Here is a 144,179-nt window from a genome sequence, read left to right as displayed (position 1 = left end):
AGGAGGGAACTCCGCATGCCATGCGGAGGTTCCCTCCTGCTCTGGGGTCGCGGACGGACGCAAGTCCGTCAGCGATCCTAATGAGGCCCTAAGTATGCACTGCTGACTGAGTGAAATATCTGTCTATTGTTTTCACACGACTCTAGAGATATACTCTTATTCTGAGGGAGCAAAGTTGTCATGTTTAGGCGGTAGTCGGAAACTGAATCCCTTCTTGTCTGAGCGAGGGAAGGTTATCCATCCTTTTTCATTCATGAAAGTTTCCAGTGACCTCTGAGCTAGCTGGCGCAAACCTAAATTAAGTTTAACATAGTCAGTAGAGACCTAGATGACCTCAGTCCTACGTCTAAGCTGCTGTTTATGTTATTCCAATGCGCAGAGCCTATTGGGAAAATAGGAACTAAACTACAATATTACCAACAAGTAGCGATATTTAGCGAAGATTTTTTTATCACTGCCTATCGCTGGATGTGTTAGCAGAGAAAACTATTAGCATCATTTTTCTCTATTGTGCTAAAATATCCAGCGATAGCGGCGAAATGTGTGAATATCGCTGAGAATACAGCGATATTTACGCATTAGCGACGAAATGCTCTTAGCCATGTTATCCACCTCCCATTGGATAACATGGCTAAGTACAGGTCTGGGCAGGTGTTAGTATTTGGAGATATTCACGCTTAGCGCGAATATTTCCAACTCTACGCCTGCCTTGCTAATAGGTGATAGCGACGTTAGCGACTGCTTTCAGTCGCTAACTGGTTGGGTGCGCCCACTTTGCATATCATTAGCGATAAACATCGCTGACATGCAAAGCGGGCCCCAAACCGCTCGCTATCGCCTAAAAGCTGTCGCTAACATCAGTTAGAGACAGCTTGCTAATAGGGCGATAGAATTATCGCCGCTTAGCAGCCGAAAACGCCGCTAATTCGGCGATAATTGCCTATCGCCCCCCTTGGTAATATGTCCCTTGGTTTTCTGAAAAAAGTCTGTCAGTCCCTGAAAGATGGGAAAATTGTGATTTCAGCCCCACAAACCCTTTGCTGATACCATTTCCAGGGAAAAAAAACAGACACTTTCATTTGCAGCACTTTTTTCCCAATTTTCAAAAAACAAACAAAATGTAGCTGTATTTTGGCTAATTTCGGGGTCCCCTCGAGGGGAATCTACAAACCCTGGGTATCTTTGGAATCCCCTTGATGTTGGAAGAAAAGGACGCAAATTTGGCATGGATACCTTATGTGGTCAAAAAGTTAAGTGCAAACTACCCCAAATAGCCAAAAAAAGGCTTAGCAGAGGGGGGAGGCCTAGCAGCGAAGGCGTTAAAGAAGTTGAAGAGGGGTGTATGGAAGGCCCATTCACAAATTGGCCTATGAGAGCAATGTTAATTTCACCAATTGGAGTGGTACCCAAGAAAGAACCTAGAAAATTTAGATTGATACAGCACCTCTCATGGCAGGAAGGTTGTTCAATTAATGATTTATTATCAGAGGACTTGATGTCTGTTTCATATTTGTCAGTGGATGTAGCTTGAGAATTGGTGGAGAGGGTAGGAACAGGGGCTCTGATGGCAAAATGTGACAAAATGTCTGCCCTCCGTTTACTGCTGGTACACCCTGATGATTTTCAGTTGCTAGATATACAGTTTGACTGACACATTTTTGTTGATAAAGTGTTACCAAAGGGCTGTTCCATATCCTGTGCCTTGTTTGAGCATTTCAGCTCTTTCTTGCAATGGGTCTTCTCACGGCAGACAGGTAAAGAGAAAGTCACACACTACCTTGACAACTTCTTCCTAGTGGGCCAACCTGGTTCAGCAGACTTTCAACAACAGTTGAAAAGTTTCCAAAAGCTCATGCAGCGATTGGGGGTGGCTTTGGCACCAGAGAAGACACGAGGACCAAGTGTGGTGTTGTAATTTCTGGGCATTGAATTGGACTTGGGCTATGGAGTCACACCTACTGATGGAAAAGAAGTTGCATATGATGATGCTGATAGACGACATGTTGGCTAGATGAAAAGTGACAGTTAGGCAGGTACAGCTACTGTTTGGACATCTTGGGCCCGATGTAGGTAAATCTACATTTACCACTTCATAAATACGGAATCATACCGAATCGGTATTTATGAAGTGGTAAATTAGAGGGGGGGAGATGTAGGTATTTCAGATTCTGTAAATACCGAATCTGTAAGATTCGGTATTTACCGATTCTGTAAATACCGATTCGGTATCCCCCATTGCTTCCTATGGGCCTTGAAGCCCATAGGAATCAATGGGCATTACCGAATCGGTAATTACCGATTCGGTAATTACCGATTTGTGCAAGGGTGCAGGGGGTGTCACTTTGACACCCTCCAGCACCCCAAAAAAAGGCATTTGAGCCATGTGGCACACAGACATGCCCTAAGGGCATGTCTGTCTGTCACATGGCATAGGTGTGCATGCACACATGTGCATGCACACCTGGATTCGGTATTTTAACACCCAATTGGATTGGGTGTTAAAATACCGAATCTGAAGGGCATGTGGGACTGAAAGTAGTCCCACCTACATCCCAAATTTAAAAAATCGGTAAAATTACCGATTCGGTATTTTTGCGATTCGGTAATTTTACCGAATCGGTAAAATACCGAATCGGACAAAAAAAGGTCCCCTACATCTCAGTAGGCCAAATACCGGTCGGAAACGGCCGAAATCAGCCGTTTCCGACCGGTATTTGGTACCTACATCGGGCCCTTAAACTTCACATGTAGGGTAGTACAAACAGGAAGGACATTTTGTAGGAGATTGGGCAGGTCATTGGCAAGCCTTACGATGCAACATCATCATATGCGCTTGTCCGGAGTGACAGAAGAAGATTTACGCATGTGGCACATATTTTTTGAAGACTTCAATGGCATTCCAATGGTGACACAGAAAGGATATGAATGGGATGTACACATATACTCAGATGCACCAGGAGCTAGAGGTTTTTGGCTGTATTGGCAGGGCAGATGGTGCGCTTAGGTGTGGCCACAACACATTGGAAGAAGAAGGGGCAGAAGCATTGCCTTTTTGGAGTTATTTCCCCTAGTGGTAGCAGAAACAGTGTGGGAGCAAGATTTGGCACACAAGAAGGGTAAATCTAGGTTGGACAACATGGCAGTGCTTCAAGTGGTGAATACGCAATCTGCTAGGGATGCTCAGGTACTCAAGCTGATGCAAGTTTTTGTACTCAGTTGGTTGAAACATGGTATTTTCTTTCAAGCCAGACATGTGCCAGTGGTGGATAATGACATTGCAAATACTTTGTCTTGTTCACAGTGCAAGAGGTTCCATGGTCTGGCCATGGAGGCGGACAACTGCAAGACACCTGTGCCGGCAGGGATGTGGTCCATAGGAGACAACAGATGCTTAAATTGATGGAAGGGTTGTTGCAGGTCTTCACTCAGAGGGCTTATAAACAGTCTTGGTGGAAATTCATAGTGTGGGGCTCAGAAGAGGACAGGCATGTGGGCAAGGGAAGAGAATGCTGTACAGTTTATTTTGTCAATGATTGATGGAGGCTTGTCGAAGGTCACTATTGCAGGCAAGCTGGCAGGCATCCCTTTCTTGGGGAAGCTGTGGTGGGGGATATGCCCCCTCAGCGAGTGAGTTAGGCAGATGTATTCTAGAAGGCTGGCTCAGAGAAAAGGGGGATAGGTTGTGGGTTAAGAGTCTGGTATCTAAAGCTTTGTTGTTATTCTTGTTAGAGTTCATTATGAGGATCTACAGGAATTCTAAGGAGACAATTTTGTTTTCTACCTTAATGTCTTGGATGTATTTTGGTGCTTTTTGGGTATCAGAACTACTGCTGGGTATGAAGGGCTTGGTTGCAGTGAAGAATAAACAATCAAAGACAGACCAAAAGGGAGCAGGGAAGAGGGTAGTGATGGGAGCCACATGGGACCGGGGCATGTTTGGTGAGATGGGAGATGTACTTTTAGGGGGTTGTATGCTCCAGGATGTGGGCGGCGAGGTTTGCAGGGTTTGACGCACATGGTGTCGGTGGCGCAGCTGCTGTGAGTGATGAGAGAGCTTTGATATTTTATGGGGAGCCCCCGCGTGAATATAGTACTCACTCATTTCAGATCAGGGTATCAACGGATGCAGCAAAACAGGCCGGGAGAAGGACTGGATAATGCACTAGGGTTAATGGATTTCTGATTGTTTCAAAACATACACTAATTTGGGGGAGATGGTTTTGGGTGATGCATAGTTTTCTATGTACTTAGGCATGTGTCTTTTCAGGTGCTGTGGTGGGGCATGCAGTGGGGGGGGGCAACAGCAGCCGAGCTGTCCATCTGGATAGTTGGCCATTCTTTTGCTAAATGGGCTGAGCCCCATGAAATGAAAAAAGGGAAAGGTTTGAACCTTGGCTTGGACACATCTTTATTTTATATTCTTTGGAAGGGGAAGGGTGACATGTGATGGCATGAGTTGATTAGAGGTAACATTCATCCAGATGTTTTGATCATTAACTTGGGGAAAATGACCTTGTGGTTTTCAAGGGGTTGGAACTATTGAAACAGATGAAAAGGGACCTTTTAGAGATCAAGCAGCAGTGGTCAGGGTGTTATATCATCTGGACGGAGTTCATGCCTAGGAGATGGTGGAGGGGGGCTAAAAGACCCGCAGCAATAAACAAAGCTAAGAGAAAAATCAATAGGGATACAAGATTATTTTATGCAAAGGAAGGTATTGGCAGAGGGGAGCATCCCGAGCTGAGGTATGTGGCAGTTTATTTTTTCAGGGATGATGGGCTGCATTTGTCATGCTTCGGGATGGAGCTATACCTCATACAGATAAAGGAGGTCCTCCTGGATAGGTCCTTGAATATTAAAAAGTATTCTTAAAGTGCTAGGTTGATGGATCAGAAAAGCCAGGGGCAGGCAGGGACTTTTCTGAGTGGTGTTTCGTTGGTTAAGTTTATGGTTCAATAAATCAGCCTTTTTCACACATATAGAGTGTTTTGTGGTCTGTGCTGTGCACTCTTTGGCCCGATGGGGTTTTGGGATCAGCCGACTGATAGGCAGGCTTGCACCCCAGGGGATTTTTGGACCATAGCACAGCCCAGAGCTCCATTGGGCTCATTGGGGGCTTTTTGGGCTGGGGATGCGGAGGATAAAACCAGACATTTTGTTTGCTGTGCCACCATTTTAGTGAGGTGACATGGCATCCGGCCTGGGTGCTGGGGATTCAGTGCTTTTATAAAAATGTCCCCGCCCTCCCTTTTCCGGGGGAGCTCAAGTTATTGGAGTCGGTATTTGGAAAGTCAGCGATATTCATGCATTACCGAGCTAATGCTCTTAGCCATGTTATCCACCTCCCATTAGATAACATGGCTAAGAACTGCTCAGGGCAGGTGTTAGCTTTTGGAGATATTTGAGCTTAGCGCAAATATCTCCAAAAGTTGGTAATAGGAGATAGCGATGTTAGCGACTGTTTTCAGTCGCTAACATCTTGGCACGCCCACTTTGCATATCATTAGTGATAAATATCATTGACATGCAAAGTGGGGGCCAGGATGGTCGCTATCTCCTTCTAGCTGTCGCTAACTGGTGTTAGCGACAGCTAGGTAATAGGGAGATAATTTTATCTCCGCATTCTTGGCTTTTAAAGCCAAAAAAGCGGAGATAAACCCCCTTGATAATATGCCCCACAATTTCCTACTGTAACGGACATAGCAAAGCTTTAAATCATTCTGTGATTTAGACATCTTTTGGGCGAGAATGTTTCCTCAAATGATCTTAAAAAGCACGAATAAATAACGCGTGGGTTGTGCTTCAGGAAACAATTTTCTAGAACACAGGACAGGATGTAATTCGACTTGGAAATGAACAGAGGAATTTAGAAAAACTGGAGAGCAGTCATGGGCTGTTATTGGCAACGATGTAACAAATAGAAACCATGGGAATGTCTTTGCATTGTGCGCTGGAAGCAGTGACAGAGAAACGTGTCTAGTGTCAATCCCCATCCTTTGTCAACACCAGCCATCATTCTTGCTGCAGTAGTGTTTTTATGTCTGTGTATATAATATTGTGCATTGTTCCATGCCTATCTCTTCTGTACATTAGTTGCAATATGAGTTTACATCTTACGCTCACCCTCTCTCTGGAGCAGATTTATGATGCCCTTGCTCCGCAATTGCGTCACTATATTTGACGCAACTGCGGCGCAAACAAGGCGCCCTATTTACAACGTGATGCATCTAGGAGATGCGTCACGTTGTACAGCCATAAGGAGGCGTTCCTGCACAGGGGGGGGGGGGGGGGGGCGTTCCTGCGAAGGAACGCCTCCTGAAAGTGGCTGAGTGAAATCTATGAGATTTCACTCAGTCACTTTCTGGCCAATGCTGCGTCAAAACCCTGCCCCTGCTTGAAGCAGGCATAGGTCTTGATGCAGCATTGTGTAGATGGGGCACCCCCGAGCCTTGCTGGAGCTGCGTCGCGCTTGCGACGCAACTCCAGCAATGCGCCACATTTCCGGCACAGATGCGTCACGCATCTGTGCCGTTTTTGCACCATGGTGCGCCGCATTATAATTGCGGCGCACCATGGGTGGCGTAGCTGTGGCGCACTGTGGCGCACGTTAACTGGCGCATTCCTCGGGATGCGCCAGTTAACATAAATCTGCCCCTCTGTATTTAATGATCACGTGGGTGAGCATTTACTACTCTCGTCATAGGTTTCTCCCCTCCCTCTAGGAACTGTAATATCTCCCTGGTTAGACAGAGTCAAATGGAGAGAGTAGGCTTCTCAATGTGCAGCCGTAATTTATTCCTCCCCAATCATTCCTCTCTACCGGGATAATTTTGCAATATTCTGCAGTGAGGCCATTGCCACATAAAAACACAAACCTTACAGAAGACTGTGTGGCCTGAGCAAGTACTCTACTAATAGTAGTACTACCCAAATAAGGTATTCAAGGCATTTGTTGGCATTTAGGGATGAGCGTGGCAAGAGTGAGCATGCATGCTATCCTTTTTCATACTTTTTTCCAGCACTACTGGCAAACTGGCAAACTGAGGGGCTGGTACAAAAAGGAAAACATGGAATTCTGTGTTGTCATCAGGGAGCAGGTTAATAAGGTAATCAGTAGGTTTATAACATGTATTCATTTTTGTTACTTTACATCTACTTTATGTTTGCTTTGCGCAGTAAAAGACCCAAAATGGCAACATATCTTGCAGCAAGCAAACACACTTTAACAATGGAAATAAAAAATGATCATCACTCAGTGATGCTGGGAGTAAAGGTCCTCGACCATTTGTGCATTAGTTTCAACTCCAGCATTCATTTCTGTTGTCTTAGAGGTTCTTCAGTCCTTTTCCGATTGAGGCTCAATTTGAGGGTCCCTAATCCAAAGATCGAGGTTTGGTACTTCGTAATGGCTTACATAAGAACAACTCTGGCTGAACATTCCATTGTTATCGCAATCATAGCAATCGTATTGTATTATATGTTCTTCTTCCCGCTATTGGTAGGTACTTCAAAAATTCATAGCAACCACAATGGCATACTTTCCTTGCTATCCAGCCTAGTAAGTCAGTCTCAACAGATTCCTAGAATCACATTATTTCAGCTGTCCTTGTTTACAAGTTTGTACGTAATACAGCACTGATGGTAGGACTGCGTGCACTATATTTTTATTTAAGTAGCAGTAAAAGATTGTTCAGCACCATCAGCTAGTGAATGATTCACTGTAAGAGAATATTTCTGAGTCAATAGTGGCTTTTAGACAATTTACAACAGCAGTGATTGTTGACAGATGCTGGCGGGTTTCCATGCTGCACCACAACCTCCCTTTTATGAGTGTTTAATTAAGAGATGTATTTTTTAGATTCTCAGACAATTCTTCACAACATTCACATTCAGCTTCGGAATGGTTTTGCTATAATTTTGGTATCATTAGTATATGACTATGGTCATGCACACCTGTGGTAATACTTTTTACAGCCATGCAGACAACTAGGACAGGCTAATTCTGCAAGATTCTGACCACAAGTAATTACCACACTTTACAGAGTGCCAGTTAGGCTACAGCTGGCGAATATGGAATACCATCCACCACCAACCCCCATAAGACCATAACCTCTATTGCACGTCGATATTGAAAGTAGAGTATCGTCCACAGGGATTAAAATGAGTAAAGAGTTACGTATCTCTCACACGGAATGTATAAGAAATACCACCAATTGAATCATGCCAAGAAGTCCTCAGGGGCAGATTTACAAGCCCCTTGTACCACATTTACGCCGCCGTTGCTTTACTTCTGTGACACAGCGGCGGCGTAAACTAAGCGCCATGTTGCTCCGTATTCGCAATGTGACGCATCTAGGGAGATGCGTCACATTTTGAAGCCCTGCGCCACATGAAACCTGCGTCAGGTTTCATGTGGGCCTTCTGCTGCAGGGTGGGCGTTCCCTCTCAGGTACGCCTCGTAAAAGTGATGCAGCGAAATCTACAAGATTTCACTGAGTCACTTTTACGGCCATGCTGCGTCAAAACCCTGCGCCTGCTTGAAGAAGGCGTAAAGAGTGACCCAGCATGTTAGGCATAGGGCGCCCCTGAGCCTTGCTGGAGCCTCTGTGCTTTTTTTAACTTTTGTGTCACCCTGAATACTGTGTACATTTTTAAAACACACTTACGCTTTGTTAAATAGCCTGTGGTTGAAAGCAGCCGATTTATTGCTGCTGTAAGACCGCCAGTGATTGTTGTTTGGCGCCAGCGCCAGCGCGCTGAAACCGGAGGCCACGCCCCCTTTCGAGGCCACGCCCCCTCCCACAAACTATACTTAAGACGCCGATCTAAGGCGCCAGGTAACTGTTTGTTGTGCTCCTGAGGCGGAAGCCGGGAGCGAGACTCTGTGCTTATTTTAACTTTTGTGTCACCCTGAATACTGTGTAAATTTTTAAAACACACTTACGCTTTGTTAAACAGCCTGTGGTTAAAAGCAGCCGATTTATTGCTGCTGTAAGACCGCCAGTGATTGTTGTTTGGCGCCAGCGCGCTGAAACCGGAGGCCACGCCCCCTTTTGAGGCCACCCCCGCTCCTCACCGGAAGTAGCATCAATTATGTGCATGCCCAGGACGCGCAGCGGACGAGCGCAGCGGGCGCGACGACTGCGCGCCAAAGGCGCGCCTAAGGCAAGCTCGTCTGCGCCCGTCCGCGCACGACCGGGCTCAGGGCCAGAACCTATGCCTGACGGGCACACCAAGAGGGTGAGTTACTCGAGACGTGACTTACTAAGTCTCAGACCTACAAAAAACATACACTGTAACTATGTTTATGACTCAGGTAGAAATTTCACAACTTGTGCCATCTGCCCCCCGGTCAAACTACAACTGACTCAAGGGCCATTTACACACTCTGGCCTGAAACTAGCAGGACTGAACTGTAGGTCGCTCCCCATGCACGCCCTGCTCATTAACCATTTGCTTGTTGACCATGAGCTAGACATCCTGTTTTTAACAGAAACGTGGCTTACACCGCACTCTGACTCGGATGTGGTCATGGCTCTGCCCCAGGGCTTCCTTATCCAATCCCAGGTACGCCCCTGTGGCAGAGGAGGCGGACTGGCAATTCTGCATAGAGACCATTTCCCGTGCAGAATCAGCGATGCCCACATCAAGGACTCAGAGAGCTGCCATTTCACCATCCGTCTATCTCCGATAACCTCGTTGACAGGTATTCTGGTGTATCGCCCCCTGGCCATTTTGGCCCCTTTGCCAGCGCCCTACTAGATTCTATATCAGCTCTGGCCCACTCCACTCCCAACTTCACTGTGCTAGGGGACCTCAATATCCACTTTGACGATCCCCTAGACACAGGGGCTGCTGACCTGGCACTAGATCTAGCTGCCTACGGCCTCCAACTAGCAAATACCGGAGCGACCCATATCAAGGGTCATTTGCTAGACCCAGTCTTTACAAATGTCCGCACCCTCCAGGCCAGACCCGCATGCCCCCTCCCCTGGACTGACCATTTTTTGGTTCCCCTCTTCCTACCAGGAGAATTCAGGAAGCTTCCTAAACCCACCACGTATACCCGGGATAGGGCATGGTCCAGACTCTCTATTAAGGACTGGGCCAATGCTCTAGAATCAACGACCCCCGAACCTACCGGGAACCCAGTTATAGCTGACAGTAACTTCAGGAAGTGGATTTCCGACTCACTCGACTCTATCATTCCTATAAAAACTCGCGAAGATAAGAGCGGAAAGTTAGGCTCAGCCCCCTGGTTCAACTCGGAACTTATAGCTCTACGCAAGGAATGTAAAAAAGCTGAGCGATTGTGGAGGAAGGACTGGCTTCACTCCAATAAAGACGCATACCGGAGGACTGTGAGAGCATATAAAGCTGCTCTGAAAACCTCTAAAGCCTCCTACTATGACGACAGGATAAAAAATGCCACTAATTCCGCGAGAGAATCCTATCTCATCGTCAAAGAACTCCTAAAGATTCCTGAACCCCCATCATTGTCCAGGGCCACTCCAGACAGGAGTAAAGAACTAGCTAAATTCTTTGACTCTAAAATCGCCAACATCCTGGACTCACTCCCACAGCCATGTCAGCCAACGTGCGGGGACACGGTAGCACCTGACACCGGTTCTGTAAGCACCCCTGGCCCACTGCTTAATGCCTTTAGAGCGGTTACATCGGATGAAGACGAAAAGACCCTGGCCAAAATGAAAAGTGGCTCCCCCCTAGATCCCGCACTCATGAGGTTTCTCAAAGCAGCCGCTCCGGTGATTGTTCCCCCAGTTATGGAGCTGATCAATGCCTCTCTGTCTCAAGGCATCGTCCCTCCTAGCTGGAAGGGAGCGGTAGTCAAAGCCCTGCTAAAAAAAAAACAACTGGACCCTTCCGACCTAGCCAATTATAGACCTATTTCGCTCCTTCCGGGCATCAGCAAAATTGCCGAAAAACTGGTCAACGCTCAGTTGTCCCAGTTTTTGGAATCGAATAATCTGCTGCGTCGGTCCCAAACGGGGTTTCGCCCTGGCCAGGGCACGGACACCGCCCTCCTCGCCGTCATCGAGGAGGCAAGGTGCATTTTGGATTCAGGGGGATCAGTGGCAGTGATCCTCCTGGACCTTAGTGCAGCCTTTGACACGGTGAATCACCGTGTCCTGCTCCATCGACTGGCTAGGGTGGGACTCGGGGGCACAGCGCTGGCCTGGTTAGAGTCTTTCCTCTCGGGCCGCTCATTTCAGGTCTGGGATGGCTGCTCCCGTTCTGACTCCCTTCCTCTGATAAATGGGGTTCCCCAGGGCTCTTCACTGAGCCCCACCCTTTTTAATGCCTACATGGCCCCCTTGGAAAATGTAGTTGCCCCCTTTGACATCAAGATTGTGAGTTACGCGGACGACATGCAACTGGTCGTCTCGCTCTCACATCTAGACCAGCGCCCAGATAGTCTGCTGCACTGCCTCCAGAAGATCCACCACTGGATGTGCGAATCTTCGCTCAAGCTTAATGGGTCCAAAACAGAGGTTATGCTGATGGGCAAGAAATGGACAACAATTCCACCATCTGTTTGGCCCGACTCCATGGGTGAGGTGCCCACCCCCAGAGAAGAAATTAAGAGTCTGGGGGTCTGGCTTGAACCTGACCTATCCATGAAAACCCAGGCTACTAAAACAGCCGGTACCTGCTTTGGTCTCATGCGGTCAGTCCGCAAGATCCTTCCCCTACTCCCCCCTCTCTCCAGGAAATTACTGATTCAAGGACTTGTTCTTGCACGACTGGATTACAGCAATGCTGTCTATTTAGGAGACCCCAAGTCCATCTTGGGTAAGCTGCAACGAACACAAAATGCAGCTGCTCGGATGCTGTTTGGCCTCCCCTCCAGATCTTCCGCAAGACCTGCCCTCAAAGCACTCCACTGGTTGCCAGTACGAGAGAGGATCGAGTTCAAGGCTATGTGCATCGCCCACAAGCTCCTAAATGGACAAGGCCCCTCTATCCTAGGAGAAATGGTTACACCGTACAAAGCCTCGAGATCCCTGCGATCGGACAGTGAGCGACTGGCGAATGTCCCCAAGTTTAGGAGGGCACGCACCGGAGGTCGTCGCTTCTCAGTAAAGGCAGCCTCCCGCTGGAACCTGCTCCCCCGCAGTTTGCGATTGGAACCCTGCTACCTTCGCTTTCGCAAGCAACTCAAAACGCTGCTTTTCCCTAAATAAATAGTTTTGCTCCCCTCTCTCCCCTCTTAGCCACCCTTACTGGTTTTATAGTGCGGGGATGCCTTCGGGTCACCAGGCGCTCTACAAATCCTTAAATAAATAAATAAATAAATTAGCGCTTGCGACGCGACTCCATCAATGCGCCGCCTTTACGCCAGGGGATGCGACACGCATCTGCCCATCCGTGCGCCACGTCGCACTGCATTGTAAATGCGGCGTATCAGTGGTAGCGCACGGGTGGTTTTGCGTGTCGCAAGTGTTCTGGCGCATCCCTGCTGATTTGCAGAGATGCGCCAGACCTTGTAAATCTGCCCCACAGATTCTTCCTGGAAATCCTAATAACTAAGCTTGAAATAAACCTAGACATGTTTCTCAATCAGAATTTAGCTTTATAAATGACCAGCAACATATTTTGGGGAATGTTATCTTCCAGTGGTGTGATAGTAACAAATATGAGGCATAATGATTTTCTTAGGGTGAATATGACTCCTCGATTGTACCCTTTACAGGGAGTTCATCTTACAAGTAGATTCAGATGATTGTTGACTTAACTATTCAAGATTCTCTGATAGAGGTTATCATGTCAACTGCATATGCAAACACAAAATGATTCCTGAAGGAGTAATTCCATATCTAGAGGCAGTTTTATTAATATTCCATGCAGTGCACCATGGCTTTATAAATCTGGCTTAGAGTTGGGCTGCCCTTGTAGCCCTTGCATGAGAAATGGTGGTGATGATGAATCTGGGATTGTGCCAAAATCCATGGGTGGATGCGTGGGAACACCCACGCTTCACCTATGGAATGCCTCCCTGGGGAACAGAAATGCGATTTACTCTAGGTTGCATTAACCTTGATTTCTCAAGCCAAGCAGGGCTATGCAAGATAGCCTTAGGTGGCTTGATAAATCTGACTAAGTAGTAGCGTAGCCCTTGCTCACCCTTGTGTGGAGAAAGGGGGATGAAACTCGTTGATACATTTGTCTCCTAATCACTTAATTAGAGGATTAGAAAACACTGTATTCAATCACAAATACATTTCATGTATACTCAGTTTTTTTAATCTCGGTTATGAGTCCCCCACATGTTAGGTTATGTTATATTAAGTTATGTTATCTCCCAGAATACCATTAACGCATATTTATTTAGCAGAAATACATCTTTTTTAGGCCCAGATGCCACAGAACATCCCTGCTGTCTCAACTAGTCACAGAATTTGCAACAAGTTCAAATCATAACCATGAACAGCATGGCTGACCACTCCAAAAAATTTGAAGGGTCTTGGGGCCCGATGTAGGTAAACGCGATTTTCCGATTTCAAAATACAGAGGCGGGCCGAATCGGTATTCTGAAATCGGAAAACGAGATGTAGGGACAAAAAACCGAATGAATACCGATTCGGTCGGCATCGGTAATGAGATTCGGTACATTCCGATTATGCTCGGTCCGAATCGGAAAGTACCGAATCGGCCAACAACGATTCGGAAATCACCGAATCGGCTACCACCGATTCGGATATTCCCGAATCGGCGAATACCGAATCGGTAAAAGCTGATTCGGTAAAATCCGATTCGGCAATCATAGATTCGTAGCCATGAACACAGACCCATGGCGAAAAAGCCCATAGGAATGCATTGAATGAACCGAATCGGCTTTTACCGATTCGGATAATACCGAATCGGATTTTACCGATTCGGATATTACCGAATCGGTAAAAGCCGATTCGGCAATAGGCGATTCAGCCAATGAGGTGGCTCCCCCTCCCCCACCCAAACAGGGAGTGGCAACCCTGGCAGGTGCAGCTAATTAAGAAGTTTCTGGAAAGCCTGCCTGAGCCCAACACACACAGTTAGCAGCAGTGGGAGAAGGAGGTTGCAAACTGAACAGGAGAAAATGGCAGATCAGTCAGGAAGCCAGAAGTCCTCCCAGAAGAGGAAGCCCAAGTTCACCACCACCGAACTTCAGGTGCTGGTTGAGGAGGTGGTGAGGGTGCACCGCCAGCTGTTTGGCAAGCTGTCCCTCAACGTGCCAGACAGCACCAAGAGGAGAATCTGGGCCGACATCGCCCAGAAGGTGAATGCTGCGGGTGTCACCCCCAGGTCCATAGAGGAACTGAAAAAAAGGTTTTACGACATCCGCAGCCTCACGAAGAGGAAGCTGGCTGACATACAAAGGCAGGCTGGACACACTGGAGGAGGCAACAACCCGGCGCCACCCCTCACCGAGCTGGAGGAAATTGTCTCCAGCACCATTGAGAGGGAGAGTATCGTAGGAATCGGGACCCTGGACAGCTCTGCGAGAGCCACAGCAACAGGTAAGAAGCATGCGCATCATGACACACCCTACCAGACACCTCCCCATTAGACACAATGCATAGGCAAACACCAGCACTGTACTGTCACCAACATACAAGAGACAAGCATCATGGTACATGTAGTCAGCAGAAGTTAGCCAAATATGTCAGTGCAGAATCACAAGACAGGAAACAGTGTGACACGGTGTAAGGAGATGCAAGGACATGTGGAATGCCATAATTGTACTGACTGTAATACATCGGCACTCAGTTTACAAATGCTTCTTTGTACCTAGGGGCCCCATCAGGCGGAACAACTGTGACAGCAGAGGGAGCAGCAACGTCCAACACTGCAGTCGCAGGGCCGAGCACCAGCCAGGCTGGCCAGGAGGAGGATGAGGAAGGAGACACCCCAGGGCTAGAAATGGAGGGAGTCCTGGTCATTGACTTCCAAGCAGTGCACTCCCCAGTACTGCCCAGCACACCCCCCTTGCAATTCTCACCAGACAACTCCCCTACAAGGCACACCATACCGCCTACACCAGCTCCTGCCACAACCGTGGCCTTGCCACCTGTCCAACCTGTCCTGGGAGCAGGGGCTCAGGGACCGGCCAGCTTCACACCCCCACCAGTGGCACCCCAGCCCACTCAGCAGGCCGGAAGCAGCAGTGCCCGACGCCGTGCCATCACCACCACTGCTGCACCAGCACGGGAGGGCAGTGTGTTCCTGGGCCTGGAGGGACAAATGGTTAAAATCCAGCGCCAACAGGCAAGATCCACCATGGCCTGCCAACGCCAGCTCCTGCAGCACAACATGCAGATGGGGGAGTTGGTGAAGGGATTCCAGGCTGTTGTGGAAACCAACAAGGAGGTGGCAGCAGGGTTAGGCAGGCTGACCACTGCCATCACCCACTCATCTGCCAGACAGGAGGAGCATGAGGTGGCGCGCAGGCGGGATGCCCGGGTGCTCAACCGGGCCATGGCCCGGCTTGCAGCGGCGACGGCACAACTGTGCCATCGCAGCTCCAACCAAGAATCTGTGCTCAGTCAGCATACGGCTGAGCTCACTAGGGGGATGGCCAGGATCACCACGGCCATGGAGGCCATGATAATATCAAACACCGCCTCCAATCCTGCCCTGGACCTGGGTGATGCTGGAGACAGCAGCAGCCGCAGCAGCCCGGCCAGCGCTGCATCTGAGCCACGGAGGAGCACCAGGCGATCCGCTGATGCTGCTGGCCATTCGGAGGGGGCTGAGGGACACCCCAGTGGGTCTGGCAAGCGGGCAAAAAAATAGCCTGGCAAGGGGGGATGAGGCAACCAGAAGCCGGGACTTTATTTGATTTTACAAACTCCATTTTTTGATGCACATCAGTGCTGTAACTGTGGTGCATCACTATTAAAATTTGTTTTTTGCAAGCAACATTTAGCTGTCTTTGCATCTGTACTCAGTCAGAAATAGTTCTCAGTGATCTCCTCACGTCTGTATCTGCCATCACTTGGCGTACACACCCCAGCTGGCTGTGTCAGTGGCACAGCTTCGTCGTCGTCATAGTCCTCGTAGTCAGACAACTCCACCTCAGTGCCCTTCTTGACCGCAAGGTTGTGTAACATTGCACATACAGCTATGATCTTGCAGCAGGTGATGGGGGTATACTGCCTTGCACCTCCACTCTTGTGCAGGCATCTGAATCTACTTTTCCAGATGCCAAAGGTCCGTTCAACAACATTCCTGGTGCGTATGTGGGCCCGGTTATACCTCCTTTGGCTGGGTGTGGAGGGGTTGAGGTAGGGGGTGAGTATGAATGAGCGGAGGGCATATGCACTGTCGCCTGGAAGAGAAAGGGGTCACATTAGACACATGCATACATGTATTACACCTACCTACTATGTGTTATGGGGGTCTGATGATGTGTCTCACCTAGGAGGTATCCTTCTCCAAATTCGCCAGCCATCAGCCGTGCATATATGCCGCTCTGTTGGAATATATAGGAGTCATGGGTACTTCCTGGAAATTTTGCTACCAGGTCTGTGATGGTGCACTTGGCATTGCAGATCACCTGCACGTTGATGGTGTGTGTAGATTTCCGATTGCGGTATATGTATTCGGTGTCCGCTGGTGGGCAAATCCGAATATGCGTGCCATCTATGCAACCGATGATTTGGGGAAATTGTGCCATCTGGTAGAAGTCAGCTTTAGTTTGTAGCAGTTCTGCGTGGGTTGCAGGGAATGAGATGTATTGGTCCATCCTGTCTATCATGGCGTCAAGGAATATGTGGAAGAACCTTGACAGGCTGCTCTGGCTCACCCCTCCTGCTGCTGCTACTCCACTTTGATAGCTGCCAGACGCTACCAGGTGTAGGCTGCATAGCACCTGGACGTGCGCAGGGATGGCGTGTGCCCTTGGGGTGTGGTGGTCCAAGTATGGCTTAAGGTCCCTGATGAGCTCAAGTATGGTGTCAGAGTCCAGCCTGTATCTCTGTAGGATCTCAGCCTCAGTGAGCATGAACAGGGTTATCCTCTGTCTGTAGACCTGTTCATTTCTTAGCCATTCCCTCTGTCCTTCCTGCTGTAGCCGTGGCCGCCTCGCAATGACATAGAAAGCTGCCATCCTGCAAGTTGCAATGCATTTTGGGACTGTTTATATGGGTTGGAGTTGGTTACCACCTGATTGCAATCCATGGTAAATACCGAGTGAATTCTACCGATTTTGAGCCGATTTCGGTGTTTCTGTGCCTCCCTACATCTCCCCAACTGTCGGAATCGGGGAATTTCCCGATCGGAGATTCATACGAATCGGCATGTTTTCCGATTCGGCTCATGTCCGATTCGGTATTTGTACCGATTCGGTACATGGACCGATTCGGTGATTTTCCGATTCGGTGTCACTAACGAATCGGTAATTGGACCGAATCGGTGATTTTCCGATTCGGTGTCACTAACGAATCGGTAATTGGACCGAATCGGTGATTTTCCGATTCGGTGTCACTAACGATTCGGTAATTGGACCGAATCGGTGATTTTCCGATTCGGTGTCACTAACGATTCGGTAATTGGACCGAATCGGTGATTTTCCGAATCGGTGTCACTAACGAATCGGTACATGGACCGATTCGGTATTTGCATCCGAATCGGTGTTTTTCCGATTCGTTTCATATCCGATTTTCGGTATGTACGTATCGGATTCTTTCCCATTCGGTACTCATTCCGATTCGGTTGTCTATCCGATTATTTCTGTTTTTGGTTCCCTACATCTGGATGGCTGTTTACCGATCGGTAAGGGCCAAAAATCGGTATTTTCGGCCGTTACCGATCGGTAACGCCCTACCTACATCGGGCCCATGGAATCCTTTCAAATAGTATGGATTTAAGGCCTCTTAACCGACATTTGTAGTGGTCAGTAGGCCATTGTTTCAATCTCTAGATGTCTAATGAGTACTTGAGACCATCTTCAGTACAAAGGGGCATAATATCAAGTGGGTTTATCTCCGCTTTTTTGGCTTTAAAAGCCAAGAAAGCGGAGATAAAATTATCTTCCTATTACCTAGCTGTCCCTAACACCAGTTAGCAAAGCTATTAGGAGATAGCGACCATCTTGGGCCCCGCTTTGCATGTCAGTGATATTTATCACTAATGACATGCAAAGTGGGCGTGCCAAGATGTTAGCGACTGGAAACAGTCGCTAATATCGCTATCTCCTATTACCAACTTTTGGAGATATTCCCGGTAAGCGCAAATATCTCCAAAAGCTAACACCGGCCCCTGAGCAGTTCTTAGCCATGTTATCAAATGGTAGGTGGATAACATGGCTAAGAGTATTAGCTCGGTAATGCATGAATATCTCTGACTTTTCAGCGATATTCATGCATTTTGGACGATTTTTATTGCTTAGGAGATAAACCTTGATAATAGCAAGGTTCCTAAGCGATAAAAATCGCTGCAGCTCGGCGATAAAAATATTGCCGCTAAGCCAACATAGAGATAATTATCGCTAGTTGTTGGTAATATGCCCCCTAGTGTTGAAATAACTCAGTTAAGAATCCTTCACTAAAACTTGCCAATAGTCAAAATTCCTAGTCAGAATTAATAATCAAATGGAAAGATAATATAGTGTAAGGTACGAGTCACAAAAAGGTACCGCCCACTGCTAGTCAGTCAGGATTGGGAACGTCAGTATTCACAGCCAGTCCAATGAATCAACTGCATGTCAAGCAAGTTCCCCTAGCTAACCAACTATAAGGTAACGAAAGTGTGTCTAGAAATCTCCTGATTTCTAAGCAGAATCATCGACTTGTGGATTATCTCTTTCTTTGTTGTACATGTGTGAGACCAGGGATAAGAAATTGTGTACACTTCTCATGATTTCCCTTTGGAAAGAGTTTCTTGTAAAAAGTTTTTGCTAGAGACTTCTCAAACTAGAAATAGATTGAGCTCAGATTTTTTTTGTACAAAATCAATCTTTGTGGATTTTGTTTCTTGCAAGTTAAACTTCACGAAAATTTGCGAAGGCGGAAACGTTTGCAATTTGAAAGAACATTTCACAACGTTCATGGAGGAGAACCTCTACACACCAGTATAAGTTCACAACTTGCATGCAAGTTTATCGTTTTTGATACAACTTCTTGAAATGCAATTAACTTGCGAATGTCGACATACTCTTGAAAGAACATTTTCATTTTACCACCTGAACATTTGCCCTGTGCTACAACTAAGTTCCATTTTTATCTAATTGCCTAATAAATGTTTTGATGTTCACTCCTTGCATTTTATTTTTCGCACAGATTTTCTGACATCTAGATAATAGAAGCATATGCAATTATAGCATTTCATACTCGCCTACTTTGAATCTTTTGACTTTTGTAATATTCTCTACTTTACTTCATGAAATTGGTATTACTGGCAATTTATTTTAATGTTTCTATGGCAGGTAAAGTATTACTGTTGTGTTGGGGGCCTTAGGTCCTCATTAGCGTAATGAATAGACACGGACACTACGATGTATAGTGGGTTAATGAGCCACGAGCACGTGCGCTCGGCTCCTTTTATTAACTGTGTCAAGTGACTCGTGACACAGTGGTGGGTGGGTGTACAGTGTGAGATCACATCCTGCAAACAACTAGAATGTGTCCAGCAGGACACAACATTCCTCCCAAAATTTGATAAAAATTACGGAAAGGCAAAGTCCAAACCTGTGGGAGGAAATACATAAATATACAATAATTACAAATGTAAAATGAGTCTCTTCAGCTGCTTGCTTGATGACGACGGTGGAAATTGGCGCTGAAGTATGAGTTCTCCTGGGCTCGACGTCCTGGTTCTCGGTGGGCGTGCTCTTCTGGACTTGCGTCCTGAAAGTGTGTTCTTCAGTTTACTGAGATCTTGCTTGTGAGGTGACTCCGAACAGGATGACCAGATGGTAGACTTGATGGATGAATGTCTTCTACTAGTCCGTCTGGTTTCGTCACTGTAGGCAGCTTGGCTGTACATTACAAAGGATGGAGTGTTTGAAGGACATCCTTCTCACTAGGACGCCCCTCTCTCGGGTGTTCTCCTGCCACAAGATGTCCCGGAGGCCCTTTTCATCAGGTTTCCACTGGGCCGGGTGTTCTCCACAGCGTTGCTCCAACTCCACAGTCTGCGTGTGAATGGAGGAGACGATGAGAGTACTACCTCACAGAGTCCGTAGCTCGACCTGAAGGGTAGTTGTTGACTCCTGCCTTTACGCACAAGTTCCTCTTCTTCCTGGGAATTGCAGGTTAGACGGCAACGGATCCATCTCTCTTCTCGGGACCCTCTGCCACCGGTGTCCCTGAGGCCTTTGCCCCTTGGATTTCAATGGACTGGTGTGGATTGGTCAGTTCTCCTTCTTCAGGACGTCTGAGCGCTCTCCCTATCCAGGCTTCCGCACAATCCCAAAGGTGGGTGTTTCCAATGGTCCAGCCTGTACTCTCCTGCAGTTGACTGGTCATCAGGGTCTTGTAGGTAGATGCCTGTTGTGTTACTGGTGCTATCAGTGTCCTCCTGGATGTGTGGGTCACTGTACATGATGTTGTGGTGTGTGTCACCTCTTCTTCTGGTGGGCATACTTGTCACACCTCTCCTCACCTTTTCCAAGTGTTGTTCTTGATGGCGTTGTGCCACATGACTCCTTTCTTCGTTTTCACTTATTCGTGGTGTCGTGCCATATCCTTTTCCATTTTCCTTTTCGCGACACGGTGCGGTCACCTTTCTGTCTTTGTCTTCCTGACCAGGCTTTTTCAACCAGAGTGCACTCCGCCTGTTTCCACCTGGTCTTGTCCGGGCTTTCAGACACTATTTTCTTCTCTTCTGTGACTGGACCGGTCGTTGCGATCTTTTCTCTTGCCTCCGTTTTACTTCTTTTCTTCAGGTCGGTGTCATCAGACCTCTTCGTGGTCCCATCCCTGGACTCTTCTTGATCTTCACATCAGACCTTCTGGCAGTACATCTTCATCCTGTCTTCCTGCCAGAATACCTTTGCTGTGCCTCTCTGGCGGGTCAGCATTCCGGCGACCTGTTGGCACGTCGGCTTTCTTTTTTCCTTCTCGGGCGACCATCTGACTGGTCGGCTTTTCTTTGGGTACGCATCTGGCTGGTCGGATCATCCTTTTCTTCTTAGGCGATCTTCCTTGCTACCAGAAGGGGTGGACAGCTTCCTCTTTATGAGTCTTCTTGCTGTCTGCGATCTTTGGGATCGCCATATGCTTATGTTGCAGTGCTTTTGCGTTGGCACACTTTTGTCTGCGCTCTTCGTATGCTCTGCTGGTTCCGGAGGGTTACGTCACCACTCCTTGAACCTTCTCCCATGGGCACACTCTCGTGCTCGCTGCCGGTGAGGCTCTTAAGCTTCTTGGGGCGCTAACCATGCCTGGTTGCTTCGCTTTGTCTTTGTGCGTGGCGGTTGCAAGTTCATGCTTCACTTCAAACCGTCTGTGGTACATCTTCAGTGTAGTGTTGTTCCTTGCACTTCTTTATCTTCTCTGGCGTCGTCGCACTACTCCACATGCGTGCTGCACTTCTGCTTCTTCGAGCTGGGCATATCTTCTAGTGCTTTCGGTGTGGCTTCTTCCTTCTTAGGAGCTGTCATGTACTGTCTGCGTCCGGGGTACACTTGCGTGCTTCCGTCAGTTACCCTGGCATCGTGCTGCTTGCGGTAGACGTTTTGACTCTCCCTCGCTGTCCAGCGTAATGCTGTTGTCTCCCCTGTGGTTGCAGTGAGCACCTGTGGCCACCAGGTGTCACCACACTTCTCTTCAGCAGTGGTAGTGGGTCTCAGTCTTCGTTCGCATCGCTGCAGGCTTGCTTTCCTCTGTAGTATTTCCCTTGGCTTGTCTTGTGGTTGTTTATTTCTTTTGGTGCAGTACCACAAAGTGTTTATTTTATTTTTTTTCTTACACGTCACGCTGGATGTGGCAGCTGCAGACTCCTTGCTGTGGTGGTTGTCGTCTGTCCTAAGCTGCAGAGCACTTGCTTCCTGCGCGTGGCGGTCCCTGCTGTGCTTTTGCTGTGATTCCTTGGCTTGTCACAGGCTTGTTTGTATCCCCTCCTGCAGTACCTGGTACAGTCCACTAGATGGCAGGGGAGCTCTTCTATTTTGGCAGCTTCCTAACATTTTCAGGCTGTTTGCTTCCACTCCTCATGAACGAGGCACTTCTCCCGATGCCTGCTGCTCCGGACGCACCCAGGCCACTCCTCAGGGCACACGGATGTAGGCACCACCGGGGGACTCCTCCTGATTGCCGGTGAGACCCTTTTTTTTTTCCTTTTCTTTTCCCGCGCTGGCTGCTTCCAGACCCCTTATTCTTCTGCTGGGGACCCAGGGGGTCTGGGCAGATTTGCGGCGGCCATACTCTGTGTTTTTTTTTTGTTTTCCGCCCTCCCTGCCCGCCAGCCTCACAGTCCTCGCGCGGGCAGGGTGGGGGCTAGGGCATAGCTTCGTTGGCGCTGTTCAGACCAGCCACGGGTGGGCTCCGCACCGGCTTGGCCTACTTGGGGATGCAGTGGCTGGCACCAGTGCTCGCTGGTGCAGGCGGGGCATGGTTCCTCTTTGTCGCGGGTGGGCTCCGCTGTGGCAAATAGGCGCCCGGCAGCTCTCCACACGCTGCGAGCGCTCCTCCTTGAAGTTACTTCACCCCGCCGTTGCAGCCTCACACCACACATGCTGTGTGGCGGGGGTCGCTGCAGGCAGGCCACGGGTGCGCTCCGCTGGTCCTGCTTCACTATAGGTTTATTTTGGCTGCATTACCTCCGGCAAGGCGTGCTGGTCATGGGGGTGGGCTCCACTTAGTGTACAGTCATAAGGGGGGTCTCATCTGGCTAACGCGGCCCCCCAGGCATTCCTCAGTGCCCGGGCTCACCTCCGACCTACGGGCCTCTTCAGCCACGCAGGTGGGCTCCGCGTTGGCTCTTCCCTGTGCGGCACAGTCGCGGGTGACACGGGTGGGCTCCGGTCGGTCTGCTTATTTCCATGGGCAATCCTGCGGCATGGCAGCCCTTGGCAGGGCTAGAGAGATGCGGGGTGTGCTCCCGGTCACCTCCTCATAGATGACTAGGCCCGGGGCAAGGCACACGCCCCTCGGGCATTCCGGCGGCCGGCGCTGCTTCGTCGTAGGGGTTGCCCTTAGGCGGGCTGCATTCTCTTCCCTATTTCTTTTGGCTGTTGCACGCCGGGGCTCAGCCACTCCTCATCGCCATTGTTGTGTTGGGGGCCCAAGGCCCTCATTAGAGTAATGAATAGACACGGACACTCCGATGTATAGTGGGTCAATGAGCCAGGAGCACGTGCGCTCGGCTCCTTTTATTAACTGTGTCACGTGACTCGTGACACAGTGGTGGGTGGGTGTACAGTGTGAGATCACATCCTACAAACAACTAGAATGTGTCCAGCAGGACACAACATATTACCATGTTTTTCTCGAGCCAAATTTAGGACAACCAACAGCAAAAATGACCAAAGATTGTGACACTGCAGCAAAAAAAAATTATTTCAGCCATTCAGGCTAGGTAACGTAAAACAGCAGAAACAAACATATCAATTAAAAAACATTGGCAAATGCAATAATTTTGGTTTTTATATAGTAAAGAGGTGTTCACTAACGCGCGCTGAGGTAACATGAAGACAGAAGTGAGACCCTTCCCACATACGAGAAACATGAACAGACAGAGGATCAAGCGTTCCTGACAAAGAATAAAACACAGGAACAGCTTCCCTCGTGCATACATAACAAATCGAGTAAAAAAACCACCCAGTGAAGCTGAACCTCAGGCAGATATGCTAGGTTTGACTTATACAGGTCAGGCAAAGCACAGAGGGCAGTAGTGAAAGCTTCCATTATGCCGAACAAACATGTACATTATGATCAGCATGATCATATGTTGCCACTTCACGGAAATCATCTGAAGTGTTTTGTCCAGTTAAGAAACCTCACCTCGAGTACTGCGTCCAGTTCTGAAGTTCATCACTGATGCTTTGTGTAATGTCCTGGAGTCTCCAATGGCATATTGTGCTCAGTTGTTAAGGCTACACCCCAAGTACTATGACAAGTTCTGGATGGCCTCACCTGGTGTATTTGTGTTTATTTCTGAAGAACCCTCATTGTTCTATTTAATTCTGTAGTCCTCCTTTGACCTGTTAGGTCTGGTTCTGAAGAGGTTATTACAAGTATTTTGTTAAATACCACAAACCCCATTTGGATTATTACATCAAGGTCTCACTGCATTAACTGGTGTATCTACGGAGACAGTGATCTTGGCCGTACTGGATGCCCTGAGAGACGGTGTGGACAAGGCTGTTCCCCAGGCCCTGGTATTATTAGACCTGTCAGCCGCTTTCGACACGGTGGACCACAACATCCTTCTCCACCGTGTCGAACAGGCTGGCATCCAGGGCCTGGCGCTGGCCTGGGTCAGATCCTTTCTGACAGGCAGGTCCCAGACCCTCAGCCTGGGCTCCTTTAGAGCTCCCAGAGAGCATTCGCTCTGCGGGGTTCCCCAGGGCTCTTCTCTGTCCCCTCTTCTTTTCAATCTCTATCTTCGCCCCCTTCTTTTTTCTCTGAGGCAGTGGGACGTTACCGTGTTTAACTACGCGGACGACCTGCAACTCATCTTTTCTCTTAACTCCCCTTCTGCTATCCCCAACTTTCAAGCAGTTATGTCCCACATTCTCCAGTGGATGGGCCACAATCAGTTAAAACTGAACCCCGGAAAGACGGAGCTTCTTCTCCCCGGCAAGAGTGCCTCCTTCTGGGGGCCTCAATTCTGGCCGGTGGACATGGGCCCCCCTCCCGCCCCTGCAGCTTCGGTGAAGAGTCTGGGGGTCACCATTGACTCCGCCTTATCCCTGGGGCCGCAGGTAGGGACCGTGGTTTCGTCCTGCATCTACCAACTGCGCAGGATCAGGAAAGTGGCATATCTCTTCACACCTGATGCCCTCCTGCACGTCATCATGGCCCTCGTCCTCTCCCGCCTAGACTTTTCCAATTCGATCTACCACGGCCTGTCCAAAACATCGATGGCTAGACTACAAGTGGTCCAAAATCAGGCGGCGAGACTAGCTTTAGGGATTCCGAAGTGGCAATCTGCCAGGCCCCTCCTTGTCAAACTCCACTGGCTCCCTGTCGTCTCCAGGGCAGCCTTCAAGACCGGCTGCCTCGTCTTTAAGTCACTACTTGGCCCCTGCCCTGCTTTTGTCAAATCCCTTATCAGTCCCTACTGCCCATCCCGTACCCTGAGATCTTCTCACCTTCATCTTCTGACTGTTCCTTCCTTCAAGCTCTGTAGATCTGGAGGCCGGAGATTTGCTTACCTGGCCCCCAAGCTTTGGAACTCTTTCCCTCTCCCCCTCAAAATCTCCAACTCCCTAACCCTCTTTCGCAAGACTTTAAAAACCTGGCTCTTCCCCCAATCTGTCTAGTCTCTCTGTCTCCTGTACTCTCTACCAGCGCCAGGAAACCCATGGTGTCAGCGCGCTTTATAAGTTCCCCCTACGATACGATACGATACGATCCCTGTTTCTCTAAGAGTCATTAGCTGGCATTTTGTGCTGAGATCTGGAGTCCACATTTGGAGTGTTAGCATCAGTTTTAGTGACATCCCATTGTTTCCAGTTGTAGAGACCTCTTCTGTAGCGTTTTGACCAGACTGAGAACACTTTACACGGGACTTGCAATATTCGAAAGATTACATTTATGAAATAATAACGATTTTCATATTTTAACTACTTTCTGTGTTAATGACAGCAATTGTGGCTTATTGGTATCGGAAACTAGAACCTGAAATATTTACTTTCTGTTAGATGGATGCAAAACAATAGTGGTGCTAGAAATCAAGGACCTTCCATCCACCATCTTCTCTTTTTGCACAGTTTCTTGCAAGACTTTTCATACCTAATTAAATGAGGCCAGCAAATTATTACACTTGATAAAGAATGTTATCTTCCAAAAGTAAAGTGTACATCAAAACAAAATTAAGCACTATTGCAAGATGACTATACACACCATGATAACAATCCGCCCAGCGTATTCCCGCTGGGCATTACTTTCAATTGTGAGGAGATTAAAAGGGCAATTAAAGAAAGCCCCGCAAGCAAAGCACCGGGCCCCGATGGCGTCCCAATCGACGCCTACCAAACCGAGATAGATCTTTGGGCTCCTATGCTAACCAATGTCCTAAATAATGTTAATTACCATGGTTTTATGCCGTCTTGGCCCGAAGCAATCGTGGTTCCTATTTTTAAAAAAGGGGACAGAAATGACCCCACATGCTACAGGCCGATTTCATTGCTTGATGCACTAATGAAGGTGGCAGGCCGGATAATTTTAAACAGGATTCAAATATGGGCTGAGGACAATGACATTATTTCTAACTTACAATATGGTTTTAGAGCAGGTAAAGGCACAGTAGAAGATGCACTCAATCTGGCACTGGTGATATCTAAATATACGCAGGCAAAGAAGGGTAACCTATTCATCACCTTTGTGGACCTAAGTTCAGCCTTCGACTGTGTGGACCATGAGAAATTATGGTTGATACTCAGCGATATTGGACTAGATCAACAAACTCTCCTATTCATCAAAGAACTTTACAGGGGCGCGAGTGCTAGTGTACGGTATGGTAGGAGGCGTGAATGCTCAGATAAGTTTGATATCCGGAGGGGAGTGAGACAGGGGTGCATCTTAGCACCCCTTCTCTTCACCCTGTATATCAATTCTATAGGCCAACATTTTGGCGAATTCCAACATGATTATCCGACCATAATGGGTAGACCAGTGCCAATATTTCTGTACGCCGACGACGCTGCCATAATGTCACAGACAAGGGTCGGTCTTCAGAGGGCAGTCGTCAAATTTACCAAAACTATATGAGAGGCAGAGGTCTCAAAGTAAATACAACAAAAACCTTTACCATGCCTTGTGGCACCAGGACAAAAAGGGCATACTGCCCAATTTTTCTGGATGGGAAAAGAATTGAAATAAAAGAGAGATTTTCCTATTTGGGAATACATTTTGATAGAAAGTGTACCTGGCATGCCGCTGTGACCGCAAGAAAACTAGCGTTTTCCGGGGCCATAGGCGCTTTGACCAATTTTGCGGTTAAACTGGGCGGGGGACCGGTAAGAGAACTGATTCAAATCTACAGGGCTAAATGCGTATATACAGGCACTTACGGAGCAGGTATCTGGGGGATTGAACATCCACAAAAGATACAACGTTGTGAAAACTACTTCATCCGTTATTTTCCTGGGGATCCAAAATCAACAGCTACCTACATTGCACATACTGAAGTGGGCTTACCATACATCTCCGACATTATTAACATCTCCCCGGTATTACTATGGCATAAGGTATTGGGTCACCCCAGAGACAACTTTGAACCGAGACGTGATCACCGATTGTCTCAAGCTTGACGGAGTAGCTAACATCAAATGGCTGTCCTATGTTAAAGATATGTTGTCTGACATAGGGCACCCAGAATTTTTTTCGAGCCCTAAAAGTTTGGAAACCGTGTCTAAAGGGTCCTTAAAAAAGTTGGTCTTTGACCACTTAGCAGACAAGAGGTGGACCCGCGAAAAAGTTAAATGTACAGTTGCAGCTCACCAGCAAATTACCATCGGCGAAGGACTTCAACAGTATCTTCTATCCAAGCAAAGCTGTTATGCCCGCATGCTATTGACTAGTTTCCACACGGGCACTTTTTTCCACCTGATCACCTTTCCCGAGTGTAACACCTGGTCGGGGGAAAATCTAATCTGCCCATGCGATGATATTTCCCTCCAATCAAATATTCACTGCATATTGTTCTGTAGATTTTATCAGACACCAAGGGAGGTATTCCTGAAACCTATTTTAAAGGCCTGGGGAATCCGGACTTGCAGAGCGGCATTCCTCAAGTTGCAACAGCTGGAAAATGACCTCGTTATTCAGGCAGTATCGTGTTTTTAAAAAATTGTAATTAGGTTTCGAAACACAATGTAACGCACAATGTAATCAACTGCACCGTATACTCTTTGAAACATTAGGCCCCTAAACCCAGCACGAACGTTTATACTTGCTCAGCTAATTTTACGGAATGATATGAATTGTGTGAAGTGATTCTCCATTACTTATCTATTGACTCGTGCAAATTGTATAATTAAATCATGGCATCTTTTTAATCAGAAACTTTTTTAATGTATAGTTTTCTTTTAAATGTAAATGCATTTCCTTGCCTTTTTAGAATGTACACTTTTATGATTTTGTTTCAGAAATCGTACAAAACTTCTGAATTTGAATTTGAATTTGACTATCTTTAGTAGGCTAATAAATAGCTGAACCAGCTTCGGTCTCTGTTTTTAAAATCCAGCTTAATTTTACAGCAGGGTTATATAATTCAATCTGCAAGATATCTTCATACAGTAACAGATATCTTGCAGATTAATTTCAGCAATGGGCATGTAAATCTATTAAGCTGAACTTTAAGGGCCTAATTCAGTGTTGGTCGGATTTGCCTCTGACTGATAGCGCTGCAGATGCGGAACTGACCGACCATAGGTCGGTGGTCCCGACTCTGCAATTTTGATCCGACCACACATGGTGCAGTTGCAAGCTCCCATTTCTCTAGTGAAGCTTGTGCTGATGTCAGAAACCTGCTGCAGCATAGGCTCCCATAGAGAAATGGGAGTTTTTTTTAATCCCTGCACTGCGGGGCAGGCACCTCACAGTGCCTGCACTGCGGTGCAGGGAGTAACAGGGTGGCACCTATGGTGCCACCCAAACCGGAGGCCGCTGAGGCAAAGGGCCCTGCTAGGGGCCCAAAAGGTCACTTTCTTTCAGGCTTTTCATGTCAGAAATCCCAACAGGAAAAGCCTGTGGAAAACTGACATCCTAATCCTGATGTTGGAAAAGCTCTCCTTAAGGAATTTCATGCCAGTTCCGACTGAGCCCGTCGGAAGCCAGCCGGTATGACTGTCCGGTTTCAATTTCAACCGCCTTATTCGTAATAAACTGGTCGGAACTGAAACAGAAGCCGTCACTCTGAAAGCTTTCAATTGGAGGTTGGAGGCTTTCCGACAGACATCAAAATCAGGGCCTAAATCTGGCTCTCTTTTGGATTTATTTCCCTGGTATCCTGATATTGTGTAAAAGCTTTTTGTTGCAACACAATATTGCTGCAGAAATATTCTGAAACACAAATATCTTGTATTAAATATTGTGATAAAAGAAGAATTGATGGGCAGAATGCAGAACAATGTCATACATTCACCCCAGTCCAGAGATCTTGGCCTGAATCCATCGTTTTTTTGCTCACCATGCCATTCCAATTTGGACACAGCCATGTACAAATCAGTCTGGATCCTGTGCCTATTGGCAACAGTCCTGACTGAACTGCCAGGCCAGGTACTCCCTCGACTGGAAACAAGAATACTACGACCGGCTTTGGGGTTTCACCCCTCTTCAGCCAGGATAGCTTGATTTCAGTGGCATGGAGAGCACGGGACCCATATCTGGCCATACCCATCCCACTCAGGGTGACAAATGGAGAAAAAAAAACAATTGATGGACAGAATGCTTGACAATGTCATACATTCACCCCAGTACAGACCTCTGGGTCTAAATCCATCGTTTTTTCCTCACCATGCCCTTTTAGTTTGGAGCCAGCCATATGCAAATCAGTCTTGATCCTGCCCCCATTGGGAACAGTCCAGCCCAAACTGCCAGGCCATGTCCTCCCTGGACTGGAAACAACCATCCAAGGACCGGTTTAAGGTTTTCACCCCTCTTCAGCATTGATGGCTTGATTTCAGTGGTATGGAGAGCACGAGACCGACATCCAGGCATACATGTCACACTCAGAGTGACAAATGCAAAAAGAACAATTGATGGACAGAATGCAGAACAATGTCATAAATTCACCAAAGTACAGAGATCTGGGCCTAAATCCATTGTTTTTTACTTACCATGCCATTCCAGGGGTGAATCTTTGCATTGTTCAGCATTCCGTCCATCAATTTTTTCTTTTGCATATGTCGCCCTAAGTGGGAAGGGTATGCCCAGATGTGGGTCCCCTGCTCACTACACCACTGGTTTCAAGCTAGCCTGTCTGATGAAGGGTGAAGCCCTGAAACTGTTCCATGATGCTTGTTTCCGGTCCAAGGAGGACCTGGCTAGGCAGTTCGGGCTTGACTGTTCCCACAAGGAACAGGGTCAAGGCTGATTTGCATATGGCTGGGTCCAAACTGGGGTGGTGTGGTGAGCAAAAGAATGATGGATTTAACCCAGATCCTTGTTACTGGGGGTGACTGTTTGCATTGTCCAGCATTACCGCCCTTCAATTGTTCCTTTTGCATATGTCCCCCTAAGTGGGAGGGGTATGCACAGACGTGGGTCCCGTGCTCACTACTCCACTGGATTCAAGCTAGCCTGGCTGATGAAGGGTGACGCCCTGAAACAGGTGCCAGGATTCTTGTTTCCGGTCCAGGGAGGCCCTGGCTTAGCAGTTCTGGTTGAACCTTTCCCACCAGGAAAAGGGTCTAGACTGATTTGCATATGGCTGGTCCAAACTGGGATGGTGTGGTGAGCAAAAGAATGATGGATGTAACCAGATCCTTGTGACAGAGGGTGAATGTTTGCATTGTTCAGTTTTCTTCCATCAATTGTTACTTTTGCTTAAATATTGTTATGTCAATATTGTAATGTTGAAAATATCATATATCAGAATATTGCAGGTAGAATTATGGTATTTTGTGTAGTTTGTGTTTTCATATTTTGCATTGGTTTTTAAATTGTATATATTTTTAAGTATAATTATTGATCTGAGTTTTTGTCTTTTGAATTATTTTTACTTTCAGATTGGTATTTTAAAAGTGCTTTAATAATATTTTGAAATACAAAAATCATAAATATGATTCTGTTTTAGGTAGGTTAAATGGTGTGGTATCATAGTAGGGTTCTTGCAATTGAATCTACATATGATAGGTTGTTAGTGAAAAGTCTTACTTCGAATACTAGGAGGTCATGCATTTGTTTTGGTTTGCTAAGCGAATGTTAGTTTGAGTTTGGTTAGGGATTGTTTCATTCTAAGCTCCCAGTTGCTTTGTTCTTTTTTAAGTAATCCTTGAAATTGGTAGAATATAGTATGGCTTCTTCTACATGTTCTGTGGAAACAATTGTGCCACCCTTCCACTGCATTGTTTTTCTTTGCTTTTCGAAGCATGGTACATTCAAGGAAGTTTCACCATAGGATGTGATACGTGGGTTGCCTTCTAATGACTGATTGGTGCAAGTGACCAAACCAAATATCCTCAAAATAATTCATTTGTGGAGATAGTTTGGTTACATGTTGTTAGTAATAGGGGTATGTACGTAGCATGTCATAATGTTAAGTAACATACAGGGACTCATGCTAAGGCTAATAGCTCTTTTATCTTCTGTGCAAGTGCTAGGCTAGTTGTGTAGTCTATGCTTAGGGTGTATTTTTGGAGGTTGATCCATATGCTCTGGTTAAAGTGGTAGTAGTATGTGTCTATTGCAGTGTAGGTAGATTTTAAGTATGATGAAGGTCATTGCTTTTTTAAAATCTATGATGATTTATTGTGGGTAACAGTTCTCAGCATGGTGGTTCTAAATGTGTTGGATGTCATTGTAAGTTGTACTTTGTGAGGTAAAAGTGTATAAACTGTTGGATGTTTGTATGTTGATATAGAGCATGTATTGTACATGTTTAACTGGATTGTGAAGGGCTTGACTTAAAAGTGCCACTTGCACTTGTATGTTGCATTGAGTTAAGGTTAATAAACAGTTACTAGTAGACAATGATTTATAATTTAGATTGCTTCTATTTATTGTTATTTTGGTTGTCATATAGTAAAAAGAGGTGTTTATTTGGATTAGTAAGTGATGGAGTATGTCCATATCTGCTTATTTGTTTAGGTACAACTGGTTTTTCTTTGGTTTTCCTATGTGTATTGACAATTAGTCTGTCTAGTGTTGCTATGCCAGGGAGTTGGAGTTTTGCTTGTTTAAGAACATTTAATATAGTACTTTTTAGACATCATTCCTGGTGGGTCTTGTGATTTCATACTGGCCTTTTTTAGGTCATGTAAAATATTTATGACTTCTATTTCAGTAATATTAAGGGGATGGTTATGCTCCCTAACACTTTCAACTATTTCATTTTTTAGTTGTAGCCCTGCCATAGTTTGCATTTGCATAACATATGCAGCTGTTTCTGTGTGTTTACTCATTGATGGTGTTCTCCTTACTTTGGCTGTATCCTCAATTTTTAATTCGAGTTTATAATGTATTTTGGGTTTTAGAGCATAGAAATATACATTGTTATATTTAAAAATTAATAGGTGAGATTATATTAATTTTAAAGAATTTCCATTGCTTCAGCAGCTTGGGGCACAAAAGCAGACACAGTTGTAAGGAATAGCTTAGCAAAACAAAAAGTAACTTTTTGGGAATGCAGAGAAAGCCTATGTGCTAGCTAGTGAAAAAAATAAATAAATAAGGAATGAATAAGTGAAGTGTAGGATTTGCAGTCACCCACCCTTATACTAATAATGTTCCTACTTTTCTTTCTTTTATCTACTTTGACTGTTAACAGTTTAATCTTGCTGGCATTTCTTTTTGTTTTTTTGGAGGGGAGGGTAAGCAGGCACTAATTCTTAGTGCCAACAATTAGTAGGGTGGGTTCCCCAGGGAAAAGGGAAGGGCACCTCAAGGTGGGAAGCATGTGAGCAAGAAATCAATATAAATAAAGTCCTCCTGCACTAACATTCAGAAGTAATGGATTATGGGTAAATCATACAGTTAAACGATGGTGCATATGTGGAACCATCCGTTTTGTCATGGAATATAAATGGCTTGAGAATTGAGAGAAATCAAAGACTTGTATTAGAATATCTAGAAAAATGCTATGCACAGATTGTGATATTGCAAGAAAACATTTGATTGCCAGTTAATGCAACACATTTTCAGGGGTAAACAATGGACACAACAGATGCTCTGGAGAAACTCATGTAACAAATGGGGTTACAATAGGGATAAGGCAAAACCTGGATATAGAAATAATACAGGCAAGATCCAATGATGATGGGATTTAGTTACGGTTAATATTTATAGTAAGCTGTTTATGCCAGTTATTTCAGGCCAAATGTAGATGACTGCTTTTATCTGGACTGCCTAGTAGTGCACTTGTTGGAATTTTTAGATCGTTTATTCAATGAATCAACTTTAACACTTTGCTTAGTAATAAACTGGACAGTTCTACAACTTGCTCAATAAAGACCTTAAAATGAAATGGCTTGATCTTATCAAGATTTTGAATTTAGGTTGGAGGTGATGAATGGAGGGTGCATATGAGGGTGCTAAGGGGTTATACATTTCACTGAAAAAATATGAATACTGCTCAAGGCTAGGCGTTATACTAGTAGATTAATTATTCTGGGATACATTGTTAATTTTTCCCTCTAACCAATTCACATCTCTGATCATGCAACATTGAATTTGAATTTAAAGATCCTTAACTCACATTCACATTCTGGCTGGACCATGGATCATAAATTATCAGATCAGTGTAGGAACGTGAAAAATTATTTTTGGTAAGGCTGGATTGGCTTAAAATGTAAAATGATCACAATACCCCAGGTGATGGTCCTTGGATTCACACTAATAAATCCTTACCTCAATCCTGGTAGAGTTGCAAAGTGCAGTCAGGCTTTATTAGAGGAACATGTGTTAAGCACTTCATAATACCAACATGTACAATATATGTAATTGACATGACTCGAGAGAAATCTGTCACCAATTTATAAAAATAGAGTGTATTCTTATCTTAATTTAGACACCAAAATGAACAGAACAGCATACTCATAACTGGAGTTATAGATTTTTGAAACAATATTACATCAGTCCAGAAAAATACATAGATAAAATAACATTGTGATCAATGGCACAATCAACTTGTTAAAGTTTGTAGCGTTATATAGCGCTGCTTATCACTCGTGAGGGTATCCAGGTGCTGTCCATGGGCACAGGGAGATTAAGGCCCTGATTACAACTTCGACTGTGTGGCAGCGGGCTGCCACAGCAGTGCCCCCTTGACACACAGCCAATGCCATCTACTGAGTGTCCAGTTTTCTCCTGTACTGGGTGGTGGTGCTTTGGTGGTCCCAGGAAGTGAGCCTTAGAAAGGCACTGCCATGGGAACACCAAAGCATGTTCCTGCATGACATGGACTCTGCAGTCCATACTGTGCAGAAACAGGGGGTGCATAGAAAAAGGGGGCACACCAATGTGCCCTCCTACATGCATCCCCTGGCCCAGAGGCAACAGGGGGCCAGGAGTCACCACCATGAAAGCTGTGTCAGTGAGGAAACTTGTAATATACTTGGTGATGTCGCAGCGGCACTGCCAGCATATTGCGAGCCTCAGACTGCTGCAACACCACCGGGATCAAGGATCCCTGCCGGTATCAGTGGTGCCTATGGTGGGCCAACCTCCTAACTTGTAGTAGCATGGTCAGACCGCCGATGCAGTTGTGCCCTCTCAGCCACCAGGGCTACGGTAGTCCATTGGACTGCAGTAGTCATAACCAGGTGCTTAGTGATTTGCCTAGATTCACAAGACTCAAACTCAGATCCCCAGCACCCGAGTCAGCAGCTCTGGCCACTGTGCCATATCCTCTCCAAGTGACAATTGGTCTCTTACAGGTTGAGTTTAGGGAAACCCTTATAGGGGTTGGGTCATGCAGGCCCCAGGACCAGGCCACAACAATCAGAACAGTTCTGCCAAGTCCATGGAGTCCGGGTGCAGAGTTGGTCTGGCTGTCCTTGGTGCTAAATGGGAGACGCGGGTGGTGCTTTTTTTACCGCTTACATAGTGCTGCAAGAAAAAATGCAAAAACACAACAGGTACACAGCTGCTGATGTAGAAAGATGGTTGCACGGTGTTCTCTGTAGATGCAACGTTGAGTGTGGGGGTCAGTTACCAGATAGATGACCAACAGACCTTGGCAGAGGTAAGCTCATTGAAAAGCTTCTGCAACTTCTCTGGGTCTTGGGAGTAACGTAGTGGCCTAAAATTTTGAAGCAGGCGAGACTACAACTCCTATATTGCACAGGACCACCTGGATATGGGGATCCCTCGCCAGGCCCGATGGCCAGCGATTCTTTGGATTTAGTGTGTTTTTTTACCTGTAGTTTGCCGGAGACTAGCTCCACTAGTCCAGGGGAGACTGAAGGTGCTTCTGGCTTCCACAAGGGTCTCTGTATTATGGAGTGTCATATTTTAGACAAGGATGTGGGTCCTTCACTCAGTTCCAAGTCTGTTGCCTCAAGCACAAAGCATCCCTCTTTTGCTTTGGTTCTGTGGGCAATAGGAAAATTTGAAGGTTAAAAAGAGAAGTATAAGAAGGGAAACATTCCATATTATAGATCTTCAATCATAGGTCCTCACTGCACAATCATCAGCAGACAAAAGCACTGTTGCCATTCTTGATGGGTCCGTCCCTCTATTACTGACCCCTTTTATCTGAAGTAGTAAGGGTGAACGATGGCCCCAGTTATAAGTCTGAGCAGATGGGCCAGGATAGATCAGTGACTATACATTCCAAAAGCCAGTGCTATTGTCACTTTATGGCCACGTGTTTTGGTTCATTTCTATTCCATGATAGTAGTGGATGAAGTTATGAATTTACTCAATGAGATTTGGTGGTCGGTCTGTGATATTTATGAATCATTTATCCAAAGGCCTGACTTCTCTAGATAGTTGCCAACCCGTGAGAAAGTACTGGAGGAGAATATGGGCTACCAGTTAATCAGTTTAACCATGATCCCATGTTAGTAGATTTGGGGAGCATGAGGTTGCTGGATCTGAAATTATTTTTATTGTTAAATCTGAAAAGGGGAGGCAGATCTTTCTTAATCATGAAGAACAGTCAAAACAGCATAATTACAGAATCGAATTGCAGGACCAATTCATGATAAAAAGGTGATTTCAACTCTCTTTTTCTATAGAGCCTGATGGTGTTGGAGTTAATTTGCTGTCATGGAATATTTCTGGTCTGAAAAGGAACTTTGAATCTCTGCTGTCTGTTAATGAGGAGAAAAACATTATGATCATTGTACTGCAAGAGCCCTGGGAATTGAACGAGGTGATGATGACTGATCATAGATGTTTTAACATTAAAGAAGTTAAGGGGCAATTTGATCACCCTGTGGGGAGCTTAGCCGGTTATATCTGTAAAATATACAATTGTTGGGGGGGATTTAATTTGAGGAATTTGCTAATTTTTTGGCAATGTCAATCTTCTGTCAGTCACTGAAAGAGCTGGATGAATGGGGGATAAATAGCTCGCCAGCTCTAGTACTATTCAATCTGTACCTTCCAACCAAAAGAGCAGTAAAAAAAGCTAAAGGAGATGACAGTTTTGATGGAAAAGGTTTATTTCCCTTTCCCTAGTGTGCAAATTTTTTTGATGGGGGATTTTAATGCTAAGATTCCCCCTAATACATTGAAGAATGATTTCCAACTGGAGAACATTTTTTGGGGGGGATTCCATGCCAAGTTTTGTGGCGCCAGCGGGAGGATGAGATAGGAGGACAATTGGTTACTCTGTTTAATAGCCTGAGCATAACTATTAATAATGACAGATGCATAGGCGTTAGACCTGCAATTTTTGGTAGATTTATCCCCAGACATTTTTCTTTTTTGCCTCCTGTTCTTGACCCATTTTTCATTGGTCTTGGGAATCTGGGTACTTTACCACCGCTAATCAGTGCAAAAGTGTATATGCTCTCAATGTAAACTGTGTATGGATTATTGTTTCCATGATTGGCATATCTGGTTTACTGTTGTGTGTCTAGTAAAGTGCACATGTTATGTTAAAATATTATATTATGTTATGTTAAAATTTCTTATAAATTGCACTTTCACCCATTGGTTTCTTGGCGCTAAACTTGAGGTATTGCTGGGGCCCCATGTATTTTAGATGTCTGCAAAGTCTAGTTATAGGCTTGGATAAATAGCCAAGCCTTAAGAACCCTACAGAATCTAGGAAATTCAGTGCAGGTTCTTATATCTAAAGGTAGAGTATTCCAAAAGCTGGGTGCCAGTACAGCAAATCTGCAGTCACCTAGTTTTTTCGGTTTGTAGGAAGGGATAGTTATAAGATTCTTGTGGGCAGAGCGCAGACTACGCGCAGGTAAATATTTCGTGACAAGTGTGGTTAAAAATTTTGGACTAGCATCATGCAGAGTTTTGAAAATAAGGCACCAAACGTTGAATGCACATCTTTGTTGGATGGGAAGCCAGTGTAGCTTCTTCATGGTGGGAGTGATGTGCTCCCACCTAGGTTGTAGGGATATCAACCTGGCTGCCTGGTTCTTTACCATCTGCAATCTTTTGGTAAGATAGAGCGGGATGCCAAAGTATAGAGAATTGGCATAGTCTAGGTGTGACATTACCATAGCCAGGACCACCTGATTAAGGCTTCCTGAGTAAGTAGTCTTCTGATCTTTTCTTTATCTTCCTCAGCTGAAAGGAACAGGTAGATGTTACTGCTCCTATCTGAGAATTCATAGTGAGATCACTATTGATGATTAACCCAACATTTTAGCTGAGTAAGAAAGGTTGGGTGGGGAACTTAGGGGCATATTACCAACAACTAGCGATAATTTTTGTCTCTAACTTGTTTAGAGACAAAAATTATCGCCGCACATCGGCGATTTATATCGCAGATAAACCTTGCTATTAGTAAGGTTTATCGCAAATGCGATAAAAAACGGCCGCAATGCATGAATATCGCTGAAAAGTCAGCGATATTCATGCATTACCGAGCTAATGCTCTTAGCCATGTTATCCACCTCCCATTGGATAACATGGCTAAGAACTGCTCAGGGCAGGTGTTAGCTTTTGGAGATATTCGCGCTTAGCGCGAATATCTCCAAACGTTGGTAATAGGAGATAGCGATGTTAGGGACTGTTTCCAGTAGCTAACATCTTGGCACGCCCACTTTGCATGTCATTAGTGATAAATATCACTGACATGCAAAGCGGGGCCCAAGATGGTCGCTATCTCCTATTAGCTGTCACTAACTGGTGTTAGCGACAGCTTGGTAATAGGGAGATAATTTTATCTCCGCTTTCTTGGCTTTTAAAGCCAAAAAAGCGGAGATAAACCCCCTTGATAATATGCCCCTTAGTTCATTTTGCCAAAACTGAGTGTTCCAGGGTTTCGCCTATCAGAATCACTTCCCTTTTGTCTGGATTTAATTTGAACTGGTTATTATTCGTTCAGTCACAGACGTGTAGCATCGTTGCCTGAAATTCAGATAACGAATCAGAGGAATTGTCAATAGAGAACACTAGTTGCAGGTCATCTGCATGATTGTACGTGCAGACCTTCCTATTTTTTAAAGAGTGAAGTAAGGGAAGAAGGTAAAGATTGAATAAATCGGGGGACAACAGAGAACCCTGGGGTACTCCACATGTTGTTGCCATTTTGGGTGTGGAGAACTGGGAGCGACGCACCGACTGATTATGTTCCTCAAGGAAAGACTCAGCCCAGCTGGATGCCACCCTCTTAAGACGTCCTGTCCTGACACGGTCGATCAGGACACCATGATCGATCGTGTCAAATGCCACGGACAGGTATAGCAGCGCCAAAGCCTGGGGGGAGCCCTTATCAGCTTCCTTTTGCAGCGTGTCCAGTACAGTGAGTCTCGGTCGAAACCCTGCTTGGTTAGGGTCGAGGTAGTCCGACCGTTCAGTGAATGTGTATAGACATTTGGCCACTTGGGATTCCAATATTTTGGCTAGATAAGAAAGTAGGGAAATGGGGAAATAGTTAGTCAATGTCCCAGTGTCTGCCCCTGTATTTTTTAGCAGGAGGACAACTGTTGCCTCTTTAAAAGCGCTTGGTACATAGCCCTGTGTTAGAGAGTCATTAAGAAGAGCCAAGGCGGGTCAGGGAAATATGGTGAAAACTTCTTTTAATATATGAGGTGGAAAACTGTCAGTAGGTGATCCTAATTTTACTTTAGACAGTAAATGTAAAAAAGTTTGACTGTCTATTACTGGGAACCGTTCAATAGCGCACAGATTTTACGGCCATGAGGGTGAACCCTCAGGGGCAAGGCAGCGGGGGATACTTTTATTGTAACTATTTTATCAATGAAGAACGAATTGAGAGACTTGCAGAAGGCTTGGTTAGGTGTGGATTTCACTGTAACTCTATCTGGGTTGGATATTTCGTTCACAATGTCAAATATTTCTTTGGACCTATTTGTGGAGCTAATAATTTTTAAAGAGAAATAGGCAACTTTGGCAGAAGAAATTGATTTTTTATTTTCTTTCTGTTGGATCAGATAGCTCTCTTTTTTGTCTGGGAAGTAGCTGCAAAGTGCTAGTTTTTGGTTTTGTAGATCAGGAGAAAACCATCTTTGTGTCTCATGATGTCTTGCTAATCAGATTGTTTTTATTGGGGCGTGTTCATTGTTGACCGCGATGAGCCATGATGTAAGATTTTTCTCACTTAAATGAATTGGCATCTGGTGGGTAGGAACTGTGTTATCTAAGGTGGCATGAAAGTGGGTTTTATTAATATTTTTCCAGTTCCTTGCTACTAATCTTTTTAAATTTAAGGGTTTTACTGCAGCGATGTCATTTATAGTAAACTGAATTATAAAATGATCAGTCCAATGCACAAACCTGTCATGTTAGCTGTCTATACCTGGTCCAACGTGTGTTCCTTATTGTGGGTGGTCGTGGTTATTTGCTGAGTAAGGTGTAGCCCAATGAGAAGATCCTTCAGATTTATGGCGTGGGGTCCGTCTTGTGTGTCGTTGGCCCAAAAACTAAAATCTCCCTCAGCAGAATTTTTGCATTGTTAGTAGTTAGCTGGGCCAGCTGTTCAGCCAAGAAATGAGGTAACGAGGCCATATTTTCAGGCGGCCTATGAAATAGCACACAAATCAACAGAGTTGAGACCGATTCCAGCTTAAGATCTAAATTGTCTACCAAAGGTAGATCAAGTGAGGTTAACTTTGTACATTTTAAACCTTGGCGAACAATGGCAGCTACTCCCACTCCTATATTTTCTAATGCGCAATTTGCCTGTAGGATATAGTAATTATTAGGGAGGGCTGCTAGGATGTCTGGGGCTGAGTTCTGCGACAGTCAAGTTTCTGTTAACAATAGGATGTCCAGATGATGTGTATCCAGAAGGTTGAATATACCTAACTGATGTTTCACATGGTTGCCCAGGGCCTGTAAATCAAATGCTACTCGTGGACGTGCAGTAATGTTTGTGCCACGCAAACAAGTAGCCTTTCAAAGGTATCTCACACCTGCCACTGCAGTGTCTGCATGCAGTATTTACTGTCATGTCGACCAGGCAAGTGCACCCACTTGCAAGGCCCTAGCCTATCCTTTTCTTACATGTAAGGCACCCCTCCGCTAGGCCTAATGTACATTATGTAAAAGTTAGGACATGTACTGGTGTGTTTTACAAGTCCCAATAGTGAAATACTGTATATTTAATTTTTCACTGTGAAACGGTCCCTGTTTCATAGGCTATCATTGCAAATACATTTTACAATTGGGACAGGATACTGAAATTGAGTTAAAGCTCTCAGAACTCAAAATTTATTAACACACATTTTAGTAAAGGTGGTATTTAAATTGAGTGTTTGAAAATGCCACTGTTAGAAAGTGCTAAATGAAAAGTCTGGTCTGCACACCTGTGTCAATACCCTCTGCTAACTCTAAAGTAGTGTCCCAGTTTTTACACTGTGTTTATGCGTGCACTCACACTAGGGGATGTCGCTCTGTCCCCCTATTGGCATGAAAAATAAAATGTGAGGTTGTGGAAAACCACAATCTGCATGAAGCACATGTGAAAATTCTATTAGTACTTTTGTATTATTGTCTTGATGTTCAATAAATTTCTTATTTAATGCTCATTTTTTGTTGTAGCTCTACATGGAGGACGTCAAGAGAAACATTATGTGTTAATATTCACAACTCTTGTATCCCCTGACGAAGGATTTATTTTGAACCCGAAATGCATTGGGATTTAGTGTAATTTGTTTCATGTAAATAGTGAATATGTTTCAACTTGAAATTTGAAATGTCAATGAATGATGGTAATGGTTTACCACAGCAGGTTTTGAACTCTTAGGAGTATAATTAAGTTCTGTTTTGAGTTTTTGCAAAGAACCTGTTTGAATCACATGACTTGTTTACTTTTTTACTTGTCAAAAAATATAGTTTTTGATTCTCATTGCATGGAGTTTGTTTATTTTTACAGAGGTATGTGTCGCCCTTAGCTGTGCTTCACGCAGATTGTGGTTTTCCACAACCTCACATTTTCTTTTAGAAAGTGGGCATTTTCTTGCTCAACCATCCTGTATGCCTCTGCCTGTTTGTGTATTCACCATCTGATCTTGGAGTGACAGGAGCTGGGGATATGCATTCACACTAGACAGCCACAAGGGGGTGTTGAGATATGTCTTGCCTATCCTGGTTGACTCATAGCCAGGCTGAATAGTCCTTTTTTGCATTTAGAGTGGTGGGAGGAGTTTTCACTAGCAATAGTCTTGTTTGCTCTGGAGAAGCTGTGAGCAGGAACTACTTCTTTGCTGTGTGCTTTGCTTGTTGGACTGCAGTGGCTGCTTCTCTCTTGGGCAGTGAAAGTACTGGACTGGACTTTCTGCAACTTGTTTTCCTTAGTTTCTCTAAGGGATACAGGTAGAGCTTGCCCCCTGTTCAAGACGTCTCAGGAACAGCAAGTACTTCAAGTTCATCTGTTACCAGCACTGGGAACTGTTTGTTTTATGCAGTAACAGCAGGAAAAGCAGGAAAAGCAACCCAACCCCGTCAATAACGCTGTTGCCGCCTCCGTACCTTCTTGGCAGCGCAGAGAGCACCGCCCGCTTCGCACCACAACCCTGGTCTCACTGAAAATGCAGACCAAGCCGCTGCTTGCAACATGACCTGAGGGCATCACCTGCCAGGTATCCCCTATGACAAGGCACCACGCCAACATCAATGTCACTGCCTGCACTGTGGCCTGAGGGCACCGCTCGTATATTACTCAACATACCACCCCTTCCCACACTGCAGCCTTGGCCTACCGATGCTGGCTCCATTGACTCCAGATAGTCTGCCAACGACATTGGCAGACTATCTGGAGTCAACTGTCGGGAGACAACGCCAGCACCATGACCGGCTTTGCCCCACTTCACACTGCAGCCCTGGTGTCACTGACGCCGCTGGAGGCCATCACTGAGCCGCTGCCTGTACCACAACCTCAGGGCACCGTATGTCTCACCGCAGCACTTTGCATCACAGCCCCGACGCCTGCTGGTGCACCTAACTTCAACCTCATGGAGTTTGATTCACAACGAGTGTAACTACAAGGGCCTGATGACTCCTGCATCGGCGCCTGCCAACGCCGCATATTCAGATCTCATTGCAAGGTGCATGATACCTGCCATTCCCAAGGTGCAGGTTGCAGGTGTTCCAGACACTGTAGCTGGCCAGCGCAGCTTCAGTCGGCCTGAACTGTTGGATTTGTTTGTTCACGATGCTGTGGTAGGCCCGGACAGAGTTACTGACTTCAAGAAGCTGTTTTTTCAGTCTATTTTTGGAATATTGTATTTTGATTACTGTATGTTGGATTTTTATTATTTTGGTCTTGTTTTAAACAGATAAATATTGGCTATTTTTTTAAAACTTGTGTGGTGTCCTTTAGTATGGTGTTTTCATTATATTACTGTGTGTTATGTGCAACTGCTGTACGCATTGCCTCTGAGATAAGCCTTACTGCTCATGCCAAGCTACCAAAGGGGTGAGCAGGGGTTGTTTTAGAAGTATAATCCCTAGAAAGAAGGGTCTCCGCAAGGACAAGTTGCATACCTCTGCCGCCAACTAGAGACTCCCATTTCTAACAGTAGGAGATCGGCCAGCCCAGCTCATTTTTGATAATGAGAGGGTGTCCACAACATTTTGCTTATTAATAGAGCTAGTAGTATGTGATTTAGTAGGCAGCAACCATAAGCCACTACTTCTTTTGGCTACCCATTTAACAGACAATTGGCAGAATGGTCTGCCAATCTACTGCTTGAACAAGCGTAGATTAGAATAGGTGGAAAACCTACAACATTACCCTATACTTGGAATGATGGCGCTGTTGAAAACCAGACTACTTTATCACCTCAGCACATAGTGTAGGATTATAAGAACTTAATTGCCTCCATATGTGACATGGTGATTATAGGTTCAAATAGTGGTTGGGGTGGGAAGGACACATCCATCTCCATTAGGGCAAGGGTTTAGGGTACATTAACAAGGACCTAAGGGAGGCCAATAAATCCATTCATTCATTATTTCTTTATTCGATCAGTTTAAAAAGATCATGTATGTATGTGTGTTCTTATATAGCGCTCGACTTACCCTTGGGCATCTCGGCGCTTGCATTGGGAACCCGTCCTGGCTTTTCCCTGTGAGATAACCCGTACTGGGCATCTCCAAGGTGAAAGCCAGGCATCCCGCCGTGGGGGGCCGTAGTGGAGATTAAGCAAGCTATTGCCCAGAGTTGCAGAGTGTGAACCCGTGATTCGAGTAGGCACCGAAGTGAGAATTATCGAGTCCGTGGACACTTGGGCTCAGACCCTGCCGCGTCGGGAATTGAACCCTGGTCCCGGGTCAGACCTCTGCTTCAGGGTATGCCTCCTCTAACCAGTGAGCCACACTTCTCCTAAATCATAAAAGCACAGAAGAAATACATTGTTACAATTTCATATTCTCAAAATACTTCATAGCCCTTGTATGAGAATAAAAGATGAGATAATAATAAAATAATAGTAAACTTTTGTGAGCCACATTCTGAAATACAGTACAGGATAACTTTTCCCAAAGCCCTTTGGTACAAGCAATCCCCCTGCCTCCTTTTTCTCGTGCAGTCCCAGTGAAAAGATGCTAGTGAAAAACATGTTAAAGGGTCGGGTAGTGATTTTAAAAAGAAGAGTGCTACTCAGTGCTACTCAACACTGCCTAATGTTCTTCTGCTTTAAAAGGGGCTTAAGAAAATGATACCTCTCTTTCTTTTAGAGCCTACAAAATAAAAACAAATGCCATTCAGTTTGCCTTGAAAGGGAATCGCATGGACATAAAATAAGCTCTGCATGGTTATACTTTTACTCTGGGTATCCTAACATTAACCCCTTAAGTGCTGATGACGGAACCGCTCCGTCATCAGCTGCGGTGGCGCTGTGCTGATGACGGAGCGGTTCCGTCATGGCCCGCCCGCCGCTCATGCGCGGCGCGAATTCCGCGCCTGCGCTGAGCGTTCTATTGAGCGTGCGGGGCCATGAAGGAACCGCTCCGTCATAAGCACAGCGCAACCGACGCTGGTGACGGAGCGGTTCCGTCACCAGCATGCGCCCGCCGCTCTTCCGCCCTGCCCCCTTGGCACTACGGCGGACTAGCCGCTGCAGTGAAGGGGTTAAAGGAATCACATTCATGCGGAACCTCAACAGTATAAATCTGTGCTGAGGAATGGTGATGACTGCTAGGTAATAGAACCCTCTCTCTAACAATGGCGGGTTCAGGCGGTAGGTGACGACTGCAGCTTTTCCTTTATAGTGCTCCTTCCTCTTGTAATCCACTTGCGAAATACCGATACTAGAGATCTTTTTCTTTGAGACCCTTCTGCGCGTTGAGGGTTCCTTAAACAGGCCATGAAGGCCAAGCTCTTTCAGAACTGATTCCACGTAGCCAAGCCACGTGCCCTATAAATCAGGTGGGGCTAATATGGAGTGATATATTAAACTACATAGGAAAACTTTAGGAAAGAGATAAGACAATTAGTTTGGGAAGAAAAACAGAATGTATGGCAAACAGGACGCATCAATGGTTTCTGGAACATAGTTAATAGTGTATTGAGACTGTCTAAAAAAATTGGAGCAGTGCCGGTTCCTGAAGGAAAATGGGTGAGGTGCATATCTGAGCTGTACAAATTGAAAAAAGGTAACTTTGGAGTATAGAGAGGCATGTATGCTGGGGTCCCAAAAAAGGGGTTGGGGAGATCTATATGGCTGCTTCAGTAAGTAGCATTGAATCTATAATAAATGGCTTGAAAATCTCTAGGGCTCAAGGCCCTGATGGCCTTTCTTCTGGCATAATCAAACTCAGCCCTAGTTTGTGGGGTCAGGTCTGGACTGTTTGGAGTGATAAGCAAGGGGCTTGACATACCAAAAACATGAAAAGGTAGTATCAGGGTTCAGCTGTATCAACAGGGTCAACAGCACCAGCCGTCAAGATAACGTGTTATTACCCTGTTGGACATTCCCAGTAAGATCTATGCAAAACATCTGCTTGGGTTATTGGAAGACTGGATAACCATGCAATTTTTTTTATCTAAGGTCCAAATGGGCTTCCGTAAAGCATATTTAACAATGGATGCTAAATCTCTTGGACCAAAAATATTCTATTAAAAGGAAAAAAAAACGTCGTATGTCATATATCAATTTGTCTTCAGTGATAAACACTATTAATAGGGCATTACTGTGGGAGAAGATGCGGAAATGGAAGTGTCCTCCACATCTATTAAAGGTGATAGTTCAACTATATGAAGGCTCACGGACAATAGTTGAACTAGGGGGCAATGGAGCATTGTCCAGAAAAACTGCCACTCCCAACAAACTGAGACAGTGGTAAATTTTAGTTCCGCTCCTGTTTTCTATATCTATTGCAGATGCCATGGTAAGATGAAACCACGTTCAGTCTTTTCCACCAAAATTAGGACCCAAGGCCATTTCAGTAATATTTTATACCGATGATACTGTGCTGTTGGACCTTATGTCAGTCAGCCTTCAGAGGCATATAGATTTCTTCACCGAACACTTTAAGTCCAATGATTGGAAAATAAATAAGCCTAAAACAAAAGTTATGGTCTTTTCGAGAGGAAAGGTAAAGTCCATTACATTTAAGTGGTGTTCCAGTGGTGGTGGTTAAAGAATACAGATATTCAGGCTCATTTTTGCATATATGCTAAAATTTGAACCTCATCTAGAAGCTCATTCCAAGGCTATTGAAGATGCTTTACATAGGTTGGACTTTGCTCTGGGCCACAGGTCTGTCGAAGTTTTAAGAGAGACCTATAATGCTAAAATTGAAAATCTATTACTGTACAGTTGCCAGCAAAATTTCTTGTGTACGCAGAGTATTGAAATGAACAGCTGGAAAAGTGGCAGAGGACCCATCAATAGTACCATCAGATTAGAACTGGGCCTTACCAACATAATATTCCAATATAAACAGCAGATCCTTAACTATTGGTCTTGTATCCTTAAGTCGGAGGAGGGCTCCTTAAGGCAAATAATAAAATCTTACCTGCAGGAGAAGAACTTTGGCCAATGGGCTGTTAATCTCCTAGATATCTGGGGGCATTTTACCAAGGGCATTATCGCCACATTAGCGGGACTTTTTCCCGCTAATGCGGCGATAATTTTATCGCCCTATTACCAAGCTGTCGCTAACACCAGTTAGCGACAGCTTGTAGGCGATAGCGGGCATTTAGGGGCTCACTTTGCATGTCAGCGATAATTATCGCTAATGACATGCAAAGTGGGCGTGCCAAGATGTTAGCGACTGAAAACAGTCGCTAACATCTCTAACTCCTATTAACAACTTTTGGAAATATTCGCGCTAAGCGCGAATATCTCCAAAAGCTAACGCCTGCTAAAAGCAGTTCTTAACCATGTTATCCAATGGAAGGTGGATAACATGGCTAAGAGCATTGTCACGATAATGCATGAATATCGCTGATTTTTCAGCCATATTCATGCATTTCGCAGGATTTTTACCGCTTTTGAGATAAACCTTGATAATATCAAGATATCTCAGCGGTAAAAATCCTCGGTGCGTGGCGATATTTTTTTCCCGCTAACCAAGCAATAGCGATAATTATCGCTATTGCTTGGTAATATGCCCCCTGGCTATTCCAGCAGGGCGAGAATTGCTAAATATGTCTGTAGTCAAGAAGAAAATAATAATAAAACACTTAGTAAATGAGTGCTCCAGGGAGGCCGACATAGAGGACATGTCAACAGAGATGATCTGCATCTTTTAATGATGTCATACTATGATGGGCATACCCAGCCTTATCTGCAGTCCATAAAAAGTGGTAACATTAGGAAGTGGGCCTGAAGGTCAGGCTGGGGAAGGTCCCAGCTTTTCTAAAGTGGAAGTTGGATATCCAGGTTCAGGTTGGGGTGCAAAGTGGTGCCATCTGCCAAAACGCTCCATTGTCCTTTCCATCCATAATTGCATTTTGCACATGATTTGATAAAAGTAGAAGTTTGCTAGTACCCATTGTTAGAATGTCACAGGTTTGTTGTTTTTGTGATCTAAAGACGGTCATTTTAAAGTGTAATAATATAACATTGTGCTATGCTGTAGGGAAATGTTTGTCTGTAGTTAATGAACGGTTAGCTGAATTGAGTAATCTATTGTACTAGATGTACATTAAAGGGACATTGAGGTCTGACTACCAATGTGTGTTCCATAGTTCCTGTGAAACTGACTGTATAGACTAGTATCCTATCTTGAATCAGGGGCAGGATGGTCACTCACAGTGTTCACCCTCAATCATTATATTTGGCTCATGTCAATGAGAATTGAATTTTTCTTTCTCTTCTGCTATAATTGCATTTTGCACAAATATATTTGTTTTTTACACATTCATTACTGTTGGGTTCTATTTTTCGCAAAATTGATTGTATTTTGGACAAAGATAAATTTATTTTACATAAATATTATTGTTGTAGCTGTATTCTGCACAGAAAGAACTGTATTTTGCACAATGCTAGGTTTCTACATAGGTAATTTGTGTGTGTGGTTTCTTGGAATAATTTGCCCCAATTATCCCGGCATTATTTTCCGTTGTATTTCTCCTATACCATCATATCTACCCCATATCTTGCAAAAAGACTGAGATCCGCTTTTTGCTCTACTATAATTGTATTTGTATCTAATAACAGTACTTTGCAGAAGTAACTAACAAAAACCCGAGTTGCATATAGTTGCATAAAAAAAAGAAGAAAATCAGTCATATTGCATGCAAATCTTAGCCCTGACCTTTCGGAATATTATTATTTTTTGACGAGTGGGTGGTTTTGGATGTAACTGTATGTTGGTGCAAAAAATGAATATAAGATGACTTATTGTTAAAACAGTGATTATAAGGTTTTTTTTGCTGAATATTGGCAAACAGATTAAGGAGAGTTTCTGTGTACCTCATACACAAAGATCAGATAGGGTTTCTAACATAAAAACTGATGCATGTGCTGGCCTATGCATTAGTGGGCACAGCAGACCTATCAGAAAAAAGGGTAAGCTGCTAACTGATGCAGTTAAAGCCTTTGATAAGATCAAATGGGTATAGCTATGGGGAGTGATGGATTGGCTAGGCATAAACAGGGAGTTTCCCAAAGCAACTATAGTCTCATACACGGAACCAATGGGAAAGTTAATAATACATGGGACTCTGACATCAAAATGTAATATCACTAGAGGTATCAGACAAGTCTCAAATTGGTTTCTGATTACTTATCTTGGATTTCCAGTGTTACACAAAATCACTGCGTGGCACTGCACAAACACAAGTTCAATCCTCACTGCTGAACACCAGTGTAAGAAACTGGTTCACTGGATGAGAGTGGTGAAACTCTATCGAAGCAGCAATCACAATTTATGTTTATAACCCTCTGGTAACTTGGCACAAAAGCAGGCTTACTTTAGAGGCAAGGGGTCTGATTCACAAAGATAAACTTACACTTTTTTGTAAGTTTACAATTGTTTGCAATTCACAAAGCGATTCATGAGTAGTATAATACATAGTGCACAGTCTTCGTACATAAAAAGATAGGACACTGACTTATATTTGTATGTGCAGAGACACAGCACTTAGAGAGATACTATCCATAAATTCCTTTGTAAATAGCAAACAATTGTAAACTTACACAAAAGTGTAAGTCTAGCATTCTGAATCATGCCCAATGCACAAAGTATTTATGCAGCACTTCAAACATGATAAAGAGAAAAAACAACACACGACATATCCAAGACCAATTTAGAACAGTAAAGTAACATTTAGTACATTATTTGATGCCAAAACAACTAAAACATCAGCCAGTAGAACTGGAGATATACAGTTTTAAAGTTTTAAGTAAAAACAATGCCCTGTCTCAGGGAGTTGCTTCCGGACCTGTTGAACATCCAACTGTAAGAACCGTTGGGACTACCATGGGAACACCGAGTGCGATCCTGCCGCACCTCACACCCCAATTCCTCATTATCTATCTTTGCAGGCGCTCTCTGCCATCAACACAGAACTTACAGAAGGGCCCTCCTCTCTGCCACCATGTGCCGCACAGCACCCCTATTTGACAACGTCAACTGTTTCTCCTTTTCTGCAGATTGTTTTGCTATTTCCAAATCCAAGCAATTCTTGGCACTGCGTCCCTACTTTCAGCATAATGGCATCAAGTATGGACTCACATAACCCACACAGACGGTGTTGATGGTTGTGGCTCCACAAGAAACTTCATGGATCCTGAAGACCATGAACCGTTTCTGGGCTTGCTGACCAACCCTGCCATGGCCTTGGACAGCGCATTGGTGCTAACTCCAGATAGGCTTGCCTCCCCCCTTGGAAACCTAGGTGCTGCCCAGCCACATCCACACTGGAGGATCACTACAGAGGGAATCTGATAGAGAGGGCCTCTATAAAATCATGGAGGAACTCCACAAAAACAGAGCTACAAACAAATCCAGATTGTCATTGAAGCAGGAGGAGGCAGATGGAAACAATGACTGGAAGACTAAAACGTATCCTTTGTTCTGTGATGGCTCTCTCTCTTTCTGGTCCATGTTGATGTCACTTCCTCTCTCCCTCCTGCTTCTCTTGTTGATTTACCACTTCTGCTGCCCCCAATGTCACACTGTCCCCCACCGGTTGCCCCCACTGCCCTCAGACACCTCTTGAGATGAGAGGCTGTGGCCTCACACCCTCCTCCATCCTCGGCGACTTGCCTCAGGCAGAACCACTTTGAAAACATGCAGGAGGGCTTAACTGTGACCTTCCTGGCATCCCAGACACAAGGTGATCTATGATGTTCCCCATTCACCTGACCTATGCATACTCTGAGCCCTCTCACCCTCACCTCTCCATCTCCCTCTCATTGGAGGCAACCAACAGCACTAAAAGAGGGGGGCCATCTTCTTTGTACCCTCTCTGCCACCAGATTTACTGCAACACTGCCAGGGGTGCCCAGCAGGTGCCATCGGTGCAGACTCAAGTCCATCTCCAAAGTCGAGACAACATCACCCTAGAATCCCCATAGAGTTACTTTTAAATCCAGTTAAATCCCCTCTATACCCCCTTAACCATCTGGTCCATCTGGCACAGCAGAGACTTACAACCATGCACCCCACAGAACACATCTCGCCCACTCCCCCCCAACCTCCACCCAAACCATAATTACCATGCTCTGCGTGACCTCCTTCATACCGGGAAACACCTCACCCTCAAAACCACCTCAACATGTTACCCAACCACGTTACATTGATCTCCAGGATCCAACTACATTAAGGCACAGTCATTAGCAGCAGTAGAATGGTCACAGACTGTGAATCTGCCTCTCCTGCTAACTAATCAAAACTATGCAGGGTGTCCACCCTCATAAGGAAATCCTTACACATACAGTACTTAAGACATGGACAGATGAAGAAGGCCATTGGGTGCTGGCTAGATTAGGGATCCCAGTCAGAACTACAGTAGTTGGCTCGATATATGCTCCCACCACCAGCAAACTCCATTTCCTCGCAAAACTCTCCAGGCTCCTGTCCTCCCTTGAGAGAATGAAGGTGCTGGTGGGTTGTGTTTGGAACTTGGTGCCAGACCCCATCTTGGACAGGACAGGCAGGGGCACTGTAAACAATAGGCATGATAGGGCATTAGTTGGGGAACTAGTGGCTGATCATGCAGACATGTGGCGATTACTGCACTGAGGGACTAAGAATATACATACCTCTCCTGCTCACATGGAAGCCAGTCCTGAGTGATTACTTCATGATTCATGGCCAGCTCCTACCACACATCACCAGTTGTGACATCCTGGATGTGGGCCTCACCGAACATGCCCAGTATTATTCAGTATTGACATCGGACAGGATGCTGCACCCCCCCATCGATGGCGCATGAAAACCTTCACCTAGCAGCAGCCTGAGGGGAAAACCCAATTATGCAACCAAATACAGTCCTACATTTCCAACAACAACAGTTCTGTGACTTTCCATAGAGGCTATGAGTGGCTGGCATGGTGACCCTCTGTGGCTCCATGATGGCAGACACTGCAGCTGCAAACTGTAAAGACTGCGTTGACAGAGACCTCCTAGAAAGAGAGGCAACCCCCTTCAGGGCCACCCAGTCTCTCCTCAAACAACTAGAACTGATCCACATCTGACTGAACTCCTATTTCTCGAAAGCCTACAAGAAAGCGTTAGTCAAACTACAATGGATGTGATAAGACCATATTAGAGGGGGGTAGGCTCCTAGCCACCCAGTTGAACCAAAATGAATCCCAACTAGCCGTACCCGCAACATGGGATCGAATGGGGTCGCTGCTTATACACCCATATGACTTTGTTTCCAATTTTTCTTCCTTTTATGCCTCCCTATACACAGCGGAACAAGGGGGCATTTTCTGCCAGATGAACTCTTTCCTGGCCCACTACACCTAGCAGTGCTTACTGACCAGAGTTGAGAATTACTGTTGAGAGAAAATGAATTGACCACCGCTATATCAGCACTTCCAATGTACAAATCCCCGGGGGAAGAGGGTTCCTCAGTGAACATTACAAGACGGGGAAAGGGCTAATAGTCCCACACCTGACAAGGGCAATCCAGGAGGCTGAAGATACAGATACGCTCAATCAATCAATCAATCAGTCAATCAATCAATCAATCAATCAATCAATCAGGATTTATAAAGCATAGCTGGTCTCCCGATGGGGTATCCAGGCGTTTGCAGGTCCTGGGGGCTTATTCGACCAGGTCTTGAGGGCAGTTCAGGATTCTGGAAGTGAGTTGATGATCTGGAGGTGCATGGGAAGGCTGTTCAAGGTCTTTTCTGTTATGTGGGAGAAGGAGCGGCATCAACTTCTGCTTCAGTAGATGCAAGTGAAAGGAGGCATAGCCTAGCCTTCTCAATGGTTGGTGGAAGTTCAAGTTGGGTTAATGCAGGCGTGTCAGTGGTTGTGTAGAAACTTGTGAGCATGGGTCAGCAGGTTGAATTGGCATCTCTTTTGTTTGGGGAAATAGTGGAGTTTCATGAATGGTGTGTAATGTAGGTTTGTCAGGGAAGGCCAAGGATGAGTCTGGCTGTGGGGTTCTGTATGATCTGAAGTCTCTGTAGAAGTTGTGCAGTGATTCCAACATAGAGGGCATTGCTGTAGTCCAGTCAGGTGGTGATGAGACCTTGTTTAAGGGTGTGTCTCCTGTGTAGAGCTAGCCACCTAAACATCTTATGCAGCATGAGCAGAGTGAGGAAGCAGGCGGAGGAGACGGTGTTGATCTGTGATTTCATGGTGATTTTGTTGTCAATGAAGATTCTGAGGTTTCTGGCATAGTTGGAGGAAGTGGATGGGGGTCGTAGGTCCAATAGGCTCCAGGTGGCTTTCCATGCATTGCTGCTGCTGCCATAGATCAGTATTTTGGGGTATGACTTCAGCATCCAGCAAGATGGCTGCTCACTACGAAGGCTCTGCTTGCCGAGAACATAGTCCTGCATCAATCTGTTACAAAGATTGTAAACTCATCGCAGAAAATGACAGTGGACCTGTATTAGGTCATCTGGGGCAGGCTGGTCCCAATCTGGTGCCCACGGCGCTTACCAGATATCGGGCGGTGGGCCAGGGTGGACAGGGCCTACTACCAGCCTGTGAGGGCATAGGAGGACGCACTGTGGGGCTCCGGGATGCCTCACACTGTTGACTCCCCTAATTGTGCCTGCCCAGATCTAGCTCTGCTGACCCAGTGGCGGTGCCAGTGGGTGCTGGGGTGGCCTAGCTAAAAAAGATAGGACCCTGCTGTTGTAATTTGGCAGCGCTAGATTAAGCATTAGAAGAAGACCATTGTCGTAGTAAATGAACCAACTCCATTTTGTATTCGTAGCGGCCATTTTGTATGCCATACATCGCCATACATCGCCATGTGCTCATCATGTGCTTTGTCCTACCTCCTTGTTAACTGCGCCAGAAGTCTGCCCAGCAACAGGCTATAAGTAGCATCCCCCACTTTCAGCATGCCCAGAAATGCCCAGTACGGTTTGCAGCTGTTACTAATTAGTTCCAGATAGGAATGTGTTTACTGGTTTCTGGAAACTGTTTACTCCGCCCACTCATCGATTGTGCCTTTCAATATGTCCTTATATGTACATAAAACGTGCTCTTGTATTTTGTACCGCCTTCTTTTGAGCCCCCTCATTGTGTATAAAAGGGGCCATGTGCTTTAGTTCGGTGTGCTACTCTATACAATACTGAAGGGTGTTGTGTGGACTGTAGTACCACCTTTAAAGGTTTAATAAACTATGCTTTTGTATTTTCCAGTTTCTGTGCCAACTTCTTCCCATGGTCTGAGGACTCTGTGCAGAGAAGGGCGAACCCCTTGCACTGGTAGGCCTAGCTGAGGCTTGCTTACTTCACTGTGCCCATTGGCAGATCCTGCGCCTTTCCAGCTACAAAACAGATTGAGGCTGCATGGCATGTGTGAGGGACAGCAGGTGAGGAGACGAAGGAGACCTGTGATAGTCACTAGCTCACTGATCCACCACCTGCCCAAACTGCGGCCCTGCCTTCTGTCTCGGACCTGTGAGGTGCTGTGCTATGAGGGCCTACATGGCTGGGCCAACTCTGACTGGGCTGGCTCACTGCTGGATCAAGTGGCTGGGCCTAAGGACATACCTTGCTCCTGCAGGGGCTGCTGCCTGGGAGGATTAGAGGTGAGGCCTACGCGTGGGCAGCTGAGGCCTGGGCCGACATCCCTGTGCTGGGCCCCATGGGAGGCTTGCACATTGTGGGCCCATGGTTCGCTCCTGGAGTTGCAGCCCCCTGCCTCAGTAGGCGGCCCGCGGAGAGACAAAGCGCTAAACCACAAGCTGGGCCCCTGCAACAAGTGGCTGGAAATAAGACACTCTAGAGCAGGGCTTTAGTGGTGAACACATTTGAATAAATGTAAGCATCGGCCTTATGCAACAAGGAGAGTAGCTGGAAAGGAGGGTTGGTGATGCTTGCTGGGGGCAGGGATGACCGCCCTAGATGGACCACTTTAAGACTGCACTGACCTGCTGATGAAGATGCAGGGGGATCAATGAGGCCTCCGGCTGCGGCTGATCCGGGAGGAGCAGCTGGAGATCTACGCTAGCTGCAGGATGCTTGCACTTGACCTTGTGCTTCACTATAGTACTAACCTACCTCACACAGGGACAGCCATGCCCTGGCTGGAGAGGGAATCCCCTCTGTCTGATGCTGCTGGGCCTGCCCGTTCCTTCCTGCGTGGTGAGGCACCTGATTTAATACCAGCAGGCCATTGCTTCGGCCCTGGGCAACACCCCAGGCACACCAGAATAGGAAAGCATGATGCAAAACAAGCAAAGATGGCTTTTGAAAAACACCTCACTTCTCAACTTGATAACAGCTCTGCTTCTGATCCTCCCTCAACAGACCCGCAAGAAATACTGCCGCAAGATGAGGAAATTCAAACCATAGACCCTAAACTAGATTGCCTCACCTCCGGGCTCGACCACGTAAAACAACACATGGACAAACATGAAACTCGGCTAGACCTACTTGAAAATAGAGTCTCTGACGTGGATGACCTGCAAGCAGAATCAAAGGAACAGTTACTACAGATGGGAAAAGTACTTAATGTTATCAGGGCTAAAATGAGGGTTTGGAGGCCCAGTCACAATGCAATAATCTCCGGATTACTGGACTACTTGAAACCATGGCCATATCTAGAATGAAGGACTTTGTTGAAACACTACTACCTGACCTCTTTGGTAAAGATCTATCAGCTGTATTCATCCTGGAGTGCACCCATTGTTTTCTTGAGCCCAAGCCGCCGGTGGATGCCAACCCCTGTCCAATCGTGGCATGCCTGCTGAATTACTGAGACCACGATTCAGTTCTGGAACTGGCTTGAGAACACTGCACAATATAGCACCATGGTAACTGCATCTGCTTCTACCCAGATTTTACCCCTTTGGTCGAGGGAGTCGGTGAGAATTTTCCCCAGTAAAGCGAATACTGCACAAATTCCGGCGTGTCATGCGCTCTCCTATACCAAGCCAAGCTGCGAGTCTCCATCAAAGGAAACATGCACTTCTTCACCGATGCCAAGTCCGCACTCAAATTTGCCAAACACATATGAGGGCCCCACCGATCCCCGGCAGCTGCTGTGCGTTCCCCTGCCGAGGCCAGTCTGAGCGACAATGACTAACTGTGCTACTAAGTGAACACAGTATGGCTGCTGAGGTTGGACTGACTCCTCAATTAAAGACCCATTTTCCTCTTGTTGTTGATTTCAAATCCGCTTACTAAGGTAATTGACTAAAAGGGCGCAAACCTCACTACAGTATTTGCGGTGCACCTGCCATAATACCTCTCACTTTGTAAGATGCCCTCATAAATCACAAAATCTCGGCCTCCCAGGCGAATGAGGCAGGGTTGTACTCCCCTGTAGCTTCTTGGCTATTAGATCTTTCTTGCTCTGTTGGGTTATGATGGGTGGGTGCATGACATAACCTGCTGGTGGGCGTGTTGGGAATTTGTTATTTGTTTGCTGAGATATGTAAAGCTGAGACAAAGCATACAGCACCTGTTATATGTGATTGTCGCAGGGTCAGGGATACAAGGGAGGAGGAGAGGCAAAAGACTGTGAACTGGTGGGAGGCTCCACGTGATTCATCCTCTTATTTTTCTAAACAGCAGGACGACTGGAGGATATCTTACGAGGAAGAAGAGACCCTGGGAGATTTCAGCTACTGTCCCTTTAACTGGAAAACAACAGACACCAGTCCCTCCTCCAAGTGTGACGCAACATCGTCAGCTCCAACAAAAGCAGACGTTCCCTGGAAGGAGGTGTGTCTCTTCACCGACGTACAGAATCCGGAAGAAGAACGCCAAGAGGAGAATACTCCAGCTGTAGAACGAGAAGGAAGAGTGCCGAGTGCCCAAGAAACAGACGAGGCCCCGAAACAGACGGAAGCACCAAGGAACCACAGAGACACGCTTCTTCCCACCACGCTCCAGGAGGAGCATGGCTAAACCAGGTACGAAAAAGGGTCTTGGGCTGGGTAGGGAGGCGAGAGGCACCGGACGTATAGGGCATACAGAGCCCTGAGTGTTGCACTATCTCCCCCCTACCCTTCACTCACACCCCCTCATTTGTATAGCAAAACACACTCACTGGAAGGTGTTCCCACACCTCCCCTTCCCTAGAGTATGTAGCTGAACCCAACACTGATTATCTCTCTCTCCTTCATCCGAGCCCGAGATCAAAGGAGGAAGAAGACGAGAGCCAAAGGTCAGCGAGAGAGACCAAAGACCCCATAAGAGGAGAACAGAAGAGACGCCTGTACCTACATCCTGGCACCTAAAAAGAGACTTAGTAGACCGTCTTGGCATAAAAGAATAAAGCCTTACCTAACTCATCGACGTGTTGTGTCCTTCTCTCCAGACCCGCTAACAGTGATACTAAATGGAATGGGTCACCACACATGGCAGCATAGCATCACTGCCTACAATGCCCAGTGTGATGTCTGACTAGAAAGCACGGCTCTGAGTTCCTCATATCATTGGGCTTCACACCCTGTCTCTTCCCGATACATCACATGGCGACAGTGACGTGCATAACTTGAAAAATCTAAGGACTTAAAGACTGCAGAAAAGAGTGCCAGGACCACTCCTATTTAGACAGACACAAGGCATACATGTGCCTCTTACAGGAGATGCACCTAAAGGATGCCTCGACTTCCAGGCTGCACGAATGCTGGTAAGGTAACATCTTCACATGCTCTTACGCCACCTACTTCAGAGCGCTGACTGTGCAATTTTGCAGAGGACTCCCATCAAAGACATCCTGTCAGATCCAGAGGGACGAAATATCCTCCTAGGGGGCATGCAATACAGGAGACAGCTCATTATTGCAGCCCTTTACAGTCCCAACATTAACTATCCTGAATTTTTCATTCACATTTGGTCAAATTTACAATTTCTTAGCAATTCCATGCGACTCTGGGGTGTTGATTTCGATGCAATCAGGGAAGAATACATGGACAGGGTGGGCACTTCCTGCAGCCATCATCAACAAGCAACAGCCACTCTCCGAGCCCTTACACAAGATAATGATCTTGTGGCCACCTGGAGGCAGTTACACCCCACTGTAAAAGAGGGAACCTGTGTTGCAAAGAAACATGGGACCTGGTTCAAATTGGACTTATGACTGACATCTCAGGATCTATACGCAGTGAAACACCTTCCATGCACACCCTCAGACCATGCACCAGTCATGATTGCATCGCAGTTCCTGTAAATCTTTCCTCACTCCTTCACCTGGTGCCGCCTACCAGCGGCAGTGCTAGATGCTGCATTCATGGCTGAAATTCACAGGAGTATAGTCGAATAGTTTTAATATAACACACATTCAATGAAATTGTCCAAAACACTGTGGGAGGCTTTTAAAGTGGTGATTAGAAGCGTATTCATTGCCAATCAGTCTAAGGTGCTGAAAGCTATACAGTACTCCCTTGGGGGTCATCAGAGGAACCACAAGTCTAGAAAGTCAATATTTTCAATCTCAAGATCCTACTCTTCTAGCCCACATCAGACAAAAACTCATTGAAAATCAAGGAGGAGGCAAACCAGTAGGCAAGATTCCTCCAGCGACATGTCCAAGTCCAGTGATATGGCAATGAGTGACGGTCCTAGCAATACTCTACTAACCTGCTTTGGCTACCTAGGACATCCTCACATATTACTGAACTGCAGGGCACAGATGCCACACTGATGCACTTGCCGACCACCCTACTGAACACCATGACAGCATTCTATGCTCAGCTGTACTCCGCTACAACACAGCCCATGGCGGCGGAGTTGTTAGAATATTTAGATACACTTCAATTGCTTAGGCTGGACCGTGAATACCATGCCTACCTAGATGAATCATTCACCACTGAAGAGATCATTCAGGTCATACAAAGTCTGCCAAGGAATAACGCCCCAGGGCTGGATGGTCTCACCTCATTCTTCTACAAAGAGTATGCTACGATACTCGCCGCTCACATCCTTGCGGTATATCAAGAAGCGCTGGAGTACAGGGGTCAACCGCCTTCAATGCGGTATGCCGCCATTATAACATTGCTTGAATCAGGCAAATCCTGTACTCTATGTGACTTAAGACTACAGCCATTACTCCTACTTATTGTAAGACAAGACCAGTCAGGATTCATACCCGGCCACTCTTCGTCATACAACTTGCGTACCATATTTGCCCTAATCACTTCCTTGCTCCTCACGTCCCAACTGTGACTGCTTTGTTTGATGCCACAATGGCATTTGACTCCCTGGAGTGGAAATTTCTCTTCATACTCTTAGCTCATGCGGGTCTCAACCCCACTTTTATTTTACAGATACGACTACTATATACCTCTCCCCCTGATCGGGTTTCTGTGAACGAGCTGAATTCTGACCATATCCCTCTCTGCTGATGTCCTTTGTTGCCCCTCCTATTTGCCATTGCGATAGAACCCTTGCTGCCTACTACCATCAACCTCATGCTGACAGAGGTATAGGATTCACCACCAGGGCGTTGATAGTCTCCATGTACGTGGACGATGCTACACTCTTCGTTCGTGACCCGGGGGTGAATCTTGCTCCAGTAACACGGGAGCTACTGCGCTTCGGGGACATGTCTAAAATTCATATAAACTGGGCTGAACCCACCTATTCCAGGTCACTGAAGACACACAAATTTGATACAGGATATCCAATAGAATAGGCAGATGGCAGGTGAGCTACTTGGGCATTTGGATCAGTAGGGATACACAAGAGCTAGGGGACACTAATTATGGCAGGGCGATGACTTGGATAGCGGAGAAAATAGACATCTGGTCTAAACTACCTCTAACTCACTGGGCGAATAGCAATCACATAAATGACAATACTGCCCAAGCTGCTGTATCTTTTAGCTAAAATTCCTATGCCGCTCACCTTGCAAATCTTCAGGCCTCTAAAATCTGCAATGATAAGTCTGGTATGGGCGGGCAAACTACCTAGAGTGTCGTGGGAACTCCCCACCCTCCTGCTGGTGCAGGGCATTTTGGGGGCCTTATACCTAACACTATATGCATATAGTACACAAGCCCAATGTCTGAATTTTTGTTTGCACTTGACACCATTCCAACCTCACGTTGCAATTGAGAAGGACCAGGTTGCTCCTCACCCATTAACCAATGCCCTTTAATATGATTATCGGAACCCCAGACGGGAGATTGACTTGGTTGAAACTCTCAAATGGGTGTGGAAGGGGCTGCAGAAAAGAACAAAACTTACCCTGTTATTTGTACTTGCTAGCCAACACTCCCCAAATCCCCCCACAACTAGACAAGGTCGAGCTTGCAAACTACGCATCAACATTTTCTCTGACCTATACCCAGATGGACAATTCATCCCCCATTGCAAGTTGTGGAGTCTTCCCAAATAAAGTTCCTCGACGCACTACTATATTATCAGGTCCATGAAACCTGCTGCCTGCTCCACAACACATTCTTGACCGCGCCCAGCCCCTATCTGCTCTAGAGCATATACTTACAGACTCATCTGCCCGCAAGTTAATAACACGCATTTACACCACTACTCAACTCACCTCCCCAGTGACCACTTCCAGATCTCTAGAGGCCTGGACAACTGAACTGGACTTCCCCATCACAGAGGCGCAGTTGTAATTTTGCTGTGGCCAACTTGAACACCTATCCCCGAATAATCACCTGCTATTAAGACATTTTAAATTCCTATATCGAGTATATAACACCCTGCAATAGATGGGGCTACGCCCTGATGATGCATGCTGGTGCTCCAGGGCCCCTCAGGCCACATTCCTGCACCTAGCCTGAATATGGACACAGATTTCGGGATTCTGGACACATGTGTTTCAACACATCGCAGACATAACAGATTAGGAGTTAAACTGCTCCCGGCTAGTGGCCCTATTGGGATATGAAAAAGACGGCCAACCCGATAATCAGTGACTAATCGTCCTGCTGATCCTACTAGCAATGCGCCTAGTGGCTATACATTGGTGCATGCAGCCTATCCCCGACATTAAGACTTGGTTGCGACATCACATAGTGCCAGGAACAGTTGTCCACCTTCTGGCAACGTATGGCGCTTAGATACCGGCCTAAGGATATCTGGGCCCCATTCACATGCTGACTCTGCCAGCAAAGCCCCGGCTCCTGAGTGCAGACACCTCCATAATGATATCCGCATTGCAAATAGGTTCCCCTTAACTTTCTCATAGAATTGCTGCTCTCTGTTCTTTTGGGCTGTGGTTGACTTACCAAGGGGACACTGAACATTGCATAGTAAAACTCATTCTTTTGTGCGGGGTGAGAGGGGCGGTACCAACTTGTTGTAATGACACATCAGGCAATATGTAAGAAATGGATTATATTGCAGGTGTGTGACGTGACCATGTATGATACAAGCTAAGCCTTGCTAGCTTTACTCAAATAGGTTGTTATCAAATGCTGCACTTTCGTTCTGTCTCTCAGAAAGTATTTGTGTGCCATTTGGCATTGTGGTGTCAATGTGCAAAATTTCAATAAAGAGATTTTTGAGTAGTCCTTGATTTGCGCTTCCCTCAGTGTTGACTGTAGTGTGACACTACAGTCAACACTAAGGGGAGCGTAAATCATGGACTGCATGTACCATGATGAAAAGGAGCAAACATTTCTGGGATATGATGTAGTGTCCGGCCACACCATTTTCCCTGCCCAAACTGATTTTCATGATCTCCTCTACCATTTATCACATGTTCCTAATGTTAACTTTCTTCCAAAATTGTATTCCGGCCCTTTGAATACACTTCATCCGGCATGAGCCAGAGAGTACGGCTGGAAGTGCAGAGTACGCCCCCGGGCGGAGAGTACGGTCCGCATGCAGAGATTTCGGCTAAAGGCAGACGTAAAGATACGACTCGTAAATGCTCTCTGTGAATACCAAAAGTTGTAAAGTTAGACTTTTGTCTCAGATTGTCTTTGTGAATCGGTCACCTTGCCCTATGGGCTGTTTGGGCCCTACCCTAAGAATGACCTATATGTTTTAAAAAGGAGAATTTAGGCCATGCAAAAGGTTTAATTTATCACGTCAAAATGTAGTTTACACTTCACACACAGGCTGCAGAGGCAGGCCTGAGATATTTAAAAGGCAGGTTAAGTGGGTGGTACCATTAGTGCTGCACGCCAATTAGTATCAATGAATATACGGCCCGTGAAACCTGTAGTACTACTTTACTAGGGTCTTACAAGGAAAATAACTATGCCAATTGGGTGTATGCACATTTTACTATGTTTAAAGGAGAGAACCCACGCATTTTATCATGTGTTACCAGTGGTAATGTGAGCAGAGTCCTAAAAGCCCACAAAACAGGTTCAGAAAACAGGGTGAATACAAACATTTTGGGGATGACCCTGCCGAAAGGGCCAAGTCCAACACATATTCTAAACATATGCCAAAAGCGCAAATTCTTGTGTTAGGAAGGACACCATGGTCATGCTCATTTCACTGGCGGAAGACTAAATCCTAGTCTCTGTATTCAGTATGATAAAAACAGGTCTATTTTATTCTCCAATTAGCTGACCCAGCCTGTTATCTAATATCTCCTTGCATCACACACACAAAACATGCATGTTCTTCGTAAAGGTGCATTCACACTTTTAACCTGACCTTCCCAAAACAAATCTATTTGCTCATTATTTTGAAATAGTATAATTATGTAAATGCCTCAGCAAACTAAACTGTAAACGGTGAGGGGAATAAGGAATACTTACAATTTAAAGGTACAGAAAGCAGGTTAAAGGAATTGTTAGGCTATGCAGAACTTGAATGGTAGATGATAATCCACCCCACTTTCCGGGATTAGATATGGCACTTCGTGAGTAAGCATGGACAAGACCAAACTTTGCAGGGAAGAGGGAAAGGGAATGAGAGAGAAACGTGATAACAGAAGTGCAATGGTCTCGCCTGATATAGGTCTCTAAATTGTCAGGAAATTCACCATAATATTCTTAAATTTCAAAATCAAACGTTTCCTGGGGATGTGAAAAAAAACATTAAGGGTATTTCAGTCACATAATAAAAACGCTGCATTCATTATTATGCTTACCAGCTTCAGAAAGGAAGGCCACACTGAATATGGAGGTAGGCAGTACAAGGAACAATGAACTCCAGGTTGAGAGCAATCATGGAAAAAGGTGAAGGAAAGAAGGGGACAAAGCACAGCAAATCTAGCCAAATAATAATTGACAAGTAGGTCACAGTTTAGGCAAACCTCTGGAAACTCAAGGAGTCGAACAAAGATCAAAATGAAAAACGGTAAGGATGGGTAATACGATGAACAAGCTTTAGATACAGCACTGGAGTCAATACACCTTGAGAAGTTGCAAGGCACCTTCCTGAGGGGGTTGGAAGCTTTATAAAGCACTTCCACCACTCATGACTGGGAAGTACCACTCCGTGACCTTCCAGGCAGCTAGTCCTGGTGCCCTAGCTGTGACAGGTTGGCTTGCCTCAGTCCCACAGGGAACTCAGTTGAGATTCAACTGCATCTTCTTACTACTGTGGCAGGTTCCCAAGAATGCTTTGCTGCTCAATTTCTTGCCCAAGCTTCCAGACATTGCAATTGCCTTTTCACTCACCTAGAAGCGATTGTAGCTTAAGGTTCAAACTCTCCTGACCCATTTTTAATGACTGAAGAGGGCTGTAGAAATTAGGCATGTGACAGTTTTAACTCTAGATATGTAGAAGACCATCGCTTGTGAAGGTCTAAACATGCTGAACTTTGTCTCACCAATTTATCACTGGAAACGTACCCACACATCTAGATGCAAATTGAGAATGAAGAGTAGGCAAAGTCATGAAACTAGAGAACAACCAAACCTAATCCAATCTGGGAGTTTTTTTTCAGATGACGATCGGAAAACTGATCGTAGTCACCTTTTGCTTATTGTAAATGAAATAGTTCATTGGCCTGTAAGGAAGATATCACCAATGATTGGACTGTAACTAATGGGACTAAGGTGAATGGTGCAATAGTTGAATGTGAAACCAGGAAGAGAAGCATGAAACATTTCTTAAACAAGAATGCAAGACGTTATTGCATGAACATGTTGCTAATGGTAACTATAAAACCCACTGTTCTTGTTGATTTATGGTATAACACCATAGAAACTGTTACAAATATTGATTAAATCATTCAGTCTGACCGTCAATCTGTGGGTGATGGCTCAACTTGAAATTGCTGGTATCCCACCTATGAGCCAGTGTGTTCCAAAATCTCGAGATCAACTGGGCAGAACTAACAGTAATTATTTCAGCAAGCAAACCATGTAGTCCTATTACCTCCTTCAAGAAATGTTATGCTTAACTGAATGACAGTGAGCAGTTTATACAAAGAAATATATGTTTACATCTCTTTTGATAGTGTGCCACCAGAAATGTTTAACTTCCAGATTGTAAGTGTTTCTTCTTCCAGAATGTTCTGCTATGGGAGCATCATGAGATCAAAGCAATACTTCTTGCTGAAGCTCAAAGGAAGAAATTAGCAGTTTATTTGTTTAAAAAAAACAACTGTTCCATTACAATCTTGAGGATCTTCCTGAATGAATCAAATGCTGTTGATCCTAGGAGAGCTATTCAGATTTTAACAGGTACAAGAAGACCTCGAAAGTAGACACAGTGACACATTGACATTGTGTACAGCCAGAATAAGAGGTGAATCCATTAGAGATTTGTCAGGCTCCAATTGTTGAGATAAAGCAGCAGCTTTTCCATGCCTTTTCTCTGGTGTGTGAGGGATTGGATATGGGAATTTAAAAAAAGACAGCATCCATTAAATTTAAAAATCTTAGATTTTTATGGGCTGTCATGCTGTCACTAAATCGGTGTGATCTTTACCTCCAGCAACAGAATCATATTCACCCACATCACAGAACCTCACCTGGACTGACCATGCCAATGTTCTATTTACTATCTCTGTTGCCAAGCAGCTGACCGCCAAGTACAACAGCACCTGTTGGACCTGGCCCTTTTGGCAGGTTCACCCAGAGACTTTTTTGCTTTTTCCTAGCCTGTTTCTGTGACCTGGTGTTGGTGATTTTAGACCTCTCCGCACTTCTTCACTGTGGTACAGTGTAAAGTGCGTGAGCTCTCTGTGTATGTGTGGTGAGTGACCTGCCCTCCCATAGGAATGAATGGGGAATCTGTATGCCCATGGTAGTTCCTGATGTGTGGGGAGTGCAGGGTCGAGTTTGGTATGTGCAAACTCATGAGATTGAATGCTGCACAATGGTATATGCGGCATGAATGTGTCTAGTGTAGAAGTGCCACTTTTAGAAGTTGGCATATTTGTGTAATTTTTGTCTGGCGTGTGCTTGGCTGAGGCTGGCTGGTGAGCCTGGCTCCAAGAGTCTGGGAGGGTCTGCCCCGGTGGTGAATGGAGTGTTTAGCCTGCTGATGTGAGGGGAGGAGTGAGCCTGATCCTGCTTGTGGATTGACCATCTGGTTTGAGGGTACTGAATGAGGCTGGGTTTTCCCCACACAATGCTGGCTCCACCCCCTGGGGTGCGTCTGATGTCCCTAGCCTGGCCAGTAAAAGGAATTCCCTATAACCAGTTCTAGCTAGTTCTCACACTGCCTGCACCCTTTAGACAAAGGATTTTGGGTATAAAAAGGGTGCTGTGACACTCTAAAAATGTTCTTGTTTCTGACTTGAATCCTATCAGGGGGTGCTGCTGCTTGGGCTCAGGGGAAGGCTTGCCTCCCTGAGCCCTGCCCAGCCCCTGGATACCTGATGGACCCCTTTACTATGAGAGTCTTTGTCCTGAAGGACTTTGCAGACCTTTTTGGGCCTCTAGCACCTTGGAGCACTTTATTTTGACCTTTGCAGCATGGAGCTGCTCTCTGATCTGCTTGTGTTTTTAGGCAGGAGCCCACCCTGCATTTAGCTCGAGTTTCGATATTTTTATATCATGGGTGCCACCCCATTTATTTGATCCTCTAACGGGTGCTCACCCCGTTTCTACTTTTATTTCATGCACCGAGGGTGCCCACCCATCGGTGCAGCCCCGCAAAGAGAGCCGCCGCCGCTGCGGCAAAACCGGAAGTCCGGCCCGCGCCCGCCTGACTGTGGGTGGGGCCGGGAGGGACTCTGATCCACTTCCCCCTGCCTGGGGGAAGCCATGGCGTGGTTACCGGTCTCCCGTAGGGAGAGGGAGACCGGAGATGCTGGCGGCCCCCGCCACGACGAGAGGTGGAGTGCTGTGGCCGGTTGCGGGGCTCCTCTATGCCGAGGGAGCCCCGCTGGGTCCGGTGGAGTCCGGACCGACGCCCACGCAGAGAGAGGAGAAGAGGCAGCATGAAGCTGCTGCCCCGCCGCACGTCAAAGAGCCCGCGAGGAGCCCCGCCAGAGCAGCCAGTGAGTAAGACAGGCTGGGGCGGGCTCCGTAGGGGCTACTGATGGTGCGGGGGACGGGCGCAGTGTGTTGGTGCAATTAGGGCGGCCCCGGATGGCAGTGGGTCGCCCCAACGTTGTATGGAGCCCGCGAGGCTCTCCTGAGGGCCAGCCATTTATCAAGCCACGAGAGGCTCGTGGGGGCAAGTTGTTTTTCGAGCCCGAGGGGCTCCGGGGGCATATTTGATTAAGGAGCTGAATTGTCTCCACCCCCGTTCCCCTTATTTTTGAGAGGAGCCAAGGTGCTCCAAGGCCAAAGTAATTTTAGCGTCCCCACGAGGGACTTGGGGAACATCTTTCTTTTAGAGAGCCCAGTGTGGCTACAGCCTGCGCAGATGTGACTCTGAGGGCCTGTGTCCTGTCCCCAGAGCTTGAGGGGGCCTGTTAATTTTCAGAGCCAGAGGGCTCCAACAGTGGGCGCAGTTTTGTTTCCTAAGGGCTAGTGAGAGCCCTGTCGCAGTTTTGTTCTCTAGCTGCCCAGCAATTAGTGGGCAGCTGCACCGTTTAGGCGCAATTGGGGAGAGAGTCCCTGTATGGGACAGAGGTGGCACAGTGGTGCCAGGCCTGCTACAGCTGCACAGCACTTAGTGCCATCTGCGACGTTTAGGCCCTTGTGATTGTTCCCAGGTGCCCAGCAAGTAGTGGGCACCTGCAACGTTTAGGTTTCGCGCCGGTGGCGCACCCTGACTGACGCTGCTTGGCAGAGCGCCCTGACATTCTGGACCCAGGGCTCTTTAGTCCCTTTATTGTATGGCCAGTTGGCCTGGGGGGCTGATAGGTGAATAGGGCGCAAGGCCCTAAGGTGATTTTGTGCAATGTGATGTGGTGGTAGGAAATGTAATGCATTTAATATGATTACGCACCTTGATCTTAAACCTCTGAATGTTTTTAGGCATCATGTGTTTTTGCGCTATTGAGTTATGTTCTGGCACCTCTGAATGTTTTTATGCATCATGTGTCTTCCTTGATTTTACACCTCTGAATGTGTTGGTTTATGCATCATGTGTTTTTCCTTCCTTACACCTCTGAATGTTTTAGGCATCATGTGTTTTCTCCGGTACCTCTGAATGTGTTTTTGATGCATCATGTGCCATGTTTTTACACCGCTGAATGTATGTTTTATGCATCATGTGTTTTCCTTCCCTACACCTCTGAATGTTGTGATGCATCATGTGTAATGTGTTCTTGCTTATACCCCTAATTGTATTGTGATGCTAAGGTGGTTGTTCTTTCTAGTACAGGTGGTCCTAGTGAGGTCCTGGTTCCCTGCGTGACATTTCTCCTAAGGTGTTTAGGGTTGCATAGGTGGTACTTACCTGTTCCCAGTAGCTACTGGATGTGATCTATAACTGTTATTTTGTGCTATACTTATTCTAAGTTCTAGAAGTGCTATTTCTAAAAGTGTTGATTCTGACAGTGGCCCATGTGGCACTGTCTTGTAAATAATCCCTTGTGAATATTGCCCGTGCCAGTTGGCACAATGTACATGTGTGATTCTATCTGATGTGTTTTGACAATACAAAAGTAATTTTTATATAACCTTGTGTGGAGTTCCTTTTGTGGTATGCTTAGGATGTTGTTGCTGTTGTGTGCCTGCACAAATGCTTTACAATTTGCCTCCGGGATAAGCCTGTCTGCTCGTGCCAAGCTGCCAAGGGGGTGAGCAGGGGTTATCTTGGCATGAGACTCCCTTGCCCTGACTAGAATGGTGGTTTCTGCCTAGCTTTGGTGTCAGCCTTAGCCAACCAGAAATAGCCAGTTCTAACAGCACCCCTCACTGAAGCTGGGGCGCGGTAACCAAGACCCTATGGACACAACCTGAAACTTCATCAGACCTTGACCAGGCCATCCAGAACTTCTCCACCTTGATCATCAAATGTGCTGACAGAGTCACCCCACTTAAACCAGCAAAAACCAACAAACTCTCAAAACCATCCAGCTGGTACACCCTGGAGCTCATATCCACCAAGCGCAACTGCTACCAACTGGAGAAGTGGTAGCATCCCACCAAGGACCCCTGAGACAGAGTCGCCCACAAAGCAGCCCTCAGCAACTACCACCTGTGTGTAAATGAAGCGAAGATAGCAGCCATCATCACCTGCATCGACAACATAGCCAACCAAATGAAGCAACTCTTCAAAATCTTCAAAGAATACTGCAGTCCAACAGCCACAGAGACCAACATCCACCCCTACAAAGAACTCTACAACTGTCTCTCAGATTACTTCTACAGCAAAATGGCCACCATCCACAACAACTTCAACACCCAACACCCCACTCCGTCTCGACAACCCCAACTAATGAGCGAACACAAGCCTAATGATAACCACAAAGTCTCCTCTCACCATCCAGACCACCACAGCCTTCATGTCGTCCATGTGGGAAGTTGGCCTAGCATATGCTGTCCACTATTCTAGTAGGCACCATTTTTTACAGGTCCAAACGACCCTTATTGATGGTAGGTTAAAGACAAATTTTATGGAAATCTATCCTAGTGGTTGTTGTGGAGAGCAGCCTTCAGGCTAAGTCTTGGAGGAATGTAAAGCAGCTTGTTTTACCAGTCTATAATATTGTGAATGACCAAATGAAAGGAGAATAATCACACCAGGTATATATATAAAATATATGTATTATTCTACACACATCCCACTAGTCTCTTTATGAGGCTAGAGGCAAAAGTACATTCCTTAAACTCAATACCACACAGTAAATTAGCACAATATACGTTGAACCCTACGGGCGTACCAAACCATATATCAATAAAGTGGTAAACGGACCACGGCTTGTATAGATACAAGGCCTGGAGCCTTTACAACAGCTGGGGTCACCAGGAATCCCCCAGGGTAGTGACACAGAGGACCCCCGGAGGACGCGGTCAGTGTCTAAACACTGTCGCGAATCACCATTAACTTTTATGGGGAAAGTCGCAGTTGGAATTTTAAAGGTAAAGGACACTTAGAAGAGGACTTGGAGCAAACCCCTTTAGAACAAGGAGGTTCTAGAGTCAACACACATAGGAGCACCAGAGTACTCGAGTTACCTCACCCAGGGAACCCGGGTGCACAGGTGTCTTTTCGTGTCGGGTTTCGTCGTCGTTTTCAATGGCAATCTGCTGCAAAGTGCTGCTGGCATCCAAGTGGGAAGTGGCCGGGGTGATCCAAGCCTGGATCGAAGATTAGAAGAACCGGAAAGCAGAGGGGATAGAGTCTGGATCACTCGCCAGTGACCAGGGGCACGATAGTCGGATGCCCAACGATGTCAGGTGACGAAGGTGAAGAAGATGAAGCTTGACTCTTCAGCCACGAGGACCAGGAGGCGTCAACGACAACCAGGTTCTAGATTCGAGCTTTCCCACAGAGGATGTTGAGTGCTGCGGTGTCGGTTTCTGGATTGGACCCAACAAGCCTTGGTAACAGCAACCCACACAGAAAGCAGAGATAGGCTTCGTTGCAGACAAGCAAGGTCTGGGGGACTCACCATTTGGTAGGGAGTCAGGGCACGTCTAGAGCAACCAGGGAAGCCCATGGAAAAGTAGAGATACCTTAGAGGAGACCCACCAATCGATGGACCAGGGATCACAAAGGAGCCTCAAGCGGAAATGCAAGAAGCGGGCTCAGGGAACACTCGGGAGTGTAGGCCCAAAATCTTCAGTGCAGATGGTGCTTGGGGCTTGGGCTACTAGTAACCCAAAGCACAACTTCAGAAAAGCTCAGGAAGGTAATGCACTTAGCAAATGTGTCCAGGGTTTCCGGTTCTATGTCACTCGTGAGGGCTGCGGATTTTCAGCTTTGCTGGGCACTTGGGTCGTCCTTCGAGAAAGTCTGGAAATTCTCTTCCTGGGCTACAAGTACTTTGGAGTCCGGTGGGAGCTTCGAAAATGCAGACTGGCAAATGCTTTGTTCGGGCATGTTTGACCTCAAGGGAGATTCTTCCATCCTTTAGTCTTTAGTAGAGCGTCGAAGTTCCAGGATTCAGTTTCAGAGTTTTGTCCAGGTGTAATCTAAAGTCCTGTTGCCAGGGTTCCCTTACTTATACTAAGAAAAGGGGTTGGACATACTCTGGGGACCCACCTATGGGAGGGTTTGGAAAGAAGGGTGGCTACACCCATTTCCTTTGTCCAGTTTCGCACCAGAGCAGGGGCTTGTAGCCCCTGCAACCGGTTTGAACTGGGCTATGCAGAGTGCCACCAAATGTGCCCCCAGTGCAGACTTCAAAGCACTCTCAGAGTGCACACACCCAGCTCCAATCCATAAAAGCCTGTCTGGGAGGTGCTTATACCTCCCTGTGACAGGAACCCTATTGTCCAGGCCACCCCTGCTGGGGTTCGGTCAGCAGCAGGAGGTCAGACTTGTGTCTGTGGCTCCATCATCCATTTTATGATGCCAGGGGTCGTTTGAACTATTACCAGTCAGACCAGTGTGTACATGTCTCTTCCTCCATAAGGGTGGAATTCTAGCCCCTCCGCCAGGACTGGTGAGTGGGGGTAGGATTCCAAAGTGTTTGACACCAAATCCGACATGTTTCCATGCAGCCATTCCAAAGTTAGCATTTACCGCGAGGTTAGAATGCACTTAAGAGTATATGGTCTGGCTGCATCACAGAACAGCTTCAGAGAATAGACTCTGAACACGGCAGAGGGGTCCTGCTCATGCATGGGCGCCCTCTCACACAAAACCAAGTACTCTGCCTTCAGGATTGATAAGGCCTGCCATAAAAGTGACTGATAGGCTTATATGAGTCAGTGATTTAAAGGTAGATATAGGTAACCTATATCTTAGTAAGGGGTGCATGCACCACCGTACCCAGGCTGCAGTTGCAGTCCTGTGGTGCCATTTTGGAAGGCTTACCAGTGGTGGCATAATACATGCTTCAGCCCCTGGTAGGCCTCTTGGGTACCTATGCCCTTAGTACCTAGTGTACCATATACTAGGGACATTACAAGGGTGCCTCAGTACCCAAACTGGAGTGTACCTAAAGTACAGATAATCAATTTAGAGAGCTAGGCTGGAGTCCCAATTAGCAGGGCCTCAGCCAGACTAAAGTCGAGAAACAGTGAAACACCAGCAAAAAGTGGGGGTAACCATAGTAAGTAGATCCTACTCTCCTACAGTTCATCCACTTCAGCGCACCCAATGACCCCTGCCCCCACCATCTCTTCAACCTCAGAGCCAACCCAATCAGCCCAGAACTTACCAGCATCTTCAACACCTCCATCTCCACGGAAACCTTCCCGAACCTATGGAAACATGCAATGGTCAAATATTCCTAAAGAAGCTCTCTGCTGTCCCCAGTGACCTCACACATTACCAACCGGTCTTCCTGCTCCCTTGCTCAGCCACAGTACTTGAGACAGCTATCAGCCAACAGCTCACTGAATAAATGTATCAAAACAACCTACTCAACGCCTCACATTCAGGATTCCGTGCCAACCACTGAACTGAGACCGCGCTGATCACCACACAGATGATGTCAGAACTCTCCTCGATGATGGAGAAACTGTTGCCCTGATCCTCCGCGACCTCTCTACTGCATTCAACACCGTTTCCCATCACTCCTGATTGACAGATTTCACAGCATTGGCATAAAGCAGAACACCCTCAAGTAGGTTGCTTCTTTCCTTTTAGGATGCACTCAGAGCATCCGACTGTAAGAGGTTGGCCTGGCATGTGCTGTCCACTATTCTAGTAGGCATCTTGCACCAGTCAAAACAATCCTTATTGATGGTAGGTTTAAAGACAACATATATAGAAAGCTATCCTAGTGGTAGCTGTGGAGAGCAGCATTCAGGCTAAGTCTTGGAGGAATGTAAAGCAGCTTGTTTTACCAGTCTATAATCGCATGAATGACCAAATGAAAGGAGAACCAAGCAAGGTATATATATAAAATATATGTATTTATTCTAAACACATCCCTCTAGTCTCTTTATGAGGCTAGAGGCAAAAGTACATTTGGTAAACTTATTCAGCACACAGTAAATTAACACAATATACGTTGAGCCCTAGGGGCGTACCAAACCATATATTAAGAAAGTGGGATAAGAACCACAATTGACATAGATACAAGGCCTAGAACCTTTAGAACCGCTGGGGCCACCAGGAACCGCCCAAGGTAGTGACACAGGGGACCCACGGGGGACACGTGCAGTGTCTAAACACAGCCGCGAATCACCATTAACTTCTACGGTGAAAGTCGCAGTTGGAAAATTACAGATTAAGGACACTTAGAAGAGGACTTGGAGCAAACCCCTTTAGAACTAGGCAGTTGTAGAGTCAACACCCATGGGAGCACTGGAGTACTCGAATTACCTCACCAAGGGAAGCAGGGTGCATAGGTGTCTTTTCGTGTAGGGTTTCGTCGTCGATTTCAATGGTGAGCTGCTGAAAAGTCCTGCAGGAGACCAAGTGGAAAGTGTCCGGGTGCATCCAAGGGTGGATCAGAGATCTGAAGAACCTTAAAACAGAGAGGACAGAGTCTGGGTCACTTGCCAGTGACCAGGAAGGCGATGAGAAGATGCTAGCTGATGTCGGGTGATTTCAAGTGAAGAAGGTGAAGCTTGACTCTTCAGCCACAAGGACAAGTCAGCGTTGAGGATGACTAGGAGCTGGATTCAAACTGTCCCGCTAAGGATATTGAGTGCTGCAGTATCAGTTTCCGGTTCCGACCCAACCTGCCTTGGCAACAGCAACACATGCAGAAAGCAGAGATTGGCTTCGGTGCAGATCAACAAGATCTGAGGGACTCACCCTTGGGATGGGAGTCAGGGCACGTCTAGGGCAACCAATAGCAGAGTTATCTTCGTGGGGACCCATCACTTGACGAACCAGGGATTGCAAAGGGGCCTCATGCAGAAATGCTAGAAGCGGGCTAATGGAACACTCGTGGAGTGTAGGCCCACAATCTTCAATGCAAATGGTGATCAGGGCTTGGACTACGAGTAGCCCAATGCACAACCTCTGGAAAGCTCTGGAAGTTGATGCCCTAGCAAATGTGCACGGTGCCCAGGAGTTCCAGTCCCACGTCGCTTGTGAGGGCTACTGGTCTCAGCTTTGCTGGAATCTCGTGTTGGCCCCTGAGAAATCTGGAAGTCCATGTCCTGGGTCGCAAATCCAATGGGATCTGGCAGGAGCCTTGGAAATGCAAACCGGAAAGATGCTTCTTTGGTGCCTGTTTAAACAGGTGAGTCACTCCTTAACCCCAAGGGAGATTCTTCCATCTTCTAGTTGATGTAGAATGTCGAAGTTCCAGGATATATGTTGCAGAGTTTCGTCCAGGGGTAATCTAACCTCATAAGGACTGGGATCCCATACTTACACTAAGTTAGGGGTTTGGACATACTCTGGGGACCCACCTATGGGAGGATCTAGGGAGGGGGGTGGCTACACCCCTTTCCCTTCGTCCAGTTTTGCGCAGAGCAGGGGCTGAGTGCCCTTGCAACCGGTTTGAAATGGGTTATGCACAGGCACTCCAAGTGTGCCCCCAGCACTGTTTGAAAAGCATTCTATGAATGCACCCACCCAGTCCCAATACACTAAAGCCTGTCTGGGAGGTGGTTACACCTCCCTGTGACAGGAAACCTGTTGTCCAGTCCTCCCCTGCTGGAGTTTCATTCAGCAGCAGAAGGTCAGACTTGTGTCTGTGGCTGCAGCATCTATTTTGTGATGCTGGGGCTCTTTTAAACTATTACCGGTTAGGTTAGAGTGTACATGTCTTCTCCCTCTAGAAGGGTGGAATTCCACCCCCGCCACCAGGACTGGCGGGGGGTAGGATTCCAAAGTGTTTGACACCAAACACAACATGTTTCCATGCAGCCATTCCAGAGTTAGCATTTACCGCGAGGTTATAATGCACTTAAGAGTATATGGTCTGCCTGCATCACAAAACAGCTATAGAGAATAGATTCCGAAAGCTGCAGAGGAGTCCTGCTCATGCATGGGCACCCTCTCACACAAAACCAAGCACTCTGCCTTCAGGATTGATAAGGCCTGCCATAGGAGTGAGTTTGTCAGTGATATAAGGTAGATATAGGTACCCTATATCTTAGTAAGGGATGCATGCACCCCCTTACCCAGGCTGCAGTAGCAGACCTGTTGTGCCATTTTTGAAGGCTTTCCAGGGGTGGCATAATACATGCTTCAGCCCCTGGTAGGCCTCTGGGGTACCTATGCCCTTAGTACCTAAGTTACCACAGACTAGGGACTCACCAGGGTAGCCCAGTAACCAATCTGGACTGTACCTAATATACATGCAATCAATTAAGAAAGGAAGCAGCTAGGCTGAGGTCCTGGTTAGCAGGAACCCAGCCAGACTAAAGTCCAAAAACGGTGAAACACCAGCAAAAAGTGGGGGTAACCATAGTAAATAGATCCTACTCTCCTATACCAACTGCCCCCCTCACCTCTACACCCAAGAACATAATTTGTGGCGTACCTGAAGGCTCATCCCTCTGCCCTGCTGTGTTCAACTTTCACATGACACCCCTGGCAGATGTTGTCAGATGCCATGGACTCAACATAATGTCCTACGCTGACGACATGCTACAAATCCTCTTGCTCTCTGAGGACCCCTCTAACTTCTGCAATCCCATGACAAATGTGGCAAAATGGATGAGAGACAGCTACCTCAAACTCCACTCTGACAAAATAGGAGTGCTGATCTTTGATAGAAACACCTCCGTATGGGACCACAGCTGGTGGCTTGGAGAACTCAGACCAACTCCCACATCAACAAATCATGCACGCAACCTCGCCATCATCCTCGACAGCCAACTTACCATGAAACGATAAGTCAACACAGTTATTTCCTTCTGCTGCCCCACCCCCACATGCTTTGCAGACTCTTCGGATGGATCCCCAGCAACACCAGAAAGACCATCACGCAAGCCCTCATCACCAGCCTCCTCGACTATGGCAACACTCTACACCAGAATCTCTACCCAGCTCCTCAAAAGACTTCAGACCATACAGAACACTGCAGACTGACTCATCCTCGACCTTCCCAAATAGACTTACATCACCTTTCACCTCAGAAACCTCCACTGGCTCCCCATCCAGAAGATATGCCAGTTCAAATTTCTCACACATACCGGGCTCTCCACGATTCAGGACCTTCATACAACTATCCACTGAATTTTCACCTGCCAGCAAGACACCTGCGCTCTACCTCTCTAGCCCCCGCACACACACCCCGCATCCAACGCAGCAGGAGCTGTTCCTTCTCCTTCATCATCACCAAATCCTGGAACGACCTGCCCTTCTACCGCCCAACAGCAACCTCCCTGGCAGATTTCAGAAAGAACTTCAAGACCTGGCTTTTCAACTGAGACACAGCACCCTCAGCACCCAGGAGTGACAGTTCTCTGCTATACAAATGCTGTTGATTGATTGATTTACAGCAAGTCCCCGTCTCCACATACCTTGCTTTTTCCTGACTGGAATTAGGAGGCAAGGAAGCGAGTGAAAGAAAAAAGGTGCCATAGGTTACCCACTTAAATCTAATTTAAATGGTTTGTGCTGTGCACAATATATTGCCCATTAGAAATTAAATCAAGAACATAACATGCATTTGTAAAGAGCACTTTCACCCTTGGGCATCTTGGCACTGAATAACAGAAGTTGATGTTTACCCAACTCAATGGTACTCATTTTATCAACCTCAGAAGGATGAGTGGATCTGCCAGAATTTGAACCTGTGGCCATGAGGTCAAACACAGGCCCCTATAATTAATGCATTAGTCCACTGAGCCACCAGCCACCATAAGCCAAAATTGATAAATATGATGGTACAAACGCTTAAGCAACAATAAAGCAAGAAAGGGATATAAGTAAAAAAGGAAGGGAATAAAAGGAACAGCATACACAAGGGACATGCAACAGAAGTAGATATTTGTGAAAAGGAAGGCAAGAAGTCAAAAAGAAGAAAAATAGGAGAGGTAAAACAATTTTGAAATACAACATTTTAATTTATGAGTTAGACTCAGAAATGCAGTGCACATATCCTGTATACCAAGGCACAAGTACTATGCTGATAAAACTGTCATTCTTTATTTAGCAGTAAAACCATTACTCAAATTCCACTTCTTCACCAGCCCTTGTGAAGTATGTCCTCCCACTGGAAACAGATGCCCTTTGCTTACCTATAAGAAAAATGATGTAAGCTGCAACCAAAGCCTTGCATATCTCAAGCAAACATGTAAGTTTGTAAGGACTGGGATTAGGAAGTAGCTTTAGAGTAAAGGGATAAATGGTAAGGAATTAAAGCATTACTTTCTCATCACCTTGTTGACCCAGTCCTTACATCAAAACACTATTCAAAAGAAAGTTCAACAGGCATCAGTTGCCCACCAGGGTAGCCAGCCTGAAAGGGCAAGAAAGAGTGAGGATTCAAACCAGAAGGTCACCAAAGCCACACGTGTAAGTATCAAATCAAGCAAACAACCACTAGAGGCCCTAATGTCACAAGGTTCATCCAGTGTGACCACAGAGTAAGGCTTTGAAAGATGAAAAAATCACACTATTGATCCACAAGGTCTGGGAGAGCCAAGAAAGGCAAAAATAGCATCACAAACCCAGATATGGTGACACACGGAATGAGTTAGCACAATGGACAGGAAAATAGCAGCACAGAGACCCTCCAGCAAATCAAGCTCAGGCAAGACCAAAAACAAGAGCTCGTAGGTATCAGCAACCCCCATCCTGGGCAGAGACCGTTTATTGGAACAAGATTAGTATTGTCAAATGAGAAGGCCCAGTTCTGAGACAGGAGACCGAGACTTGCAAAACCCTCTCAACCACAAGCACATCTGAGCATGTGGGTAGTGACTACACCCAAAACAGAGCACAAGAGGGCACCAGCCTGAGGAAGGTCCTCAGAGCAAATAAAAGAATCCAGAAGCTCAGTCAATCTTTACAGACAGGCAGCAGATCAATGTCCACGCAGAAAGAGAAGACTCAGCAAATAGGAAAAGGCCCATCCAGATACAAAAGGGCCCTAGGGTAAGCATACCCTGCACAAAGATATGGCCACGCGAGAATACAAGCCTAGAAAGCGAAAGACATCCACCTCATGCAGCAAGGCACTTTCATCCATCAAAGTACAGGTGTGGCCAGGTAGGCGCCAGATCAACAGCATACAAGCCAAAAAGGCAGAATAGTGCCAGAAAATCTTAATCAAGAAACCAAGCAGTCACAGTGCAGAAAAGTCCAGAACAAGAACAAGACGTAAATAGGAACTTCCATTCAGGTTCCTAAAACATAGGAACTGTCTTCCAAAGAACAGACAAAAAGGAGGTTTATGGATAGAGGTTGTTTTTAGGCACAACTGGAGGGGAGGAGCTTACAGTATTGTAGGTGGGCAGCAGTGTACATATCTTCTAGGTGTTGACACACCTCTTGACGTGAGTACCTCGATGAGGAAGCCATGAGGAGCTTTCCATTGAAGTGTATTAAATGAAATGATTATGTTACATGATCAAGGTTATTTTTTTTTATGTGTATGCGGCTAAAGCGCTTTAACTGCAATATTTCAGATGTACACATTTTGCAAAGCTAATCTGAAATGCTTTTAAACCCTAAAACGATGTCTAGATCAATTCTTCACTAGGGGATTCTCTGAGGAGGATTTATATATATATATATATATATATATATATATATATATATATATATATATATATATATATATATATATATATATATATATATATATATATATATATATATATATATATATATATATATATATATATATATATATATTCACCTCTTTAAGTCAAGGCCATCTATTCTCCTTTAAAATCTTAATCTGTAATGTTGGCATTTCCAGCCACTGTGGCTCGCTGCCATTTATTCGCTTTCCATAAATTCGGCTACTAATCCTGTTCTCTAACCTCTAATGCGTGACATATGCCTCCATTGTTGTTTAAGTATAATCACTGAAGTGGGATGCTATTGGAAAGTTAATAGACCATTTCCGAGCAAAGAGCCCTGGCAGTCAAATACCATTAGCCTTATTAATAGTCACATCACAATCAAAATGTGGCCAGACCAGATAAGAATGGAAATGGTCAAACGCATAATGAAAACCAAATCAAGGCCGATCATGAACGTGTTTCCTCCACACAATAATTTGCTTTTGGAATGACGACATAGCTCGGCTTTTTCCTGATACAGCATTTACTCTGTATAACTCCTTTACTATTCGGGATCTGTTTTCGTCCATCACTGGACAAATGCATTGTGGCATTAGTCTTATTTTGGCATAGAAATACATGGAAAGAACAGTGCATCACTAAATGGCTGAATCTTTCTGGTTACAAAGACTTCTTGACACCCAGGTATGTTTTTGTCAATTTAATTTCAAATATGCAACTCAGTTAGCGGGGCTCACGACCAGCCTCTGAGGTGAACAGCGATCCTGGAAACTCCATTTGCAACCGTTTAACACGGAGGCAGAGAGGGGCATGGAGCCCTAGTCAAATTATCACGAATTACAGAATGCTTGAGCACAAGCTTGAATGAACTGAATGCAGTGCAAATAAATAACTAATATCACGTCAAATGAAAAATCACATATTGTACAACATTTTACCTAATCTCAAAACTGCCCAGTTTTATGGCAGCTCACAATGGCTGTACGTGTACGTCACAGGTACCGCTGCCAGGAACCCACCCGAGTATATTCGTGCATCTGCTGAGATCTGTCCAGTCGGGTCCGAAATTGACAGTCTCAGCTGTTAATCCGTTTGAACCACGGCGATTAAACGAATGACAACAAGTTGGTCACTGGTAAACCCAATGATTAAAGTGCCAAGGGGGTTTTGGGGGGCAGCCAAGCACAGTGAGGGATTGGGAGGGGGAAGGGTTGGCTGGCGAGGAGCCATTTTGGGTACTTTGGGCTACATTGGGACTAGCCCAATTGTAGCCCAATTTCTGAGTAATAGCCCATTAGGTACTTAGGGCTTTTTCGCACTTTCCCAGCCACCATTTTAGGTTTGACGACCTGGTTGCTGGGAGCACCGCACAGAGTAGGTTTTTTGGCAGGGTAGGTTTTGTGGAGTATTGCAGTTTGTAGAGGCAGGGTTTCCTTAGTGTTATTGCGGATTTTGAAGATATGGCAGACGGAGATTACAGGGTGCTGGAGGCAGTAAGGCTGCTGAGTGAGGCCGGCCGACTTGATCTGTTGATCCCGGAGATCTATTACCACGTGCCCAGTGAGGCACGCGTCAGCAGGGTTGGCGGCTGCTGTTTTGGCCTGCTCACCCCCTCGGAGGACTGGGAAGGCCAAGGTGAGTAGGGGGGGTCGCACGGAGGCTGGTAGCGTGGCCCCGATGGGGGTGTCAGGCTCGTGTGGGGGCATGGTAGTTTTGGGGGAGCCCGGGGCACGAGGCAGGGGCCCCCGGTGGGGGAGTGCGCACCGCGTCTCCCTGACGGGATTTTCTTCGGTTGGGGGCCACTTGTATGCCAGAGGAGTAGCCCAGCTGTCAGCGTGGGGGTGCGGTACGGGGGCAACCCAGTAATGGCAAGAGCTGTCCCAGGATCTGAGGAGACGCGCACGGTGAGCAGTGGGGACACTGAGCAAGCCGCGTATGTGAGCGGGAGGACACTGCAGGGTGCGCCTTGCGCGTTTCCCCCCACGGTCACAGTTGGAACGGGACCCTCGCATGAGAAGCGGGTGGCTTGGGTGATGAGAGGAAGTGGAGGGAGGGGGGAGGGGGGAAGATGGAGGGGGCCCGGGAGCTCGGGCAGCAGTGTGAGACATGGGGGTGGGGGGCAGGGATACCCAGGCCCTGTGGGGTCCTTGAGGGGACGGGGATAGGTAGTCAGAAGAACATGGGAGTGACAGTCAAGACGGGAGGGGGGCGTGCGCACAGTAAAGGTGGGCAATCTGGAAGGAGAGAGGGGTGAGGCGGGGCGGGGGGGGTAGCCTGGGAGATGGAGGAGGGTCTGGGTATGTCCCCCTTGCTGATTGAATCGGAGAGCGATAAGGACTGGGATCGGTTGGACATTTTTTCTTCATGGGCTAAGTGAGTGAGGGGTGCGCAGGGAGGTGGCAGGCTGGGGGAGCCGAGGGAGGGAGGTGTTGGGGGCTCACATGGGGGGATGAGGGGTTGCAGGCCAGGGGTGCCAGGGGAGTGGACAGGCGGACTAGGGGTCAGAAATGCGGGGTGAGGAGGCGGGTCAGAGTTGGGTGGGGACTCGGGGGGTAGCCGGTTGGGAGTGGAGCAATGGGGGGGGATTCGGGAGACGCGGCGGAGGTGGTGGTTCTTAGCGTGGTGGGGCGGGCGTGGGCGGGCTGCACTTTAGGCGCAGGCAGGAAGAGGAGCTGGGATGGGAGGGAGAAGAGAGTGTGGCCCAGCACACCAGACCATGCTTTTCTTTTGCAGGCGATGGAGCGACGAGGGGCGCCAGACTTGGTAGGGCTGGGAGCTGCACAGTAGTGCCTAGGAGAAGGGAGGGTTGAGCCTCAGGCGGGGTGCCTGGTACCTGCGGGGAATCCCTTTGTGGCTGGCATATGTAGGCCCACAGTGGGCTCGCCGGCCCCAACACCCACCAGGCCGCAACGGTCTGGGGGACATCGCAGGTAGCGTGACTGACAAGAAACTGACAGTTTAGCATTTACACAGGTAAGGGGACAGCTGAGGGTGCAGGTAAGGCGCCTGTGGTGGACCAAAAGGTGACGATAGAGGTGGCCAGGAGGGAGACGGAGACCAAACTAGAAAGCAAGGAGTTGAAAATCAAACACCCACCATATATGGGTGTCACGAAACCACTGGGGGCGCATATAATGTTGACAACTAAGGAATGTATTTGGAAGGGAGAATATGTTGAGATACTCAAGCTCCTTCATAGGGAAGTCAGGGAAAACGAAGGGTCGAAGGAGGAGGAATATGAGTTGGCGAAACAGCCACAGGTGCTTCTTACGATAGAGAATTGGACGGCGCCATTCCTTATTTATGCCAGCATGTACTGTGAGAAATTCCCTGAGACGTCGGTGGACATGTTTAAATACATGGACGTAATTAGGAAGGCCCAAATTACCAGGGGTGGTTATGTGTGGGCGCATTACGATGAAGAGTTTCGGGCACGCATGGCGTGGGATTCGGAGGGGGAATGGGGCGAGCTGGACAAGGACCTGTGGCAGCATACGATGGGGCTAACCGGGTCGGGCCAGGAGGGGTGGGGGGAGTTGGGAGAGGATAGGTGGGATCCAAGGGGACCTGTTGGGATTGTGCACCAGGGAATACTGCAGGTTTCGGCATGAATGCTCAGGTTGTGGAAAGGGTGGGCATGCGTTGGTAAAATGTTGGGGTGCGGGACAAGGTCAGCAACAGGGGAACCAGCAGTGGCAGGCAGGGGGGTTAGGTCAGGGACTCAGCAACAGCTCAGGGGGTGAGGGGTCAAGGGGCCCTAGGCTAAAGGGCTCATACGCCAGTTAGAGTGGACAAGTTAGTGGCAGCCCTGCAAGGTTATACAGATGCGGAGGCAGGAGAACGTTTAGGTCGGGATTTCAGGAGGGTTTCCAACTGGTATACAATGGATCTAGGACAAGACGGTGGGCTGATAATTTGAGGTCCACAAAGGAGCACCCAGAGGTGGTGCAGGACTAATTGGATAAGGAAGTGAATGAGGGCCGCATGGCAGGACCCTTTCAGGAATGGCCTCTAAAAAATGTGATTGTGTCACCCATTGGAGTGGTGCTGAAGAATGAGCAAGGACAGTTTGCCTCATACAGTATCTTTCATGGCCCCAAGATGGCTCGGTAAATGATTTCATTGATGAGTGGAAGGCCACGGTGTTATATTCATCAGTTGGCCGAGCCATGTCACTGGTAGTGACCGCAGGCGCAACAGTGATGATGGCAAAGTGCGACATAAAGACAGCTTTCCGGCTGCTTCCATTCCATCCAGAGGATTGGGACCTTTTGGGGATCCAATTTAACAGTCACTGGTACAAGGACAAGGCATTACCAATGGGCTGTTCTATGTCTTGCGCACTTTTTGAATGTTTTAGCACGTTCCTGCAATGGTTGTTTACGGAACGGAAGGGTCACCAAGGATAAGGCACTACCTGGATGACTTCTTCTTTGTGTGCACCCCAGACTCCATGGACTTCCAGGAGGCACTGGACAGGTTCAATGAGATCATGGGGAAACTGGGCGTGCCGTTGGCACCGGAGAAAAGTATGGGGGCCTGTACGTCCCTGTCCTTTTTAGGCATTGAGTTGGACTCGGAGGTGATGGAGGAACACCTTCCGGTGGACAAAAAGCAGCAAATGCTGGAGCTGCTGGCGTAGATGTTGTCAAAACATAAGGTCATGGTGACAGAGATTCAGGTGCTACTGGGGCACCTTAAATTTGCTTGTCAAGTGGTGAGAGTAGGGCGGACGTTTTATAGGTGACTGGGCAGAGCACTAGCAGGACAGAGTCCTCCGCATCATCATGTGCGACTGTCTGCAGGGGTGAGGGAAGACCTTAGGATGTGGCAGTTTTTCCTACTTTCAATAGGATCCCCCTGATGCGGCAGGGGGAATGGTGTGGGATGTGCAAATATTTTCTGATGTGGCAGGGAGCAAGGGTTTTGGTTTGTACTGGCAAGGAAAATGGCACGCGGAGCGGTGGCCCCATGAGTGGGCAGGAGGGGGACGGAGCATAGCTTTTCTCGAATTCTTCCCTCTGGTGGTAGCGGTCACGCTATTGGGGGACCAGCTGGCGCACAAAAAGGTAGCATTCAGGATTAACAACATGGCGGTAGTGGAGATTGTGAATCGCCAGTCTGCTAGGGATGAACAGGTCTTGAAATTGCTGAGGGTGTTTGTGTTGGGCTGCTTGTGGCATGACATTGACTTTCGCGCAGTGCATGTGCCCGGGGTGGACAATGACATAGCTGATGCTTTGTCTCATTCACAGTGGGGGAGATTCCGTGGGCTAGCCAAGGACAAGGACAGGACCCTGACCAGTATGCCGCAGGATTTGTGGTACATTCCTGCAATTGTTATTTATGAAACGGAAGGGTCACCAAGGAGTAACGCACTACCTGGATGACTTCTTCTTTGTGTGCACCCCAGACTCCCTGGACTGCCAGGAGGCACTGGGCAGGTTCAATGAGATCATGGGGGAACTGGTCGTGCCGGTGGCACCAGAGAAAAGTATGGGGCCCTGTACGTCCCTGTCCTTTTTTGGGATTGAGTTGGACTCAGAGGTGATGGAGGCACGCCTTCCGGTGGACAGAAAGCAGTAAATACTGGAGCTGCTGGTGGAGATGTTGTAAAAACATAAGGTCATGGTGACAGAGAGTCAGGTGCTACTGGGGCACCTTAACTTTGCTTGTCGAGTGGTGAGAGTAGGGCGGACATTTTGTAGGTGACTGGGCAGGACGCTAGAAGGACATAGACCTCCGCATCATTATGTGCGACTGTCGGCAAGGGTGAGGTAAGACCTTAGGATGTGGCAGTTTTTCCTACAGAATTCCAAAAGGATCCCCCTGATGCGGGAGGGCGGCATGGTGTGGGATGTGCAAATGTTTTCTGATGCGGCAGGGAGCAAGGGTTTTGGTTTGTACTGGCAAGGAAAATGGTGCGCGGAGCGGTGGCCCCCTGAGTGGGCAGGAGGGGGATGGAGCATAGCCTTTCTGCAATTCTTCCCTCTGGTGGGAGCGGTCACTCTATGGGGGGACCAGCTGGCGCACAAAAAGGTAATATTCAGGATTGAACCGCCAGTCTGTTAGGGATGAACAGGTCTTGAAATTGCTGAAGGTGTTTGTGTTGGGCTGTTTACGGCATGATATTGCCTTTCGCGCAGTACATGTGCCCAGGGTTGACAATGACATAGCTGATGCTTTAACTCGTTCACAGTGGGGGAGATTCTGTGGGCTAGCCAAGGACGTGGACAGGACCCCGACCAGTATAGCGCAGCATTTGTGATACGTAGACAACACAGGATGTTGTTGCTGTTTTTAAGGTTCATTGGCGCAATCCACGAAGGTGGCATATGGTACAGCATGGGAAGAATTCTTGCGCTCTGTGGTAAGCAGCGGGAATCGAAGTTGCGGCACCAGGAAGATGTGATTCAGTTTATTCTCGATCTGACTGAGAAGGGGCTTACGAGGGTGACAATTGCGGGTAAATTGGCAGGGATTGCTTTAGTTGGTAAGCTGTTGTTGGGTTATGCGCCATCCGTGTGGGAAATAGGGACCCGCATGTTGGAAGGGTGGGCCCGGGATTGCGGCCAGGTTTCTCGGGTGAGGAACCATGTGTCATGGGAGCCACTGGAAAGAGTTTTGCAGATTTTGCTAGGGATATGCAAGGACGGGTTTGAAGTTTGCCTTTTCTCTATGTTGAGGTCTTGGATGTTCTTTGGGGCTTTTCGGGTGTCAGAACTGTTGGGTTCGAAATGGGGAGAGAGGCTGTTATGGAGTGAGATTTCCCTTAGTGGGGAGAGGGTAGCTTATGGCTTAAGAAATCTAAGACAGATCAGTGGGGCAGGGGAAGATGGGTTTCCCTGCAGGCTGCTGTGCCATCGATGACTTGCCCGTGCAGGTGGGTTAGGCGGTGGGGATCTTAGTCCGCGGATAGGCAGGGGTTAGTTTTCAGGCATGCCGACGGATGGGTGGTGAAAGCTTCACTGCTCTTGGCTGTCTTGAGATAGGGGCTGGCCGGGCTGGGGATTGACAGGAAGGGATTTGGAATGCATTCCTTTCCGATTAGGGCAGCTTCTGAAGCGAGCAATCGTGGTTGGGGACGAGGTGACATCATGAACTTGGGTAGGTGGTCCTCTAGCTGTTACCAGCGTTATGTGCGCAGCGTATCGGGGGTATTTTAGCGCGGTTATGTGTTTTTCCCTTTGTTTATTCATTTTTCTCTTTTCAGGTTCTGTGATGGGTCCCCTCGCCAGGGAGATGTCCAGCTGGATTGTGGGTCATTCCTTTGTGAAGTGGGCTCAGGTACAGGCCCACATCAGCTATTTCGGGGAGAACCTTGGTTTTAATAAAGAAATGTTTACCGTTTGTTGGAGGGGGAAAGGGTGTATGATGTGGAAAGAATTGCTAGGGGTTTTGAATGGAATTTTGGTGGCTGGTAGGTGCCCCGATGTATTGATCATCCATCTCAGTGAAAATGATATGGTGAGGGAGACGGGTCTGGCACTGATGAGGTGCATGCAACGGGATTCGGACTCCAATTAGACGTCAGTGGTCAGGGTGTGCTAACATTTGGACGGAGTTTGTGCCACGAAGGGTCTGGAGGGGAGCAGTGAATCCAGAGGCAGTGAACAAAGACAGGAGATAGTTAAATGTAGAGATGGCGCAGTTTTGCCGCCAGATAGTGTTTTCAAGGATTCGTCACAAGGACCTCAAATTTGATACGCCTGAATGTTTCTGGGGTGACGGGATCAAATTATCCAGGATGGGCATGGACTTGTACTTGTTAGAACTTAGTGAAGTCCTGTCTAGATTGTTGGGGGTGTGCAGAGGTTAAAGGGGTTTTCAGAACTGGGTGGCAGGAGAGGCAGGGACTGAGGCGGGGGAAGGAAAATGGGCAGGGGTTTTCTACCTACCCTCCCGCATTTCCCTGGGTGGCAGGGTTGTTCAAAGTTGGCCAGGATAAGCTGTAGTTTTTAGTTAAATGTTGGTAGTTTGTGAGCAGGAGCAGGGAAAGGGTATTCAGGTAGGCTAAGTTTAGATTAGAGGTTAGTTAGTTACAGTTGCACAAACGCAGGTAGGGATTCGGGTCATGGGAGGTTAGGATTGGTAAATGCTATATTGTATAGGATTGAGGAATATTATTGTTATGGAATGTTATGTTGTGTTTGGCAGGGTGGGGGATCTGATGTGGGGATCGTAGGGGTGGGGGGGGAACAAGGGGTCAGGTTATTTATGTACAGTGAGGTTTTAGTTTTGGAAGGCAGTTGCCAAGGTTTATAAATTGTGATATGTACCTGTTTTATTAAAGCGGCCTTTTACACACACAAAATTGGTCTTGTGCTGGCTTGCCCTCCTCCCTCCCAAGAGAGTATTGGGGGGCAGCCGAGCACAGCGAGGTCCACCCCGCTGGCAGATTGGAAGGGGGAGGGGATGGCCGACAAGTGGCCATTTTGGGTACTTTAGGCTACATTGGGACTAGCCCAATTGTACCCCAATTTCTGAGTAATAGCCCAATAGGTATATTGGGCTGTTTCGCCCTTTCCCAGCCACCATTTTAGGTTTGGTGACTGGGAGCGCTGCGCAGAGTAGGTTTTTTGTCCCCCCCCCTCCCCCCTCCCTAGCTTTTTTCTTTTTTGGGGGTGTTTTGTTTTCACCCCTTTTTGGGGTTTCCCCGGAGGCGCTTATTGGAACAGGTTCATAGGCGTTCTGATATGTTGTACATTTGTCGCTTGGAACAGGTGTTGGCGGGGTTTTTTAAAGTTGGCCAGGATTGGCCTTAGTTTTTAGTTAAATGTTGGTAGTTCAAGTGCAAGTTCAAGTTCAAGTTTAATTTATTGAATCGTTACAATATTCGTTCAATAAAAAAATAAAAAATAAGAAGCTGTAAATATATACATTTGTTATTAAACATCCCTATGTAGTTCTTAGTTCCCCCCGGTGCAGTACGTATTTAAGTTCAAATTCTTGATCAAAGATTTGATGGAATTATGTATGCCTCAATTTTCTTCCAGCCTCTGTCAATTCCTTATGCCCCACGAGTAAATTTTGTAAAAAGGATGGAAGAGGTACCTCCCAGCCAACTTATTACTGCTTGACGACATGAATGTATGTTCAGTATGATGAAGATGTCTCGTAGGCACTGTCTTCTTAAAGCCTTGAGTGCCGGGCATACGCATAACAGGTGCATTAAGGTTTCGTCATGATATCCACACAGACTGCAATGGGGACTTTCTTTTTGATATTTCCAGGATGGTCTTAAGTCCTTAGAGTAATGCTGGCCCATTCGATAGTCAGTATAAATCTTTTTTAAATGCTGACTAAAATGCGTGGCTAAATATTCCTCTGGCTTTTGTGGATTGTAAGAGGTGATTACTGTCCATGCGTGTCGACGTATAGTTAATGTTTTTTGGTCCTCCAACAATGATTTCATTTTTGCTGCAACATTAGCTACTTTGCTGAAGTATGCTTGGTCGGTTTATTTTTTCCATTCTTCTAATAATTCCAATTCGGACAGACAGGTATTCAAGCAACTTCCCCATGAGTTTGTGGATGGCTGGCTTTCCTGGTACTTTATTTCTTTCCAGGAAATGTTGTCCATTGACTCGATTGGAGCTAAGCGGAGTTTATGACATAATTTAACAAAGCTGCTCATTGACTGAAATGTTTTATTTTGTAGGCCGAATTCAAGGCGGACTTTTGCTGGAGAGGCTGACTGTGGCAGTTTGAACACTGCTTTATATATCTTATTTTGTAGTTCGTTTAATATTTTTGCCTCCTTTCCAAGCCACGTTACTAGGCCGTATGACAGTGTTGGTAAAATTTGTGCAGCCATTACCTTTAAAAGGTGCGTATAGTTCGGGCCGGCCATTTTTAGTTGTAATTGTCTATATGCATAAATTAGTGTTTGTGATTTCGCTTTTATTGCCAAAGTGTGCTCCTTATTTGAGTGGCCTCGTCCGAGGATTACGCCTAGGTACTTATAAGATTCCTGTTCTTCTGCCTCTGTCTCGTTTACTGACCATTTAAAATTGAGTTTCTTTTGCTTCACTAACCGGAGCACTTTTGTTTTTTCTTTGTTCAATTCCACATTTTCCTGCGCTAGGTAAGTTACTAGCATGTTTATTAAGCGTTGTAGGCCTATTGGTGTTTTACTTAGTAGGACAATGTCATCTGCATACTGCAGAATTGGAACTGAAACATTGCCCAATTTCGGGGGCGTAACAATCGATTTCTTCTAGATTACTGCCTATGCCTGCCAGGTATAAATTGAATAATAGACTGGGGGCTAACACGCAACCTTGTTTTAAATGTTGGTAGTTTGTGTGCAGGAGCAGGGAAAGGGTAATCAGGTAGGCTAAGATTAGATTAGAGGTTGGTTAGTTACAGTTGCACAAAGGCAGGTAGGGATTTGGGTCATGGGAGGTTGGGATTGGTAAATGCTATATTGTAAAGGATTGTGGAATATTATTGTTATGGAATGTTATGTTGTATTTTGCAAGGTGGGGGATCTGATGTGGGGATCGTAGGGGTGGGGGGGAACAAGGGGTCAGGTAATTTATGTATAGTGAGGTTTTAGTTTTGGAAGGCAGTTGCCAAGGTTTATAAATTGTGATATGCACCTGTTTCAATAAAGCGGCATTTTACAAGCACAAAATTGGTCTCGAGCTGGCTTGACCCCCTCCCTCCCAAGTGAATTCAGTTTGTTATGTATTCTAGAGAACTGTTGGTTGTGATAGTTATGTTAAACACGTTCCACTCTAACCAAACCTGACTTGCTTGCGCATGCGCCTCCCCCGACTCAGATGCGTCAAGACGATTCTTATTTAAGACTCTGTAGTGTGGATTCATTGACTCCCTATGTTTCTCGCAACAAAACAGTTATACAGCCTCATACCGAATGATTGCCTGTAGGTAGTTTCCCGTCGGCTGCTTCAGGCTACTAGTAGTCTCGTGTGTACTATTTTAGGGTAATTGGATGCTCTTTGTGAGGGTTTTTTTCTTCTGAATTAAGTACTTTTGAGCTCTATACTATGACTGTGGCTGGCCACAGTCCTCTAATAAGCAGACAATCCACTGTTCCGAAGTCACACCGAGTGCCATGGACGGAACCACAATAACCATCCGGGGTCTCGGGCAATAATTCCTGAAGTTGGAACAGTAAATTGGCATTGCCCGAGGCCTTCACCTTCTCAGTATAAAAATGCAAAATAATGTTGACATCAAGAAAACAGACACTGTTTTTTTTTTACCGGTGGGCTAAATGAAAGCTTTTATTAAGGCTGTCTGTACCTTGTCAGACGAAGTGCATTGTGGAGTTTGTAGTGCTAGAAATTTTGAAATGTCACACACCATTGTAAGAAGCTATCTCGCCCTTAATTCCGTTGTGATTGATACCAGTAGCCTCGTTGGGGTGGAGGAGAGGTCGTAGGGTGAGGAGGTGGTAAACGCACAAGATTGCACTGATTGATCAGGGTTTATTCTGGGGCGGTCATGTAATCCGGGAAAGTTCCGGTCTTCCTGCTGCAAACCCATTAATCCTCCCATTGCATTCTTGTGTTTATTGTACAGCATTGTTGAAAAATCAGACCAGCAAGTTGAAACGCCTCCCTATAAATGAAGCATGACTGGTGAAACTCGCAAGGGGTTCTGCGTTCTATTTACGGACCGGTTTATAAATTCAGAAAAGGGGACGGGTGCATAAACCTCCAAAATTAACAACCGCAAAATATGAAAATCGAAAGCACTGGTGCTTCCTGCAATGCCTGTCTCACAGTAACCGTTAAAAAATATTGATAATGTCATATAGGGCATAAATAAAAGGTCATACGCGAGTCCTCATACACCAGCGTTCAGGGGCATAAAGCTGGCGAGAGTGGACATCAGAAGAGGCCAGGGAAGAGAAGAAATGTCAAGAACAGCAAGGAAAATGCACAATACCTAGACTGACAATACCGCTCCTTATCCTTGGGTAGCCATAGTACTGCAGTGCTATATGTTTATAGCCAGTGTCCACATTACTGAACACAGAGCCCCAGCTGGTGCACATTCCAGGGCAGGGGATCCGCGCTCCCCTACCAATCCCTTCCCTGGAGGGAACATGTGCGGAGGATCGGCCTGACCTGTCCCCTCATGGTGAGCCATGCCTGAACCCGGGGAAAGCTGCTCTCACATCTCCCTCGGTACCCTGCCATGGCCCATGGTAGACTACCTTGAGTCCAAAGTCGCTGGGGGTTACTCCTGCCTTGTGGGGAGTCTTGCGTCTCTCCATGAGCCTGGAGGGTCAGCCAGCACAGCTGGTACAGCCCTGGCCCCCTGTCCAAGGCTAGGGTTATGGGTGAGTGGCGACAGTCGAAGCAGAGCTACTAACCTTCACCCCAACCAAGGAAATGGTGTTGACTCCCCCTCTCTTTTCTCCATTTTTGAGAGCCGGGCCAAACTTCTGGACAGTGAATTAGATTCAGACTGTCTCCCAACCACAGGGTCTTTCCATCAAGGCAAAGTGAGTCACAGCCCTGGAGTTATGCCGCCGGCCGCCAAAATGTGAATATTGGGAGATGGGCGTCTGCTTTGCAGAGTGGGCGCTAAGAGGCTGAGAATGCATGGTAAAGTAGGTGCCACAGACCATATTGTAACTCGAGACCCACCCACACCCCAAACAAAAACAAACGCTAGCGCCTAGCACTCAAAGAAAAAACTAACAAACAAGTTTGACAAGAGGCAGCAGGGAAGGGGAGAGAGGAGGGGGCCTGCGCCTGCTTCCCTTGCGGGAGTGAGCAGGAACCGTCTGTTAATTACAAACAGGTGGTTTGAAAGCTCGCTCTTGCAAGGGAATCGCCAAACGTGCACGCGTTGCTATTCAAAGCAATGGAATGTGTGCACTTTTTTGACTGCAAAACTGAATGGATTTCTAAAGGTCTTTTTCCTATGCAACGCATGTGCACTGCGTAGGCGAGACCTAAAAAATGCTGAAAAAATGTATTTAGTTAAATAAAAATTCTTAAATCTTGAGGGCATAGCAACATTGCAAGAGTTTCTGTTGATACCAGCGGAAACCTTGGAATTAGAACAAGCATTTGTTTGACCAGTGTGAGTGTTTGCATCATTATCAACATTTACCTACCTTTCTGAATTTAACATCATATCATACAACGCAACATCATCGTTATGGCATGAGGTCCTGGGAGATTAACTTTTCTCCACATGTCTTGAGTGAATTATCCCACCAAATTCTGTCATTTGAGTAATTGGGCTCTTTACAGCCTCTGAAAGCGTGAACTTTGACTGCCTGTTCCGAGAGAACCTTAACTACATCCCTCCAGCTCCATCAACTTCTCCCACCCACCAATACAGAGCCTTTAGACAATTTTTCAATACATACAGGTTCAGAATACTTTGAATCAACCTTTATGATTCTGTTGGGTTTCTCAAAAACCAAATCTCCAAAGTTCAAAATTACTTCCCTGACACTTTGCTTCTTGACAAAATTCTCTCTTTTTCATGACTCTGCAATGCTTCAACTTTAGACGGCGCACACAGTGAGCAATATTCATTTGGCACTTTACCTTTGCTTCCCTCTCTCACCCAATCTGGACGAACTGATGGCCTCGGAAATTGTTTGGGTAGCATTATGAATGGAGACACACCAGTTGCACTGTATGGTGTTACAAGGTATCACCAGATGTTTTCCTTCAGAAACCCCTCCAACACAAAACCCTTAGCAATAGCTGTCTGCACACCTTCTTTTAAAAACAAATTAATTCGCTTTATAAGATCATTTGAGGGTGAGTAGAGAGCAGCTTTGTGATGTGTAATATGAAAACTGCTGATAAGTCCCTTCTTTTGTGCTGAAGTAAAATGAGCACCATTGTATCTAATAATGTATTTAGCTTATCCTTCAATGTCAAATGTCCTTTTCAAGAACTGAACAATAAAATCAGTATTAGATACCGAAATAAGATCAAAAAGTGCACCCATTTTGCTAAGTAATCCACCAAAACAAATTTTAGAGGAAAACCCACCATTCAGTCCTATGGGGAAAACGAAGTGCTAAATTACATACAGGTAAGTAAATCGGTTTTGGTATTGAAGTTTTGGGGATAGAACTAAGGTTCCCCAAGGTTCAGGTTGGCACTCAAGGAGCACCACCAGCGGAACTAGGGTGGCCAGGTGCAGAGTGCAGGCTAGTTAATGAATCTAGAGGGCACCTGGTTTGGGACTGCTCATGGGCAGGCCACTCGGTCCTAGGAGCCAATCTCCTAGATTTAGAATCAGGGCAAAGGGGTTCCAGGTTAGCACCAAGTCCACATCACCAGCGGCACAGGGGCAGCCTGGTGCAGGGTGCTTAAGAGGTGTCAGGACCCCATTGCAATTAAATGGAGGATGTTAGTCATGAAAAAGGACTGCAGGCTGGAACCAGAAACTGGAAGAAGGAAACCAATGACTGGGGGGATGAAACTGAAGAGTTGCTGGACACCAGGACACTGTTGGTCAGGTACCTCCAGGCACAGGAGCTGCGGATGCAGGGGTATCCTTTAATGTCCGGTTCTTCCCACCGGTTCTGGTCGTGGTTGGGGGCCCCTTCGGATCGAGGCTGCAGGAATCAAGGTGAAGGTCAATGGCGGTCGTTCAAAGCTATATCACAGGTCAGGGTTGCTGGGGGGACCTCACTGGGGTGTTGGGCCACTCAAACTCAGGCCGTGAGCATCGGATGCAGAGTAGTGAAGACTTGCGGATCCTGACAGACCTGGAGTCCTGACTTGGGTTGGTGTTGGACAAAACCGGTGTCCACGGGAGATAGAAGCTCTTTGTGAAGGCAGGGCAGCTCTCCAGGGTTCTTGAAGGCTGTCGGCTGCAGGATACACTGAGTTCAGTTTCAGGGGTACAAAGCAGGAGACAAGCTGGTAGTGCTGAGCCCAAGGTAGATGTCATTACCCTCATCTTCTGCAGCATGGCTCGTCAATCCTTCTTCTTCTTGTCACGTTGAATCTGAAGAGGCAAGGTTTAGGGGTGCCCCTAAATACCAGATTAAGAAGTGTTACAGGGGTGTGCAGGTTGCGACCAATGGTTCTCTTCCTGTGGGTGTCTTCACCCCCAAGTATGTCAGCCTCCAGTGGGAGGGGGCATACAGCTCTTCCTGATTGGAGTGTTCCATGCACATGGAAGAGACTCCTGGGGCAGGTAGTGCAGATAGGGGTTTCTGTTCTTTTCTGTGACCATGGAATCCAGTACCCCTCTGGTGGCCACAGCTGACCGTTCCAGAGTACGGATTGGTTCTAGCACTATAAGATCTGTACACATGGTAGGCACCGGTTCAGATCTGCAAATGTCGGAAACTCATGTGAGAGGACCTAGTAGTATGGCTCAACATACAGGAACTGGCAATAGGAATGAGGACTTGGTGTACGCTGGATAAGTGGGTAGAGAGGTGGTCACAGAAGAAGAGCGCAAGACAGGTGACAGGGAGACACCTCCTCCAGGATGAGGAATGCAGGGAATAGAGGCATACCCATTGCTGGAGGTACCTAGCAGAGTATATGTGCATTTCTCTTGGAGTTAGGGTGATCTTGCTGCATTCATCAACGATTTCCCAAGATTAAGAGAGAAACCTTCTGAGTGGTATATGCAAGTCGATCGCTCTGTTAAGAACTTGAAAGTATTGTGGATCAATTTAAACACCTTCTTTGAAATCGTGCTTCCTAGTGATCCATATTCTGCTTGTAAGATAGCTGTCAAGTGGCCTAGTACGATCAGGTGATTACATGGTTGCAGTCCAAAATAGCTCCACAGGTCATCAATTGGGTCAAGATAGATCAACCAATGCAGGGGCCTAAGGAGTCTGTACACGCCTAATATGAAAGGCTTTTCATAAGCCTTCAAGCAGTACAGTGGGCTAGATACCCTTGACCCTAATGACATGGGACAATTTGTGTACAAATTTGTGACTGCACTGATGCCAGAGATCAGCCTCATGTTCCAACAGCATCTGAACTGCTGGTAAAAGAAATCCATGGATAAAATCCTACGGTATGCCAGGTACTGCAGTGATGAGGTGGATTCCAAACACAGGAGGATAAAGGAGAAATGGATGCTAGTCCAACTGTGTAATGCCAAGAAACAGGAACAGGTGTAGAGGATGATAGAAATTGTAACTTGATGTCAGGGAAACCTCCCAGGATGCATACAAGTACAACAAGTTAGGGGGCCAACAGGTCAGGGAAGAGGGAGAGGTATTCCTATAAATGCAAAGACAGGAATAGACGTTGCCACCCTGAAGAAGTCCCCTGCATTAACTTTTTGTCACAAGATCAGGCATTGGAAAGCGAGTGTTGCCTCAATCCTGTGATTCAAGAGCAGGGTGGAGCACTCATACAGATGACAGAGTAGGTGAATCGGTTAACAACAGTAACCAGGCCAAGATCATTTAACGAAGGAGGAAATCAGAACCAATTGGTGCAAGTGCCTCAGCCTCTGAGAATTCCACAGGGCTATTGGACATACCATCAGATGCCCTTGACGGAGTCTTTGGATGGATTTTGTTTGGACCCTTCCTTATGACTGTGACTGAGAGGGGAAGAAGACTGCATACTTGGCGCAGTCTTAGAGGTAGACCAAAATGGAGCCTACATAGAAGCAGACGTGGATGGTCATCCCATTACATTCTTGGTTGATGCTGGAGCTACCCTTTCTACTGTGAGATCTACAGTAGCCCCAAACCTGCCCCTCTTAGGAAAATTGATCCAAGTCGTAGGTGTTGCTAATAAAAAGATGACAAACCCTTTGATGGATGAGGTGCCAGTAAAAATCTGAACTTTCCAGGATCACCATCAGTTTATGGAGTGTGATACCAGTCCAGTGTGTGTGTTAGGGCTTGATCTGTTGTGTAAATTTAATTGTACCATCTATTTCACCCCAAACAAAATTGAGCCGCAGACCAATGATGAGGACATTTCTTTTAAATTGGCAAATCAGAACCTTTGCAATACTTTGTTTCCCTTACTAACAGTGGAGGACAGTGCCACTGTCTCAGAGACACTGTTTCAGCAGTAGTGTGGGACTTCTCCGTTGAGAAAATCGTATTGATTCGAAGAGTCAAGCCAGTCTGCATTCAGGTCAAGCTGTATGCAGAATTTGAAGAACTCCCTAGCCCAATCTTACCCGGCAAAACGGTAGCAGGGATTACACCTATGATTGAGTCTATGATAGCATAGTGCATACTAATGGAGATCAGGGGAAGTCCGGGCAACTCTCCTATTATGTGTTTGCAGAAACCTGGCAGAAAATATTGCAGTGTCCAAGAGCTGAGGAAAATGAACAGCATAGTAATTCCATGTTGTCCTGTGGTACGGAATCCATCTGTGATCCTATTCCAGATTCCTTGTAAAGCTGAATGGTTTACAGTTATTGAACTCTGTCAGGCATTTTTCTCTGTTCCATTGCACGAGGAAAACCAATTTTTATTTGCTTTCCACCTGGGAAACCGTGTCTAAACGTGGTGTTTAACCAGATCTTGAAAACGAACCTTGAAAATCTGAGGTTGCCCAGAAACTCAGTACTGTCCAATACACCAATGACCGTCTCATTGCGTCAGAAATTAATGAAGCTTGCAGGGTTGATACCATTGTCTCACCTGGCTGAGAATGGGAATAAGACATCCCCGAGTAAGCTTCAGTATTGTCTTAATGAAGTACAGGATTTCGACCATTTGATTGAGAAGGGCAAGAGGAAGGTGTCACTGGAAAGAGCGGAGGCGATCATGACTATAAATACGCCTAGTACTCAAAAAGAGGTCAGAATGTTTTTGGGAATGGTTGGCTACTGTCGGCAATGGATTCCCAACTTTTCAGTGATAGTGAAACCTTTGCAGATGCTGAATCACAAAGATTTATGCGATGATCCAATGCCTTAGGATAATGATTGTCTAATTGCCTTCCTGAAGTTGAGAGAGTGCCTGTGTCATGCTCTGGCTTCAGGAATGCTGATTACAACAAAGTGTTTTTGTTGTTCTGCTCTATCTGTACTCACCAGACACAAGGAGGTGCCCGTAAACAGGTTGCCTATTTCTCAGCTACTCTAGATCCTGTAGCTACAGCATTGTCTGGATGTCTCAAATTTGTTGCTGCAACAGGTGTCAGTATTGAACAACGTGAGAGCATTGTGATGCGTCATCCTCTTACAGTGTATGTGCCACACATGGTTGAACTTCTGATGACGAGAACTAAGACATAGCATTTGGCAAATTACAGATTGACATGGTATGCATAGATACTTCTTTCCACTGACAATGAAACCCTGAAGCAGTGTCCTGTGTTAAATCCTGCTCCCTTGTAAACCATTTCAAGTGCTAAGGGGGAAGAATGTGAGGACCATGATGGATGTTACTGAACTATGTACGAAACCAAGGCATGACATTGTCGATGCCAATCAAGTCCTTTTTATTGATGGCTCACGCTTAAGAGACAATGAAGGAAATCTGAGAACAGCATTTGCTGTTTGCATCATCTCTGGAGTGGTGGAAGCTGCTTGGTTACAGGAAGTTCATTTGGCACAAGTGGCTGAAATTCCACACAAGTTGACAAAATCCCAGCCTTGACACTTGAATGTTGAGTCTCTGAACTAATCCAAGTCACAATCTATACCTATAACCATTTTGGGTTTGGTGTGGTTTTTGATCTCTGACAGCTATAGTCACAGAGAGAGTTCTTAGCATCATCTGGTTCTCCAATAACAAATGTGAAGTATGTGAGAACACAGTTGGAAGCATTACAATTACCAAGAGAAGTGGCTGTTATCAAGCGCGCAGCCCATGGAAAAGGAAACAATTTTGCAACCACTGGAAATCAAAATCTATACACTGATGAAGTTGCCCGCTACTGTGCTTTTAATGCATGTGTCTTTAATTGAGAATATACTGGCAAGAGTATAGAGAAGACTGAACTCAATATGATGCTTTCAGCTACATACACTTGGTATGAAGTGAGGCATTTGCAAATAGAAGTTATGGAGGAAGAACAAACCGGTTGGGTCAGAGCCGGCTGTAAGAAGGGAAAGGATGACGTTTCGGTGTCAGCTGATGGCAGGGCAGTATTACTGGATCGTTTGTTGCACCCAATGGTGAGGCAAATGATGAAGAACCTCACATAGGAAGGGAGGCAATGATGAAATTATTCAGGCAGACTTGGTACAATCCGAAGTTTTGAGTGATTGCAAAAGCTGTGTGACATCGGTGTGTCACGTGTCAACAAATAAATACAGAGAGGAAGACTGCTGCTACTTTGAGCCACATTGGTAGGTCAGGGGTCCCTTTATCTGGATCCACATAGATTTTGTAGAGAAGGCAGTGTGCAATAGTTTGAGGTACATCTTGATTGTCATGTGCATTCTTTCTCAGTGGGTCGAGGCTTTCGCAACTAGGATATAAGACAGCCTCACAGTAGCTAAGCTATTGCTAAGGGATCTCATTCCTAGGTTCGGATTTCCAACTACATTGGAGTGGGATAGAGGCACACATTTCTATAATGAAATCATGAAGTTACTATGCGCAACTCTGAATGTGAATCACAGATTACATTGTAGCTAAAGGCTAGGGGCATTTGGAATGATAGAGCATTGCAATGGTACCCTGAAATTGAGGTTAGCTAAAGTGTGTGATGCTCCACCACAAGTGCTAATGAGTCTGCGCAGCATCCATGACAGGGCAACTGAGATTTCGCCACATGAAGTACTCATGGGGTGAGCGATAGGTTTGCTTGCCATGCCTGACAACGACCTTGTGAGCATTTCAGATGATTTGATCCTTGGATTGACTGACTTAGTTTGTTCTGTGTCTGATCAGATTGAAGCAGCTACTGCACAGACATCAGGAGATCTCTGTTACAACCTGACCTCAGGAGATTGGGTTCTCATCAAAAGACACGTGAGGAAAAGCTATCTTGATCCTCGTTGGTGTGGTCCAGATCAAGTGATCCTGGTGACTATGACTACTATGAAGTGTGGCGAGTCCCTCTTATTTATGTTGAGTCTTAGTTCCCTCTGATGAAACAGTGCCTCTCCCAGAAGTATTTCCAGCCATGCCTAAAGGGTCAAGGGAAGGAACAAGCCAAGCAGTAGAGGTGCCTGAAGAAGCTGAATACACACCAGGTCAATCTGAGGGAGTTCAAGCTACACAAGACCCTGTCATAGACTCTGAGGAAGACAGTATTGTTGCGAGTGATAGAGAGTCAGACTCATTGGAAGAGACTGGGATGACAAGAAATTGTAGGCAGTACAGGAAGAGAAATGCAGCAAGTGAGACCTGGCCTGTGAGACAGAGGAGGATGAACCTGAGACTTGCATCTGAAAGAGAACTTGCACTAATAAATGAAACATGAGAGTCGGATATGAGTGGGACGGAGCAGGGCATGGAAGGTGCAAGGAGGTCTAGAAGATCTCCAGTGCCTTGTCGTAGGTATTCCTCTCCCGATTGGACTTATCTTGTCACAAATGCCTCAGAGAGTGAAGTCCGAGATCTTGATGCTAGTAATTGAGATATCATTGAGAGTTCTTGGGCTTGAAGTAAACTGTCCCTTTCCCTCCAAGGCTAAGTGGTTTACGCACTCTAATTTTGGAATACATGCAATTTCCAAGTTTCCGAGTACTAATGTCTCCTCAAGAGATTGCATCATTGAGAGCTGAACTATTACAATGAGTAATTGAGGAAATTGTATCTTATCTGATGAGGGATGTAAATTGGCCGGTAAACTCAAAATAATTGTTTGAAAAAAGATAACCTATGCCTGAGCGGAAGAAGAACACATTTAGGGATTCTATCTAAAAGAAGAACAAGAAAGAGGGCTAAGGAGGTCTTCTGAACTGTGTAAATACCATACAAAAGGAACTGATGAAAAGGACTTTCCAAGGCTTCAAATATTGCTCAAGAACTTCCTCATATGTGAAGAGCAAAGGAGAAAAGAGTTTCTATGTGCTATTTCTCTCCTTGAACAGTGATCCAAGCAACTCTAAAATGGCATCTGGAAACTTAAATCATATGCACAAATGTATTGTAGGTGCACTAATTATTGTAGTAATCGCTGGGGTCATTATAGAATCAGTTTTAAGTTCATTTACGCCTACGACTGCTATTTCAAAGGAGGGTACACTAAGAACTGAGAAAGGCTTAATAGAGCAGACTAGTGACTACTTTCATGCAGACCTGTCTAAGGGAGAATATACATTACATGCTAATTCTAAGTTGCTGTATGAATATGTATATACTATGGAAGTTAGAGATTGCTATGTGTGCATTAAATCACCCACATCAGTAGGAGGAAATCACTTAGAATGACTTGCCTTTGACCTATGGCATCAATTGTAGCTTACTCCTTAGAATGTTTTATGGAACTACTTCTCAAATTATAATGTGGTACTTTCAGAAATACCTGTATATGAACATTTGAATAAGTACAATGCTCAAAGGAGAGTAGAAACTATGGAGAACTATTTGGTTCCAATTGTTACATTAGACACTGCTTATGCGCTTAGATATACTTTTACTTGCATATTAACAGATAAAGAATTTAAATTTATAGACTAGGTAAAAGATAGACATAGGGGATTAGTTAACAATGTTGATAGCACAGATACGGATTATGATTTGACCTTGGTGGAGTTAGCTCATAAGGCTAAAAGGAGATCTGATCTGATAGCTCTAGATTGGCAACAGCAAGGAAAACTTTGCATACGAGAAGCTGAGAGTAGTTACAATTTTCTTTTGGTAGTACAGAGTGTATGCGATCATATATTTCTGCTCAAGGGTCCCTGGAAAATATTTTTGCAGAAGTCAGTACTGAGAGCATATTTTGTGTGTAGAAAGAATGTGTATTTACGTTTGCCGAGCAAATGGTATGGTACATGGTATTTGACATTTGTGTGTCCGAAAATATCCCATGTGGGTGACTTTGAGAGTTGTTAGGGAGAATCAAAAAGTAGGGAAAACGAGGATTGAGTGTTGGAGAGGTTGTGGGAGACATCAGCTGAGCAATAGTTTGGGAGTAGTGCTTGTTGATGTAATGATTACGAGACTGTCTACTAGTGGATACGTTGTCTGTTAACACAGCTCTAGTCATTGCTAGTCATTGATGGGGAGATGGTCTCAATAAGGGTGATTAAGATGCAGAATAGGCTAGCATTGGATGTCCTACTCACAAAAGAGAGTGGAGTCTGTCAGATGTTGAAGGTCTAACAGTGTTGTACTTATATCTCTGATAAAAATACCAATCTGAAGGCATATATTGGTAATATCACTGAGATACAGCTGGAGATATAAGATTTGGCGTCCAAAGGAGTTTGGGATAATATTGGAAAGGGATTTGGCGCAGATGGAAGGTGATTTACAAATCTGGGAAGTGGAATCTTTTGATATATCTTGAAACTGATACTGATTATAATAATCTATATCATTGTTTTAGTTGCAATGATGAAGGCATATAAAAGGCATAGAGTGAGTCAGTTGGAGAACTCCTTAAGAGAAATAGAAATAAAAATGGGAAAGCCTGCAGGACAGTTACTATTGGAATTTGAAGCAAATGGAGAAGTTGAGGAAAAGAAGGTTGACTACGACACCTGTTTAGGTCCGTCTACTCTATAGGGGATTCTGGTGAGTGTTATGATGACTCAATGTCAGAAGGGGGAACTGATGGATTGGAAATTTGGTATTTACATTTGGCTCATTCGTAGGGGTGCATCATAATTATGTGTAGCGCGCAGCCACATTTAGTCATGTTCGTGTAACTGTGAGTGTTCGAATTGTGAACCGTGTTAACGTATCTATGTGATATATTTTAATTTATTGACAAGATAGTATGAATAGCTATCGTAGAAATTAAATACAATTAGAAAAATGCTAACATGAAGAAATTGTCTAGTAAAGTTAATACTACTTTTGTATTAGATGTGTTTAATAATGATACTTATAATTTGGTAAATGTGTCAGTTGAAATGCAAGACTGATTATGCAACTCTTAATGTTTAAATGATGCATTCTTATGTTAGCTAAAGTTGTAGGTCTGAACTGCAACCCCTGACAACTCTCGCTTTGGAACTAATGTTCTGAATTTCAAGTGCACTGTGGAAATTGTTCTTCTCACATTTTACTTTGCAGGTGAAGAAGCATTCTTTTAGGTAAAGTAATGTCTTAGTTTCGCTGCAAAGACAGGAGAGGAGAAGTTACAATTGTATGGCTGGGAGGCGATAAAGGAAAGAAGTTGTATTCAAATGGGAGACAGCACTGGAACCAAGGACAAGTTGTTGCAAGGGATGTTCAGGGAGAACACAGTGGAAATGTAAGCTCATCACTGTACCCATTGTGGAGTATGTGACAGGAGTGCATTTTTGGAAGTATACGTGTGGATAACTGGTTGTTAGAATTAGGGATAATGCCGCATCTTCCTTTCCATTCGAGAGAAAGCATCGCAGAACGAGCTCTTCCTATTGCGATAGTGGCTTTATGCCATCTAAACAGTGGAGAGACTTCTTAAGAAGACTCCATGACTGACACCTTTTCTTATTAACTGAAATGCTTACTCATTAACGTAGTGTTGTCATTATAGGGTTAGAGTAGGGATAGATTTAATATTCTTAGTTCACCAGCCGTCAATGCAAGGACATTTGGACTCTTGCTTCTTGATTGTATGTATCCTTCTACTCAAGCTAATAGTTTTGTTCATATTACACCATCTAAATTGGGTGTGTAGATTTGGCTTTATACTGTTTCCTTTGTATTTTTATACTCTCGTAATGAGGTGTGTTTCTGTTGAATTATTTTTGGCATTGTAATAAATTTAACTAACCTTTCCTAAATGTCCCATGGTTATTATGTATCTGGAAGTGGTGTTTATAAATTGCCTGTTCATTCATGATTTTCTCCCCTTCACACTTTCATACTGCTTAAAAGACCCATTGGAGTGCGTCGCTAGAAATTTCCAGACTGACTAGAAATTACCCTTTTACAGGAAAATATATGACCACATCCATTAAATTTCAAAGTCACAAGGAAAGCAGTGATAAAGTTAACTTGCAAGAAAACAACAAATCCTTTTCCAGCGCCAACAAGCAATGGCAAGGATATATTTACTTTTGCATGGAAATATCGAAAAGGGAACAGGATGCAAGGGCATGCACACAGGAAAGGAAAAAACTCCATGATTTAGAAGTAGACCTGTCATCGCAACCCATGCAACATTGTGTTCGAGTCATATAAAACTTTACATACCACTACTTTCTTTGTGTCAGGTCATGCTGTCTCTTTTTTCACTACAAAAATGGGAAATTGAGACCAGACAAATTGTCTACTTGGCTTTCAAAGTGCTATAATTATTTTCAAAATGTCTACTGCGAGGCTCAAAAGTATTGTGGTGAGTCAAGGTTTTTGTGTTGGCATTCAGAGATCCCACAGACTCTGACCCTGCTAACCTGAGCTGTGTCATGTTAAGGTTCATAGGGGCCCCGGCCAGGACATATTATGGACACCCCTGTATGGGACAAATTTAAATTATATTTTACACTTCCTCCTAACATAAGGCCAATATGATGCAAAAATACTGAATTAGACCGGATCTTGAACCAGCTCTGTTTTGTTTTGAGAATACACATTGGGCGGCTGCATTGTCAGATGACTCTAAAGAGGAATCTGAAGGGGAGGATTTCCAGCCAGAGTACGGAGAGGGCAGTGGCCCTGAGGAGGAAACATTGTGGGAATGACTGGCTCACGAGGAGGGGAGTAGGATTTGATCTCGTGACTGGAGCCTGAGACAGCTTGACTGGTGCGAGGAGCTAGAGCAAGCCTTAGCTAAAGAAAAAGAAATGTGTGTAGCTCAGGAACTGAGCTTGGCTGGGCTGGATGTGAAAGTCCAGCTCAGATAGTGGCAGTAAAAGTGTTATGTCCAGTACTGATGGAGAAGTACACGCATCTAGAGACTTGGTGATCAGCTTGAAGGAGGGGGTTGGCATACACCAGGGGGTTTAGGTTTATAAAGTGGATTGGTGAACTGGCACAGGGGATCATATTCCTAGTTGTAGGGACACTCTACTGACACTAGATGACAGGTGCAGAGAGAGGGGTTCCCCCATAGTAGAATCCCTGGTATCTAATATGGAGACCGTCCAGAAGAGTGTGGGTTGGTTGCAGGGACAGTCAGACACTGTCTCACCAGTCTCAGGAGGGTGATGTCGGGTACTTTTGCAAGGCACTGAATGGTGAGGTGTGGGGTGGGTTGGTTAACACTTGCGTGGGGCTATATGATCTAATTGTTGGAAAGAACATGTTTAGGCACTGTTTTCCAGAGCTATGCCTACACCCAGTGCAGTTTGAGTTCTCTGAACTCAGGGAGATTACACTGGAGGCAAACCTTTAGTGGATTCTAGAGGGTGTGAAGAAGCTTTTGGGAATGATTCTTAAGGAGGTGGCTCAGGTTTTTCCCAACCGAGTGAGGTAGGGGAGGTTTGTGTTGCCTCAGATAGATCCCAGTGTAGTGGGTTGGGTGAGGAGTCCCATATCCTGTCTCTGAGGAGAGGGACCGGGGGTGGGCTGAGTCTGAGGGTATCTGAAATCCAGTCCCAGAACCTGGTTGGTTCCATGAGTGAACACTACGAGGGGTACCTAGTCTGCAACAGGTCAGCAGAGGGGGGTGGCTGTCACAAGCATATCGTCAGTTCTGGTGTTTTGTAGCACCTCTCCAAGTGGGTGGGTGCAGGGCTCCCTAGAACGGGGTACGGGGGACACAGTCCCCAATGGGAGGGCCAGTGGGATATGGTTTTGTCAGCTCTGAGGTCAGAGCACTCCGGGACTGACTAGGGTCGGGCCACTTCTGACTTTAGGGGTCTTCTTGTACTGTCAGGTGGACAGGGAGCTGAAGACATGTGACCGGCAGACCCTCACACAACACTTGAGGCATGCGTTTACCTGGGGTTTGTCTTACTTCCCCGGAAGTGCTGGCTTGTACAGCACAGGTCCAGCCTCAGGGTATATACCCTGGGTTGGAGGACCAGGTCCAGGGTTTTTCCCCCTGACCTGGGAGGAGGGGCAAATACGAGCAGTGTCCCTACCGGTGTGTCTTATGGGGTACCCCTCTGAGTGGGAGGGTACAGAACCTCAGAAGGGGTGATAGGGAGAGGGGAAAGCTTCACCCCTGACCACTGTCCAGCCTAAGGATCAGACCCTAGGCTTGTACCAGTTAAAGGAAAGCACACCTGAACAGGTGGTAGAATTGTGCAGGGCTGAGGTGCCCTGACAATTCCAGAGTCTGCGGATACGTCTTCACAGTGGAAGGTGCAAGAGCCCACCCCAGCCTCTTGTCTACTCTCAAGGTACAGACCCTGGGCTGGTGGGCCAGTGTCAGGATGCCATCACTGACCTGGCAGGAGGGAGAGTGGACAAAGGATGCCAGGTACTTGGGGCTACTGCCCCCACTCTCTGATGCCACAGGGATTAGAGAACCCTGAGAAGCATGAGGCCTGGCTGTCGTCACTGGCATCTGTCATGGCTTGCTGCCCTAGTGGACAGGGCCACACCACTGTGTTGGCCATGGTGGTACTATCTGCTAACTAGGATACATCTGTGAGCAAGGTAAGGCTAGGTGCTGCACAGATGGGAGGCCAAGTAAGGAGAAGGGTTCCTCATGGGTTAGATTAGTGGGCCCAAGAGTATGGACAGAGGGGTGCAACTGGGTCAGAAAGGTGTTGAACTGGAGTGTGCCACTGCTGTTGCGGGCCAGTGTCCATGTTCTATCGCCCCATCCAGGAAAATCCACCAAGGTATTTATTGGTCTCACCTGGCTTTAGACTGATAGAGGGTTGTGTTGGACCAGGCACTTTTATAGGTTTATCCGCAAACTTTTTGCCTTTTGCCTCCTATTTTTTTTACCTGTTTTTGTTGGCTTTCGGACTATGGGTCCGGCATCCGGTAAGCATCCGGTAAGCGCAGCTGAGGTGACAATATCGTTGACACAGTGAGTTCACTTTCATCTCGCTTATCTAACTTATGGAGTTCTCTGCTGCAATGGCACATTAAAATGGCTGAGAGGGCTGTTTGAGGCAATAACGAGCAAAATGACTGGTCACTCTAACAACGAGGGTGAGAGGCACATCCCCCACTATGGGTCAACCTTGTCTCTGACCGATACCATCCCAGGTGGCTCAAACACCAACCACAGCAACTGCAGTAGGACTAAAAACAGGTGCATTGAAAGAAAAACAAGACTACAACCATCAGCCCTTAGTCAATGGAAAAAGAAATAGGACTGTATTGAAGCTTAGGAGGCTCTGTACAAATGAGGCGGCCATATTGGAAAAGCTTCACCACATAGATATAACATGCACCCTACATCCGCCGATCTTGCTTCCCAACTACCACAGGTCAGAATGTCTATGTAACTCTTTTAACTCACATTTCACCAACAGACCTTCTCATCAATTACTTTATCTCCCTGCCCACTTCTACTATACCTCGCTATGTTTCATCCTGCTGGTCCTATTAACTTACATTACTTTTGTCCTGCTGGTCTGTTAACTTTCATTTTACCAGCAGACCTTATATTCCACCACTTTATAATCCACTATTTTACCTTTATATCCACTACTACTATACCTCTCTATCTGTCGTACTGCTTGTTCCTCAATGTAACTCACATGTGACACAAACAGCACACTTTTTTGGATTCCTGAACCCTCCACTCCCCTATTTATTTATTTATTTATTACATTTGTATAGCGCATTATCACCGATTGGTCTCTAAGCGCTTGTACTTAAGAAACAAATCCTTACAGAGAGCAGACAACCGAGTTATATCACACCCCACGCTTCTCGAAAGAGCACCGTTTTTAATGATCACCTCAAAGACAATAAATTTGGTTCCTTCCTAAGGCCTGATGGTAACTTGTTCCAGGCTGCTGGAAGAGTGGTTGAAAAGGCCCATCCACCGAGGGTGGTCAAACGATAGCGCGGGCTTACCAGAAGAGTGTCCTCAGACGAGCGTAGGGTCCTTCTAGGGGTGTACTGCACCAGTCTGGCTTTGATATAGTTAGGCGCATTGCCGTAAACCGCTTTATGAGCGATGCACAGACCTTTGAATAAGATCCCCTGCCTGATAGGAAGCCAATGTAATTGACGTAAAAGAGGAGAGGCCTGAGTGTTTCTGGATTTTCCGAAGATCAGTCTAGCTGCATCATTCATCACTATTTGCAATCTTGAGAGTTGTTGCTAGGGGAGCCCTACATAGAGGGCGTTCCCATAGTTCAGACGTCCTAAAATCATTGCGGACACCACCATCCTTCGCGTGGAGAATGAGAGCACCCAGACTAGTACCAATCCGCTACTAGTTGATACCCTCTCTCATATGCACCCACCTCCTTATACCTGACCTCACACATCCCACCCCTACCCACCTCCCGAAGCCTATCCCCACACCTTGTAACACGGACTGCCAACAGAAACCCACATACTACACTTCACCAACTATTCTGTGCTTATTATGAAGCTCACAGGGACACACACCCACACCATCACTAACCCCCCAACCTCTCTAAAAACGCAGCCAAACGCTTCAAACACAATCTTATAAAACATCGCCCTGAAACACCCATAGCTGATCCCTATTTCTCAATACACAATGGACACGCAACCAATGATATCATTTTTCATATGAAATGAAGAGCGCAATGGAGAAATGCATTCCTAACCCTATTTACACTCTCCGCCACCAGGAACATCGCCCATGACCTAGTTATTTATATCGCCCCCTCCCAATTTTTCCAAGCGACTGCAACCATCACCATCTACAATAATGGAACCATCCTCACGCAATCTACAGATCATAATCTAATCCTCTTAGACAGCATCTTCCTAATTATCAAAGAGAAAGTGTCTAAACCCCAAACAGCCACTCAGGCCACCCCCTCCGCTAATACTCAACATACCCAATGTCCTATCCCTACTGACAACAAAGTCATTCCATTCCGACCTTTACCTGCATATAACCCATCCTATACTCCCCGTACTCCCCCCTACACTAACACACGTCTATCCACCTCACCGAACCCTCCCGACAACCCCGGTCCCCCAAAACACAGGTCAACATTCGTAAGGGAGACACAGTCTACCACTCCGATGTATGACAACCACACTACTCGCCTACCCAACACTACCGAAACTACCAACGCACCCCCAGTAAACACCGAACACCCCTTAACCACACCAACAGATGCCCCTTTGGATAACACCCTTGCGCACATCACTAACATTCACGCCACCGCAACCTTGCCAAACACGTCACTCATAGTAAGCACTCCCTTCACGCTAGACCACCTCCCCTACTTCAGTTGTTAGAACATATTAAGACACCCCACTTAGGGACATAGAGGACATGTCGCCATCCGTTAACACCCTGGCCCCAAGTACACTCCCTAAACCCATATCCCAGCCATCCACTCCCAAAGCCCACCCACCCGAATCCACAACTCTACCCACACCCTCATCCCAGACCACCTAACACACACATGCACACCGGCAGCAGCCCTACCTTCCCCACATACAGCTGCCCCAAACCACACACCAGGCCAGTCCTCAACCCCCACAGTCTACCCAACACTTACACTCTCAATCACACCAACCCTCCCATACTCACTCACACATACAACAAAGTGCACACTTGGCCAGACCTCACTGCATGCATCCACATCCACTTTCATAACACAGCCACATACTGCACACTCGCCTGCACAAAACTCCAGACTTGATGAGATCATGATCTCATTAAATCAAATCAAAGAAGAACTCCAAGCACTCAACAATCGTTTCTCGAGACAATCATGGGGATTTAGAGAAACAAGACACCTCAAAGCTAGCTGGCCAAGGAGCCAACTAACAACTAACGCAAATCTCTATGGTCCCAGCTGGTCCTCAGTCTCCTCCTACAATAATACATCCCGGCCAATTAGAAGCACCAATCCGCTCTCAGAGAGCGATTTGCTCTCACTGGTGAGCTCATATGACCCCGCTCCCATGAAGCCACCCACTCCTGCATCATCGTTGATTCCTACTATCCCCCCAACCCTCATAGGACCACTTAACCAAACAATTGAGGCATCACAAACAACAACCTTAGAAGAATCCCTATCACTCATGAACCCACCTCAACCATCAGCATGCCCAAACTCAAATGTATACTCCGAAATTGCAGATCGGCCGCTAGACATGCAGTGGACATAGCTGACCTCATCCTCACACATGAACCAGACCTGATAATGCTAACTGAAACCTGGCTAAAGGAATTCTCCACACCAATCATTGCCATTTTAGTACCACCCAATTACAACATCATCAGACTAGACAGAGACAGAGCCGATAAGTCGGGGGGAGGTATCGCCTGCATACATCGTAGTGATATCTCAGGAAACAGAACCATTTTCCCAATATTTCCTTCATGCGAATACATGTGCCTTGACATCAATAGCAAGAGCAAACCTGTCTGTTCTCTGCACATCATCTATCACCCACCAGGCGAGAACCTCGCCTTCACCGAACACTTCATGGATATGGTATCTTCAAACACAGGGCGACAAAATACCCAAATATTCCTCAGAGACTTCAATCTCCATTGGGATGATCTTAACGATACAGCAGTGAACAGTCTCAAGAATTTCCCAGTTGACCTAGACCTAACACAATTCTGCAACAACCCAACACACGGCAAAGGTTCGATCCTGGACTTAATAATCTCTAAAACAGACTCCATTCAGCTAGAGTCGATCCAACCCTGCCACATCATCACCTTCACCATTAAGGAAACTGTGAAACTGAACTTAGCTAAATCCACAAGACCAAAGTGTGGAAAGGAGACCTGAAAAAACTCAACCCCAACACCTTGCCTTCCTCCTGTTACAACCTACTGTTGCCCCCGCAGGATCTTCCAAAGTACATGATCTCACCAACCACTATAGCTCGGCCATGACATCGATAATAAATGAGGTAGCACCTCTTCAACTAAAAAGAGTTGCTATAAAAGATTCTAAACCATGGCATACTCAAAGAGGATAGGCGTTCGCTCAGAACGTGGGAACGTGCCTGGAGATCAATACCACCTGCCAACCACCTCAAGATCCTCATGACAAAGAGAAACGTTTATTACTGAAAGATCGAGCGTTCAAAAGCCGACTTTTTCAGCCAACAACTTGACCAGGCAAGAAATCGTCCTAAAAAACTCTTTGAACTGTTCAAAACCCAATCTAAGGAGGCACCTCAATGTCCACAAGATATAAAATGCCCGCAGCCAAACTGTAAAGAATTCTCCACCTTCTTCACCGTGAAGACCGATACAATCAAGAATGACCTCTTAAATGATCTAACCTTATACGCGAGACCACATACACAATCCCCTCCAGCACTCCTAACTGCGCCATGCCAACTCACATTAAAGCCCAACCTAAAAAACAATGTAGACTGATCATCATTCACCTCCTACTCCGAAGATGCCATAGGCAAAATACTCAGTGCAATGAACCCCGCCAACCACTTCTCTGACCCGCGTCCGGGAAACGCAGTCAAAGACCTTACTCCACTGCTTCTACCTCTCTGGTCCAAGATCATAAACAGTTCACTTCAACAAGTTTGCATTCCAGATACCCTCAAAGTAGGCCAGGTATCACCCATTCTAAAGAAGCCCACGACAGATCCCACGGACCTAAACAACTATCGCCCTATCTTCAATATACCTACCTTAGACAAGCTTCTGGAAAAATGTGTGCATATACAGCTGACAAAGCATATTGATCACTTTGACCTCCTTAACAAACACCAATCAGGTTTTGTGAAGGCCATAGCAAGGAATCAGCTATGACACACATAATTGACGATGCGCTGCAAATACTTGATCAAAATGCATCCTGTTTATTCATCCTACTAGACCTCTCTGCGGCCTTTGATATGGTCAAGCAAGAGAACCTGTTAGCCCTCCTGAAACACAGATTGGGTATATCAGGGGCAGTACTAAGTTGGTTTACTTCATTTCTTCAAAACCGGACACAACAATTTAAAGTCAATATCACCCTGTCCAAGCCCGTCCCACTATTTTTGGGAGTCCCGCAAGGGTCCGCACTATCCCCAACATTTTTTAATCTCTTCTTGGAACCTCTCACCAAAATGTTACAAACCTCTAACGTGCAATATCACATGTATGACGACACACAACTATACCTCAAGATCCACACCCTAGAGGACGTCAAACTACTTAATACAGTGCTTAGGAATACCCAAACTTGGCGGGCCGAAAATCATCTCAAACTGAATGCCCTAAAGACTGAATTCCTTATAATTGCTCCACCGGCCCAAATTCCCAAAATGCAATAATGGATCAAATATATTACAGAGTCCAACGTTCAACCTACCATCGTGGACTCAGCGAAGTCACTAGGAATAACTTTAGACAGTAACCTCAACATGCAAAAACATATCAGCAGTGCTACAAAGGGAGCAAACTTCCAGATAAACACACTGAGGAAACTAAAACCCTTCCTACCACACAATGACTTCAAACAAGCAGTACAGGCTCTGGTTATACCCAGAGTGGAATACGGATGTGTCTCTGTCTGCTGCCTACCCAAAGCATCAACTGCACCACTAAGAGCTTCAATCAACGCAGCAGCAAGACTCATAACTGGATCTAAACTTAGCTCCCACATCTCCCCAGACCTACAATCCTTGAACTGGTTACCCCTGGAGGCGAGAATTCAGCTGAAAATTCCATGCATGATGCACAGAGCCCTGCATCACAAGAGACCCAGCTACTTGGCACAGAAACTGACGATCTCGGGTGGGGTCAGATCCTCAAGAAATGCACAAACAGATCCTTCTCTGGGATCGCGCCCTGAATGTGGAATGCCTTACCCCCAGAAACCAGACTTAACCAATCCACTACCAATCCACTACCTCTTTTAAAAAGGAAGTAAAATCCATCCTTATGGCCAAATTCACATGAGTATCGTCTATTGAATCCCTGTGACGAGACGCATATGCGCTCCCAACCACAAGACAGACTTGATGTTGCCTCTTACTATGCCAATATTACAATATGCCTTGTACATATGTTTAGATTTGTTCTTATTTTCTGTATTAGTAACATTTATTGATTGTATAGCACTCTGATATTCATCAGGATCTTGTTCGCGCTCTATAAAACTTTCAAAATAAATAAATAAATGGGTATGTTACCACTGCTGATCAGTACTAAAAGGGCATATGCTCTCTTTGCGAATTGTAATCCTGATTGGTTCTCCCTGATTGGCACATTTGAATTACTGGTAAGTCCCTATTAAAGTGCACTGCATGTGCCCAGGCAAGTAAATCAAATACTACTAGTGGGCCTGCAGCACTGGTTCTGCCACCCACACAAGTAGCCTTTCAAATGTGTCTCAGGCTTGCCCCTGGAGTGTCTGTGTGCACTGTTTTTTTAACTGACATGTTGACATGTCAAGTGCACCCACTTGCCGGGCTCTAACCTTCCCTTTTCTTAGATATCATACAACCACTAAGGTAGGCTCAAGGTACTCCCATGAGCACGATACAGTGTATATGAAAGGTAGGACATGTCCTGGAGTGTTTTACATATCCCGATAGTGAAATACTGTGTATTACGTTTTTCACTATTGCAAGAACTTGCTCTCCCATAGGTTATCTTCGGAGCTGTAGTTTAACATTTTACAAGTGTACATTTTCATAGGGAACATCTAGAGATTTGGAGCTTAGGCTCTCTGAACTCAGAATTTAATAACACATCTTTTATTAAAGGTGTTTTTTAAAGTGTGTATTTGAATGCCACTTTTAGAAAGTGGGAACTTTTTTGCTCAAGCTTCATGTGTGCCTTTGCCTGTTTGTCTATTCACCGTCTGGTTTTGGAATGACAGGAGCTGGGGATGTGCATTCATTCTAGACAGTCAAAAGGGGGGTGTTGTGGTATGCCCTGCCTTTCATGGGTGACTCATAGCCAGGCTGAAGAGACCTTACTGCATTTAGAGTGGTGGGAGCAGTTTTCACTAGCACCTGAATAGGCTGTGTCTGCTCTGCATAATGCTGTCTCCACCTCCTGTGGTGAAGCTGGACCAAGGAGGACAGAACTGTTTTTTACTGAGCTCAGAGACACTTGAAACTAAGACTGCAAAGAGAAAATGGGGTATTAATATTAGACCTAAAACCTGAGAAATTTAGATTAGTTCCAGAATCAAGAAGAACCTCTGCCAAGGAGCTGAATAGCTGTGAGGAGGAGGAGGACGGCCCCTTTGCTGTGTGTTGCTGTGCTGAGTTGGCCTGCAGTTGCTGATTTTTCCAAGGAGTGGCGAACAAATCAACTTTACTGTAAATCCTACTTGAGAAGATCTCTAAGGCCTTGAAGTAGAGCTTGCCTCCTGTTCTGAAGTTTCAGGGACACAAAGATTTCACTTGCAGCATCCCTGAACTCCACTTCTAGGAGTTCTGTCCTGCCCCGTGGAGCCAAGCCCATTCTAGGCCACTGTAGGTGTTTGCTGGGCTACAAACCCCAAGACGAAGATTACCGACACCATTGAAGAAACCAAATATTTACAATACTCCTTCTCAGGGGTCTTACCAATAAGTAGTCCATTCAAAAGTGGCAAAGAAATCAACACAGAATCTGAAATATGAAAAGACATCTTTATTATGATTAATTGTGAGGCTCCATCGCCCAGTCACTCTTAAAGTAACTGAATGAGAGAGTCTGCTTGCATGGCCTCGCACAGGCCTTTTATACAGAAAATTGTGCTCTAGGCACACACATTCCTTATTATTATTAGTCACTCCCAGGACGTGCACACAAAGCACCACTTTCAAGATAAGTCCAGGCTAAAAAAAGGATCGCACACATGCTTGGTTTCCTGTTCAATCAGGCCGGACAAACCCACCATAAAACCTTCAACCCAGATCGATGAACATGTCGTAAAGGAAAGGCAGAAACAGATGGGACGGAGATAGAAGCGGTGGGAACGGTGCCATAAAAGATCGGACATGTCCTGCTCTTTGAACTTTATTGCGCCAGCTGCTGAACAAGGAACTGGCTTGGGAGGTTAGCCTCAAGCAACAGGGTCAGCTGTCGTCAGGTCATGCAGAAGTCAGCACAAACCCATGCTAAGGTTATGTCCTTTAAATGCTTGCTCTGCCATGGGGAGAGCCTACTGTAAGGGCAACGAATAACATGGCTGCTATTTACAAGATGGAACCCAAGTGTTCAATGCAAAACCTTCAAATGCACAGTGAATCCATTGGTGTAACATGATGAAAATACTCATGAATAACGCATTCATCATTTGCGGTTCACTGATACCAAATTCATAACAGAATCATGACATTTAAAACACAGGTTCAGAACCCCCAGAACCACAGAGCATCCTTTTGCCCTTACATAGGCAATAACCTATACTCATGCTAATTCTGAGACCATGTCTATATTCATCACTAGCTGGTGTTGATGTAGAAACTGTACAAAAGGAATTATCAGTAAACTCTGACCTAACCAGTTCATGTTCAGGTAAAATATGAAGCTCATGTGAAGAAACAATAGAAAAAGAAAGAGTACGTTGGGAAGTTGGTGCAGACGTCAATTGTGTAGGAGGAAACAAACCAAAATATAGTAGCCAATAAAATACATAAAAGTATTAAAATAGATAGAGCTATACCGCACTTAGAGAACAATATTCTATAATGTCTGTTTTTCATCTCTTGCTTTTTATCGTCATTCCTCAATACAATCTCCATTTTCTAATGTCGCTCACGCAATCTTGGTAGAGTACTTCAGCTGTGATTATTAGCAGGTCATAGGGACACTGCAAGTCCTGCAGGCCTACTGCCACTACTCAGGTCACAAACTGAACCGTTGGTACTCCTACGTGACCCTGCAACTGGCAAATGGTAACCAATCAAAAATTTAACAAAAACCATAATACAATTCAGCAAGAGAAAAAGAACAACAAAAGTCAAATGCAAAATACTTGCACAATCCTAAGCAGAAAGCAAATCCTAGAATTATCTAATAACGTTTTATATAGCTTCCTATGCATTTCAGTAATTCATTATATGTTTAAGTGAAACAATGGTGTTCCTGATCAATGCTCTCAGATGAAAAAGGGATACTGTTCCACAGAGAGTGGACTTTATTCTGCTTTTACTAAACAGAATAGTACTTTAAAACAATGCCAGCAAAGCAGCAAAAATTAGTTTCCAAACTTCAAGTCTATACAAGCTCACAGAAAATACCCAAAGTCCATCAAATCCGCTTCCAGTGTTTTCTTCGCGTTGGGCCTCTTCAAGTCAGGCTTTTCATGAGAAAACAATACTGTTTAGTTGGAGTGCTCTCCGGGCACAGCTCACTCGAAAGTCTCAATGTCTTAAAACAATGCACCAGTGTCTCTTCTTTGTGGCAGACACTACAAATGATGTGCTGTTTATTGATCAAGGGCACAAAGCATCTTGTGCAGATCCAAGCACTACTTAGCAAAATCAGCAACACTTTCAGACTCCAACACTCATCATTTAGTGTCAGAGGACGCTCAAGCTGCTCTCTCCTGGGCACCAGAATGTAGTGCCTTTTTCCAAACGTGGATCCTCGGGTGCACTGCCTTTCCACTGGTGCAAAGCAAGAAGTGTGAATGTGGCCAAAACTCGGGCCAATGGCTCAAGGGAATGTACACTGACAGAGGTTTCCAGCACATAACAGGTACAGAGCCCAAACAACAAATAAAAGAATCAGCTCCTCCTTTCTTCTGCAACGCCTTTCGCAAATCAAATGCCTTGCTTTGGAGGTACCACTGATGTTGCGCTGATGATCGTTGTCCAGCTTCGCGACTTCCTTGTTTGCAAGAAGTGTAGAGCCAGGAAATCTGTTCATCTTAGAGCGGTCACTGATGGGGAGTGAGCTTAGTGTTGATCACAGGTCTGCAGGGAATCACTCTTCCTTTGACTCTGGAAGATCTTAGCAGGACCCTAGTGATGTAGGATATGTAACACAATTGTTAGTTTCCTTCAAATCAAGCACAAAAAATAGTTCATGTGTTTTAACAAAAGGACTGGTAAGCAGGTGACCTGCAATCTGCAAGGGAGTGACAATGTGCCATGGGCATAAAATACAAGAGCAAAGGCAAAAGGGCAAAACAGTATCTTTAGAATCTTCAGTTATGTTCTTTTCATTATTCTCTGTCATCTATAGCTACACAGGAATTCTATCCAAATGAATTTCCTCACACAGTGGCATTGTCTAATGGGGTAAATACATGTGTTCCCTCAATGACTAAGCCTAGGTGTTCATAAATTCCTTATCTAGAACATCTCGAATAGCAAAATAACATTATTCATATTATCAAGGACATGAAGAAAAGTCCCTTAAAAATGTGCATTAAGTGCACTATGCAATACAAAAGGCTAATGATCAAATGTGAAGACAAAGAACAAACACTAGAAAGTCCTGGTATTTGCATGTTTAGAACACATCTAATCCCACCAAAAAATTAAAGCAGCAGGAACACAAGAGAACTGAAAAATTAAAAATAGACATTGGAACCAGCCTATTACTACCTTGACAGTCAGTCTGAAAAAAACATTTTACATAACATGGGGGGTCCCTAATACATAACTACAGTCTAGACGTGTGTACATAAACAATACACCCATAATAATAAATGGGCTGACTGGTGAAAGGAATATGGGAAAAGGGAAAATGGAATTAGGACACAACTAAAATGACTAATAACTAAGCATAATGCGACATTGGTCAGGGGCGGAACAACAAAAGAAAAATCTATAAAAAGGACAAGAGTTTGCTTGGGTGCCTCAGGCATGTGACACAGCACCAAGAGAACGGGGAATACACAAAAGACCAAAGTTACACAAATTCTAATTCTATGTTCCTGTTCTCTCTTCAGGGAGAGGAAAAATGAAACCTGGCTTCCTTTCAAGGGACAAAGCCATATGCTATTTAGGAAGCAAAACATGATTAAATAACGCAATATAAAAATTAGGTCACCGTGAGTCACAGATCTATAATTCTATCCTTAGGTCCAATCAAGGATACATAACAATTTAGGGCTGCCTATTCCTTTAAGGGAATGTGCAGTACGTAACATCAGGTGATACACTTTGAACCTGTTATATTTGTTTAGTTTTTATTTTCAATACAGCCAAATGTATAGCCAAAGGTAGGCATGCACTGGTAAAAGTGCTGCCATTATTCCTCACAGTATGCAAACCATATCTGTGAAATTTATCATTATACCAAATTCATCCAATAATTGTGTAGCGGTACATATCGTCATACGGACCTCTTCAGAACACAGGAGAACTTGTGATGGTAACAACATAAACAAAACATACAAAAATGCAGCACCATGGCATGTGTATTTTATGCACTTTAAACCTGCAGCCAAAAACCCAATATTTGGGCTGTCTAAATTGTCAGGTCCAAACTCCATACAAACTCTACACCCTCAGTTTGACATTGAGCACAACGCAGTTGTCGGTCTATTGTCAAATATAATATGTCATGACAGCCGTAAATACCTCAAACAGAAACATGTACATTTTTTTCTGTTAAAGAAATGACGCAAAAACACATCTTTTGTCAATTAGCCAAACTCACGTGTCTTCTCCTCTTAAGAACAATCCATGAATAATCTGTTGGCAAAAACAAACAAATACACAACACAAAAAAACATTGCAACATACACACAAAACAATAACTGTTTATTACTTAACTGTTAATGAGCAAATCTGTATTGTACGTAGGCCTGTAACCTATAACCTTCAAAATTTGAAAAAGGGCTGCAAGTTATTTTCTATCTAAAACTTAATGCAACACTTCATTTTCTGTAAAATAAACGCAGCTAGCAAACATTATTTTCCTTAACCTGGAAACACAATGTAGCAGTCCTGTCAAGCATTTAACATGATGTTTAAAGAAACCCCTTTTCATTTCCCCGTTTAAATCAAGGTCCTTCATGTTACCACGGTGAAACCAGAAACCTCACCCTCAGCAGCCGTTCAGAGAGGTCATTCTGCATTCTTTGGAAACAAAGGCCTAATTAAGAGGCTGTAAATGGCAACACACCAGGGGCCTTCTCCATAATTTATGGGGAAACACTTAAAAGAGAACATCTCAGCGAGCGCGCTGAGCCAGCTGTTGCAAATTCTCCCAGCCCCCGGCCTCTGCCACAGTGGAGCTGACAAAGCCAGTAGGCTGGATCTAATCTGCAATAATTCAAGCTATTTAAAAAAATAATTTCTGTTTTTAGGCGCTAAAATTATCACTATTCCCATATTATTAGACTACATTCACTGTCAATTTGTCTCAAAAGCTAAAGACACACAGACCAGTTTTTTTTTGGAGTAATTACTTGTTGCAATCCTATGGCACACACTTCATCAATGTTAAATAAGCAAACTTTCCATAGGCCTCCAATCCTTATATTAAAACAAGCCTGTGTACTGGCACATTAACCCACTGAATCACAAGAAAGCACAACCTTATATCAAAACCTAAATGCATGCATTTGCTTAAGGCTGAGACACTGTAAGGAAAGCAAAAATGCAGTTTAAACAGTGAATTTACTCAAAATCGACTTTCTGATTTTGGGCATCAAAAAGTGAGTATCCTACAATCTTTTTGCAGAATATGGATTACTAGAAAGTCTATTACATAATCCATGAGTTAGGTTTTTGAAAATAATAATTTATACGTTATAAAAATGAGCTTGCTTGCGCCTATGGCAAGCGAATTTATACACATGGATTCTTGTCATTTTAGTGATGCAACATAACGTAAATCACATTTTAATGCTAAGAGTTCATAGTATGAGTGTTAAGCTTTATAAATATTAAAAAACGATTTTGGTAGCACTAATTTTTATTAATTATTTTTCCATAATTAATAATTTTTGTCTTCTAATAAAACCCAATTATTTCTGTTTGTGATTTTTTTACATATAAGAGCCCGCTACATTCCTTGCCTATTATTTAGATGCATCTACTCACAAACCTGAGCGCATATGCTTAATTTAAAAAGCGTCACATTCTGCGTCACTTTTAGGGCCTCTGTCATGTAAAAGGGCCTTCATGCAAAATTCCACCCGTGTTTAACTGCAAAAAAATTGCTGGCTGAAGAAACATTCCTATGCAAATATACTGCAGCTAAAACGTTTTGCCTGTGAACATTTAATACAGTGCATGTAAGTGAAAACGCTGTAAATGTATTTATTTCTGCAAAAACATGTAATTTCGTTTTTGGCTGGGGCCTTATTTATATCCAGTAAATGTGAACCACACACATTGTGCTCATCTCAGACATAAACAGAAAGTGTTGAAAACATTTAGGACACACAATGCAGCGCTCTCTAACCATTTCTTGTAAATCGCACCGTCGCAATGTACAACAAAACTCACAAACAAAATAGACATGTAAACACACATTTTAACCACGCATTCAAACACACATTTAAACCCACAAATCAACACTCAGGACGAAAACAGGACAGTCCGGACTATACGTAGCTGTAAGTCATATTTACAAGAAACACTGCTCAACAGTGTAAAAAACAAAAAATACACTCAATTCACTAGCTGCAGCTGGCAGAACACCAAAAATCGTTCTGCATATCCATTCATAAAATTACACAGAGCAAAGGATCCTTGTTATGTATTCTGTCATATTTTAATTCCCTGCGGATACAAAAATCACCAAGGAAGAAATATGTTTGTAAATCTAATCTATTTAGATAAACCGGCTAATTCAAACGTATACAAAGTTGGCCAATACAAAGCTCCAAAGTCGCTAAGATCAGGCATCTTATAGCTCACTAATCCAGCATCAAACTTCAAGGGGTTATCTCCATCGATATATTTGCAAATATGCAAACCCTTGGTTATCGAAAATTGCAATCTTCAAATAATACAAAGAACCAAACAAAGAACTACTAAGGACTGGTAGCGACCCACTTAAATGAAACAACCAAGTTTCAACAACAAAGGCCAAGTTTCAAATTACAAAGCAAATGTCAAACACATGCCAAATTCACAAATTTGAAACAAATGTTCCTAAAACGGAACCACAAAGCTAACTGGGAGCGACCCACAAATACTTATTAAAGCTGTACCAAACAAATAGCTGTCCAAATTCTAACTGCCAATTTCTTACTGCACTAACAGTCTCTTTAAAAAAACTTACACCAAAAAGGGTTGCTCAGTCAGGAGTGACATCTTTTGGAGAGTTTTAAGTCAGAAAAATCAAAAATATGCCAGGCCGCAAAGACAGAGAATCCCCCAGAACCTCCGTGCACAGAGTACCTCTTTTAGTAGATTTCTCTCTTGCCTTCCCCAGCAGAATTCTGTTCTCTGAAAAATTTCTCCTTCAGGTAGTCACTTCATGATGAGGCCCCCGTTGGTTGCGCCAACTGAAGAAACCAAATATTTACAATACTCCTTCTCAGGGGTCTTACCAATAAGTAGTCCATTCAAAAGTGGCAAAGAAATCAACACAGAATCTGAAATATGAAAAGACATCTTTATTATGATTAATTGTGAGGCTCCGTCGCCCAGTCACTCTTAAAGTAACTGAATGAGAGAGTCTGCCTGCATGGCCTCGCACAGGCCTTTTATACAGAAAATTGTGCTCTAGGCACACACATTCCTTATTATTATTAGTCACTCCCAGGACGTGCACACAAAGCACCACTTTCAAGATAAATCCAGGCTAAAAAAAGGATCGCACACATGCTTGGTTTCCTGTTCAATCAGGCCGGACAAACCCACCATAAAACCTTCAACCCAGATCGATGAACATGTCGTAAAGGAAAGGCAGAAACAGATGGGACGGAGATAGAAGCGGTGGGAACGGTGCCATAAAAGATCGGACATGTCCTGCTCTTTTAACTTTATTGCGCCAGCTGCTGAACAAGGAACTGGCTTGGGAGGTTAGCCTCAAGCAACAGGGTCAGCTGTCGTCAGGTCATGCAGAAGTCAGCACAAACCCATGCTAAGGTTATGTCCTTTAAATGCTTGCTCTGCCATGGGGAGAGCCTACTGTAAGGGCAACGAATAACATGGCTGCTATTTACAAGATGGAACCCAAGTGTTCAATGCAAAACCTTCAAATGCACAGTGAATCCATTGGTGTAACATGATGAAAATACTCATGAATAACGCATTCATCATTTGCGGTTCACTGATACCAAATTCATAACAGAATCATGACATTTAAAACACAGGTTCAGAACCCCCAGAACCACACCATCTCCAATGCTGCTGCCTGCACCAACACCATCAGCACCGCTCACTGGTTTAGGGCAGTGCCTACTGAGATGACACTACAGCCCGACACTGTCCACGCATTGACTTCAACAACATCAACAATGTCGTTCCCTGCACGTCAGCCAAGGGCACCACTTATGGAGCGCAGAAAGCACCACCCAACGCAACCTGATGCCAGCACCAACTGCACACCATTGCAGAGCCGATAACTGACCAAGGTGACTGCCCAAAGCTAAACCATCGTGAAAAGCTGATGCACCGATGCCCCATTACTTCTCCTGCACAGAAAGGAGATGACCCCTCACCGAAGCCTCACCTCCCCTGCAACAGTATGGAACCAACACCTCACCTCCCCAGCCTAGCAGTAAGGAACCAATGCCTCACTTCCTCTGTGGCAGTAGGGAACCAACACCTCCCCTCCACTGCGGCAGTAAAGAACCGACTCCGCCTGGCACAGGCACCACATAACCTCCCTGACGCCGTTTTTTGGACCATTACAGACGTTTTCTCTGGGGGGCCATGTGACTCCATGGCTGGCCAGTACGCCTCATGGGCAGCACCGTACTTTGGATTTGTACCTGTCACAGCATCGAGATAACCCCAGTTGAAGCTAAGGGCAATATTTTTGCAAGAAACCCTTTACAAGTGATATTTTAAGTTGTGCATGTTGAATTTCTGTCGTTTTGATCTTGTTGTTTTAGAAAAAGATACTTTATTTCTCTAAACTGGTGTGCTGTCCATTTGTGATGTTTTCACTGTATTAATGTGGGATATATACAAATGCTTTAAGCATTGCCTCTGTAGTTTAGCCTGACTGCTCTGTGCCAAGCTACCAGAGGGTGAGCACAGGGAAATATAGGTGTGTACTTTATTCATACTGACTAGAAGGAACGGTCTCTACTTGGACCAGGTGCTAGCCACTGCCAACTAGGGGCTCCCATTTCTAATAGAGCGGCAACTGGTAGTCCACTAAATGGCTGAGTTTGTGGGGACGCGCTCCATAGGTGATGCCCACGATGTACTCCATCTGCCGAATTGTAATGGCCAGAAGTTCAACCACCATGGTAAAAAACAGGGGTGAGAGGGGGTATCCCGCCTGAGTGCCCCTCATTAGATGCATAGGCTGCGTTGTTGGCCATTGACCTGTATTGTGGCTGTTCGGGCAACGTAAGAGGCCATAATCCTAAACATCATGCCTGGCCCGAGACCAGTCCTCCCAAGGACCAACCTGAGGAATGGTCAACTAACCCTGTCAAAAGCCTTCTCCTCATCAACTGAGAGAAGGCATGCGGGGATGTTATGGGGGTGTAACTTCTCCACTAAATGTGCAAACCAACAGATGTTGTCCTTTCCTTGCTAGTTGTGGATAAACCCCACTTGGTCAGGCTCAATCAATCCAGGAAGATATGGCTTCATATGGTTTGCTAAGATCTTGGCATTGGTAATTAAAAGCGATATGGGGCTGTAGGAGGCACAGAGTGAGGCCTGTATCGGATGAGAATGCATTAAAAAGTGTCAACATGCAATCCTGGGGGAGGGGAAGGAATGTTCGATAGAAGGCAACTGTAAGCTTATTCAGGGTGGGTGTTTTGCCAGCAGGCAGTTCCCTCAGAGGACATTGCAGCTCGCCAAGAGTGATATGGGATTCCAAGACCTCAATATGCTGTGGCCCTAGAGGATCCCAATCACAGGTGCTGAGATAAGGGCCTATAAGCCCATGAGGGGTGTCTTCCCTAGTCTAAAGAGCATGGTAGAAGCTATGGAATGCCTGCTCTTTTGTTTGTTTGGTGGTGGCCAAGTTTTCATCCTTTGTCTTGATCTTAGTTATGTGTGTCCAAGTATGATGCTGAACTGAGTGGAGCTAAAGAATGATGATGGATTCAACCCAGATCTGTGACTGGGGGTGAGTGTCTGAAATGTTTCAGCGCTCCGTCCATCATCTCCTTGTGTTTGCTTTGTTCCCCTAAGTTAGCACGGTATGCCCGGATGTGGGTCCCTTGCTCACTTTGCCACTGGATTTCAAGCTAGCCTGACTGATGAAGGGTGTTACCCAGAAACTGGTCCCAGGATGCTTGTTTCCAGTTCAGGGAAGACCTGGCAAGGCAGTTCCGGCTGGACTGTTCCCCTGAGGCACAGACTGATTTGCATATAGCTGGGTCTGAACTGAGGTGGAGAAGTGAGCTAAAGAATGATGATGGATTCAACCCAGATCTGTGGTGGCTGGGGGTGAGTTCCTGAAAAGTTTCAGCACTCTGTCCATCATCTTCTTGTGTATGATTTGTGAGCTAGGCGCTCACTGACCTTGACCCCCTCATAGAATCATTGCTTCCAAACCAACAGGGATTGTTCCGCTTTATTTGTCCTGTGGGTCTGTAGAGGGCTTCGTAGCAAGGCCAACTGCCTCTTGTTGCCTCTGGAGGCGACTGACTGATAAAGGTGCTCAAGAGACTTTATCTTAGTAGCCAGGCCCATTTCTAATATTTAGGACTCCCCAGCCTAGGCAATATCAAAAGAGAATATAACTCCCCTCATTGTGGCATTAAAGCCATCCCAAAGTGTGTGCTCAGAAATCCCCAAGAGGGTATTGAGTGGCGAAATAGTCTTTGATCCCCTTTTGGATATCTTTACTATCGACAGGGTCTAAGCAGTTGTAGGGGGAAACACCAGCGCAGCAGGAATTTTCCTGGGCCCTAACCTTGGGCCAACACCAGTTCGACATGGACATGTCTGAGATAGAGTTGTCCGAGATGGTGATAGTAGATAGATCTGGAAGGAGCGATTGAGTGATAAGAAGTTAGGCGATGCGAGAGTTTGATGTGTGAATATGTGAGTAAAAGGAATAGTCCCATGTATCAAGGTGTCTATAATGCCATACATTTAAAAAACATAGATCAGTAAGGTCTCTATTCTATTCTGCAGCATGTGTGTAGCACATGGAGACCCATGGACCTCCCAGCGCTTTCACGGCCCCTGAAGAACAACTCCGGTGTGTAGTTACTTCCTGAACAGGCAGGTCTTCAGAGCTTTGGGGAAGGGTAGTTCTTGCTTCAAGACATAGAGTTAAAGGGGGAGGGTGTTCCAAAGTTTGGGAGAAAGGTAACATGTAAAGTGACCTCCCCAACATGATCTCCTAATCCAGGGACTGTTGAGTAAATGAGCCTAGGCAAGTGAGCGTAACAGTGGGGGCTCTCTGTGGTTTATGGCCCCATGGATGATGCAGAGGGACTTGAACTGGATGTGATGCACCACAGGGACCCATTGAAGATACTGAAGGGTTTTGACATCTGACTGCGACTTGAGGGTATCAGTGAGAAGTAGCGCAGCCGCGTTCAGCACTGCCTGTAGTCTTTTGATGACATAACACAGGGATCTAACATATCAGGCATTCTCATAGTCTAAGCGTGTCAGCACCAAAGCCTGGACATTGATTCTTCTGTCCATAGGATGGAGAAGTTTAAGTACATTCTTCAAAAATCTCAGGATGCCAAAGCAGCTTGCAGATATTTTCTTGGCTTGGTATTCCATCGTGAGTTTGGAGTCTAGCCATACGCCCAAGCTCTTTATTGGATCTGTTGGTGTTGGCAACTTGCTTAGACAATCTGGGATCATCCTCCGGGTCCTTCTCCAGATGTTATTCCCTAACAACATGACTTTCGATTTGTCCTTATTGAGTTTTAATTTGCAGCCAGCCTTCCAGTAAGTATGGGTGAAATTTGCAAATTCGCAGTGAAAAAACCCAGCGAACCGGCCAAAATAAAAACATTCGCAAGTTCACACAAATTTGCGAATTTTACGGACAGCGAATTTGCTTTCGCGTGAATTCGCGGTCCGCAAAATTCGTGAATTTGTGCAAATTTGCGAATTTTTCTATTTTGGCGTGTTCGCAGGGTTTCTTTTCAGCGCGGATACTGCGAACTTACCCATACGATCTTTTTTAAGCGCGGCCATCTTATTCGCGGGAGGAAAACAACTCGGCAAACTCAGAATCAAGGTAAGTCAACGCAGCGCATGCGAGATTGTTTTTTTAAAGCGTGAACAAGCAAAAAAAATTTGCGAACTTGCGAATTGCGGATTGTTTGGCAATTTCGCGCTATTCGCGGATTGCGAAATTGCCAAAAAACCGCAAATTTTGCAAGCGGAACGAATTTTCAGCCCATGCTTACCTTCCAGTTCACTACTTTCTGGAGGCATGGCATTAAAGATACATGCTTGTTAGTCTGATCAGAGGAGATGGACAGGACCAGCTGGGTGTCAGCAGTGTAAGAGTCCAATGACAATCCAAGCGATTGCACAATATTTACAAAAGGGAGCATGAACAGTTTAAAAAGTGTGGGGCTGAAGATCCCTGGGGTACTCCACATCGAAGAGGGAGAATCTTAGAGTTGTGTGTCTGATCTAGGACCTGAAAAGTGCAATCCTTCAGGAAAGAGGAGAGCCATTCAAGCACTTTGTCCCCAATGCCAACATTTGACACTCTCCGAATGAGGGTAGCATCGTTCAAAGTGTCAAAAGCGACACTTAGATCCAGGAGTATTATAGCTGCCAAACCTTCCTGATTCAGAAGTTTCCTCAGTTCCTCGACTACTGCCAGCAACGCACCTTCTTGCTTAAGTGTGAAAGGCATCATCCCATGCTCTTGAAAGAAGAGCACTACAATCAAGTTCAGGGTCCCACACTAAATTTAGGTCCCCACCCATCATAATATTACAGTTCGCATTCATAAACTGCTCCCACAAGAGGTCTCTGGGATAGAAGTACTGAGACTGGTTGGGGCATGGAAGTTAAGGAGCATGCAATGACCAGTACTCCATTGACGAGTTATTTTCAAGTAGCAGCATTTTAAATTCTGTACCCTCTTTAATACCTTGGTGCAGAATCCCACTTTATACATAATGGGCACCTCTGCATATAGCTGGGTCTGAACTGAGGTGGAGAAGTGAGCTAAAGAATAATGATGGATTCAACCCAGATCTGTGAAGGCTGGGGTGAGTTCCTGAAAAGTTTCAGTACTCTGTCCATCATCTCCTTGTGTATGATTTGTGAGCTAGGAGCTCACTCACCATGCTCCCTCATAGAATCATTGCATCAGAGACAACAGGGATTGTTCCGCTTTATTTGTCCTGTGGGTCTGTAGCTGGCTTCGTAGCAAGGCCAACTGCCTCTTGTTGCCTCTGGAGGCGACTGACTAATCAAGGTGCTCAAGAGACTTGATCTCGGTAGCTAGACCCATTTCTATTATTTGGGACTCCCTAGCCTGGGCAATAGCAAATTAGAATATAACTCCCCTTATTCCTTATTCCTTTTTGCTATGCTGAAACTGCATGGCAAAAGTCACAACAGTGAAATGTCCTCTGCTGTCCATGTCCTAGAATAATCTGTAGTGATATAGAGGGCCAAAGTTACAAAGATCCAGTGGATGAAGGGGCCTGGGAGGGCACCCATTTCATGTTTTGAAGATGCTGAATAATGTCTCTGTTTATTTCCTGGGACGCAGTAACTTTGTATTGTTCGTCAGCATAGTGGGGCGGCATTGTGGCCTAGATGATACAATGTGTTTCTCTGGGGGGGGCGGGGAGGGGGGGGGGGGTTGAGCAGAGTGGTGATGAAGCACCATTCCTTGAAACAGTCTAAAGCTTTCAGAGTTGCTTTATTTCCATCAGGAAGACACAATGCTTGCACTCTTACGAGAACATGATGGTGAATGAATGGTCCCACTGGTAATGTATGTTAAGGTCCCGCAGTATGTTTGTGACCAGCTGGAAGTCCCTGTGATGACAGAGGGTGACAGGAGATAGATCTTGGAACAGCTGGATAGTATAGCCATTGAAAATTAGATCAGCTTGCCTCCTTTTTGGTAAAGAAATGGACTCTTGTCAAGATATCGGGATACAGTCTAGCCTTCTTTGGGGAGAGGGCACACAGTGTACTCTAACCAGCGCTAGAGAGAAGTGTCATCGTTGCAGCAAGTCATCTGAAGGAGCTTGGAAGGGAAGGCCATTATTTTGCCATGCTCCAAGACACTGGGAAATCCTCTGATATGGATGTTGTTCATCAATTTCTGTTTCATTTGTAATTTGAGCTGTTGTTCTTCCAGTGCTGTCACTTTGTAAAACATTGTCCAACTTGCGTTCCAGATCATCTACCAGTCCATCATTGACTTCACACCGAATGTCTTTAATGCAGTATTCAACCTCTGTTTTGAGAGAGCTGATTTCTGTTTAGACTTACTCTCGAAAGTTGTCCATGTAAGTCTGTGAGATGGGCACTGGCACCTTGAATTCGGCTACAGTCGCAGATGGTAGGCCCAACAAATCCATGTCAGGCTGGGGCGCTTGATTCAAGGCAAGGTGACTGGCTGTGTTGTCCTTGCTTGGCCCAGCAGGTGCATCTTTTGTGGATGTGCCATGGGGCATGCTAGCAGGCTGTGAAAATTGTAGGAGAGCAATGAGCAAGGCAGCCTAGAGTAGCACCCACAAGTGAGGGCTACTGCAGGAATGGTGTAGGGTCAGGCATCCCAATCAATCCAGTAGATCGTGTTCTAATTGCCCTGGGTATTCAACGTATTGGCGACAGTAGGCTTATCCGATCCCAGGATATAAAGAATGTTAGAGCCATAAACTGGTTATCAGGGCCTCAGTGTGTTCCAGAGAACTAAAGGTATGTGGAGGGTCCCAAACAAATTTCACCCTTTGGGGGTGTTGCAGAATAGAGTGAGAAGGCCCCAAAGGAGTCACAAGGACCACCACAGATGCAGGGGGCATAGAAGCAGCGGGTTGAGGAGAAAACCACAATTCCCGCAACTCGCCCTCCACCCACCTAGGTCCAGGGTCCAACAATTACTCTCAGTTCAGGAACAGGGGTCAATGCCCCAAGGGTCTTTAGCATGTGTCTCACAGGGGCAATGAATTGCTTCATATGGCCCTCAGAGGAGTCAGCAGTGCATAGGAGGGTACCAGAACCATTTACAGCACCACACTCCTACAGGCCGGCAGGGGATTGAGACGGAGGATCCACAGAGTAAGGTTGTAGACAGGCTGTCAGATTCAGGCTTCCAGAGTCTAAATGCTTTCAGGGTGCCACAGTTTACACAAGGCCACTACCCCGCTAATCAAGCGAGTCACATGGGCCAAGAAGTCAGGGTATGTGATACAGATTGCCCCAATAGCCAAATGATGTTGACGGCAGCCAGTGGTGTAGGCTCTTCTACCAGACTGGGAAGAAAAAATGCAGGGAAAGGGAGGCCTGCTGGCGTGTCGTGGCCTGGTTAAAATCAAGCAGCACTCCCCTCACATCCTCCAGTAGGGTCTGGGGAGAAGAGGTTAGGCACTCTGCCACAGCCAGACTCCAGGCATACGGGGTCCCTGTTTCGAAGTTCAGAGCTGTGCCGCCTGCCAATCTGCAGGCTCATCTCCCTTGAGTACCAAGCTACGCCTCTTAAAAGCTCACCAGACAGGCCAGTGGAACTCAGCCGGATGGGGCATAGATTTGCACTCCCAGCTCACACTCATTGAAGGTAGACTCATTGAGTAGGTGCAAAGGGTAGAGTGGCGGTACGCCGAGCTGGGGATCAATAGGTACAAAGCCTCCCCTGCCACAATGGGTGCTTGGTGGGCAGGAGTTCTTCCTTTCAGGGCCCCACCAGCAGCCGATCATTGCACAGAGCAGTGGGAAGAGGCCCTGGATCCAACGCCGTGCCCCAGTATCTAGAGCATCTTCGGTAGGCACACCAGCATCTGGGGCCCCAAAAGGTCTGCACTGGCTCAAGGGCCTCAACACCATCTCCCCAAGATGATGACTTCACAGCTGTCAGACATGCTGAGCTTGGTCCCGGTACCTCTGATGGCATGAGAGGGCCATCAAGATTCCAGAGTTGCTATGGAACTCATCCCACTCCATTCTCTGCTATGCCATGCCTCCAATTTTTTATATTTGTTATGAATATTAGTGTCAACAATATTTTTGTTCCGATATTTTTGTACTTAGCAATATAACTATAGTTAGACAACATTTTTGTCATCAATATTTTTGACTCAATATTTGTGTAGCACGATATTTGTTGTTCAAATATTCTGTCAGACATCCATGCAAATTATTTTGCAACCACAAAAATAGCATATTTAAATGTACAAAACCCAAACTGCTCCTCTGTAATGTGTTACCAAATCACATTTTGAGTTTCAGACAAAATTCGAAGGGGCATGTAAAGGGCATTCCTTCCAAAATCTGATTCCTTCACGTATGTATTAATGTTTTGCCATGAAATCTGATGGTAACCATTAACAAACAGTGAAGGGTTGCTAAGGAACCCCTTTACCTTTGTGAACGCCAACAAAAACATTTTGTAGTAGGAAGCAGTGGTCTATTAATTAATATATTTCTTAAATGTATTTTATGGGGTATAATTTCAATTTTCTGTTTATATTACAGGTGACAGGGTTTATTGGGGATTTGTGTGGATAGCGTTTTAAAATGTTATTTAACTGAAACATTTTAGAATTAATAAGGGTCGATATTTACTGATTTTGTTGACATGTTTTTTTTTAAAGGGACATTTTTTTATGTATTAATGAAAATGTTTAGAATTAATAATGGCTGTCATTTACTGATTTGTTTGAAGTTCGGTTATTTAAATCAATCAATCAAAGAACTTTATTTTGCTCGCTTAGTATCATAAAAGTGTCACTAATCGCTCCCTGCATTCTCGTGTCTATCACCAGGGGGCTGAATTGTGAGGATCTCCTGTGTTCTAATAAGCTTTCAGTGTCTCTCCTTCATCCATATACTGACTTCCAGTCATTAGGATGCTACTTGCAAATTGCCATCCATTCCCAATCCATGCAAGGTTTTGTGCAAAGCCGGCCTGCTCATGCCTAAAACTCTATTACCTAAAATTCCCTGCTCACTGCTTCGTCTCCACCCCTGCAGATCAAGGATGGGTAGAGGAATTCAGCTCACCTGTGGCTGGCTGCTGTTAGCCTGCTCACACCTGATGCATGTGATTACTGTGATTTCTTTTAAGCCCCAGCCGCCTTCAGGTCAAGGTTGGTCATTGTAGCTGTGTACCGGTGAGACCAACGCTTGTTTCCAGCGTTTCCTGTGCTTTTGATATACTTATTTCCAGTATTCCTTAACTTAAGCTACTTCTTTATTCCTGAACTATAGCTATCCTAGTTCCAGAATTAGCACTGTTTGCACTGCTACCTTGACTCCTGAGCTTTAGTAATTTGCCTGTTCCTGAACTAGCAATGCCTGCAGTGCTACCTTGACTCCTGAGCCTTAGCACAATTCCTGTTCCTGTCCCTGCACTGCCTTCAATGCTGCTTTGTTTTCTTTATTCCTGAACCTGCACTATTCTAGTATACCCTTGTAGCCTCCTCTTCTGTATATCTTTTTCTAGTCCCTGACTTTCTTCCCATTTCCTTGGTTCCAGTTCCTAGATTGCTGTCTTTCTATTCCTGCTGACTTGCTGCTAATTACCTTGTATGTTTGTTACTTGCTTTCTGCCAAGTGTGTCCTGTGATTTCCTTCCTTTCCTATTAAGCACTCCTCCTTGCTAGCTCCTTGTCTATCGTGCTTGTGTTTAGTTTTATACCACCGCCTTGCGTGTTCCTGTTTGATTGCCAGGCTCCATGGGCACAGTTGACAACCTAGGTGATGCTTCTTGTTCACTGTGAGTATTGTCTTTGAGTTACACTTATACCATCAACATAGGTATAAGCTCCACAGACCCTTCCTTTGCATACATATCCTACATGTGGGTATTTGCAGTCAGTATCTGTAACAGCAATTGTGAGTGAGGAACCCTTTTGAGCTTCAGTCTTACCATGCGGAGCTCCTGAGTGCTTTAACCCACATTCCCTTTATTGTTAATATCATTTCATATATCTCTTGCATATCTGTCCTGTGTTTAGTTTTTCTGAATGCTAAATCACTTCTGAGGGCATGTCCTTTCTGAGCCTTAACTCTCTTATTTTCTTGTACAGTGCCTCCTCTTAGGATTCCCTTCCTCCTTTGACTCGCTGTGTGATCTTGGGCAGCTCAGTACCCAGTATTCTACCTACTTTGTCTTCCCTGACACCAGTCATTGTAAGAGTCCCTGACACATGCCAGTGTCCCAGACTGAGTCCTGACAAACAGTATAACACAAAACACAACACATACAGTTTTTTTAAAAAGATCCCTTATTGATGCATACAATAATACTGTTTCAGAATCTTATTGTTTATTTGATTTTGCATCTTACATTGATTTAATTATTAGTGTATTTGTGTTTATGATTCACTTATGTTGGTATACATTTTTTTTTTTTAGAGACAATTGTCATACGTTGGTAAAAATAAAAATGATAAATATATTAACATTTTTGGGGAAAACCAGTATGTCCTTATTCCAATTTTCTACCTTTAAAATAATATTTTTTAGACTGTAGTTAAATATTAAATTAACTCCCACCCCCATTCATGCACTTGTCACATTAAGCGTTGTTTTGGAGTTAGAATGGTAAATCCTCCCAGGCCCTATTTTTTACCCTTTACTCTATATTTGTTGGAATTAGAATAGTAAATCCTACCTCCTTTGTTTAAGCACTTTCCCCAATGTGTGGGCTGGTGTTAGAATAGGAAATATTACACCCTTCATCTATGCACTTTTCTCTCTTTGTAGGACTGGATTTAAAAAATGAATCTCATCTGCTTTATTTCCACTGTCCTCATCTTTGTGGGAATGGCTCTGAACACCTCAGCTCACTCATTTCATTTCCATTTTCCCATTTCTATAGGACTACAGCAAGGGCCCATGTTAGAAATGGGGTAGCGTGGTGCAGAGCAGGCAGGCCAAACTCCAGAGGACAGGTGTAAAGCATCCACACAGTACACACAGGCGACACACAAGGCACACCACAAAAAGAGACCACGCCAGATTAGATGAAAAGAATAACTTGTATTGTATAAAACATACAAGAGTAACCACATAGGCAACCACAGTAGTCTCTAGACTGTGCCAACTGGCGCCCGGGCAATATATACAAAGGAGATTATTTACAGGGCAGGGCCAATCGTGCCACTGCCAGAACCATTACGCAAGGATAAATAATAAATGAGAAAGGTAAGTGCATCAATGTCAAGGCTGTAATAAAGAAACAAAGCATTATCATTTGGCATCAAACATCCGCTCCTCTTCTACTGGGCACAGTTGTAGCGCCTTGGCAGCAAGCAGAGCACAGTCAATACGAATAAGGCACTCTAGCAGCACCACAATGCAGCACACATGCAGGGGAATTGAAATATAGCGCTCCTAACCAGCAATGCGAATATAGCGCTCACAAGGCGCTAGGTAGCTGCCACAGATTAAGGGTTCCACTTAAGGACATAGGGCCCACGCTCCTCTCTCCTCACTGGACATCTGCATATAGCACTTGGGTAGTACACCGCTAGCGTGCAGGCAGGGGGAGGGTACAGGCAGTAGACATGGATGGCTCATGAGGCCCTAGGTCCCACTAGCAGTCTGAGGGACAACAGGTCACGCTCCTCATCTCCTTCTGGGCGCAGTCAAAGGTGCTCATTGGCAAGATGGCCGCTGAGGGTTTCAGCGAGTAAGTCGCACACTTCACTTCTCCCTGCCACTGGGTAAATGGATGGCTGAATTAATGGTGGAGCCTGGCTTGGGAAAGAATACTTTTCAGTACTCCATAGAGCTTCAATGCGACAGGAATCACAGGAAAAGCGGACTTATATTTCAAGAACTAAGCGCAACTAAACGAGTTGCTCTGAATCTTTGGAGGAATTTTACAGCAAACACCAGGCTGATTCTGAGATCCTGGTTTAAAATGCCGCCGAGGCTCCAGCGGGTAAATGATGCGAAAGACGGCAAAGAAAACAAAAGCGGGAAGCTTTGTGAGACTGACACTAACAAAGGTCAAAATGTTAAAGAGAAAGCCAAGATTGATACTAAATTGGAAACAAAGACAGATACAAAAGTATCACTGAATGCGGCCCAAAAAAGCGGAGCTATCCCTAAGAAATCATCCCTGAGAAAGCCGGGCGGTGACAATATAGTTTTAGCTTCGGCAAAGGAGAGTGGAAATACTAAGAAAACAAAAGAGAGTGCAATGCGTCAGCCCTCAGTTATGGAGAGCTTTTCAAACATACCTTCGAATCCAGGCGGAAGCAGCGGCGGTGGCAAGTTTGGGTGCAAGTCTGATGTCCTCCCGGTGTCTGCTGCTACAGATGCTGGTGGAAAAGCGGAGCTTGTCAGCATAGTTCATGGATCGACTCCGGCATCGGGAGAGAGGGCTGTAACGGGCGCCAGCGCTGGCGCTGGGACAGAGGTTACTAAGCAACAAAGTGAAAGACCCGATGTGGGGAAGCCGGCTGAGGCGATGCCTGTAACCACCGGTAGCGCTGCAAGAAAGACGAACGAAGGAGCTGTGGCAGGTGAGGTCAGTGCAGTGGCCGCTTCGGACCCTACACAATCTTTGAACCATATGCAACCGGGAAAGCATGTCTCGCTGCACAAGGTCGGTAATGGTTTGATTGATGTTAGAGCTCTGAATACACATTTGCCGGATAAGGATAGCTGCTTGATACAAACTACTGATCGCAATACAGGATTGGTGAATGGTTTGGCAATAGATTCTGATATACAAGCATTGCCTTCGCTATGGGTGAATGAAGTGGATTCGAACATGGAAAGAGATGGAGTCAAATCAGGTGGTGAATCCTCAGCTTCTGCTTCCAACTCCACTGAATTGCACATTATGTCTGAGGTAGCCTCAGCAGAGAGGTTTTACTCGGTAGAAGAAGACTCCCAGTCACAATCACTTCCTACAGGAGAGAGCTCCGACGAGTCAACTGGGGGAGACACAGGTAGCAGCTCTCCGGTCCAGAAATTCACTCAAAAAAAACGCTTAGCCAAAAGAAAACCTTCTTCAGCAAGTAGTACCACAGACCCTACTAAGAAGCTAGCCTGGGATTATTCTACTACCACATTCTCTTTTTTAGAGCAGGATAGCCCAGCTACAATGATTGGAGAGCAGGGATCTTTGCAGTCTACACAACCCCCAGTCACTCTGGACTTATTATTTAACACTCTGAAATTGATGCAATCCGAGGCTAGAGGGGAAAGTAGGAGAGCTAGACATGAGGCAAGAAAGGTCCAGAACAAACTGAGGAAAATAAGTCAAAGACAGGACGAGATGGCTGAAAGGGTGGCCCACGTGGAGGAAAGAACTGGGAAAGTGGAGGACGATCTGCGAGAGATTAAATCATATAAGGAAGAGCATCAGAAGGTGGCTGAAGATGTAAACTGGAAACTGGATGATTTTGAGAATAGACAGCGTCGAAATAACATCAGACTGCTAGGAGTAGAAGAAGGACTGGAAGGAGGGGACATCAGAATGTTTGTGGTAAATTTGTTAAAAGGGGCTTTCCCAGAACTAACATCATGGCAATGGGAACATGAAATCCAAAGAGCCCATCGCTTTCCGTTTTTCAAAAGAGGGGAGGAAGGAGCCCAAGGGGGGAAACCAAGGGCAATTTTGATTTTTGTTGGGAATTTTCTGCTAAGACAGCTGATCCTGGATAAGGCCAAACCTGAGTCAAGAAAGACTTTCAACAATGTTTCATTCTTTGCAAGGCCCGATTTTTGCCATGCTACGGTAGAGCGTAGATGGAGATTGAGGCAATTGATACCGAGTATACAATCTCTGGGCTCAGAAGCCTACCTATTGTATCCGGCAAAGTTGAAAATAGTAACCAAAAGTCAGGTTAAGTTTTTCTTTTCTGAAACCAAAGCAAAGGCCTTCATGATCGAAGTTTTGGGGTACAAGGAGCGTTAACTAGAATAATGAAGCTGGATATTTGACATAGAGGGGGTATGAAGGTGGGGAGGAGTGGCGACTGCTGATTCCCTGGTGATCACACATAGGTCATGCGTGACCTATTTGCCTGTAGGGGAGGGTGGGGGAGGGGTAGTCCGGGGTGGAGAAGGGGGGGAACAAAGGGGGGGAAAAATGGCACACATCATGCGTAGTAGCATACATACAGAGCTCCTGCAAAAAATTGGTACTGCTTTTAAGTATAAGGTGGAACAAGGAAATAAAGAAAGAAAAAGGAAACTGGGAGAGTAGGATGGGTATAATTTTTGATATTTTTTAATGGCTTGCCGAATTATTTCAATGAATGTGTGCGGTCTTAACGACCTCCAGAAGAGATTAAGGGTCTCTGCTTTTTGTAAGGCAATAAATCCAGATTTGATCTGTCTCCAGGAGACTCACGTTGAGGGAGGTAAAGGTTTTTTGTTAGGGCAGTTGGGGTTTGAAGTATTAGCGTATACTAAACAAGCTTCGAAAACACGGGGGGTGGCAATTTTGGGAAGGGGGAGAGAGTGTACGGTGATTAGGAATAAGCTAGACAAGTGGGGAAGATGGGTCATTGTGGAAGTAGTGCTCAGAGGAGCTAGATTTACTTTGGTATCAGTCTATGGCTCAACGTCCGATGAACCGGACATATTTGAATTTTTGGATCAGGAATTGACAACTTGGGTGGAACCTATCGTTTGTTGTGGGGATTTTAATATTAATCGCCCTGCTAGCGTAGAACTTCAAAGGGACCACGGTTATACTGGGCGTAAGAAGAGGGTACATAAGGCAATAGTAGATTTGGCCGCACATAACGCATTATCGGATGTATGGGCAAATTTGAATCCAATGAGTGACGGGGACACTTTTTTTTCAGCACCCCATAGAATTACTGTTAGATTAGACTATTTCCTAATTTCTAATGTTTTGTTATCCAATGCATCTATTACAAAGTTACCACGTATGATGTCAGATCATAACCCATTGTTACTGACATTGAATCTCAATGGTATAACCAGAAAAGCTTATAAATGGACATTTGAAAGGGCGTTGCTAAAAGATGAGAGTTATTGTAAACATATGGAGAAATGGATAACCGAATTCTGGTTTAATAATAAGGGTAGTTCAAGTAGTGGTAACATCTGGGATGCTTTTAAAGCAAGGATAAGAGGCGAGACGATTAGTTTTACAACATTCCGACGGAAGAGTGAAAGAGAGAAGACCGAACAGCAGATGAATTCACTACTGGCTGCAGAGGCAGAACTTAGTAGACTTATTATATCTGGGAGCCCACTGGATCAAAAAATATTAGAAATAATGGTCTTAAAGAGTGATATTGCTGAAATGGTTACGAATAAAACGGCTGTAAATTATTTCGCAAAAAAGGAACAGGTGTTTGAATACAGCGAGAAGGTGGGTCATATTCTTGCTGTTAGAACTAGGCAGAAAACCAACGCTGGGGATATTAAAAGCATGGTAGATAATTTAGGAAATGTGATATTAGACTCTAACGGTATAAGGAATGAATTTTGGGAATACTATACGAACCTATATGATGTTGACAACAGGATGGGTATTGATGAAATAAGTGTTGAAAATAAGAGACTATCTGGGAAATATCCAGCTTGATATGTTGGAAATGGAAGATCAGACTAAGCTGGATTCCGATATAACGTTAGAGGAAGTAACATCAGCATTATTAGAACTCCCATCCTCTAAAGCCGCAGGACCAGATCTCATTCCAATTGAATTTTACAAAACATTTTTCTCTTCTATAAGAGCAGAGTTACTAGATACTCTTTTACAAGCACAGAGGGAAGTGTCAGTCCCAGATTCCTGGGGGGGCACTGAGATTATTGTCATTCTAAAAAAGGGTAAGCCTCCTACAGTCCCAGGGTCGTATAGACAAATCGCCCTTATGAATGCGGTCGTGAAATTATATTCCAAAATTCTGGCAACAAGGCTGTCCACTGTTATAGAAAAACTAGTTACATCAGAGCAACACGGGTTTATCCCAGGAAAAGGCACCACTACACATGTTAGAACAGTGATCACTTGCTTTGATGCCATGGAGGTTATTGGTGGTCCTTTGGCAGCCTTATTCCTAGACGCCGAGAAGGCTTTTGATAGGGTCGCATGGATATACTTGTGGGAAATAATGAAAGTATATGGTTTTGGCAATAAATTTATAAGGGCAATTCAGGTTTTATATAAGGCACCTACAGCCAGAATTAAAATAAACTGAGATTTAACTGCACCTGTACAAATTAAAAGAGGCACTAGGCAAGGTTGTCCCAGCTCTCCCCTCCTTTTTGCATTATATATGGACCCGTATTTGCGTTATTTAAAATCTAACCCGAATATCCCTCCTCTTATATCAAACGGAGTGGAGGTTAATGTATTAGCGTATGCAGATGACGTTGCCATAATCACCCCAGACCCAGCCAAAGCAATGGAGGAGGTTGAGTTGGAGGCTAGTAAATTTGGCAGAATATCCGGGTACAAATTAAATAGCGCAAAAACACAAATTATTAAAAATACAATGGTTCAATATAATGATAATCGGGTGGTTCCTGCAGCAATGTATTTAGGAGTTGAGATATCATCTAATTTGGACACAGTTGTAGGACGGAATATTTCCCCTTTAATTAAGGACGTAAGTGCGGAGTTGGCCAGAATAGATAAGCTTACGCTAGTAGGACGTACAAATGTGATAAAAATGATTATTCTCCCTAAATTCCTTTATTTCTTTCGCACTATTCCTCTTTTGTTTGAATCAATTTGGTTTAATAAACTAGAATCAATATTAAATAAATTTATATGGTCATATGGGAAAACTAGAAGGGCCTACAAGTTTATGACGTTACCAAGGGTTAGTGGAGGGTGGGGGGTCCCGGACTTCAGGCTATACTATTGGGCAACTGTACTACAATTCACTCAGGGTTTGCTGGGTGCAGGTAATTTAGAGTTGAATGTTAGATCCTTTTCGACAATGGTATACTCTATTGTAATGGGGGCAGATGCCGCAAACGCTTTTCTAAATCATGCCGACTTCCTTTACTATAAACATACACGTTTTAAAACAGTTAAAGCTGCATATAACATCTGGATAGCAGTAGCAAAGAAATGTGGACTAGGAAGATACAACAGGTATACTAGAATGTATAGGAATAGGACACTACCCCCCTTGATCTTTTCTGATTATATAATGCCGGAATGGGATATGCAAGGTATTAAAAAAATAGGGGATCTGATGGGGTTGGATGGGAATATCTTACAATTTTCAGATTTGATGGGAAAATATGACATTACAAGAAATAGCTTCTTTAAGTATTTGCAAATCAGGAGTTTTCTGGGTAAGAAAAAAGGTGGAGAATGTGGATTTCGGAAGTGTAACCTTATGGAATCCCTAGCTCAGGGGGGAGAGTGTTCTATACGATTCTTTTATGCTAGCCTAGCAGAATTAAAAAAAGATGATACTGAGAAATTTGGAGATAAATGGGCAGGGAAACTAGGGGTACAGAGCCAATGTTTTTTGGATTCAATGGAGCTAGGATGTTCTGTGCTGTGTTCTGCTCCTCTTCAATCGCAGCATTTTAAAACTGTATATCAACTCTATCACACACCGGACCGCATTGCACAGTGGGGGGCGACTACAGGGACAACTTGTTTTCGTTGCAATGCTCCGGCAGCAGACAGTATCCATATCTTCGCACTCTGTCCCCAATTAGATAATTTACGAAAGGGTATTGAAGATTTTATGAGGCATACTCTTGGTGTAAATGAGATCCTAACACCAACTGTTATTATGCTAGGGGTTAGGGGACATAGGGATGATAATACTGAATTTGTATTCCTAGCGATGGCAGTGTACAGATTATTAATTGCTAGAGCATGGCGGGACCCTACCCCCCCCCACAACACAACAATGGATTGCTTTGCTATTGGGGATATTTAACCTTGAAAAAGGTATATATGTCAGGAAGGGTAAAAGAGCAAGAAAATTGGGATTAAAAATTTGGAAACCTGTATATTGCTGGAAAGAGAGAGTAAGTGTATCCCTTGGTTAATAATTTGTAAGGCTTGTACAAGTTCTCCACTTGTATGTGTGCTTTGTTTATAATTTTTTATACAGTAATTATTTGGGTTACATTTTGCATTGTGATCTCTGCTTATACAAATGACAATTGTTGTATGGTGTGTGCCAACAAAATTTTAAATAAAAATTAAAAAAAAAAAAAAAACAAAGGTGCTCATTGGCAGTCAGTCAAAGTGCTCTCCTTTTCCAGGCGCTAGGGAGCAGTCAGGGTCCAAGTGTAGAGGTGCTAGGGCAGGAGAGCGGGCAGGCAGCGCTAGGCCAGGTCAGCGGTCAGTGGGTACTCCTCAGTACAGGACAGCAGCTCCTCGGAACCATCATCCCCTGTGACGTGGCACTCCTCCTGGTACAGCAACCTGAACTCCAGCTGCAGGCTCTCACTGGCCCTGTGGACAGTTACAGATGGGCTCAGGTGCCAGCACACAGGCCCATGCGGCAGCACCCCCTGGCAGCAGGTCCCCTCACTCTCAAGTCCACGCTCCGACTGAGCATGTGGCATCTCTACTGCTCTACAAATACCAGAAAGGCTGGAAGCTTCTAGAAGGTCCCTGGCAGTTCCAGCCTCAACGTTCACTTTGGGGAGTATAGAGCACCTTGTCACTTCAAACACTAGACCGCTAACCCACCACACAAGCAGACAGAAATGTCGTCCATTTTAAAAGTGACATTTCTGCAATGGTAAAAGAATACTAGACCGCCAACCCACTGCAGGCAGGCGGCACAAAGCACACAGTATTGGCGTCCATTTCTCCACAGCAGCTCAACTAAATCTGCACACGCCATTGCACAGCATGTGTCACTGCATCTCACACCACACATGGCCTATACATTTATCTACCATGAGACATCCTAAAATAGGGGGGTGAAAAGTGAAAAATTTCAGGAAACTGGGCCAAGTCCAACAGCCCGCTTTAAAGTTTGGTAGGCAGGGTACTCTATCACAAACACAACAAAGTACCTGTTCCATCAAATCTTCAATCTGACAACTTCATTTAAAGATGGGCAGACCTTATGTTGCCATGCTCAGCAAGGCAGGCACAGCATGGAAATGGAGGGGGGGTACCATGGGTACCCCCAAGTGCACCCCCCAGGGGGCTCACAACGGGCCCCAAAAGCACAACCCTGCCAGTCCGCCATGGAAAGGCCTTCCACTGCACTCATCATAATATGGATGGTGGTGCCTGCTAGGCACCGCCACCATATTCTGGCCCAAGTCTGTCCGGCTGGCAATCGGAACAATTGCTGACCAGCGGAAAAATGGCGAACACACTTTGCGTCCGCTGTGATACCCCAACCATTATAATATGGCGGGGGTAATTCATTGTACGATGGCGGGTAGATCGCCATCCTAATCACCCCTTTAGAGTGGATGGTGTAATGTATTTTTTGTCTCTCACTCCCAGGAAAAATCTGGTATCAAAGGATGGAAAACAAATGAATGACCTCCACACCCTGGAATAAGCCTCCCAGGGTGTGGGGGTCATTAATTTGTTTCCATCCTTTAATACTAGGTTTTTCCTGGGAGTGATAAAAAGAAAAAATATGTTTTTTTAGAAAGAAACGCCTATTTTCTGACTCAAATTCTGAAAAACAAAACATTTGAATAAGCTTGGTCAATAGCCGTCAACCACTATAGCAGACATCCTATTGAAAATTAAAATGAACCACAGTCATGGTGGTTACTTTCAATGAACATAAATGACCTCTAAATTTGATGAATGTTAGTCAATCAGCATGGCAGAGATTATGTTCTCTACCACCTTGAAGGATAAATTACCTCCATCAAACACTAAATCAGGCCCTTAGTGTATAAAATGTCATCAACTTTATTTATACACTTTCCCCATGGTTGGCTGAGCTGAAGAAAAAAGAGTAAACCACACTCCCTTGGCTTATGCATCTTTTCCAGTCCCACTGTTTGTTGGACAACAGGTAGAATAGTAAATCCTAACCCTATCATTTTTGCAATTATCCCAAAGTTTGAGGACCTGGATTGAAATGGTAAATATCACCTTCTTTATGTATACACGTTTGCCAACGTCTGTTGGCCTGTAGTTAGAATAATAAATAACACCCTATCATTCATTTACGTCCCCCTATATGTGTGTGACTGAAGGTAGAATATTAAAAAATATCTCCTTTGTATATATACTTACCGTAATGTTTGTTGGAATAAATGTCATTGTCATTTGTAGAATTTCCACAGAGTTTGTGGGACTGGAGCTAGAATATTAAATCCCACTATTTTAGTTATGTGCTTTCTCCAATGTTTGGTAGGCTGGGATTAAAACAGTAAGACTTACCTCCTTTATTTATGTGCTTCATGTATTTTTAGGCTGGTGTTAGAATAGTAATGCATATTCCATTTTGTTTTTGCACCCTCCCTGGTGTTTGGTGATTAGAGTTAGAATAGTCAATATATTGGACCTAAATTAAGCCTTTTTTCACAATGTTTGTGATTGTTAGATGTCTGAAAACCTTCACAGAAGCAAAATGATGACAGTTCCCAATGCCCCTCTCAATCCACTCCGCCAATTGATTATGCGAGTTGGCTGGAGGGAACCCAGGGGGTAACGGGGATGGGGATCAGAAAAGGCTGCCTGGTCCTCTTCGGCCTCTTTCCTTCAAACTGTTTACTCCCACTCTTTTGGCTGGCTTATGTGTTTTCTTTACACTATTTTGTTGTTTCGATAAGTAACTAAAAGGGAACATAATACATATATGTTCAGATTGTTCTACCTTTTATTTAACTTAGCCCAAGCATTTGCATATGTGTAGGATTACATACCCAGAGTGGATCTGGATGGTACCCCTCATTTATGGTAGTATATGTATAACTTAAATCTGAATAAGCTCAGTAGATAATCTTTTCTTTTTCTATTTAATTTTATTCATTAAGGAAAACAACAACTATAGGAGTGATTTCTATATTTGAACAACAGGTGAGTCACTTCTTATTTGCTTATTCGTTTTTTAATTACCCAAAATAATTTTTAGTACTGTATTTTTCTACATAACTATGCAACAGATACACTTAGCTTGTAGCAAGGAGCTGTAGAAACGATGCAGCTGTGAGGAGTTGGGAAGACAACTGGAAACACTGCTCTCTTTTGACTTCATGAAGAGCTCGGGAAGCAGTCGAAATTCCTTCTCCTATTGACAGCTGCACAATGGAGGCACTAATCTCTGTTCAGAAAAGTTATTTTCCCTTCTCCTTTTGACAGCCGTGAAGTGGAGACACTAATCCCTGTTCAGGAAATATCTGAGATTTATGGCAACCATACCCACTTCAAATGATATTTGAAAATATGCAGAAGCATATTCGAAATGAATGCTTAACCCAAAGCTGCTGACTAGTTTTTATTTTCTAAAACTCAACTTATGTCTGAGGAAGGAATGCTATTTGTGTTTGGCAGCTGCTAAATTGAGATAATAATCAAAACTCGGACACTGCTCCTTTAAAACAAGAAACACTAAAGAAAGTAGGGGGGAGCTAGGAACCGCCCACGAAACAAGGAGACTCCCTAAGCACAACATAGATAATTTCAAAACACGAAGGAAACTAAACAACGCCGCACATACTGTTTCTACCCTCACTAAACTAACTAACTCGACGGAGCTTCCAATAATTCTTCATACCAGGTAAATTGCCTCAGTGAAGTGCGCAGAGTGGATATTGTACCACGATCATTTCACTCATAGCCTCAGAGGGAAACCCTAGCAACACTAAACTGGGATTCTTCCATGTTTATTTTAGCAGCCATGTTGGAATTCCTCTTGTGCCCCCTTATTCTTGAGTTGTTTGATTTAAACCCTTTCTGTGTGTAAGAATTTCCTCAAAAAAGGGTTGAATTAACATTTTAGCCCTGAGCCTCAGGGGCATATTTACAAGAACTTAACACCACTGTAGCGTCAATTTTTTGACGTTACAGTAGATATTTTATCGCCATATTTACAAGTTGCCGCTAACTGCAATTAGCTGCACTTTTCCAGCGTAAACATTCATTTTCAAAATCACCACTTCTTTTAGCGGGACTTAACAAAAATTAGATGGAAGGTGGCGATTCCTGTGCATAAAATGCCATCAACCCCAATTTTGCTATATTTACCATGAAATTCCTGTACAGCGATAACCCCCACAACTGCTGCTAAGTCCAGTTATAGGCAGTTTTTTAGGACCAGAAAATAGCTGATCTTAAAATTGGTACATCCACTTGAGGCCCTATGTAAGATATTTGGGTGCTGAACAGCGCTGCACGGAACATTGCTGCGCTGCGCCAAAATGAAATGCCAGGTATGAGCCATATCAATAAGATAGGGCTCATTCCTAGGCCCAATTCATGAAAAGTGTTGCATCGCTGCGAGAAAACAGTGTTGCAACAATTTTCACTGCACCCTCCTTTAGACACCATGGATGCGCTGTATTCAATGTACGGTGCTCCATGTCAAAATCAATGACAGGCAGGTCTGGAACCCTGATGTATCTGTCCTTTTCTCCTGTGATAGCACACAATGGGTGACATGCGCCTACGCAGGCACCCTTGCACCATGGTGAGTTTGGTGGTGTGGCTGTAGTTGAATGTTCCCACTTGCGGAGAAGATGGGATTGAGCATGTGTCTGGCTATGTGGGTTGATGCGGTGACTAGCTGCTTGAGTCCGATGTCGGTGAGTTTCTCCAGGAGGGTGGAGGTCTTCAGGTCACTGGGGTTGTCCAGGAGGAAGTTGAGGTGGATGGGATAGCCTGGGGTGCGCTGAGGTCTACGATGTCATCAGTAAATGGGGAGTCCTGGACCCAGGGCCTGTACACTAGGGTGCCTGTTGAGAGTGGTGTTGGCTTGGTCCAGATCTAGAAGTGTTCTATGGTCTCCATTGGGTCATTAGAGTGCATGGGCAGTCTGAGGCATTGCCTCCTCCTGGGTAGTCAAGGTAGTCCTTGCGGGTGATGTTGTAGCCGTTGGGGATCGCGATGTCTGGTCCAGAGCAGAGGTTAGTCCAGGTTTAAGTGAAGAAGGGGATGTCTGAGGAGTTGGCGTCAAGGAGGTCCCAGAGTTCTGTGGCATGTTCGTGGAGGGACCAAACCTTGTGGACTATGTAGTTGAGATGATTGGGTTTGCTGTTCAACAGCTGGGTGGTGAGAGGTACTGGTGTGTTGATGTGGCAGAAGGGGCGTTTTCAGTTTCGACAGGCGAAGAGTGCAAGGGTATTCTTCAGTGATGCTAGATTGCAGGAGGAGTGGCATCTAGGGTTGTGGGCAAAGAAAGGTCCTGACATCATAGCAGTGAAGTGTCTGGGAGGCATGGTCCCTTGCACTGGACATGGTCCATGCATGGACATCACAGATGGGCTTGCCTTTGGCACACATTTGGCACACCAGTGGCACACTAGCTGCACAGCGGTCTCCATGAAGTAGTACTGTGGGGGAGCTGGACAGCTTCGAGGGGGGAAACACAGGAAAGGACACTAGAGGTGGTAGGGCTGCTGGGGATCTTAGTCAACGAGGGAGAGGACAGGGTAAAAGGAACCGTACATAAGCACAGGAAGGACAAAGCCAAACAAAGCAAGGAAAAAAATACAGAGCCAAAGGTAGAACGCAACAGAGAAGAGCAGAAAGAGGGACAGAAACAGCAGTAAAGAGGGACAGGAGGGCAGTCAAGCAGCAGAACCGTGACGCTCTACCACTGGACTACCAACAATGAGACACAGGCAGGAGCCTGCGGGGAGGAGGTCCTCGAACACCTGACCTCCAGGTTAGAGGAACCAGTAGCAGATGGGGACAGCAGCAGCAGCTACCAGACGTGATGCGCTGTGGAAAGAGCAAATCCATTAAGGGATAGTCCTCAGTACACCCAAGAGCTACTTCCAGGGGGCGAGAAAAGACAGCACCACCGGTTGCCACTTCTGATCTAACAGTGGTGACAAGATTCTTTGTTCCCGAGTTCCCTTGCGAGTAACAGCAGATCAAGCTGAATACTCAAGGGCCTGGACCCGAACTGGCCCCTTGCCCCTGGCACCCAGTGCCACCAATGGCCGATCTCAGCGACTTCAGCCAGTTAGCGGAGGACCCCACCAGTTTTATGCGGTGTCCTTGGCAATGTGCGTCCTCTGCAGTGAAGGGATTTCTGAGGGCACAGTGTGCGCCACCCACCTGTGCTAGACCTGGGCCTGACACAACTCCCAGGCTTCCTCTGCTCCCCGTCCCACCTTCTCCTCACATGGACATCAACACCGGTACTTAATACGCCACACTCTCTCTGAATCTGTGACTCAGCCAGCAGGAGCCTCAGCCAGGTGGGATTTAACAAGCCTGGGTACAGCAGTCGCTGCCAAGTCCACTGGGGAACATCTCAATACAGGTGATGCAACAGGGCCCTCTTAGGCATGAGGTTGCAGCGCTCCTGCCACCTAAGTTTGGCACAGCTCACA

Source organism: Lissotriton vulgaris, chromosome 5 (genome assembly GCF_964263255.1).
Source record: "Lissotriton vulgaris chromosome 5, aLisVul1.2, whole genome shotgun sequence".
In the NCBI taxonomy this organism is placed as follows: domain Eukaryota; kingdom Metazoa; phylum Chordata; class Amphibia; order Caudata; family Salamandridae; genus Lissotriton; species Lissotriton vulgaris.
This window is presented reverse-complemented; position numbering follows the sequence as displayed.